This window comes from Pseudophryne corroboree, chromosome 4 (assembly GCF_028390025.1).
Source record: "Pseudophryne corroboree isolate aPseCor3 chromosome 4, aPseCor3.hap2, whole genome shotgun sequence".
NCBI lineage: Eukaryota > Metazoa > Chordata > Amphibia > Anura > Myobatrachidae > Pseudophryne > Pseudophryne corroboree.
The window spans coordinates 664114126-664258304 of NC_086447.1; the positions used below are offsets into that span (position 1 = coordinate 664114126).

General features: G+C 47.3%; 1 protein-coding gene across 1 annotated transcript; it reads right to left on the reverse strand.

Moving 5' to 3' along the window:
• Nucleotides 1-22748: 22748 nt before the first annotated feature.
• TTLL2 (tubulin tyrosine ligase like 2) lies at nt 22749-88776 on the reverse strand. Its single transcript, XM_063919769.1, has 2 exons — nt 88646-88776; nt 22749-24595 (listed from the first exon to the last, which is right to left on the reverse strand). Exon 2 carries the CDS (start codon nt 24556-24558, stop codon nt 22837-22839), a length of 1722 nt encoding a protein of 573 aa, XP_063775839.1. The 5' UTR covers nt 24559-24595; nt 88646-88776; the 3' UTR covers nt 22749-22836.
• Nucleotides 88777-144179: the final 55403 nt, after the last annotated feature.

The window sequence follows — 144179 nt, forward strand, 5'->3', positions numbered from 1 at the left end:
GGGAGATGGACATTTCGATGATAGAATTTATTGTTTAAACACGGTGAGCGTCATACCAGCTCACACCTCAAACATGCTGCAGAACGTGGCATTCAATAGAACACCAGCCGACGGCATGAAAAATATACAGCAATATGCTGACCGAAAATTTAACACAACCTGTGTGTAAACACAACCAATAATAGCATACCGCATGCCATGGCATGAATAACGTCAGCAACAGACTGACTGAAAGGAAACACAACATGTGTAACCATAACCAATAACTGCAGATACAGTACGCACTGGGACGGGCGCCCAGCATCCTCTACGGACTAAGAGAAAAGGATTTACCGGTAGGTATTAAAATCCTATTTTCTCATACGTCCTAGAGGATGCTGGGGACTCCAAAAGGACCATGGGGGCTATACCAAAGCTCTAGAACGGGCGGGAGAGTGCGGATGACTCTGCAGCACCGATTGCCCAAACAAGAGGGCCTCAACAGCCAGGGTATCAAACTTGTAGAATATTTGCAAAATAGTTTGAACCCGATGAAGCAGCTGCTCTGCAAGGCTATAAACCCGAGACCCCTCGGGTAACCGCCCAGGATGAGCCCACCTTCTTGGTAGAATGGGCCTTCACTGATTTCGGTAACTGCAATCCAGCCGTAAAACAAGCAAGCTAAATCGTATTTCAGATCCAGCGTGCAATAGTCTGCCTGGTAGCAGGAACCCCAATCTTGTTGGGAGCATATAGGATAACAGATCCTCCGTTTTCCTGATCTGAGCCAATCTGGCAACACAATTTTTAAAAATTCTGACCACATCGAGATACTCCGATGTCGCCCAGGCGTCAGTAGCCACCAGCAACACAATAATAAGAATTTACTCACCGGTAATTCTATTTCTCGTAGTCCGTAGTGGATGCTGGGAACTCCGTAAGGACCATGGGGAATAGACGGGCTCCGCAGGAGACTGGGCACTCTAAAGAAAAGATTAGGTACTATCTGGTGTGCACTGGCTCCTCCCTCTATGCCCCTCCTCCAGACCTCAGTTAAGGAAATTGTGCCCGGAAGAGCTGACACAACAAGGAAAGGATTTGGAATCCAGGGTAAGACTCATACCAGCCACACCGTACAACTCGTGATAACCATACCCAGTTAACAGTATGAACAACAACTGAGCCTCAGTAACAGATGGCTCATAACATTAACCCTTTAGTTAAGCAATAACTATATACATGTATTGCAGAGAGTCCGCACTTGGGACGGGCGCCCAGCATCCACTACGGACTACGAGAAATAGAATTACCGGTGAGTAAATTCTTATTTTCTCTGACGTCCTAGTGGATGCTGGGAACTCCGTAAGGACCATGGGGATTATACCAAAGCTCCCAAACAGGCGGGAGAGTGCGGATGACTCTGCAGCACCGAATGAGCAAAGGCAAGGTCCTCCTCAGCCAGGGTATCAAACTTGTAGAACTTAGCAAATGTGTTTGAACCCGACCAAGTAGCAGCTCGGCAAAGCTGTAAAGCCGAGACCCCTCGGGCAGCCGCCCAAGAAGAGCCCACCTTCTCTGTGGAATGGGCTTTTACTGATGTAGGATGCGGCAATCCTGCCGCAGAATGAGCTTGCTGAATTGTGTTACAGATCCAGCGCGCAATAGTTTGCTTTGAAGCAGGAGCACCCAGCTTGTTGGGTGCATGCAGGATAAACAGCGAGTCGGTTTTCCTGACTCCAGCCGTCCTGGCTACATAGATTTTCAAAGACCTGACTACATCTAGTAACTTGGAGTCCTCCAAGTCCCAAGTAGCCGCAGGCACCACAATAGGTTGGTTCAAATGAAACGCTGATACCACCTTAGGGAGAAATTGGGGACGAGTCCTCAATTCTGCCCTGTCCATATGGAAGATCAGATAAGGGCTTTTACACGACAAAGCCGCCAATGCTGACACACGCCTAGCCGAAGCTAAGGCCAATAGCATGACCACTTTCCACGTGAGATATTTTAGCTCCATGGTCTTAAGTGGCTCAAACCAGTGGGATTTCAGGAAATCCAACACAACGTTAAGATCCCAAGGTGCCACTGGAGGCACAAAAGGGGGCTGAATATGCAGCACTCCCTTAACAAACGTCTGAACTTCAGGCAGTGAAGCCAGTTCTTTTTTAAAGAAAATATGGCCGAAATCTGGACCTCTATGGATCCTAATTTTAAGCCCATAGTCACTCCTGACTGTAGGAAGTGCAGGAATCGACCCAGCTGGAATTCCTCTGTAGGGGCCTTTCTGGCCTCACACCAAGCAACATATTTTCGCCATATACGGTGATAATGTTGTGCTGTCACATCTTTCCTAGCCTTTATCAGCGTAGGAATCACTTCATCCGGAATGCCCTTTTCCGTTAGGATCCGGCGTTCAACCGCCATGCCGTCAAACGCAGCCGCGGTAAGTCTTGGAACAGACAGGGCCCCTGTTGCAACAGGTCCTGTCTGAGAGGCAGAGGCCATGGGTCCTCTGAGATCATTTCTTGTAGTTCTGGGTACCAAGTTCTTCTTGGCCAATCCGGAACGATGAGTACAGTTCTTACTCCTCTCTTTCTTACTATCCTCAGTACCTTGGGTATGAGAGGAAGAGGAGGGAACACATAAACCGACTGGTACACCCACGGTGTCACTAGTGCGTCCACAGCTATCTCCTGAGGGTCCCTTGACCTGGCGCAATATTTTTTTTAGCTTTTTGTTGAGGCGGGATGCCATCATGTCCACCTGTGGCCGTTCCAAACGGTTTACAATCTGCTTGAAGACTTCTGGATGAAGTCCCCACTCTCCCGGGTGGAGGTCGTGTCTGCTAAGGAAGTCTGCTTCCCAGTTGTCCACTCCCGGAATGAACACTGCTGACAGTGCTAGCACGTGATTTTCCGCCCATCTGAGAATCCTTGTGGCTTCTGCCATCGCCATCCTGCTTCTTGTGCTGCCCTGTCGGTTTACATGGGCGACCGCCGTGATGTTGTCTGATTGAATCAGCACTGGTTGGTTTTGAAGCAGGGGCTCTGCTTGACTCAGGCCATTGTAAATGGCCCTTAGTTCCAGTATATTTATGTGTAGTGAAGTCTCCTGACTTGACCACTGTCCTTGGAAGTTCCTTCCCTGAGTGACTGCCCCCCATCCTCGGAGGCTTGCGTCCGTGGTCACCAGGACCCAGTCCTGTATGCCGAATCTGCGGCCCTCGAGAAGATGAGCACTCTGCAGCCACCACAGCAGAGACACCCTGGCCCTTGGGGACAGGGTGATCAACCGATGCATCTGAAGATGCGATCCGGACCATTTGTCTAACAGATCCCACTGAAAGATCCTTGCATGGAACCTGCCGAAGGGAATTGCTTCGTAAGAAGCCACCATCTTTCCCAGGACTCGCGTGCAGTGATGCACCGACACCTGTTTTGGTTTCAGGAGGTCCCTGACGAGAGATGACAATTCCTGGGCCTTCTCCACCGAGAGAAACACCTTCTTCTGTTCTGTGTCCAGAATCATGCCCAGGAAGAGCAGACGCGTTGCAGGAATCAGCTGCGACTTTGGGATATTCAGAATCCAGCCGTGCTGTTGCAACACTTCCCGAGAAAGTGCTACGCTGACTAACAACTGCTCTCTGGACCTCGCCTTTATAAGGAGATCGTCCAAGTACGGGATAATTATAACTCCCTTCTTCCGAAGGAGTATCATCATTTCGGCCATTACCTTGGTAAATACTCTCGGTGCCGTGGACAGACCAAACGGCAACGTCTGGAATTGGTAATGACAATCCTGTACCACAAACCTGAGGTACTCCTGGTGAGGTGGGTAAACGGGGACATGCAAGTAAGCATCCTTGATGTCCAGCGACAAAATAAAATCCCCCTCTTCCAGGCTTGCAATAACCGCCCTGAGCTATTCCATTTTGAACTTGAACTTCCTTATATAAGTGTTCAAGGATTTTAAATTCAGAATGGGCCTCACCGAACCGTCTGGTTTCGGTACCACAAACATTGTGGAATAGTAACCCCGTCCCTGTTGAAGGAACCTTGATTATCACCTGCTGGAGGTACAGCTTGTGAATTGCCGCCAATACTACCTCCCTTTCCCTGGGAGCAGCTGGTAAGGCTGATTTGAGGCAACGGCGAGGGGGAGTCGCCTCGAACTCCAGCTTGTATCTCTGAGATACAATTTGTACAGCCCAGAGATCCACTTGTGAGCGAACCCACTGGTTGCTGAAGTTTCGGAGACGCGCCCCCACCGCACCTGGCTCCGCCTGTGGAGCCCCAGCGTCATGCGGTGAACTTAGAGGAAGCGGGGGAGGATTTTTGTTCCTGGGAACTGGCTGCCTGGTGCAGCTTCTTTCCTCTACCCCTGCCTCTGGGCAGAAAGGATGCGCCTCTGATCTGCTTGCCTTTCTGAGGCCGAAAGGACTGTACATGATAATACGGTGCTTTCTTAGGCTGTGAGGGAATCTGAGGTAAAAAAGTTGACTTCCCGGCTGTTGCCGTGGATACGAGGTCCGAGAGACCGTCCCCAAACAATTCCTCACCCTTATAAGGCAACACCTCCATGTGTCTTTTAGAATCAGCATCACCTGTCCACTGCCGAGTCCATAATACTCTCCTGGCAGAAATGGACATTGCATTAATTCTAGATGCCAGCAGGCAAATGTCCCTCTGTGCATCCCGCATATATAAGACGACGTCTTTTATATGTTCTATGGTTAGCAAAATAGTATCCCTGTCGAGGGAATCAATGTTGTCTGACAGGGAATCAGACCATGCGGCTGCAGCACTACACATCCATGCTGAAGCAATAGCAGATCTCAGTATAGTACCTGAGTGTGTATACACAGACTTCAGGATAGCTTCCTGCTTTCTATCCGCAGGCTCCTTTAAGGCGGCCGTATCCTGAGACGGCAGTGCCACCTTTTTTGATAAGCGTGTGAGCACCTTGTCCACCCTAGGGGATGTTTCCCAACGTAACCTGTCCGTTGGCGGGAAAGGGTACACCATCCGTAACCTCTTAGAAATCACTAGTTTCTTATCGGGGGAACTCCACGCTTCCTCACACAATTCATTTAATTCATCAGATGGGGGAAAAGTCACTGGCTGCTTTTTCTCCCCAAACATAATACCCTTCTTGGTAGTAACCGGGTTAATATCAGAAATGTGCAATACATTTTTCATTGCAGTAATCATGCATCGGATAGCTTTTGTAGACTGTGCATTTGTCTCATCCTCATCTACACTGGAGTCAGACTCCGTGTCGACATCTGTGTCTACCATCTGAGCTAGCGGGCGTTTATGAGCCCCTGATGGCCTCTGAGACGCCTGGGCAGGCGCGGGCTGAGATCCCGGCTGTCCCAAGTCTGCTGCGTCATCGAACCTTTTATGTAAGGAGTTGACACTGTCTGTTAAAACCTTCCACATATCCATCCAATCTGGTGTCGGCCCCGTCGGGGGCGACACCACACTTATCTGCCCTTGCTCCGCTTCCACGTAACCCTCCTCATCAAACATGTCGACACAGCCGTACCGACACACCGCACACACACAGGGAATGCTCTGACTGAGGACAGGACCCCACAAAGTCCTTTGGGGAGACAGAGAGAGAGTATGCCAGCACACACCACAGCGCTATATAACACAGGGATTTACACTAAAAAGAGTGATTTTTCCCAATAGCTGCTTATTATCACAATTGCGCCTAAATTTATGTGCCCCCCCCTCTCTTTTTACCCTTGTTGTAATGGATACTGCAGGGGAGAGCCTGTGGAGCGTACTTCCAGCGGAGCTGTGAAGAGAAAATGGCGCTGGTGTGCTGAGGAAGAAGGCCTCGCCCCCTCAGCGGCGGGCTTCTCCCGCATTTTGTATAATATTAATGGCGGGGTTTTTTGCACATGTACAGTATTATAAACTGTATTATGTGCATTTTGTGCCAAAAGGTAATCTAATTGCTGCCCAGGGCGCCCCCCCCAGCGCCCTGCACCCAACAGTGACCGGAGTGTGTGGTGTGCTGTGGGCGCAATGGCGCACAGCTGCAGTGCTGTGCGCTACCTTAATGAAGACAGGAGTCTTCAGCCGCCGATTTCGTCGCTTCTTCTGTCTTCTGGCTCTGCAAGGGGGACGGCGGCGCGGCTCCGGGAACGGACGATCGAGGTCGAGCCCTGTGTTCGATCCCTCTGGAGCTAATGGTGTCCAGTAGCCTTAGAAGCACAAGCTAGCTGCAAGCAGGTAGGTTTGCTTCTCTCCCCTCAGTCCCTCGTAGCAGTGAGTCTGTTGCCAGCAGATCTCACGGAAAATAAAAAACCTAACAAATACTTTCTTTCTAGCAAGCTCAGGAGAGCCCACTAGGAGCACCCAGCTCTGGCCGGGCACAGATTCTAACCGAGGTCTGGAGGAGGGGCATAGAGGGAGGAGCCAGTGCACACCAGATAGTACCTAATCTTTTCTTTAGAGTGCACAGTCTCCTGCGGAGCCCGTCTATTCCCCATGGTCCTTACGGAGTTCCCAGCATCCACTAGGGCGTCAGAGAAAAGTTGGTTCAAGTGAAACCGATGAAACCACTTTTGGCAGAAACTGCTGCCGAGTTCTCAACTCCGCTCTATCTTCATGGAAGATTAAACAGGGCTCTTGTGAGACCAAACCGCCAACTCAGACACCCGCCTTGCGGATGCCAAGGTCAACCGCATGACCACTTTCCAAGTGAGGAATTTCAACTTAACCATACTGAAAAGTTCAACCAAAGAAATTGCAGGAACTGCAACACCACGTAAAGATCTCATGGTGTCACAGAGGCACAAAGGGAGGGTGGATGTGTTAGACTCCTTTTACGAAAGTATTAAACTCTGGAAAGGAGGCCAATTGTTTTTTGGAAGAAAACCGATAAGGCTGAACCTTAATCGAGCTCAACCAAAGATCGCCTCCACACGATCTTGTAAGAATAGAATAGAAGGGAGACAACGATCCAATTGGAATTCTTCCGTAGGATCCTTCTTGGATTCACACCAAGACACAAAATTTTCCCCAAATATGGTGGTAATGTTTTTACGTTACTACTTTTCTGACTGAAGAAGAGTAGGGAAGACCTCACTGGAAATACCCTTCCGGGCTGGGATCCGACGTTCAATCTCCAAGTCGTCAATGGAAACCGCGGTAAGTCTTGGAACACACACGGCCCCTGCCATAACATATCTCGCAGAGGAAGAGGTCAGGGATCTCCTATGAGTAAATTGCTGAAGATCCAGATACCAGCCCTCCTTGACCAGTCTGGAACAAGGAGGATCATCTGAACTCTTGTTCCTCTTATAATCTTTAACATTTTTGGAAAAGGTGGAAGTGGAGGGAACACATAGACCGACCGAAACACCCACGGTGTCACTAGGGTGTCCACCGCTATCGCTTGAGGGGACCCCCGACCCGTAACAAAATTTCTGAAGTTTCTTGTCGAGGCGAGACGCCATATTGTCTATTTGCGGAATTCTCCAAAGACTTATCACTTCTGTGAAAAACCGCTTGATGAAGACTCAACCCTCCTGAACGGAGAACGTGTCCGCTGAGGAAGTCTGCTTCCCAGTTGTCCACTCTTGGAACGAACATTGCTGATAGAGCGCGTAAATGTTTTCGTCGCCCGGCGGAAAATCTTTCTGGCTTCTGCCATTTCTACTCCGGTTTTTGTCTGTAGAAAACCATTATAAACGGCCCTTAACTCTAGACCGTTAATGGGGCGACAAGTATCCTAACATGACACTTGTCCTCAGTGAGAATTGCGCCGTTACCACCGGAGCAACATACTGGTCTTGAAACCATGATTATCCCAGGTGGGAACCGGATCACTTGTCCAACAGGTACCGCTAAACACTCAGGTCTGGAACCTGCCCACTGAATGGCCTCGTAGGCCCCAACCATCTCTTTCAGCCACTGACTGTATCAACGGATTGACACCGTTGCAGGTCTGCCAGACTCTGAATTCTCAGTGCTTCCCCTTTTTTTTTTTAGAAGCAAATAAACTCTTCTCAGTACTGCCTCTAATAATATTGCCCAAGCCGATCACCGCGTCGTTGGGACCAACAGGGATTCTGGCAAGTCCTGTTGTGGAAGAACTGTCAAGGAGAAAACAACGTTTCACACCATTTGGCTTCTTGATCTCTCCATAATTCGGAGAGCGATCCAGTACAGAATAAATATGACTCCTTACTATCGAAGGAAACCCATCATACCGCCATCACCCTGGTGAAATTGTAACAACAAACCTGAATCGCAAACCTCAGGTAAGCCTAAAGCGGAAGAAACCGTAATTAGACCTCCTTACTCCACTTTCAGAGTGGAGAAACCTGCCATGAGAGATTCCCTCATGAAGTTTAAGTAGGAAAATTGGGATTTGTCTGACCGAGTCGTCCGGCCTCGGGAGCACGAAAAAGCTTGAACAACAGCTTCTTCTTTTTTTTCTTTTTTTTTATGACCGGAACAGCAGGACAATGACCTGATCCAGACACAACTCTTGTATTGCGTCAATACTACCTCCCTGTCATGAGGAGGATCGGTAAGGATGATTTGAAAAAATCAGTGAGGGGAACGTCTGGAACTCCCGTATGTCACCCTAGGGACTCTGGCCCTCATTCCGAGTTGATCGGTCGCAAGGCGAATTTAGCAGAGTTACACACGCTAAGCCGCCGCCTACTGGGAGTGAATCTTAGCTTCTTAAAATTGTGACCGATGTATTCGCAATATTGCGATTACTAACTACTTAGCAGTTTCAGAGTAGCTCCAGACTTACTCTGCCTGTGCGATCATTTCAGTGCTTGTCGTTCCTGGTTGACGTCACAAACACACCCAGCGTTCGCCCAGGCACTCCCACCGTTTCTCCGGCCACTCCTGCGTTTTTTCCGGAAACGGTAGCGTTTTCAGCCACACGCCCCTGAAACGCCGTGTTTCCGCCCAGTAACACCCATTTCCTGTCAATCACATTACGATCGCCGGAGCGAAGAAAAAGCCGTGAGTAAAAATACTTTCTTCATAGTAAAGTTACTTGGCGCAGTCGCAGTGCGAACATTGCGCATGCGTACTAGGCGGATTTTCACTGCGATGCGATGAAAAATACCGAGCGAACAACTCGGAATGAGGGCCTCTATCCTTAACTCACTGGTCCATGTCCTATCCAGGACTGACTGAAGAGCTTTAGACGAGGTCCCACCTGTGTGGGACCCCGCAAGATAGACCCAACGTCCCACGGTGGACGTGGCAGAAAGAATGGATGATTTCTGCTCCTGTGAACCTGAAAAGGCAGCTGACCTCTTACCTTTTTTACCTTCCTTTACCTGCAAAGAAAGGGGAATCCTTATCGATTCGGTCGAAATGACTGCATCCTACAACAATGCGTCACCAACCGTTGTGAGGGAACAGAGGGCAAGAAGGTAAACTTACCCGTGGCACCTGCCGAGAGCATATTAACAAGGCCATCACCAACCAGACTTCCCTTCATGGGGAAGGGACTCCACTTCTTTTCAGATTCAGCATGTGCATCTCTTTGGTGAATCCACAACGTCCTCCTAGCCGAGACCGCCATGGAAGTGGGCCGCGCACCCAAGAGTCCCATCCCTTGTAGTCGCACGGTAATATGTTGCAATGTTCTAGACATGACCCAACTCAAGGAGTAACACATCTCTCCTCAGGGTAATTATATCAGATGACCAAGTAACCGACCATTTCTGAATACCATCACTCCCCCCTGCGCATGCAATGCAAGTATAATCAAAGCATATAATTAAAATATCACTTAGCTTCCTGTAAACGATCCTTTGTGACAGGGCCCCCGTGCAGAACAGGGGTTGACTCTCACTTTATTCTATCCATGGCGGGAAAAGAATAAACACTCGGACTCCTCGTGATGATTTGAAACCATCTTGTCACAGCTGACCTAGAGTTATTCAACAGAGCGACCAGCACATGAGAAGGAAAAGTTAACTTCAGCATTCATTATACATTTTTTGTATAAATATACACATTTAAATACACATATACACACACGTATATCTACTGTATATATACATATCTCATATATATATATATATATATTTTTTTTTTTGTCAGGAACAGCAGGGTCCCTAGTGACATTAATGCGTTCTTAATGTGTATGAACATGTACTGAATGCCGATGTTGTGGATCTAATCAGGAAACATTATGGTCGACATAAGACATAGTATTCGTGTCGACAACAGGGAGTAGTAACTGGGCAAAATAACAGACACGAGGGGTCTGAGGGAAATATATACATAATTTTAATATTACACCCCCACAAATATTACCACGTCTGTGCTCGAGCTACAGATCAATGCAACCGTACCATACATATACATATATATATATAACTCCACTAGTAACCGGCACTCTGTTATCAGCTGCAACTGCCCCCGGTGCCTATCCTTGCTGCTGTGCAAACATATATATATACCATATGGTCAGATGGCACTCCGGCGGGACTTCACTTAAGAAATAAAGCAGAGACCAGGCTCTTTTTGCTGCGGTAACGTTTCAGTTGTATTCCAACTTTCGTCAGACCCAAATACATACATTTAAAATACAAACTTTTATAGCTTACCCTCCACCACATGTCGTGTCTTCTCCGGCCCGGATGCGCTGGCAGGGAAAGATGACGTCATCCCGCACACACCGTGCGGCGCGCTCCCGCCCATGTCAGCGTCCCAGTAACCTAGGAGACGCATCAATACAAAAGCATACAGTATAACACATTGTGCTATATAAAATGCATGTGCAAATACCGGACATTGTTGGCAAGTGTGGCTCGTTATAGCTGATCATCTTACTATAGACCTATATTACAAAAACATGACTGCATACTTAAACAATTATATGGATTAATTTTTACCAGGCTAAATAAAGCAATTTAATAATAATTGCTCATTTAAGCCTCCTGGGGCCAATGTGTTGAGGCGGTGAATCCACCTAGCCTCCCGTTGTAGTAACAACTTATCCCGATTCCCCCCTCGAATATTCTCCGGCTGTTGGTCTATTATTTTGTATTTTAAACAAGAAAGATTATGTTTCATCTTAGCAAAGTGTCTTGCCACAGGTTGTGTTTGACTTTCACCCGCTAGGGCTGCTCTAATGGCTGACCTATGTAAAGCCATACGCTCACGGAGTTGTCTCACAGTTTTCCCCACGTAATACAATCCGCAAGGGCAGCGGATAAAATATATAACGTGGGTATGTGTACAAGTTAAGATCTTATCAATTTTGATGTATTTACCTGTGTGTGGGTGTGAAAAGCCTTGGCCCACTTCCATATAGCTGCAGGTCGTGCAGCCTATGCACCTATAGCACCCTGGTTTCTTAGTTAAAAACGTTACTATTGGGGCTAACTTAAAGCTTGAATTGTCATTGTGTACCAGTGAATCTTTAAGATTTCTATTCCTGGTATAACTGGACAGTAGGGATTTTCCTTTAAGTGCAGGTAAATCTTTATCCGTTGTCACTACCGGCCAAGCATTTCTCACATGTTTTTTAACCTGGTTGCTGACAGTGGACCATCTCTGTACAAATGGGATTTGATCCACTAATGATTTTTTAGTATTATTGCCTTGCCGCAATAATTCTTTTCTGTTCATGTTCAAAACTAATGTTTTAGTATACATCAGTTCATCCCAATCATAACCTCTAGATTGAAATCTCAGGGCCATATCGTGGATCTCAGACTCAGTCTTAACTATATCGTCTGATATTCTGTGGACCCTGAGAAATTGTGAGTACGGTAAACTGTATTTATTTGAGGGAGGATGGAAACTCGCAGCGTGCAGAAGTGTATTCCTATCTGTCATTTTTTTATATAGACTGGTATGGATATATCCTTCTCTTACAGAGATGGTCACATCCAAATAATTAACCTGGTTAGTACTGGTTGTAGCTGTAAATTTAATATTTGCATCTCCAGAGTTAATGTCTGCCAATGTTGTGTCAAACTCTTCCTGTGTGCCCTGCCAGATAAGAAACAGATCATCTATATATCTGACAAAAAATAAAATCTTATTGGCCACATTAGGGTTGGAAAAAAATAAATCCTTTTCTACTTCAAACATAAAGCAGTTCGCAAAGGCAGGGGAGACACAACTGCCCATTGCGCACCCCTGCCTCTGCTCAAACCACCCACCATCAAATAAGAAGTAGTTTCTTTCCAAAGTAAGATATAATAAATCAAGGAAAAACAACAGATCCGGTCCGTTATATAACATACTTGTGGACAGTAGACGTCTGGCCGCCTCTACACCCCTATCGTGAGGGATATTGGTGTAGAGGCTGACCACGTCCAAGGTACACAATAAACAATTCGCAGGCAATTTTGCCAACTGTGCCAACTTCGTAATGAGAGCTGTAGTATCTCTCAAATATGTTGGCTGAGACTGTATTATTGGCTGAAAGAAGTGATCAAGGTACTGAGACACCTTATAAAACACTGAATCCCTAGCTGATATAATGGGACGACCCGGTGGCACCTGCATATCCTTGTGTATTTTAGGAATAGTATAAAATACTGGTGCCACCGGGTGGTCCTGTACAAGAGCCTCGGATACCGCAGGGGTGATGATACTGTTTTCCACAGCCTGCTTGAGCACACCCCTTAATTCCTCATTATATTTTTGTGTGGGGTCTCTCTGCAGTTGCCTGTAGACTACAGGATCATTCAATTGCCTGTATGCCTCTTCCCTGTATTGCTGAATATCCTGCACAACAATGCCCCCTCCCTTGTCCGCTGGACGGATCACTATACGCTGATCTGTACTAAGTGTGTTTAGGGCTTCTCTTTCACCCTTCGTTAAGTTATCTCTGTACTCCTTGTGTGATTTTACAGACTCTAAAGTCTTAGAGTCCAGTACCCTAGCGAAACATCTCAAAGAGGCATTGTTGCTTGATGGATCAAAGTTAGACTTCGGTTTTATTTTAATAGGTACGTTAGTCTCTCTGGTGATATTCTGGGTACTTGAGAAATGTTCCTGTAATCTCAAGCGTCTGTTAACCTGACAGGTATCGACCTTCCATTGGAATTCATTGAAGGCAGTCACAGGAATAAATGAAAGTCCCTTGTTCAGCAGTGAAAGTTCGTCAGGTGTCAAAGAACGTTTTGATAAATTAAATACTAAGTTGTTGTCTTCTTTGGTTTGGTGACTTTTTTTACTGATCCTTTGGTGCTGCTTGCCCCGTCTGGTGTACTGTCTTTTTTTGGGCCCAGCATGGCACGGGTATTCATCCCTAAAGGGGGTTTCCTCCCGCGGGCTCCTTTTGCAGTTTCATTGTCACTCTGTGACGTACCCTCACCGCTAGATGTTTCTGAAAATTGTCCCCTGCGGGTCCTGTACCTATTATATCTTCTAGGTTGTCCCCCTCCTGAGGGATTATTCACCCAATTATAAACTCTTCCTTCCTGGTAATCCTTTTGCACTGTGGTAAGTTTTTGTCGTTTAAACTTTACCAGATCCTGTTTATAAGTTTCCACCTGGGTGGCCAATTTCTCCATCCACTTGTTTTCTGCATCCGCAGTAAGGATGGGTACAAATTTGGTTTCAAATGCTGATGTCATATCTTTCAAGAGGTTCAACTCTCGGGTTGCCTCCTCTATAACCAACAAAATTAAGTCCAGACTACACTTGTTAAGAATGCCGACCCACTTACGGCAGAACTCTGCATTATGTCTGCCTATGGTCGGAGTGTTCCGGACTCTAAAGCCTCGTGGGATTTGTCGGTTTCTGTGATAGTCCGATAAGGTGACCCCATGCATGTAAAAATCCACTTGTTTCTTGTGCAGTCGCAGTAATTTTGTAAAAAGGAGATCATTGCTATCTGTGCCACCAGCCGTGGCTAGATCCTCCTTGAATCTGATAGTGTCAGCATCCGAAAACGACCATGTTTCACACGCTGCCACATCTATCTGCCGGAATCCACTTGTATCCGCAACTTCACCACCACGTGACATATTCACCTCCAAACTCTCACCAATACCAACGTGAAGAAAGAAAGGGTGTCAGGCTGAAGCGGTATGATAATAAAGAACGGTGCCTTGTTGATTCTGTGCTCTATGCTCTCACTCACGGTGTCAGCATAGAATTCACAGACAATATAACTCCACTAGTAACCGGCACTCTGTTATCAGCTGCAACTGCCCCCGGTGCCTATCCTTGCTGCTGTGCAAACATATATATATACCATATGGTCAGATGGCACTCCGGCGGGACTTCACTTAAGAAATAAAGCAGAGACCAGGCTCTTTTTGCTGCGGTAACGTTTCAGTTGTATTCCAACTTTCGTCAGACCCAAATACATACATTTAAAATACAAACTTTTATAGCTTACCCTCCACCACATGTCGTGTCTTCTCCGGCCCGGATGCGCTGGCAGGGAAAGATGACGTCATCCCGCACACACCGTGCGGCGCGCTCCCGCCCATGTCAGCGTCCCAGTAACCTAGGAGACGCATCAATACAAAAGCATACAGTATAACACATTGTGCTATATAAAGTGCATGTGCAAATACCGGACATTGTTGGCAAGTGTGGCTCGTTATAGCTGATCATCTTACTATAGACCTATATTACAAAAACATGACTGCATACTTAAACAATTATATGGATTAATTTTTACCAGGCTAAATAAAGCAATTTAATAATAATTGCTCATTTAAGCCTCCTGGGGCCAATGTGTTGAGGCGGTGAATCCACCTAGCCTCCCGTTGTAGTAACAACTTATCCCGATTCCCCCCTCGAATATTCTCCGGCTGTTGGTCTATTATTTTGTATTTTAAACAAGAATGCTTGGCCGGTAGTGACAACGGATAAAGATTTACCTGCACTTAAAGGAAAATCCCTACTGTCCAGTTATACCAGGAATAGAAATCTTAAAGATTCACTGGTACACAATGACATTTCAAGCTTTAAGTTAGCCCCAATAGTAACGTTTTTAACTAAGAAACCAGGGTGCTATAGGTGCATAGGCTGCACGACCTGCAGCTATATGGAAGTGGGCCAAGGCTTTTCACACCCACACACAGGTAAATACATCAAAATTGATAAGATCTTAACTTGTACACATACCCACGTTATATATTTTATCCGCTGCCCTTGCGGATTGTATTACGTGGGGAAAACTGTGAGACAACTCCGTGAGCGTATGGCTTTACATAGGTCAGCCATTAGAGCAGCCCTAGCGGGTGAAAGTCAAACACAACCTGTGGCAAGACACTTTGCTAAGATGAAACATAATCTTTCTTGTTTAAAATACAAAATAATAGACCAACAGCCGGAGAATATTCGAGGGGGGAATCGGGATAAGTTGTTACTACAACGGGAGGCTAGGTGGATTCACCGCCTCAACACATTGGCCCCAGGAGGCTTAAATGAGCAATTATTATTAAATTGCTTTATTTAGCCTGGTAAAAATTAATCCATATAATTGTTTAAGTATGCAGTCATGTTTTTGTAATATAGGTCTATAGTAAGATGATCAGCTATAACGAGCCACACTTGCCAACAATGTCCGGTATTTGCACATGCACTTTATATAGCACAATGTGTTATACTGTATGCTTTTGTATTGATGCGTCTCCTAGGTTACTGGGACGCTGACATGGGCGGGAGCGCGCCGCACGGTGTGTGCGGGATGACGTCATCTTTCCCTGCCAGCGCATCCGGGCCGGAGAAGACACGACATGTGGTGGAGGGTAAGCTATAAAAGTTTGTATTTTAAATGTATGTATTTGGGTCTGACGAAAGTTGGAATACAACTGAAACGTTACCGCAGCAAAAAGAGCCTGGTCTCTGCTTTATTTCTTAAGTGAAGTCCCGCCGGAGTGCCATCTGACCATATGGCATATATATATGTTTGCACAGCAGCAAGGATAGGCACCGGGGGCAGTTGCAGCTGATAACAGAGTGCCGGTTACTAGTGGAGTTATATTGTCTGTGAATTCTATGCTGACACCGTGAGTGAGAGCATAGAGCACAGAATCAACAAGGCACCGTTCTTTATTATCATACCGCTTCAGCCTGACACCCTTTCTTTCTTCACGTTGGTATTGGTGAGAGTTTGGAGGTGAATATGTCACGTGGTGGTGAAGTTGCGGATACAAGTGGATTCCGGCAGATAGATGTGGCAGCGTGTGAAACATGGTCGTTTTCGGATGCGGATGCTGACACTATCAGATTCAAGGAGGATCTAGCCACGGCTGGTGGCACAGATAGCAATGATCTCCTTTTTACAAAATTACTGCGACTGCACAAGAAACAAGTGGATTTTTACATGCATGGGGTCACCTTATCGGACTATCACAGAAACCGACAAATCCCACGAGGCTTTAGAGTCCGGAACACTCCGACCATAGGCAGACATAATGCAGAGTTCTGCCGTAAGTGGGTCGGCATTCTTAACAAGTGTAGTCTGGACTTAATTTTGTTGGTTATAGAGGAGGCAACCCGAGAGTTGAACCTCTTGAAAGATATGACATCAGCATTTGAAACCAAATTTGTACCCATCCTTACTGCGGATGCAGAAAACAAGTGGATGGAGAAATTGGCCACCCAGGTGGAAACTTATAAACAGGATCTGGTAAAGTTTAAACGACAAAAACTTACCACAGTGCAAAAGGATTACCAGGAAGGAAGAGTTTATAATTGGGTGAATAATCCCTCAGGAGGGGGACAACCTAGAAGATATAATAGGTACAGGACCCGCAGGGGACAATTTTCAGAAACATCTAGCGGTGAGGGTACGTCACAGAGTGACAATGAAACTGCAAAAGGAGCCCGCGGGAGGAAACCCCCTTTAGGGATGAATACCCGTGCCATGCTGGGCCCAAAAAAAGACAGTACACCAGACGGGGCAAGCAGCACCAAAGGATCAGTAAAAAAAGTCACCAAACCAAAGAAGACAACAACTTAGTATTTAATTTATCAAAACGTTCTTTGACACCTGACGAACTTTCACTGCTGAACAAGGGACTTTCATTTATTCCTGTGACTGCCTTCAATGAATTCCAATGGAAGGTCGATACCTATCAGGTTAACAGACGCTTGAGATTACAGGAACATTTCTCAAGTACCCAGAATATCACCAGAGAGACTAACGTACCTATTAAAATAAAACCGAAGTCTAACTTTGATCCATCAAGCAACAATGCCTCTTTGAGATGTTTCGCTAGGGTACTGGACTCTAAGACTTTAGAGTCTGTAAAATCACACAAGGAGTACAGAGATAACTTAACGAAGGGTGAAAGAGAAGCCCTAAACACACTTAGTACAGATCAGCGTATAGTGATCCGTCCAGCGGACAAGGGAGGGGGCATTGTTGTGCAGGATATTCAGCAATACAGGGAAGAGGCATACAGGCAATTGAATGATCCTGTAGTCTACAGGCAACTGCAGAGAGACCCCACACAAAAATATAATGAGGAATTAAGGGGTGTGCTCAAGCAGGCTGTGGAAAACAGTATCATCACCCCTGCGGTATCCGAGGCTCTTGTACAGGACCACCCGGTGGCACCAGTATTTTATACTATTCCTAAAATACACAAGGATATGCAGGTGCCACCGGGTCGTCCCATTATATCAGCTAGGGATTCAGTGTTTTATAAGGTGTCTCAGTACCTTGATCACTTCTTTCAGCCAATAATACAGTCTCAGCCAACATATTTGAGAGATACTACAGCTCTCATTACGAAGTTGGCACAGTTGGCAAAATTGCCTGCGAATTGTTTATTGTGTACCTTGGACGTGGTCAGCCTCTACACCAATATCCCTCACGATAGGGGTGTAGAGGCGGCCAGACGTCTACTGTCCACAAGTATGTTATATAACGGACCGGATCTGTTGTTTTTCCTTGATTTATTATATCTTACTTTGGAAAGAAACTACTTCTTATTTGATGGTGGGTGGTTTGAGCAGAGGCAGGGGTGCGCAATGGGCAGTTGTGTCTCCCCTGCCTTTGCGAACTGCTTTATGTTTGAAGTAGAAAAGGATTTATTTTTTTCCAACCCTAATGTGGCCAATAAGATTTTATTTTTTGTCAGATATATAGATGATCTGTTTCTTATCTGGCAGGGCACACAGGAAGAGTTTGACACAACATTGGCAGACATTAACTCTGGAGATGCAAATATTAAATTTACAGCTACAACCAGTACTAACCAGGTTAATTATTTGGATGTGACCATCTCTGTAAGAGAAGGATATATCCATACCAGTCTATATAAAAAAATGACAGATAGGAATACACTTCTGCACGCTGCGAGTTTCCATCCTCCCTCAAATAAATACAGTTTACCGTACTCACAATTTCTCAGGGTCCACAGAATATCAGACGATATAGTTAAGACTGAGTCTGAGATCCACGATATGGCCCTGAGATTTCAATCTAGAGGTTATGATTGGGATGAACTGATGTATACTAAAACATTAGTTTTGAACATGAACAGAAAAGAATTATTGCGGCAAGGCAATAATACTAAAAAATCATTAGTGGATCAAATCCCATTTGTACAGAGATGGTCCACTGTCAGCAACCAGGTTAAAAAACATGTGAGAAATGCTTGGCCGGTAGTGACAACGGATAAAGATTTACCTGCACTTAAAGGAAAATCCCTACTGTCCAGTTATACCAGGAATAGAAATCTTAAAGATTCACTGGTACACAATGACATTTCAAGCTTTAAGTTAGCCCCAATAGTAACGTTTTTAACTAAGAAACCAGGGTGCTATAGGTGCATAGGCTGCACGACCTGCAGCTATATGGAAGTGGGCCAAGGCTTTTCACACCCACACACAGGTAAATACATCAAAATTGATAAGATCTTAACTTGTACACATACCCACGTTATATATTTTATCCGCTGCCCTTGCGGATTGTATTACGTGGGGAAAACTGTGAGACAACTCCGTGAGCGTATGGCTTTACATAGGTCAGCCATTAGAGCAGCCCTAGCGGGTGAAAGTCAAACACAACCTGTGGCAAGACACTTTGCTAAGATGAAACATAATCTTTCTTGTTTAAAATACAAAATAATAGACCAACAGCCGGAGAATATTCGAGGGGGGAATCGGGATAAGTTGTTACTACAACGGGAGGCTAGGTGGATTCACCGCCTCAACACATTGGCCCCAGGAGGCTTAAATGAGCAATTATTATTAAATTGCTTTATTTAGCCTGGTAAAAATTAATCCATATAATTGTTTAAGTATGCAGTCATGTTTTTGTAATATAGGTCTATAGTAAGATGATCAGCTATAACGAGCCACACTTGCCAACAATGTCCGGTATTTGCACATGCACTTTATATAGCACAATGTGTTATACTGTATGCTTTTGTATTGATGCGTCTCCTAGGTTACTGGGACGCTGACATGGGCGGGAGCGCGCCGCACGGTGTGTGCGGGATGACGTCATCTTTCCCTGCCAGCGCATCCGGGCCGGAGAAGACACGACATGTGGTGGAGGGTAAGCTATAAAAGTTTGTATTTTAAATGTATGTATTTGGGTCTGACGAAAGTTGGAATACAACTGAAACGTTACCGCAGCAAAAAGAGCCTGGTCTCTGCTTTATTTCTTAAGTGAAGTCCCGCCGGAGTGCCATCTGACCATATGGTATATATACATATATATATATATATATACACATATACACAGGTATATATATATATATATATACACACACAGGTATAGCTTTTTTGAATTGCATCACATTATCATGTTAATTTATACCCAGTCATATTAGTTGGTGCTGACAGGGTCACCCACATACGTCTGTGTCTCCCATATAGTTTTTTCTTTGGAAAAGCTTATAACTACTGACATGCTGACACTTAATCTCATGAATCAAGTACCACCAGGAGTCGGCGGTGCCGACAGAGGGATTCCCATAGCCATTTGTGGCAGAGCACTCACACATGCTGACACACGTGTACTAAACACCCACCGACATTACAGTGACTATAATGGGTAGATCCCAGTATCAGATAGGGAAAACACAGAAAACGTTTACCAACTCATTTACTACACGCTCATTATATATAGTGCTTTATTCTTGTACCTATATTGCACTAAACAACTGTGCCCGTTTTACACTGGGAGCTGTACAACAGTGTTTTGGCAGGGCCAGCATCTCTATGAGGAGAAAATGGTGCTGGATAGAGTTGTGAGGGCTAAGCCTCGCCCCCTTATCGGCGCGCTTCAGTCCCGCTAGTTTTTCACATTTTTATACTGGTGGGGGTTAGTATACAGTGCCTATGCACTGTAAAACTCTTTGCCAGGCTATATATATGAGGTATATTGCTGCCCAGGACGCCCCCCCCTGCGCCCTGCACCCTTGTAGTGCCGCTTGTGTGTGGGAGCAATGGCGCGCAGTGCTACCGCTGCGCGGTACCTCAGAGACTCTGAAGTCTTCTGCCGTCACTGAAGTCTTCTGTTCTTCTTTTACTCACCCGGCTTCTTTCTTCTGACTCTGTGAGGGGGGTGACGGCGCGGCTCCGGGAACGAGCAGCTAGGCGTACCAAGTGATCAGACCCGCTGGAGCTAATGGTGTCCAGTAGCCTAAGAAGCAGAGCCTTGAAACTCACAGAAGTAGGTCTGCTTCTCTCCCCTCAGTCCCACGATGCAGGGAGCCTGTTGCCAGCAGTGCTCCCTGAAAATAATAAACCTAACATAAAGTCTTTTCCGAGAAACTCAGTAGAGCTCCTCAGTGTGTGCCCAGTCTCTCTGGGCACAGAATCTAACTGGCGTCTGGAGGAGGGGCATAGAGGGAGGAGCCAGTTCACACCCATTCAAAGTCTTAAAGTGCCCATGTCTCCTGCGGATCCCGTCTATACCCCATGGTCCTTTTGGAGTCCCCAGCATCCTCTAGGATGTATGAGAAAGTAGGCAACTACGAAATGATATATTCCATGATCCAAACTAGTGATGAGCGGGTTCGGTTTCTCGGAATCCGAACCCCCCCGAACTTCACCCATTTTACACGGTTCCGAGGCAGACTCGGATCCTCCCGCCTTGCTCGGTTAACCCGAGCGCGCCCGAACGTCATCATCCCGTTGTCGGATTCTCGCGAGATTCGTATTCTATATAAGGAGCCGCGCGTCGCCATTTTCACTCGTGCATTGGAGATGATAGGGAGAGGACGTGCAGCGTTCTCTCAGTTTCTGTGTTCAGTGTGCTGCAAATATCTGTGCTCAGTGTGCTGCAAATATCTGTGCTCAGTGTGCTTGCAAATATCTGTGCTCAGTGTGCTGAAAATATCTGTGTCATCAAGTATACTATCCATCCATACCTGTGGTGCATTTTAGATGTGCGCAGTATATATAGTAGGAGGACAGTGCAGAACTTTGCTGACCACCAGTATATAATATATAGCAGTATGGTACAGTAGGCCACTGCTCTACCTACCTCTGTGTCGTCAAGTATACTATCCATCCTTACCTGTGGTGCATTTTAGTTGTGCGCAGTATTATATAGTAGGAGGACAGTGCAGAATTTTGCTGAGCACCAGTATATAATATATAGCAGTACGGTACAGTAGGCTACTGCTCTACCTACCTCTGTGTCGTCAAGTATACTATCCATCCATACCTGTGGTGCATTTTAGTTGTGCGCAGTATTATATAGTAGGAGGACAGTGCAGAATTTTGCTGACCACCAGTATATATATATATATATATGTATATATATAGCAGTACGGCACAGTAGTCCATTGCTCTACCTCTGTGTCGTCAAGTATACTACAAAAGTTCAGTAAAATGACCCAAAAATCAAAAGCATCTGATGAGAAGCGTAAACTTGTCAATATGCCATTTACGACACGGAGTGGCAAGGAACGGCTGAGGCCCTGGCCTATGTTCATGGCTAGTGGTTCAGATTCACATGAGGATGGAAGCACTCATCCTCTCGCAAGAAAACTGCAGTGCCACTCCTAGATGGGCCAGGTGTTTGTGTCGGCCACTTGGGTCGCTTAGCTTAGCCATCCAGCGACCTTGGTGAACCTCTTTTTTTCTTTGCATCATGTGCTGTTTGGGGACTATTTTTTAAATCGGCCATCCTGTCTGACACTGCAGTGCCACTCCTAGATGGGCCAGGTGTTTGTGTCGGCCACTTGGGTCGCTTAGCTTAGTCATCCAGCGACCTCTGTGCAAATTTTAGGACTAAAAATAATATTGTGAGGTGTTCAGAAATGAGTGGAAATTATGGTTATTGAGGTTAATAATACTATGGGATCAAAATGACCCCCAAATTCTATGATTTAAGCTGTTTTTGAGGGTTTTTTGTAAAAAAACAAAAAACGAATCCAAGACACATCCGAATCCGACAAAAAAATTTCAGGGAGGTTTGGCCAAAACGCGTCCGAATCCAAAACACGGTCGCAGAACCGAATCCAAAACCAAAACACAAAACCCGAAAAATTTCCGGTGCACATCACTAATACAAACATGTAACTGTACTCAACAAAATGTAATTGCCAGAAGGAAAGTGTGTGTGTGTGTGTGTGTGTGTGTATGTTTTGTTTCTAAAACATTGTAGTCCCCATGCCCCCATCACTCACACAATATTGGAAGCTTCTGTGATCACTGACACAGGATAATAATTGACTTCAGTAATGGTGATGACGTGTATCTGCAGGGGGTTACACTCCGATCATTCTTTCACGGAGTCATATATGTCAGCAAATTCCTATGGTTAATGAAAGTAAAACTCAATTGACTGTGGAATTACATATATAGGCACAAGCTTTTATTGAAGCATTACTTTAACTCTTTGTAGAGAGTATATCTGATAACAACACTACTTTGAATGAATTGTTACAAGCCAAAATCAGGCCGCTTTTATTGGCATTGAGATTTTTTGCATTATTTTACTAATTTCTTGGATTATGATTTTCACATCTGTTCCGTTTTTGGAAGCAAGAAGGGACGCTTGGTTAAAGGGAAAAACAAGAAGAAAATCACCTACACGAGCAGGAGGCATTTGATCTATGTCTGAAATGTAATATAAAGGAAATAGCGTATAGTCAGATGATCTCCACCGGGCAGTATTCACTATACAATTAACCCTTGTCTTTGCTTTTGTAGTGCTCAGAACTGATGGAAGTTTTGAGACCACTAATCTCTGGGGCATATTCAGTCTCTCTCGTAATCTGGAAGTCACAGTCTTTCGAGGAGACATTGATGTTTTCCCATATGATATCATTCCTTTATTCGCTATATCATCATGGTGATCCAATAACGATTTTTTCACTGAGTTACAATTGCAAAACATCCCACTTTCTTCCTTCGGAGCTACTTGTGTTTCATTGTCATTATCCAGTCTAGAAGTTTTATAAGGTGCACTTCGGGATGTGGCAAGCTGTTCATAGTTTTCTTTCAGCTGACTGGTTTTCAATGAGTTGTAGTGTTTGAGTTCTCTAGAAGATTGCGATATGTTATCACATTTGCAATAAGTCTGCTGCCCAGAACCATGTAGGGGACCTGGTGCCGTATTGATGCTATCGCTTTGAAAATCAGATGATTTGTAGTTGAGAAGATCAATGATGTCATTGATAAGACTTTTCTTCACTGTAAAATCATTGGGGCAGTCTAAAGACATTGCGGGGCTGTAGTTCACCTCTAGAAGCCATGGCTTCAGAGTATCATCAATGAGGATATCAAAACCAAAGAGTTCAAAGCAGTTTGGATATTGGGGTATTGATGGGGCAATGGATAGGAGAGTCATGGTAACTATATTATATATTCTCTGCCACAGTAACACATCATCCACCTCTAAACTGCGGAGATAAGACCGAAACTGACCAAACGTCCATTTGCATCCGCTCCCAACCCTCTCCTTGTCTGCTGTGTATGATGTGCTGTATTTGTTAATGCTGGTGTTGGTTAGGTGAGCAAATATATTGTCAAGTGAACTGAGATTGAATTTTTCTGTTGCAAACCTGACCAGTCCTTCCTGGTAGACATATATAGTCAATGGACAGAAACAGGTAACACATACATAAATGCGTAGGTCAAATTTATAACCAGAGATTAGTAAAGGATTTGTGATATATTTCTGCACAATCACAGTAGAGTCATAGGCCAAGTCTTTGATGTCTTGGAAAATAAATATCCCTCTACCTCTGGACATGTCAGTTGGTTTACAGATCCAATAACTGGATTTTTTATTACATTTTTCTTTGGTATATTCAGCTAAAAAATGTGAGTAGTTGTTTGGTAAAATAAAGACCACTGGGCTAAACTCATAGTAAGATGGTCCATATATTCCTTTCATGCGTTTTAAATGTCTTGCTAAACAGTCCTTCTTCGTCATCTGTGCCGTCCTCGGATGATGATTGAGGCGTTGCCATGGTTTTACATTATCATGGTCAGAAGTTCGGAATGATGAATTTCTCCACTGCAAGTTCCACTTTGTTTCATTTTGTTGCTGTTCATCAAATTCCTCCCAACCACGTTCCAATAACACCTCCCGTACGACTCTGGGGGTGCTGTCATGAAGACGAAATACTAAAGTGCGCAGTGTATTGTCTTCATCGTCCCCTTCTGCCATGGTGGCATTGACACTTCTGCATAACTTTTGTCGTTAACTGCAATGAGTTCAGATTTATAGAAATTACATATATGTATTATATTTTCTATAATAAAACACAATATTCATTATTATGCAATTCATGACATTACAAGTAACAAGAATCAGTGTTTCCTAAACTCTGTCATTAGAACCACTAACAGTTTGTGTTTTCCAGACCGCCTGCGGATCTTTAGAATGTGTTATTGAGGAATGAATGCACAGCATCTTTTAAAATGTGACAATTAGTAATGAATATACCAGTGTCGGACTGGGGTATGAAGGGCCCACCGGGGGATACTGTTGTAGGGGCCCATGCTTAAGGGTGTGGCCAGCCAACACAGAGGTTTGGATAACCATTACAGAGTACATGTTCTGTGCCCCTTGGTAAATACATAATAAACCATGTTCTTATGAAGTATAATGTAACATATGTATAATGCATAATTCATGTGCACTAGGATACAGGCTGGAACCTGATCCCTAGAGGAGGAGGAGGGCCCACAGGTAGTGGGGCCTACCGGTGGTTTCCCCTGTTCCCCTGTGGGCCAGCCCGACTCTGGAATATATCCAGGGCTGGACTGGCCATCTGGCACATGCCAGATGGGCCGATGGTATGATGGGCAAGTGCGGCCACACAGAGAGACTAGGGCTGGATGAGCAGCTCAGCCTCCCGACTGTCGGCTTGGCTGCCAAGCTCACTGAAATAGTGTCTGGCAGAGCAGTTCCTCCTCCCGGCGTTCTGCTCGACCGCCCATCATAATGATTTACAGGGGAGTGCCCGCATGGTTTTTGAAAGCCCCAGTCTTTCTCTTAATACACTTGTGCACCAGCTAGGTGGTCTGGAAAGCATTAACGGTCATGGGTCCTTTGGACCCAGTTTGTGAAACGCTGAACTAGATAAGACAGAAACTAACTGTAGGTTTATTTCATCTTTTGAGAATGTTTGTAGTGAAGCAAAGTATCAAAGAACTGGACAAAACCATGTTGCGCTGCAAGTAGGGCAGATGTAAAATGTGCAGAGAGATTTAGATTTCAGTGGGTTAGATTGTTTCTGTGTAGGGTAAATACTGGCTGCTTTTGCATGTAACCCACAGATGTTATACAGCTTTATTTTTACACTGCAATTTAGATTTCAGTTTGAACACACCCTACCCAAATTTAAAGCTGTGTACATGCTAGATGATATCATTGACGATGTACCCGATACCGTTTAGTGTGTAACATGAACAGCGAGGGCCCTGCTCCCCCCGCCATCACTTGTTGCTGCCAACATTGGCAAGTGTGTATGGGTGCATGAGAGAGAGATATGATCACAAATGGGCCAATTAAAAATGAACCCTATTATACACACATGAGGATCCACTGCACTCACAATTCCCAGGAGAGGGATGCACTCACGTACTCCCCACCCCTAGGTTGGGGTGTGGTGGGCTGTGACCACCAAACTCAAATATACATATACAGAGAACCCTGCACTCTCCTTGGCAGCTTCATTTACCTTAATGCTTTAGTATACATCTGAATAAACAATGGGGTTTTGGTTTATGATCTGTACCATGCATGTAAGCTTGCGGCCCACTCCACGGGACCCCGTTTCACCACAAGTCCTACTCTATCACATAAACTTTCACATAGATTTTTTAGGGACCTGGCTACTGCTGTCTCATAGGGAAAAATGTGCTTACCTGGTTTAAAGCTTACCTGCCATACTTACGGCTTTTAAAAGGTGAGACAGTCACCAACACAACTACACAAGTATGCTTACCTGGTTTAAAGCTCACCTGCCAACTGGCTTTCAAAGTGAGACAGTCACCAACACACCTAAACAGCAGCTGAAAAAGTAAATGAGCTTAGGGTTGCATGAGAGAGAGATATGATCACAAATGACCCAAATAAAAATTAACCCTATTATACACACGAGGATCCACTGCACTCGCCATTCCCAGGAGAGGGGTGCACTCACGTACTCCCCACACCTAGGTTGGGGAGCGGTGAGCTGTATACTAAAGCATTAAGGTGAATGAAGCTGCCAAGGAGAGTGCAGGGTTCTCTGTATATATGTATATTTGAGTTTGGACTGGAGCCTGCAGTGAATAGGAAGGGCTCCAGCTACACTGTGATTCAGCCATCTGCATCATGCAGAATTAGCATTCACTGATGGGTTCTATTACATAAACCAGCAGCAGCGGTGGGTGCACTGTTGATTACTGCAGCGCAGGTGTTAGCAGGGCTCCTGGGCCAAAGCTGAATAACACTTCAGCAGCTGCAGCAGCGGGTGCACTGCAGAGATCCATAGGAAGAGCAGTGGTCACACTTGAATCCTGCTGTGAACCACACAGATGCTGCTGTACATGCAAGTGCCCCTTCAGGGCGTTAAGCCTGGAGACAGGCGTCTCCATTGCTTCTGGGAGTTATTCCCCTGCTTGGAGGTTGCTAATTTGAATCAAGTAATGTGTGAGATACATTCAGGGCCGGTGCAAGGTTTCTCAGCACCCTAGGCAAATCTTCAGCGTACTCCCTGTCGCCCCCCCCCCCCCCCCCCCCTTTAGGTGAAAATGTGCTATAATAAGAAGAGTTATTACCGGGTTGAATACTGGGTCAGTGGCAGTGTAAATGGGTTCCCGGGTCGACCTGTTTACTACATAGGGAGAGGCGGAAAGGAGATGAGTGCCGCCTCCACCCCCACCCCTGCTGCCGGCTCTGCCCCACGCCGCTATGGCATATTGCCGGGTCGAGAAGCCAGCGCTGAGGCTCCAATGCTGGCTCCCACCCGGGAAGGACCCATTTCAAATTCCCCGGTGGGATCCGACATTGGAGATGTGAAAGGGGTATTATTTAGATCATGAGGAAATTGCAGTTTTTGCATGATTTTAAATACTGAAATATGTAGCAAAGCTCCAAAAATTTTAGCTTTCAGGAGTCTATTCCGGAAGGCTGCCATCATCCTTAGATGATAGTAGCTGCCTTGTGCCTATGGAGTTTTTTTGGAGGAGAGGGATGGTTTTCAAATTTAGCATACATGATAACATGATTGAACCCGTTCAACTTTCTCCAATTTTTTTTAAAAGCGGTTCTAATGTTCCGTTATCATTCAGAGCTCCTGTGGTTTGGCCCCTCCACTGATTGCTCTGCTTATTTGTATGTAAGGTATATGATGAAATGACCTAAGTTTCTTGTAAGATTTAACTAAATGTATATGGCATAATGTAAAATATTCTACATCACCAGGAAAAAGAAAAACATAATCAAGCCGGCCAATGTACCACCCCACAGTTACTCCCATCACCTATTATGTTCCATGCTGCTCGTAGTATGATGTTGCAACATCATTACACATGATGCTGCGTCTAGCGCTGTCTCTTATCTGTACTGTCCCTTCCTCACCGACGCCCTGGATGCAGTCACCTAAAAGGAGCAGGAACAGTCTCCCTGGAGGGAAGTAACTGAACTGCCGGGCACAGCTACAAGCAGCAGCAGCTGTGTCTGCTCCTTGCAGAGACACTTGCAGCGCCCACCAATGAGGCAGCCGCCACTGCAATTAAGCAAGTTGAACTTAAAGAAATGACACTAGTCCAGATGTACTAAGCCTTAAAAAGTGATAAATTGCACAGTGATAAAGTACCAACCAACCAGCTCCTAACTGTCATTTCTCATATGTCCTAGAGGACGCTGGGGTCCACTTCAGTACCATGGGGTACAGACGGTACCACAGGAGCCATGGGCACTTTAAGACTTTTCAAGGGTGTGAACTGGTTCCTCCCTCTATGTCCGTCCTCCAGACCTCAGTTTTAGAATTGTGCCCAAGCAGACTGGATGCACTCCAGGGGAGCTCTACTGAGTTTCTCTGAAAAGACTTATGTTAGGTTTTTTATTTTCAGGGAGGACTGCTGGCAACAGGCTCCCTGCTTCGTGGGACTGAGGGGGCAGAAGTAGGAACCAACTTCCTAAAGAGTTTCATGGCTCTGCTTCTGGCTGACAGGACACCATTAGCTCCTGAAGGGTACTGAACGCTAGCTGTGCCTAGATGCAGGGCTGTCTTAACAGCAGTGTAGGCCCCTGGGCACAGCAATGCACTGGGGCCCCTACCCATCCTCCAGCGGTGGGGGTGAGGGTGCTATCAGTGGCAGCTTTGATGTCCTTCGGGCGGTAGGGTGTGTTCTATCTTCCACTCAGCATGTAGGACCTGGAGGAATAACCTCTGCTAATTACTCCTTTACTGCACAGATGGGGTGGGAGGCAGAACACTAAACTGTAGAAGGAGTCATTGGGTTGAATGAAGGGGCCCTGGTACATGACTTCCAGGGTGGTAGGGGGTGTTTAATACATAGGGGAGGGGTCGATAGGAGAGTGGGCTTAATATTCATCATTTTCTGGTGATATGTCAGCTTGCTTGACTGCAGATATCTCAAGTCCCTGGAAATAAATTTCTTAGCTTTGAATGGGATAACAATTTAGATAGTCCCACCTTTCAGGAGATAATGGGGACTTGGGGATCAGAGTTCAGAAGCCAGAGCAATCCACCAATGAAAATATAAAACAGAACATTAGGCGTGTGGAGCTGGAGCAGGGACCAGCTACTTGAAGGCTAATATCTCTGGTTCTGGGAACAGTAGAGACAAGCTGCCAGTGTCCACCAAAAGGGGAGAGTCACAGATTTTGAAGTATGTCCTGAGAAAAATTCTAAGTCAGACAGAACCCAAGATATCTGACAGGGAAAAGTAATTAACAGGCTCGGATGGGTACCCCTGGAAAGAGGGGACCCTCAGCTATCAGCCTAGGGCCTTTATACTCCTGGGGCCCTTGGGCAAGTGCCCATTGAGCCCATACGAAAAGACGGCCCTGCCTAGATGCTCACTCCCACAGCACGCCGTCACCCCCCTTGCAGAGCCAGAAGTCAGAAGAGAGATCATCAATCAAGGTGACGGCTAAAGGTACCGCGCGGCTGGCGGGAGCGCAGCCCGCCATGTTGCCCACACATACACTGCAGGGTGCAGGGCGCTGGGGGGGGCAGCATGAAACCTATTGAAACTGACATAAATAAGGGGCATAAGTTACTGAGGCACAGTCCTACTCCCGCCAGTATAAAAAATTACCTCATAAAAGCTGAGGAGAAACACGCCATTGAGGGAGTGGAGCTTCCTCCTCAGTCAGCCAGCACACTGCTCAGCGCCATTTTCTCTCCTTCCAGGCTGCAGAAAAGAACGCTGGTCTTCCTCCACTGCTGAACAAGTATCAGGGGGGAGCCACAGTGAATTTGGTGTTATATAATTGTGTGATTAACATTATAAAAGCGCTGCATGTCAGTGTGCATTTTGTGTTCACAGACATTGTGTTACTGGCGCTGGGTTGTGAACTGGCAAATCCTATCTGTGTCCCTCTGACAGATTTTACTGTGGGTCTGTCCCCTTTAAGCCCCGGAGTGTCTGTGGTGTGGTTGGGCACGTGTGTGACATGTCTGAGGCAGGGAGTTCTTCCTCTGTGGGAGACATGTTAGGGACACAGAGGTGTAATATGACACCAAGAGCCTGACTGGGTGACAGGTTACATGATAGTGTGAATCATATCAGTAAGAGGTTGGACTGAATCTCATGCAGAAAACTGAAAATAATCTGTTGAAGATGTGATTTTTAATAGTTCTGCCTTTCATCCACAGGGACCCCTCTGGGTCACATACAAATTTGCACAAGTAGTACAAACTGATACCGACACGGACTCTGATTCCTGTCTTGACACTAGTGATTCCAGGGGAATAGGTGCTAAGTTAGCAAAAAGCATTCAAAACATGTTTTAGCTATAAAGGAGGTGTTAGAAGTTACGAAGCCCCCTCTTTTACCACAAGGAGAGGGTTTACTTTAGTAAAGAAGTAATGTAATTTTCCCTCCACCTCAGGAGTTGAACAGTCTCTTGGAGGAAGTCTGATGTAACCTGAATAGAAATTTCAGATTCCCAAAAGGAATTCAGGCAGCTTACCTTTTTCCAAAAGGTGGGAGTCACCCCGCATTTTAGACATGGCCCTGTCATAAAAGAGAAAAGGTGTTTCTCCCTGCGCCTGGAATGGCTTCACTTAAGGAGCCGACAGACTGCAAGTTAGTGAGGTGATCTATTGATGTGGCCAATGGGACACTACTCAGGCCTACCATTGTCTGTGCATGGGTGAGTAGTGCTATTGAAAAGTGGTCAGAAAACTTGTCATTAGACATTGACACAATAGATTGAGACGAGATATTCCTAACGTTAGGTCATATCAAAGACGCTGCTGCGTACATGCTAGAAACCATGAAATATATTGATCTCTTGGGATCAAGAACAGTTACCATGGCAGTATCGGCTCGGAGGGCGTTGTGGATTCGCCAGTGGAATGCTGATGCAGATTACAAAATAAATATGGAGGCTCTCCCGTATAAAGGTGAGGCCTTGTTTGGTGATGGGCTGGATGCGTTAGTCTCAGCGGCTACCGCAGGTAAGTCGACATTCTTGCCTTATGCTCCTACACCGGCGAAAAAGACACATCACTCTAACATGCAGTCCTTTCGGCCCAACAAATACAAAAAGGCCAAATGTTCCCACTTTTTTGCAGGTAGGGGAAAGAAGGGGAAAGAAATCCGCAGCGTCTCCCGGATCGCAGGAGCAGATGTCCACCCCTGCTTCTGCCAAATCTGCAGCATGACGCTGGGGCTCCCTTGCGAAAGTCCGCTCGGGTGGGAGCACGTCTGAAACTTTTCAGTCAAATCTGGATTCAATCTGGCCTGGACCCATGGGTCTTACAAATAGTGTCCCATGGGTACAAACTAGAGTTTCAAGACGTCCCCCCATGCCGATTTTTCAAATCAACCTTGCCAGCTTCTCTTCCAGAAAGAGAGGCAGTAACAACGGCAAATCAAAAATTTTGTCAGGATCAGGTCATTGTCCTGGTACTCTTGTCACAGCAAGTAGAAGGTTTTTATTCAAGCCTCTTCATAGTTCCGATGCCGGACGGCTCGGTCAGACCGATTTTAAACCTGAAAAATCTGAATTTCTACCTGAAAAGGTTCAAGTTCAAGATGGAATCCCTGAGGGCAGTAATTTCCAGTCTGGAGGAGGGGGACTTCATGGTGTCAGTAGACATAAAGGATGCTTACTTGTGTCGAAGTCGAAAAATATTGCAGTACACACATCACGTACAAACTACACACAGATAGCCTTCGTGCGCATACTTATTCTGCCGTGCGTGCACATATTCGCAAATTTGCGTATGGTCGCTCCCGCGGTCCTGCGTATTAGCGCGTGGTATGGGTAATTAGGGTAGAGTTTGTGTTCGCATGGAAAAGCCATAAAAACACATTACATATTTAATCCAAATAGTGCACAATGTACACATAGTCTCCCTGCATCACACCAGCAAGTTACAACAGTTTAAATGGTATCAGAACAAAGGGATTCACCTTTACAGGATAGGAGGGGACAGAACTAGGTTATAAGGTGGTGTTTGGTATCCAGCTGTAGGGTATATTAAGGGAAATATTCCGGTGTTGGTTTGCAGAAGATCGCACGCTCCTGCGAATAGTTATGCGCAGGAGCAGAATATAAATATTAACTGTATTTACTGTACACTTGGTATACGGCGGGAACCCAGAGGAGAACATCTGCAAGTGCACCTGGAACAAACATCGCCCATCTATTCAAACCAACCTATGACCTCTCCTGTACTGTAAATTACCATCCCTGTGTCCAATGGACAAAGAGATTAGAGTATCCATTGTGTGAGGTTTTGGACTATTGTATAAAAGAGCCAGCTGCATGCTCGGTCACACACAGACTCTGAAAGTCATCTCCCTTGATGATTGAGGACCGGCCGGGAAGCGCAGGCGAAACCAAAACGTATGTACCATTGACTGTAGCCATTATTCTATTGTATTGTATTGTATTGTTATTGTAACCCCCTTTCAGTAATTATATGTTGGTGTGTCGGAACCCGGCATTTTAAATACAATCTGGTGTCGTGTCTCCTTTCCCTGCTTAGGTTATAAGTGTATTACAGTCACACGTGCAGCTGCTAAGTGCTCGCGGTGTATCTTTGGGTGTGTACGCACTGCGTGTACTTTGTACGGCCTGCGTGGCGTTTGTACGCAAAGTACGTACACGGTACGGGGCTCTGTACGCTAATGGTGTAAAAAGTACGTAGGCTAAGGATTAATTACAGCGGCCACAGCTGCTCCATTTAAAGTTTATTAAATGTCTTTTTAAAGTGTTGCTTTTAGTCCTGTATGTAAACCGACGTTTACAATTGGGGGCTCGATCCGGTTTTCACATGCTCACAGCCTAACAGGTCATAGCAGACTTAATCTATCAGCAAAGGGTGGAAAGTTATCTTACGTAACCTTTTCCTGGTCGATAGATGTTCTGAAAACCCTATTTGTGTGCTGTTAGATTTCGCCTGCTCTGTCTGGTCTGCAGAGGTGCCAATAGAACCCGTAAAACAGGAAAAAAGCTATTTAAAAATCTGTGAAATTTTTTTGGGCGCCAAAAGCGTACACAAAGCGCACCGATACTTTGCATACCCTCTCATATTGGGGGTCATTCCGAGTTGTTTGCTCGTTGCCGATTTTCGCTATACTGCGATTAGTCGCTTACTGCGCATGGTACGCAAACTTAGCTGTTTTGCTGTAGCGTCTACGGCGCTTTTTAGTCGCACTGGTGTTCGGTAAATGATTGACAGGAAAGGGGCGTTTCTGGGTGGTAACTCAGCGTTTTCCCAGCGTTGGCTAAAAAATGCAGGCGTGTCAGGGAAAAACGCGGGAGTGTCTGGAGAAACGGGGGAGTGGCTGGGCGAATGCAGGGCATGTTTGTGATGTCAAACCAGGAACGAAATGGCCTGAGCTGATCGCAGTGTAGGAGTAAGTCTCGAGCTACTCAGAAACTGCTAAGAATTTTCTATTCGCAATTCTGCAAATCTTTCGTTCGCAATTCTGCTATGCTAAGATACACTCCCAGAGGGCGGCGGCCTATCGTGTGCAATGCTGCTAAAATCAGCTAGCGAGCGAACAACTCGGAATTACCCCCATTGTTCTGCCACAAGGTTTAGATTGCTAAGATTCGTTTAGATCTGTGTGAAATCAGATACATTTGTTGCTATATAGTTAAATTTGAAATAAAAGTATTTAAGGAAGTAAGTGTAAAGACACAAACGTAGGTCTGGCCCAATCATAAAGGGTTACACAGAACAAGTTGTGTCTATTGGGCAATAGTAGTTAGTATTGCTCACATTTATAGAGACTGTGTGATTTGTTTTATTGCGGATGCACGGTTTTGTACACGTGGCTCGGACAAAGTACAGGACCACGCACGCAGTGTAAAAGACAAGCACGGTCACGTGTTTACGCAAAGTGCGTAAGAGTGCGGATGCCAAGTACAAATTACACGATAGTGTTGTTCAATTAAAAGGTGGGATAGTAGCCATGCTACAATAGCACATATACTAATCCGTTTTTGAAACCGGATAGTTAAGACTTTTGTTTAAACTGTATTACCTCTGGGGGAAAAGCTGCCGATCAGAACGAGTGGAAATTTTCTGTACAGAAAAACAAGGTGTATTTGAGGGAGTGAAAGCAGAGTGAGTGGAGCTAAACCCGGGAACTAGGTGGTCTAGGTGCTGGAGTGGTAACACTGGGATAGTAGAGGCCCGGTGGCGTAGGGTTCGCTACCTTGCGTGATTAGAACTAGGTGGTCTAGGTGATCTGAAGTGGTCTAGGTGTCCCATACAACTAGGTGATCTCTAGGTGTTTCAGGTGGTCTACAGCAATCCTAGGGCATATAGATAACTAGTATCTATAGGCTGTGCGATTGCATCGCATGTCCGTGTGTTCTACACAGCACAACGTGATACCATTGTGTCATATGCGCTGTGGAAAAGCATACGCAGACATGATTGTATAGACAAAGGGTTTTTTCTTTGATAACGTCGGGAAATCTCCCTGGTGGGCTTCCACTGTAAAGGGTGAAGGATAGTTATCTAATTTCTCTGTTTTTCACCCTACAAAAATTCCAGTAGAAAGATACCAAAAAGGAATTTTTCGCTGCCTCTCTCAGGAAAATATTCCAACAGAACCTCCACCGAAAGAAATGATGGTGCTGCAAGGTCTGATAGGAGCCCTAAGTTGGGTACATTGCGATCCGCTATCAACAGTGTATCGTAGTACTGGCCAGTGTGGGCGAGAGCGAGTGGAAGGTGCTCGGAGATACTTCCACCGTCTACTTGCATTGAGTATTTTGGTGTTTGTGGGAATTTTTTTTATTTATTAAAAAGACACACAAATATGGGAGCCAGTTGCTTAAGTGAGAGACGTTTGTGCAGGGTTCAGGCTGAAGAAGAAAGACCAAAAGGGTCAGCAAGGTTTATCATGTGTGAAAAATATGGTTCACACACGGAAGTTTTATGCAATGAGTGGGTACGTATGACTGACAAAGATAGGGTATCATTCCCTAGGGTGGGCAGCTTTGAACCAAAGGTACTGCAGAACTTAAGGATAAGGATATGTCTGATAAAATCCAGAAAATAAAGGATTAGACATACAGATTGTTTAAATCTATGGCAGCAAGAGGGGGATGTGCAAAGGGAATTAGCTCGCACAGCAGGTTCCAAACCTAGCGGGAAAACAATGGCGACCGCACCACCACCACCATATATTGATGGGGAGAAAGTGGCTATAAGCAATGGTGCATTGGTACAGGATAGGAAAGTGATTGATAAATGTACTAACGCTAACCCTTGCCAGCTATATCCCATTTTAAATTTCCCCCAGGACTGTGAGGAGGAAGATGAGCCCAGCACGATATCGGCACTCTCTCTAGCAGCCACCATACAGGATACTCAGGTGGGCACGGCCCAACCACCAAGGGTTGTAGCAAGTGAGGTCGTGTCCACAGGTAAGTACGGTACCATACACTATGCAGAAACAATAGCTCCTCACATTATAGAATCAAATCAGAATGATGTAATTGAATTAAATCCTGTCAGGGTGATTGCAGTCCCCAATGAGAAGACTGACGCTCAGGGAGTAACTCCCATCAGGAACATTGCCATGCATTGTCCTTGGTCCCGGGCAGAGTTAAGGTCAATTATGTCAGAATTTCCCGATCCCAGAAAAGATTTGGTCGGATGCCAGAAGTTCATTAAAGAGTTAGGTAACGCCCATGAGCCCACAAATAAAGATTGTCGAAAAGTGCTACGGGTGTGTTTACCCTCAAATTTTGACACCACGAAATTCATAACAGATTGTAAATTAGACGCAGAGGTACCTCTCACTGATTAATACAATCAGGAGAATGTGCGGCAAATCAATCTGCAATTAGGAGTATATTTCCCTACTGTTGTCAAATGGAATAAAATCTTCTCCATAAGACAAAAGGAAGGTGAAACGGCATCCGAATATTTCCATCGAGCACTGCAGGAAATAGCTAGATACACTGGGATCGAGGATATTAAAGATAATGCACACCATAGGGAGGTAGCTGTTTCAGTATTAATGGACGGGTTAAAGGAGGCACTGAGAACAAGAGTACAGACCTAACTGGAGAGGTATCTCGGTGGCTGCATTGAGAGAGTCCGCTGTCGAGCACGATAGGAACATCAGTATGCACAGGGAGTTACAGGGGGATAAGCTGATGACGGTAAGTATACAGGCTCTTACAGCAAAACCCCATCAGCCAAAATCCCAGACCCCTGCTGTTTGGAAAAGACCGAGAATATGTTACAAGTACAAGATATACTAGACACCCCTCAAAGGCTAATGTCACATTCTACTGTTATCGACACGTGTCCATCATAGGTAGAGGAAATGATCTCGCAAATACCGGGTTCCCTTTGGACCAAAGATGGACAGGACACTGAATTGATGGCAAATGTAGCTCCAGTAGCAGTACAAGTAAAAGATGGTAGGATAGCTCCAAAAATCCCTCAGTATCCTCTGAAGCCAGAGGTAGAGTTAGGAGTGTACCCTATCATAGAGCGGCTGCTACAGCAGGGCATCCTAGTCAGGACGTCCAGCACCACCAATAGTCCCATCTTCCCTGTGAAAAAGAGTGGGGGGAGGGGTTACAGGCTAGTGCAGGATCTAAGGGGGATAAACAAGATAGTTGAGAGCCAATTCCCCGTAGTGCCCAATCCAGCTGTCATCCTCATGCAAATTCCCTCTACTGAAAAATTCTTCACTGTCATTGACCTCTGTTCAGCTTTCTTTTCTGTCCCTCTTCACCCTGACAGCCAATACCTTTTTGCTTTTACATACAGGGGAGTACAGTACACCTGGACTCGTCTTCCCCAAGGTTTCATTGACAGCCCGAGTATTTTCTCCCAGGCCTTGCATAACTGTTTACAATCCTTTCAACCTGAGAGTGGATCAGTGCTAATACAGTATGTCGATGACTTATTGTTGTGTTCTGACTCACTCGAATCGTCCTTGAAAGATACAAAACAGCTTCTGTTTCATCTTTCCCATACAGGACACAAGGTTTCAAAGGATAAGTTACAGTTGTGCCGGACCAGGGTCAAATATTTGGGACATTGCTTGACTCAAGGACTTAGATACCTCACTGCTGATAAAATACAGGCGATTCGCAACATGACTCTGCCACAAACTCAGCAACAGATCCGCACATTCCTTGGAATGTGTGGGTACTGTCAAAACTGGATTCCAGGGTTCTCTATACTGGCTTTACCTTTGCAAGAAATGGTCTCTTCGAACAAACCGGAACGGATCTCTCATACAGATGAGTCCGAACTGGCGTTTGAGAGACTCAAACAGTGTCTATAACAGGCACCTGCATTAGGTATGCCAGATTATGAGAAGCCCTTTGAATTGTACGGTACTGAAAGTGCTGGGTGCGCGGCAGGTGTTTTAACTCAGAGACATGGTGATGCCAGCAGACCGGTAGCTTACTACAGTGCACAGTTGGACACTGTAGTGCGGTCTCTACCCACTTGCTTGCGAAGTGTTGCAGGGATAGCTTTGCTGGTAAGTAAAAGCAAGGACGTAGTGTTAGGACACGACCGGACCATTCATACACCTCATGCAGTATCAGCCTTAATGAACTCCGCCCAAACCAGACATGTCTCATCTGCTCGGTTTACAAAGTGGGAATTATCACTGATGGCTCCGGTAAACATCACCATTAAGAGATGCAGCTCACTAAATCCTGCAACCTACTTGCCAAGTGTGCCTGGACAGGCACAAAGGGTGGAGGATGAGAATGATGGTGAAGGAGGATTTAGTGCAGATACTGATACGCATGATTGTATGGAATACCTGAATCAAACTTTCACTGCGAGACCTGACATCAGTGACAACCCACTGGAAGGAGTAGACTTTACCTTCTACACTGACGGTAGTTGCCACAGACAGACAGAATCGGGAGACTTGTGCACTGGATATGCAGTTGTAGATGACAAAGGTATCATAGAAGCTGAGCCCCTTGGCCCACCACACTCAGCACAAGTTGCTGAGCTGGTCGCCCTAACCAGAGCGTGTGAATTGGCAAAGGGTAGGTCAGCTAATATATACACAGATTCTAGGTACGCCTTTGGAGTGGTGCATGATTTTGGGGCCCTATGGCGCCTCAGAAATTTCATGACAGCAGTTGGCACACCTGTAGTGCATGCGTCCCACATCAAAAGGCTTTTGACAGCAATACAGGAACCAGACAGAGTGGCTGTTATCAAGTGCAAAGCACACACTTACAACCAAGACCCAATTTCACTTGGTAACAGCCGGGCAGATGAAGCTGCAAAATCAGCAGCAAGCACCCCCATACAGACGAACATCATATCGCTGATGACATTTAACATGGTCAACACACAACAATTAATTGAAATGCAAAATTTGTGTTCCCTACAGGAAAAGGCAGTCTGGAAGTCAAAGGGATATGGCCAGGAGTCCTCAGGACTTTGGACAGGTGGACACGGTAAGCCGGTAGCCCCCAGAGCATATCTTCCAAGTCTAGCTGAAGCGGCACACGGTCTGACTCATCTGGGCAAAGAGGGTATGTGCAAGTTGGTAAGAGCCTACTGGTGTGCGCCAGGATTCTCTTCTCATGCAGGTAAGAGAGCAATGACATGTTTTACTTGCTTGAGGAAGAATATTGGAAAGACAATACCAACAGAGCCATCCCATATCCCTCCGACAGACGGACCTTTTCAGGTAATACAAATCGACTTCATACAGTTTGTAGGAATTTGAAATATGTTAGTATGTATTGATGTATTTTCGAACTGGGTAGAAGCGTTCCCCGCTGCCACAAATACTGCTACGTTCACTGCAAAGAAAAATTGTGCAGGAATTTGTGTGTAGATATGGTATCCCTAGAATGATTGAAAGTGATAGGGGTACCCATTTTACAGGTGAAGTCTTTCAGGTCATGTGCAAACTGATGCGAATTAATAGCAAGCTGCATACTCCGTACCGGCCACAGGCGAGTGCAAAGGTAGAGAGAGTGAACAGCACTATTAAGAACAAGCTGAGCAAAGTAATGGCTGAAACTGGATTGTTGTGGCCAGAAGCTTTGCCACTAGTGTTGTACAGCATCAGAATCACTCCCAGGTCTCCACTTAACTTATCACCCTTTGAAATTCTTTTTGGTCGACAACCTCATGTAATGATAGACCCCAGGATGATTTGAAATGCAATAATGAAGTGACTGTGAAATATTTGGTTGGGATGAGCCAGCAGCTGAGAAATCAACAAAGAAATCTAAAGCTGGTGATTTCTGACCTTCCGAACAGTAATTGTCATGACATTGAGCCTGGGGAATATGTGATGATTCGAAATTTCTTACGCTCAGGTTGCCTCATAGACAGGTGGGAAGGACCATACCAAGTCTTGTTAACCAGAACGACAGCACTAAAGGTCGCCGAAAGAGAGACTTGGGTCCACTCGTCCCACTGCAAGAAGGTCGCTGACCCGGAGAGGACTTGTGACAAAGAGCAAGGTGGAGAGAACCTCGTATCACTGGAGTGTTTGTTCCGGGAAAGTTAAGAGGCAGGACTGTTGAAAGGCACCTGAGCACGGAGAGCAACAAGATCTAGGATGGTTGTTGCACCATTTTCTTTTTTCACCTCCCCCTGCATTTTCCTTTCTTTTCTCCTTCTCATTTTCCTTCTTTCCCCTAACGAAATGGATCTATCACAAGAGACTGCGTTTCGGGTTCTGCTAGTAATTCTGTTTTTGATCAGGACAATTTGTTTTGGTGAGGGTCCAGGAGAGGTCGAGCAGGGATCTGGAATGGGTTCTGATGGCGAGTACGAATTTGTAGGATCTCAGAAGCAGCACATCACTCGAGTAAAGGCTGGTATCAGTAAGCGATCTGGTAGTCATGGAGCTCGGAGGCAATGTGAAGGGTTATTGTCTGATGAATATTGTATTTGTAGGAATTGTGAGAATATAGTCGAGGATGGGTACATCCAGAGATGTCAGTCCAACCTTAATATCGACATGGACCGACATCCGTTGAGTGATTACCACTCACTAGTGGGTAAGGTCTTAAACCAGACAGAATGTTGGGTGTGCTCACAAGTACCTCAAGGTCAGAGTAAGTCAGGATTAGTACCATACCCTTTAGCAATAGATGAGGTACTCGAATTACGGGGTGGGAGACCGGTGGACAAGAAATTCAATATCTCTAGGCCCCCTAGTTTGAAGCTCCACCAGTATCATGTGGACAGGTCCTTATTGTGTTTTAATATTTCCAATTACCGAAAACCAGGAAATTGGGAAGTGATGGGGAATAACCAGACAATGACTTTATCACACAGAGCTGATAAGATACCCATAGACTCTGAACTTGTACGCCAAATAGCCAACAGTGGGAGGTATTTTCGGTATAGGTATACCCGTGGAAGCAAGACCATGTGGGATGGAAAAGTATCGTCAGGGTATTGTGCCCATATCATCCAGCCAGATACTTGTACTGAGCAAATGGGAGAACTAGGGATTGGTTTCTTTACTTGGAAAGTTTGCAATATGGTGATGTTACATTTTGTTCCCTATGTTCTCCCAGATGATGCCTATTTCATATGTGGGAGGAAAGCGTACAAGTGGCTTGCCCCGAGCTCTGAGGGATTGTGTTATATTGGGAGAGTACTACCGGAGGTCATGACCATAACCCACGATAAAATGAAAGACGTTCACCGCAGTGCTCAGGCTCCTTATACTCATACTCACTATGAACACATCATCAAGAGACACTTCATAGATAGGGCAGAGCACGCAGCCTCTGATTTGACCCACAAATCCACCGGGATTCAGTTCCTTCTCGCATTAGACATTACCCGTACTGCCAGAGGAACTATAAATTATAGGTATATCCATGCGCTAGTGAACTTGATAGATAATATCACTGAGATGTATGATGACACCTTCAGGTATACGGGAAGGGAGTTACAAGCCTACAAGAAGGAACTGATCCAGCACAGGATGGTCCTTAATTACATCACAGCCGTGACAGGTGGGTACTGTGTTACTCTGGCAACTCAATATGGTGTGAAGTGCTGTACGTATATTACGAACAGCACTGATGACCCCACGGATCATCAATCAGAAGATGGACGAGATCTTGCAGTTGAAGTGGGAGTTCAGGAGGAAGCACAACCTTACTTTAGCGACTGTTGGTAATGAACTGACTGGCGTGGTCTCATGGTTGAACCCACGCAAATGGTTCTCAGGTTTAGGAGAGTGGGCTCAAAATGTCATTATGAGTGTGGGGAAGTTTCTCCTTTGTATCCTGGGAGTCATCATAATTATTGGTTTGATATTTAGGTGTGTTCAAATTCTAACGCGGCACAAGCACGGCACAAATCTAATGAGTCTAAGGAGCGAGGGCGCTGTTACAGCAGCAGATTTAATTTATGATCCATCCATAGAGACAGCGTTATGATCAGGATTGCAAATTAATTTCATGGCCTGTTTCTTTCACCCGTTTTTCTTTGTCTCCCCCTCTGCCCAGATACATCCAACCGGAAAAGACGTCAGCCCTACCCAAAATGTTTATGTGAATGTATTTTTATATATATGTGTCTTTTCTTCATCTCTGCAACCTCCAGTTAATGGCACACATAGTAGACAGGTGATATCCACATATACTAGCACTCACATATGTTTCCCCTCCATGTATCATAAACTAAATGTGCTCCCCATTTGTTAGAACAAGAAGCCGAAAAGAGCTCGGTAGTGTTTATTGGCCCATTTACAGACCCTTAATACAGGATGAGAAGGATTTAATGTATACTTCGTAATACCTCGAAGCTTATTTAGAACATATACGGCACGATGATACGTGCCCCTCAGACATGGATTCATACAAACATGCTTTTTACTATCCCACTAGGTCATACATTTCCCGCCTACAACTCTACTCTGATCATCTATTAGGGTCTCCTGCTCTGTGCTGCCACGTCGTCATGGCAACCGGGAGACAAGTGCTAGCGGAGTAACCTGAGCGTAGCTGATACTCCGGTTCGGGTCTTTTGCTGTGCAGTGGTTACAGGCTCTGTGCACGGCAGGGGATCCGGTGCTGGTTTTTGTGCTCACAGTCTGTGAGGTCTGAGTGGGGCGTGGACAGCACCTGCTATATAAACCCTCTTCTCAGGTTAGGCAGATGCTGCTGAATCTTTGTTGGTTAGTCAGTTACTGAAAGCTAGCTAGTACTATGTAAACTTTGTATTTGTTTGTTGCTTACTGCAAATAGGCCTTGGGATTTGGTATTACACTCTGCCAATCCAGACCTAGCAGTAAGACTGGAGTCAGTCGTTTAACCTGCTGGGGTTCTTTTGCTACTCTGTGAACCTAGCAAGTTTGCGGCTGTATTCTCAGACTTGCCTGCCAAAATCCTTTCTCACTGTGCAAGGTGTTCAGGTGTCAGTTTAGTGGCAGTAAGCTGAACCAGTGCACTGCAAGTGAGGACTAGGATTGTGGAGACTCTCCTTGTGTCTATTATTCCATCTCTGACCAAGGAGTTTACTGCCACACCCTTTGGTAACCCTTTAGGGTTTTGCTGTTGCCCTTAGCAACAGCATTTCGGGTTCTCTACGTATTAAATCACAACATCTCGCTTCTTTCCATCTGAGCATTCCTAATACTAGGGAGACACCCAGTTTCTTAGCCTTTGGGCTTCTCTGTTCACTTTGTGTTTATTTTGTTACCCTATCACCTTCTGTGTATGTAATGTCATATTCCCCAGTCTGTCTGTGAGTTCATTTGTTTTGCATCCCTCTCCGTTCAGACACCAGTACATTCCTGCTGGCACTGGTGTGCATAACATATTCAGCAGCCTAATACTCCTGTTGAAATTTTGTGGGAATATGGAGCATACCCCTCAAAATACTTTGCAACAGGTGGTCGATCAGGTGCAGGTCCTGACTCGACAATTTAATGATTTGTCCATTAAAATGCACACCTCGCAGGCCGCTGGCGGAGCTCCCGCAGCAGCAGTACCTTCAGGGGTTAAGGAGCCGAAAGAAAATCTCCCGGATCGTTTTTCTGGAGATCGCTCGCAGTTCTTTTGTTTCAAGGAGAGCTGCAAGCTATATTTCCAGCTTAGGCCTCAGTCTTCTGGGTCGGAGATTCAGCGGGTGGGCATAGTGATTTCCTTGCTACAAGGAGACCCACAGGTCTGGGCATATGGGTTGCAGCCTGACTGTCCGTCGCTTAAAAGTGTTGATGCTTTTTTTACGGCACTGGGCATGTTGTATGATGACCCTGACAAGACGGCCTCAGCCGAGGCTCAGAATTCGATCCTTAAGCAAGGGCGAAGGCCAGTTGAGGTTTATTGTACGGAGTTTCGGAGGTTGGCCCATGATACCCAGTGGAATGACCCAGCCCTGAGACACCAGTACCGAAGAGGTCTTTCTAACCAGTTAAAAGACCAACTGGTACAATATCCCTTGCCTGATAGCTTGGATCAGCTCATGCAGTTATCCATTCGGGTGGATAGACAGCTGAGAGAGCGCAGGCTTGAAAGGGAGACCGGGGTTCCTTCTTTCCCAAGGGAACCTCAGACTCTGAGGAATTTTCCGAGGAGCCTATGCAGATTGGGGCTACCCGCCTCTCCTCGCGTGAGAAGACGCGGAGGAGACAGCAGGGGTTATGTTTGTACTGTGGGAATAAAGGTCATGTGGTAGTATCATGCCCAGAAAAGCCGGAAAACTTCAGGGCCTGAGGGTAATGGGAAATATCCTGTCAGGCCAGAAGTCAGAATTTCCCAAGAAGACTTTTATCATTCCGGTGACCTTGAAGATCCTCGGTCAAACTGTCAAGACTGAGGCCTTTGTGGACAGTGGGGCCGACGGGGTTTTTATGGACCGCCAATTCGCCCTGAAACACTCTGTTCCCTTAGTACCCGCATCGGAAGCATGTACGCTTAGTCCTCCAGAAACTCAGAGACCACCGGCTTGGGGCGAAGCTGGAGAAGTGCGAATTTGAAGTTCAGCAAATCGCATTTCTAGGATATATTATCTCCCCAGAAGGTTTCCAAATGGAGGGTTCCAAGGTACAGGCAGTCCTGGATTGGGTGCAGCCCACTAGTTTGAAGGCGCTTCAGCGTTTTCTGGGCTTTGCGAATTTTTATAGACGATTTATCGCTGGATTTTCGTCTATAGTGGCGCCCTTGGTGGCACTCACTAAGAAAGGGGCGGATGTTGCTCACTGGTCTTGTGAGGCCAAAGCGACTTTTGCCCGTCTCAAAAGGGCATTTGTCTCGGCCAAGGTGCTGCGACACCCAGATCCAGAGCGTCCTTTTGTGGTGGAGGTGGATGCCTCTGAGATGGGTATTGGGGCAGTGCTCTCTCAGATGGGGGTGTCTGATAATCGCCTTCATCCCTGTGCTTACTTTTCCCGTAAATTTTCGCCTGCCGAGATGAATTATGACGTGGGTAACCGGGAATTGTTGGCTATTAAGGATGCACTCGAGGAGTGGAGACACTGGCTTGAGGGGGCTAAGTTTGTGGTCTCAATTCTCACCGACCATAAGAATTTGGCATATTTAGAGTCAGCGAAGCGCCTCAATGCCAGGCAGGCACGATGGGCTTTGTTTTTTGCTCGCTTTAATTTTTTGATAACATATCGCCCTGGGTCAAAACACATCAAGGCTGATGCGCTCTCGCAGAGTTTTGCTCCAATCCAGGAGACCACCGAGGAGCCATTGCCCATTGTGTCCCCATCATGTATTAAAGTGGGCATTACCCAGGACCTCTTGTCATTAGTCCTTAGAGCACAGGAGCAGGCTCCTCCAGACCTTCCGGTAGGTCTCTTGTTTGTGCCTCCTAGGTTAAGACAGCGAGTGTTCCTGGAATTCCATGCCAAGAAGTCGGCAGGTCACCCAGGTATTGCCAGAACTCGGGAGTTGCTATCTAGGGCGGTGTGGTGGCCCTCGGTGGCTAGGGATGTGGATCAGTGGGTTCGGGCATGTGACATCTGTGCCCGAACTAAGACTCCTAGAGGGGTTCCTGTTGGCCCATTACATCCACTCTCTATTCCATCTAAGCCATGGACCCACATTTCAACGGATTTTGTGGTGGACTTGCCCAAATCCTCGGGGATGACAGCCATCTGGGTTGTCGTTGACAGGTTTTCGGAGATGGCGCACTTTGTTCCATTGGTTGGGCTGCCATCGGCCAGACGCCTGTCTGAATTATTTATGCTACATGTTGTGCGCCTCCACGGGTTGCCACTTGATGTGGTCTCTGACCGCGGATCCCAGTTTGTGGCCAAATTCTGGAGGGCATTTTGTTCCGATCTCCAGATTTCTGTCAGCTTGTCGTCAGGCTACCATCCGCAGTCTAATGGGCAGACTGAAAGGGTGAACCAGTCCTTGGAGCAGTTCCTCAGGTGTTATGTCTCCAAGTGTCAGACTGACTGGGTTGCTCATCTGTCCATGGCGGAGTTTGCCTATAACAACACGGCTCACTCTGCTACAGGGATCTCTCCCTTCCTTTGTGTGTATGGGCATCATCCTAAGGCCAATTCTTTTGACCCCCTGGACTCCACGCCTGGTGGTTCCTCTGTGGTTTCGGTCCTTAGAGGTATTTGGAGGAAAGTGAAGAAAGCCCTTGTGTCTGTGTCATTAGTGACCAAAAGGGTTTTTGATAAGCGGAAAAGACCCTGCAGCTTCAAATTAGGAGACTTCGTCTGGTTGTCTACCAAGAATTTGAAGTTGAGACAGCCATCTCATAAGTTAGGCCCCTGGTTCATCGGTCCTTATAAGATCACTAGGGTTATCAATCCGGTGGCATTTCAGTTAGATCTACCCCGTTCTTTGGGTATCAATAAAACATTTCATTGTTCCCTTTTAAAACGGGCGATTAGTAATCCTTCTTCCAGTGGAAGACCTTCCCCTCTTCTGATACGTGGCCAGAGGGAGTTTGTTGTTGAAAGGATTCTTGACTCCAAGATGGTTCGGGGTCGGCTGTCATTTTTGGTGCACTGGAAGGGGTATGGCCCGGAGGAGCGGTCGTGGGTGCGCAGTTGTGATCTTCATGCCCCTAGACTGTTACGCTCTTTCTTCTCGCAGTTCCCCGATAAACCGGGTGGTAGGGGTTCTTTGACCCCTCGTCAGAGGGGGGGTACTGTTAGGGTCTCCTGCTCTGTGCTGCCACCTCGTCATGGCAACCGGGAGACAAGTGGTAGCGGAGTAACCTGAGCGTAGCTGATACTCCAGTTCGGGTCTTTTGCTGTGCAGTGGTTACAGGCTCTGTGCACGGCAGGGGATCCGGTGCTGGTTTTTGTGCTCACAGTCTGTGAGGTCTGAGTGGGGCGTGGACAGCACCTGCTATATAAACCCTCTTCTCAGGTTAGGCAGATGCTGCTGAATCTTTGTTGGTTAGTCAGTTCCTGAAAGCTAGCTAGTACGGTGTAAACTTTGTATTTGTTTGTTGCTTACTGCAAATAGGCCTTGGGATTTGGTATTACACTCTGCCAATCCAGACCTAGCAGTAAGACTGGAGTCAGTCGTTTAACCTGCTGGGGTTCTTTTGCTACTCTGTGAACCTAGCAAGTTTGCGGCTGTATTCTCAGACTTGCCTGCCAAAATCCTTTCTCACTGTACAAGGTGTTCAGGTGTCAGTTTAGTGGCAGTAAGCTGAACCAGTGCACTGCAAGTGAGGACTAGGATTGTGGAGACTCTCCTTGTGTCTATTACTCCATCTCTGACCAAGGAGTTTACTGCCACACCCATTGGTAACCCTTTAGGGTTTTGCTGTTGCCCTTAGCAACAGCATTTCGGGTTCTCTACGTATTAAATCACAACATCTCGCTTCTTTCCATCTGAGCATTCCTAATACTAGGGAGACACCCAGTTTCTTAGCCTTTGGGCTTCTCTGTTCACTTTGTGTTTATTTTGTTACCCTATCACCATCTGTGTATGTAATGTCATATTCCCCAGTCTGTCTGTGAGTTCATTTGTTTTGCATCCCTCTCCGTTCAGACACCAGTACATTCCTGCTGGCACTGGTGTGCATAACATCATCCAAGCTTCTGTATATATTGTATGCATATTTTTCTGTTTATTGATTAGTTAGTGGCAGTTATTGGTGACTGCCAAAGGGTGGACTGTCGAAGTCTAAAAATATTGCAGTACACACATCACGTACAAACTACACACAGATGGCTCCCATGCACGTACTTATTCTGCCGTGTGTGCACATATTCGCTATTTGCATATGGTTGCTCCCGCGGTCCTGCGTATTATCGCGTGGTATGGGTAATTACGGTAGAGTTTGTGTTCGCATGGAAAAGCCATAAAAACACATTACATATTTAATCCAAATAGTGCACAATGTACACATAGTCTCCCTGCATCACACCAGCAAGTTACAACAGTTTAAATGGTATCAGAAGAAAGGGATTCACCTTTACAGGATAGGAGGGGACAGAACTAGGTTATAAGGTGGTGTTTGGTATCCAGCTGTAGGGTATATTAAGGGAAATATTCCGGTGTTGGTTTACAGAAGATCGCATGCTCCTGCGAATAGTTATGCGAAGGAGCAGAAAATAAATATTAACTGTATTTACTGTACACTTGGTATGCGGCGGGAACCTAGAGGAGAACATCTGCAAGTGCACCTGGAACAGACATCGCCCACCTGTTCAAACCAACCTATGACCTCTCCTGTACTGTAAATGACCATCCCTGTGTCCAATGGACAAAGAGATTACAGTATCCATTGTGTTAGGTTTTGGACTATTGTATAAAAGAGCCAGCTGCATGCCCGGTCACACACAGATTCTGAAAGTCATCTCCCTTGATGACTGAGGACCGGCCGGGAAGCGCAGGCGAAACCAAAACGTATGTACCATTGACTGTAGCCTTATTCTATTGTATTGTATTGTTATTGTAACCCCCTTTCAGTAATTATATGTTGGTGTGTCGGAACGTGGCATTTTAAATACAATCTGGTGTCGTGTCTCCTTTCCCTGCTTAGGTTATAAGTGTATTACAGTCACACGTGCAGCTGCTAAGTGCTCACGGTGTATCTTTGGGTGTGTACGCACTGCATGCAAAGTACGTACATGGTACTGGGCTCTGTACGCTCATGGTGTAAAAAGTACTTAGGCTAAGGATTAATTACAGCGGCCGCAGCGGCTCCATTTAAAGTGTATTAAATGTCTTTTTAAAGTGTTGCTTTTAGTCCTGTATGTAAACCGACGTTTACACTTACCTCCTCACCAAGCTTATCTGAGATTCGCAGTACAGCAGGATTGCCATTACCAGTTCCAGACATTGCCATTCGGACTCTCCAGGGCACCGAGGGTATTCACCAAGGTGATGGCGGAGATGGTGGTCCTCCTTCGTCAAAAAGGAGTCAATATAATTCCTTATCTGGACGATCTCCTGATAAAAGCGAGATCCAGGGAACAGTTGGTGCAGAACATCGCACTCTCCCTGTCAATACTCCAACAACACGGTTGGATCATGAATTTTCCAAAGTCGCAGTTGGAACAGACGACAAGATTGTCCTTTTTAGGGATGATTCTGGACACAGAAGTACGGAGAGTATTTCTTCCAGTGGAAAAGGCTCTGGAAATCCAGAAAATGGTCAAACAAATATTGAAACCAACAAGCGCGTCGATCCATCAATGCATTCGGTTGTTGGGGAAAATGGTAGCGGCCTACGAGGCCATACAGTTTGGACGATTTCATGCCAGAGTATTCAAGTGGGACCTGTTGGACAAGTGGTCCGGATCCCACCTACACATGCACCGGAAAATAATCCTGTCCCCCAAAGCCAGGATTTCGCTCCTGTGGTGGCTACACAGTTCTCACCTACTAGAGGGACGCAGGTTTGGGATTCACGACTGGGTCCTAATAACCACGGATGCAAGTCTCCGAGGCTGGGGAGCTGTCACACAGGGTGAAAGCTTCCAAGGAAAATGGTCAAGTCAGGAAGCCTGCCATCACATAAACGTTCTGGAATTGAGAGCCATTTACAACGGCCATCTACAAGCGGTACATCTTCTTCAAGATCATCACGTGCAGATCCAGTCAGACAATGTAACAGCAGTCGCGTACATAAACAGGCAAGGCGGAACGAAAAGCAGAGCGGCAATGGCAGAGGTGACAAGAATTCTCCTCTGGGCAGAAAGACATGTAAGAGCTCTGTCAGCAATTTTCATTCCGGGAGTGGACAACTGGGAAGCAGACTTCCTCAGCAGACACGATCTCCATCCAGGAGAGTGGGGCCTCCACCAAGAAGTCTTCGCTGAGGTGACAAGTCTTTGGGGAGTTCCTCAAGTAGACATGATGGCATCTCGTCTAAACAAGAAGCTTCAGGGGCGTGGTCTGGCTGGTGAGGAGAGCAGATGTGCTTCTGCCTGGCTCCTCTACCCACCTTTATTAATAGCATTAATATAGGGTCATTACCCTCGGTGGACCCTCTCTGGGTGCTCCCCTTCCCCCCTGTAACCCACCTGTGCCCAGTATAGTTCGCCACAGAGCCGGGGAGCAGTCCTCTCTGTTCCCGCAGGTTGCGGCTTACGCACCTCCGGAAGCCGGGGCCTCGTGTACTCCCTCCACCCGTGTTTGGAGCTCTATAGTGGGGACGCGGCGGCAGGAAGCAGCGCAGACCTTCCCCGGGACGCAAGAGCCATCGGCTGACTCCCCCAGAACCCCAGGGTGGAAACCCCCTGGGGCAGCAGGTCAAGGAGGCATCTGACAGTGGGAAACAGCAGAGAGTCAGCAAAGAGACAGGCGCCCAGGAGACGCGTGGCCATTTTGGATCCCTCTGGAGGGGCTGGATCTGAGGAGGTAGTGTGCCTGTGTGTTGTGGGGGACTCTGGACTGGGGCTGCACCGGGTCTGGTGGCCCTCTGGCACTATTTTGGCTTTGTTCCCACTCTGGGGCCTCTGTTGAGGGATCTGTGCATTACCTTTTTTTATGGAGCATTAAACTTTTACTCAGAAGTACCTTCTTCTACAACTGCACCATCTTGTGGCCCCTGGGTGTAACTGCATGCACTTCTCCCACACTTTGCTCGATACATAATACATATTGTACTGCATACTCCATAGGAACGCAGATATCCCAGCACCTGCCGAGACAATCAGATGCATTGTCCCCATGGTAGAATGACCACGCTATTATGATGTGACTGCTCTGAGATAATTCTGCCTCCACCCGACTGCTCCTATGGCATGATATGACGATTCAACTTTCTTGTGGCTCCTTCTTTGATTGATATTACTGACGTCTCCTGTCTCCAGTTCCTCTATTTTTGTCAGTCAGCTTTATTATGCCTCCCAAGAAATATAAGGCCGCTAAAACTGTTTCCCAGGTGGCGTTCTTTAAACCTTCTCCTCAAGCCGCTAAAACAAAAGATGTACGGAGTGGCACCTCTAAGTCTGTTGTCCCTGTGTCCTCGCCACTTAGAGATACGTCCGCCCCTACCACTGTTACCGCACACACCAGCTCTATCGAGGACAGTGACTCGCTCACGGTGGGCGCTATGAAGCATCTCCTAACGCAATTTAAGGATGAAGTTGCGGCAGAATTTAGAGCGACTATGAAGGAATGCCAGAGATCTATTGATGAGATTGGGGGTCGCACCGATCACTTAGAAACAAAAATGGGTGAAGTGGTGTCGTCGCATAATGACCTGATCTCTTCCCATGAACTGCTTCAAAATGAGGTCACAGCACTCAGGGACAAACTTTCTGATTTAGAGGACAGATCGAGACGTAACAACATAAAGCTGCGTGGTGTACCAGAGGCTGTAGCCAATAGCGCTTTAAACGATTTTGCAGTTGACCTCTTTAGCAAACTCCTTCCCTCGTACCGCTCGGTGGACTTTCTGATCGATCATATCCATAGGCTCCCTAAAGCCAGGAACGCTCCTGATGGGATCCCCCGAGACGTCCTTATGAGGTTACATTACTTCCACATGAAGGAGGCAATTTTGAAAGCTGCTAGACCCTCAGATACTGCTTCGGAGGCTTTGGGCTCACTTCAGATATTCGGAGACCTGTCCCCTGCTACTCTAGTGAAAAGGCGTTCTCTTTACCCCATCACGTCAGTGTTACGCAAAGAAAACATTCTATACAGATGGGGATTTCCTACAAAGTTGCTTGTTTCTCGAGAAGGTTCTACTGTCGTTATAACGAACGTCGAGGAGGGTAAAAAGATCCTCGCGTCATGGAACTCTGCAAGCTCCTCTACACACACCTCTCCCGAACGGGGCCTTCAGCGGGACTGGGCCTCGTCGGCTGTCCTTTCTACTATGCTTGCATTGTTTTTATGTCTTTCTAATCGTTTTGTTACGTCATGTTTCCTATTTTACACCAGTTCCTTGGCGGTGTTTATTACGGGTGTTTATATAAGACCTATTTGAGTGTTGTTAGACTGTTTTAAAGTGATACCTCAACACCACTGGTTTACTGTTTGTTGTCTGCCTCTGCTGTCCCGTCTGCCACCTACATCTCTTTGTTAGTTGGGAATTTTACCCGAGTTTTTTTTATTTTTTATTTAGTCCCGGAGGCTGGCGGTGCGGGGGACCAGAGACAGAGGACAGAGGAACTGCATTATGTTCGATTTTAGGTCAGGTGCGGGCAGATTGACCACTACCCCCCATAGATTAACTCTGAGTCGCCATGGTTAGGCGTCCAACTGTGCCCCCGAGAGGGGTTATTGTTATGTTTCCTTTTACTGTTATTCTCCTTTTTCTTATCCTTTCTTTCCCTTTTCCTCTCCTTCTGTCCGGAAATAGTTGAACATGCTTTCTATATGCCAGTTGGTTGATGATAGCTATGCAATCTTCGATACCTTTACAGTATGGTTAACATTGTTTCTATAAAGGCAAAGGGTCTCAATTCCCCACATAAGAGGAGGTTAGCACTTAATTATTTTCATAAACTTAAAGCTCAAATCATAGCAGTCCAAGAGACACATTTTATTAAATCTGCCCCTCCACGGTTTACTAATGTGAGATTTTCCCACTGCTATTTGGCCAATGGGTCAGTGAAGAAGGTGGGGGTAGCAATCTTGGTGCCTCAAAATTGCGTGTTTTCCCTCACATCGCAATACTGCGACCCTGAGGGGAGAATTCTAATTCTGGTGGGTACTCTTGAAAATAAAGAGGTGATGATAGTTTCCTGTTATGTCCCTAACACCAAGCAATTAGCATTCTGCAGGAAACTCTGTGCTAAGGTGCAACAATTGGCCAAGGGTGCTTTACTTTTCTTGGGGGACTTTAACTTGACCCTTGACCCTTTGGTTGATAACTCTGGCAAGCGGCCCTCACTCTCCAGTCAGCTCCATAGGAGTGCAAAGGGCTTCAGCTAGTTATTGGCGGAATATGATCTTTTAGATCTCTGGCGCGTTAAACACCCAATGGACAGAGACTACACATTTTATTCCCCGGAACATGCCTCCTATTCCAGAATAGACCTAGCTTTAGCGGATAAGTGGACTTTACAGTCCATCCATAAAATCTCCATTCTCCCCATGTCATGGTCGGATCACTCCCCACTATTCATCGAGTGGGATATTAGTAGTAGAAAGATTACCCCGGCCCCCTGGCGCTTAAGTAAACAAAGTCTTCTTCAGCCAGAGACCAAGCAGGCTATCCAAACCACCATGGATTATTACCTCTCTGAGAACTCTCCTAGGGAGACATCCATCTTCCCATTCTGGTGCGCCCTGAAAGCAGTAACACGAGGGACAGCGATTCAAACAGCGGCTAAACTTAAAAGGGAATATCGTAAAAAATTTGAACAAGCTGAGCTTGCAGTCGCTTCCCTGGAGAGTTCTCACAAGGCACATCCACATGATAAAACCCTGCTTAATTCATTGCAAGAAGCAAGAGAGGTGGTAAACGTTTTCTATTTAGCGGAAGTCCAACGCAACCTACATAGACTGAACCAAAAATTCTATGAACACTGCTCAAAAAAATAAAGGGAACACTTAAACAACACAGTGTAACTCCAAGTCAATCACACTTCTGTGAAATCAAACTGTCCACTTAGGAAGCAACACTGATTGACAATCAATTTCACATGCTGTTGTGCAAACGGAATAGACAACAGGTGGAAATTATAGGCAATTAGCAAGACACTCCCAATAAAGGAGTTGTTCTGCAGGTGGTGACCACAGACCACTTCTCAGCTCCTATGCCTTCTGGCTGATGTTTTGGTCACTTTTGAAAGCTGGCGGTGCTTTCACTCTAGTGGTAGCATGAGACGGAGTCTACAACCCACACAAGTAGCTCAGGTAGTGCAGCTCATCCAGGATGGCACATCAATGCGAGCTGTGGCAAGAAGGTTTGCTGTGTCTGTCAGCGTAGTGTCCAGGGCATGGAGGCGCTACCAGGAGACAGGCCAGTACATCAGGAGATGTGGAGGAGGCCGTAGGAGGGCAACAACCCAGCAGCAGGACCGCTACCTCTGCCTTTGTGCAAGGAGGAACAGGAGAAGCACTGCCAGAGCCCTGCAAAATGACCTCCAGCAAGCCACAAATGTGCATGTGTCTACTCTAACGATCAGAAACAGACTCCATGAGGGTGGTATGAGGGCCCGACGTTCACAGGTGGGGGTTGTGCTTACAGCCCAACACTGTGCAGGACGTTTGGCATTTGCCAGAGAACACCAAGTTTGGCAAATTCACCACTGGCGCCCTGTGCTCTTCACAGATGAAAGCAGGTTCTCACTGAGCACATGTGACAGACGTGACAGAGTCTGGAGACGCCAAGGAGAACATTCTGCTGCCTGCAACATCCTCCAACATGACTGGTTTGGCAGTGGGTCAGTAATGGTGTGGGGTGGCATTTCTTTGGGGGGCCGTACAGCTCTCCATGTGCTCACCAGAGGTAGCCTGACTGCCATTAGGTACCGAGATGAGATCCTCAGACCCCTTGTGAGACCATATGCTGGTGCGGTTGGCCCTGGGTTCCTCCTAATTCAAGACAATGCTAGACCTCATGTGGCTGGAGTGTGTCAGCAGTTCCTGCAAGACGAAGGCATTGATGCTATGGACTGGCCCGCCCGTTTCCCAGACCTGAATCCAATTGAGCACATCTGGGCCATCATGTCTCGCTCCATCCACTAACACCACGTTGCACCACAGACTGTCCAGGAGTTGGCGGATGCTTTAGTCCAGGACTGGGAGGAGATCCCTCAGGAGACCATCCGCCACCTCATCAGGAGCATACCCAGGCGTTGTAGGGAGGTCATACAGGCACGTGGAGGCCACACACACTACTGAGCCTCATTTTGACTTGTTTTAAGGACATTACATCAAAGTTGGATCAGCCTGTAGTGTGTTTTTCCACTTTAATTTTGAGTGTGACTCCAAATCCAGACCTCCATGGGTTAATAAATTTGATTTCCATTGATAATTTTTGTGTGATTTTGTTGTCAGCACATTCAACTATGTCAAGAACAAAGTATTTAATAAGAATATTTCATTCATTCAGATCTAGGATGTGTTATTTTAGTGTTCCCTTTATTTTTTTGAGCAGTGTATATGGTAACTGGGCTGGTAGACTACTGGTGAGGAAGTTGAGGGGCAGGAAAGCTAAAGAAAAAAAATCAACATTGTTCACTCGGATAGGGGCAGGAGAGTCTATGATCCTGACAAAATTGCAAATGTCTTTGCATCTTATTACTCTAAACTATACAACTTGAAGGGGGATTCCTCCACGTTTCAACCTACAGGCATAGATGTTCAGAATTTTCTGGGCAATTTTCCACTCCCTTTGCTGTCCCTGGAGTCTTGTAGTTCTCTTAGTGTGTCTTGGACTCTAGCGGAAGTCGAAAAGGCTATTGACTCCCTTCCAGCAGATAAGGCCCCGGGGCCCGACGGTTATCCTTCTGGTTTCTATAAATCCTTTAAGAAGAGTTTGGCCCCAGTGCTCCTATCAGTGTTTAATGAGACCTCAGAAGTTGGGCGCTTCCCCAGTGAGATGCTGGAAGCTCAAATCATCACCATCCCCAAATCGGGAAAAACTCCCACCTCAGTCCAAAATTTTAGACCAATTGCTCTATTAAATATGGATTTAAAACTTTATGCCAAACTAATTGCCAACCAAATTAGTACCCTTCTCCCTTCTCTTATCAGCCCTGATCAAGTGGGCTTCATGTTAAACAGACAGGCCCCAGATAATACGCGTAGGGTGATTAATGTTATTGAACATTCTGCCTGTAGAAAAGAACCCCTCCTAGTTTTGTCTCTGGACGCCGAAAAGGCGTTCAATAGGTTGAACTGGGACTTTATGAGATTAACTCTGGACAAATTTGGCTTCTCTGGAAGGATCTTAAGACTCTATCCTGGCTCTCTATTCCACGCCCTGTGCGTGGGTCTTTGTTAACAGATGTCTTTTTTCACCCTTTAATATCTCCAATGGCACTCGTCGGGGCTGCCCGTTATCTATTATTATTTTTGCGTTGGTGATAGAACCCATGGCTGCTTGCATTAGATCCCGGGACTCGATTAGTGGCCCTGTTATTGGGGGCATTTCTCACAAAATCAGCTTGTTTGCGGACGATATTTTATTATGTCTTTCTGATCCTGAGACTTCCTTGCCAGCTCTTCATGCCGTTCTTCAAGACTATTTGAATGTTTCTTTTTATAAATGAAATACTAATAAAACTGAGGCCCTCCCACTCAATATATCTCCGACTGTGGTCTCTAGGTTGAAGGAATCGTACAAATACGCCTGGAAGTCCTGCTCCTTAAGATATCTAGGGATTAATTTATCCAGTGAAGATAATTTAATTGAGTGTAATTATGCCCCGTTGTTAAAAGCCTTTACGGAGCTGACTGGGAAGTGGATGCTGCAGGAGGTGTCTTGGCTGGGTAGGATTGCTGCTGCCAAGATGGTCTTATTGCCGAAATTAATGTATCTGTTTCGCGCCATACCAAGACCCCTTCCCAAACTCTTTTATAATAAATGTAATCAGGTCCTCCTGATTAGGTATGTTTGGGGAGGCTCTAGGCCGAAAATTGCTAAAAAGATTCTTATTCTGCCCAAACAAACCGGTGGGGTAGCTTTCCCAGATATAGAAAAGTATCATGCTGCTTGTCTGTTAAGTCAAGCTAGAGACTGGTTTGACACCTCGAGCCTGAAACCATGGGTTATTCTGGAAGCTTCTTATTTGAATACTGTTAGTCTCTCTGATTTGTTTTGGTTACAACCTTCTGCTGCCCGAAGTAGGTCCGGTTCCTGCAAATCTATTAAAACGACCCTAGATTCATGGCATAAACTAGTGTCCTCTTCGGAAGAGATTAAATTACCATCCCCTGTTTGTCGTTAACCGCTCTGATGTCATTGATTCCTAATATTACCCTAGAATATTGGATTCGGAAGGGGCTCTCCACTGTGGGAGATTTTTTTTTAGGTGACGTATTGATGTCCTTTTCTCAATTACAAGAGAGATTTGGGATTCGGACTCAAGACTTTTTCAAATATTTGCAGACGAGAAGTTGGTTACACTCATTTACTCCGCATCTTCACAAACCTTCTCTTCCAGTTTACATTAATAGCCGAATGGAGACGTCCTCGCATAAATGTGGGATTACGTGGTGGTATCAGTTTCAATTAACTAACAGCACACAGACTAAAATTAAAAGCTCAGATTTTATGGGAAAGAGATTTGAATAGATCCTTTATTGATGCAGAATGGGACAGTATATTCAGGTCTTGTTTTAAAGTCTCCAAATGTGTTAACCACTCCGAAATGTTCTATAAGCTTATACAGAGGGCCTACTTCACCCCTGAAAGACAAAATAGAATCTGGCCTTCACAAATCTAAATTATGTTGGAGGAAATGTGGCTCAACGGGGGATATCTTTGATTTTTTCTTGGCTTGCCCACTTATACAACCACTTTGGAGAGAAGTTTTCAATATGGTTAGCATGATTTTAGGGTTCACCATCCCCCTGGACCCAGCTTTAGCGTTATTTCATTTGTACGTAGACCACCTCTCTGCAGGTGACCGCTACGTCTTGGGGGCATATCTTGATAGCTACTAAAGCTGCTATAGCCAAATTGTGGAAATCTGAGAATCTTCCTTCCTTAGCGACTATTCAAAATAAGATTCACAAACATTTCATTTCTGAAACAGCGGAAGCTAAATATTCTTCCTCAGCTAATTCTATTCACCTGAAATGGTTAGGTTGGTCCGACTATAGGGGGAGAGAAGGTAGGCTAACCGTCTATAGCTCTCCAATTGATTTATCTGTGCTTCACCCCACCTAGACTGACCTCTTTAAGAATGTTGTGATATCAGACAATTTTTTTTTTATTTGTGCTATGTCTCTTTTCTGTATTTTTCTTCTTCTTCTTGTTTCTGAACGCCCAATGTAACCAATTGTATATTCATCCAACTGTGCGTTAATTGTGCTTCGAATTTGGTAACCATTCCGGACTGCCCCTATGTTTCCCTTATCTCTTTTTTCTGTTCCCCATTTCTGTGTGAAAAATCTTCAATAAAAAATGTATGTTTTAACAAGAAGCTTCAGAGATATTGTTCCAGGTCGAGAGATCCGCAAGCAATAGCAGTGGATGCACTGGTGACACAATGGGTGTTTCGGTCGGTATATGTTTTCCCTCCACTTCCACTGATTCCAAAAGTTCTCAAAACAATAAGAAGAACAAGAGTTCGAGCAATCTTCATTACCCCGGCCTGGCCAAGGAGGGCTTGGTATCCAGATCTTCAGGAGTTGCTCATAGAAGATCATCGGCCTCTTCCTCCTCGAGAGGACCTACTACAGCAGGGGCCGTGTGTGTATCAAGACTTACCACGGCTACGTTTGACGGCATAGCTGTTGAGTGCCGGATCCTAGCCCGAAAGGGTATTCCCAAGGAAGTCATCCCCACTCTTAATCAGGCCAGGAAAGGAGTAACGTCTAAACATTACCACCGTATTTGGAGAAAATATGTGTTTTGGTGTGAATCCAAGAAGGCTCCTATGGAAGAGTTTGAGTTGGGATGTTCTCCATTTTCTGCAGGCTGGTGTGGATGCGGGCCTTAGATTGGGGTCAATCAAGGTCCAGATTTCGGCCTTAAAAGTTTTCTTTTAAAAAACAATTGGCCTCCTTTCCAGAAGTTCAGACGTTCGTGAAAGGGGTTCTGCACATCCAGCCTCCATTTGTGCCTCCAGTGGCACCATGGGACCTTAATGTGGTGTTGCAGTTCCTTCAATCAGATTGGTTTGAACCTCTGCAGGAGATAGAATTGAAGTTTCTCACTTGGAAAGTGGTGATGCTTTTGGCCTTGGCATCCGCAAGGAGGGTGTCTGAGTTGGGGGCCTTGTTTCACAAGAGCCCTTACCTGATCTTCCATGAAGATAGGGCAGAGTTAAGACCTCGTCAACAATTTCTTCCAAAGGTGGTTTCGTCCTTCCACATAAACCAACCTATTGTGGTGCCAGTAGCTACTGACACTTTCACTGAGTCAAAGTCTCTAGATGTGGTTAGAGCTTTGAAGATTTATGTCGCAAGAACAGCTCGGTTATGGAAAACAGAGGCTCTGTTGGTCCTGTATGCTCCCAACAAGATTGGGTGTCCTGCTTCTAAGCAGACTATTGCGCGCTGGATCAGAGGGACAATTCAGCACGCTCATTCTACGGCAGGCTTGCCGGTACCGAAGTCGGTGAAGGCCCATTCTACTAGGAAAGTGGGCTCATCCTTGACGGCTGCCCGGGGCGTCTCGGCTTTACAACTTTGCCGAGCGGCTACTTGGTCAGGGTCAAACGCATTTGCTAAATTTTATAAGTTTGACACTTTGGCCGATGAGGACCTCAAGTTTGGTCAATCGGTGCTGCAGGGTCATCCGCACTCTCCCGCCCGTACTGGAGCTTTGGTATAACCCCATGGTACTGAAGTGGACCCCAGCATCCTCTAGGACGTATGAGAAAATAGGATTTTAATACCTACCGGTAAATCCTTTTCTCCTAGTCCATAGAGGATGCTGGGCACCCGACCCAGTGCGTACTTTACCTGCAGTTTGTTCATTATAGTTACACAAGTTGTGTTTCATTTGTTTTCAGCATGTTGCTGTAAATGGTTCATGCCCGTTGGCGTGTGTCATGTTGAATGCCATATTGTGCGGCATGGTTGAGGTGTGAGCTGGTATGAATCTCACCATTAGTAAAAAAGAAAATCCTTTCCTCGAAATGTCCGTCTCCCTGGGCATGGCAGTTAGGAGCTAATTGGCTGGTACACGTACAGACACATGCAAGGGAGGGATGTGTGGGTGGGGGTCAAAGGGGGCCCCCAGAGATATCAGTGTACAGGGCCCCAGGATTTTTGTTGCAGCCCTGTACATTACAAAGACATTCTAGACAAGAGGTGGCCAAAAGGTAGATCTCTATTATTAGCAGTTTATTATATAGCGCAGCATATTCCGTTGTGCTTTACAATTAGAACAGTTATAGAACAAAACTGGGCAAAGACAGACAGACATAGAGGTAGGAAGGCCCTGCTCGCAAGCTTACAATCTATATCGCTATCTTTCGGTAGCTCGGGTAACATCCACTGGTAGATCACGACAGATTTAATAAAAAATATTTTTAAGGAGCCTGCCGCCGCTGCTTCTCTTCACAGCTCCCAGGGATGCAGTGTGAGGGTGAAGTAATGACGTCACCCATGATGTGAGGAGCCTGAGCGATAGTTGGATCCAGTTTGATCCAGCGGCGGTGGCGACGACAGGAGAAGCAGCCAACGGGAGGCCATGCAGCGTGAAAGCCGGAGACGTGACTGCGGGAGAGGGAGGACTGAAGCTAGGCAGTGTGACAACTTGTCAGGTAAGTTATGCAAAGGGGGGTTTCTTCACAAGGGGAAGGACGATCTGCAAAGGGGGGGGGATCTGCACAGAGCGTGGTATCTTCAAGTGGTAAAGGGGTTTTATTTTACACAAGGGGGGATCTGCAAGGGGTGGAGGATCTGCACAGAAGGGATTATTGCACAAGGGGCTATTATGCTGGGGACTGGAAGGGGGTATCTGCAAAAGGGGGGTTTGCACAGAGGGGGGCTTATATGATGTTGTCATTCTTAATGCTATTTTTAAATGTGAGCATTATTATTGGTGTTATTTGATGCCGGTAGATTGCCGGTAAGTGAACATAAAGTAGATCCCAGGTCCCAAAAGTCCGGCCACCCCTGTTCTAGACCATATGAAACATGTGGTGTCAGTTCTAGTTGTTTCATGCTAGTCATGCTACAAATGTAAATAAACACACACCCTGGGGGACAGCACCACAGGGGGGCAGTACTACTGGTACACACACAGAAATATTAATGAGGCACACACACACACACACACACACACACACACACACACACTGCTACATAAACACACTGCACCAGATATACATATTTTAAGTGTGTGTGTGTTGTGCAATAAATTAATTTACTCTAGAAGGAAGGGGGATAGGCACAATGAAAAACATTGGTACATTTTCAGTTAACAATCTGTATGACACTCTTCACACAGGAGCCATGGACTAAAGTGTATCTGACCGTAGGTTGCTGTTCCCTCCATGCAGCCGCAATTTTTTTGTACAGTGATTCTGGCCCCAGTGTCTTAATTGCGATGGACATTCTGAGCAATGATAGGGTTGCTCAGCCAGCTTTTGGTAAGACCGATGTTAGTTTGATGCAGGGTTTTTGTACACAAGCGACTGGATCTGAGTAGTCTCTGCACAAAAGACGGCATCTGCAACATTTGCCTATCTTCTCAGATGTGCTGCGCACAAAGATGCAACAGCGACACAATTAGCGTCCACCTCTGAATCGGTCCGAGTGTCCTGATCAGGGGGAAGGAGGCGTATTAGTTCCACTTGCAGATGCTTCATCTACAATGTGAATGTGGTGCTTGCTTACCTTAAATTGGGCATACACTTTGCAGTTATCTGGCAGATCATATGCCAGATCTGGCTGGTTGGAATGAAAATCTGGTAATGGATGAGAGCAAATGACAATTGACCAGTCACTCCAAAACACTGAAAAACTGTCATTCATACAAATTGGTTAAAACCGTAATTTAACCAATTTGTCTGAATTACAGGTTTTGTCTGTTTTCCAGTGTTTGGGAGAAAATGGTCGATTGTCATTTGCTCTCATCCATTACCAGATTTTCATTCCAACCAACCAGATCTGTCAGATGATTTGCCTGGACAATGAATTCTGAATTATACCAGAATATTCTAAAAGGAAAATGTCAGGATGTCTGTCCATGAGCTGCATCTCAAGAAAATGTGGGTCATTAGGCAAGACAGTGACCCAAAGCACAAAAGTCATTCAACCAAAGAATGGTTAAAGAAGAAGAAATGTAAAGTTTTGGAATGGCCAAGTCAAAGTCCTGACCTTAATCCCATCAAAATGTTGTGGAAGGACCTGAAACGAGCAGTTCATGGGAGGAAACCATCAGCATAAAGAGTTGAAGCTGTTTTGTACGGAGGAATGGGGTAAAATTCCTCCAAGCCGATGTTCAGGACTAACCAACAATTACCGGATATGTTTACATGCAGTTATTGCTGCACAGGGGGGATCACACCAGATACTGAATGCAAAGGTTCACATACTTTTGACACTCACAGATATGTGATATTGGATAATTTTCCTCAATAAAAAAATGAGCACGTCGAAATAATTTTGTCTCATTTGTTTGATTTGGTTCTCTTTATCTACTTTTAGGACTTGTGTGAAAATAAGAGATAGTTTTAGGCCAAGTTTCAGCAGAAATGTAGAAAATATTCACAAACTCTCAAGCACCACTGTATATAACACAAAGCCGGAAGCCACAGAATTACAGAGCTAGTAGACAGAGCGCTAATCGTGGCTCCATCTGTGCCTGGGTGCGTCTCTGTGCACTCACGGCGTGACTAGGTGGACGGATCGCATAGTCACGCCGGGAACACTGCTATGTGATGGAGCTGCATCAGATGAGCGCAGCTCCATCTGTACTGGTTAACCTAAGGAGTTGCCATGAGAGGGGTAGATGCTAGTCAGTCAGTCATAAACAATATTGTTTATCACATGCTGCTAAGACCACCATAATTACCCTTGCCTTGTGTGTGCAGTACCGAAACCACATATTTGCCTGTAAGGAGAGCGGTATGCAGCTCTGACATCAGTAGTGCGCACTTGCACCAGACCCTTCCCTAAACTTTACCTACATGCTATGCCGCATTAAAAGCAAGTTACGCCAATTTAGCCGCAAGTGGAGATGTGTCTGAATTGTGTATGACTTTGCATCACCCATACTTGCATAAACTCATCTACAGAGCATGAGCAGTGAGAAGACATGTAAGTTTAGCAATGGTAATGGACTCTGGGGTCATTCAGACCTAATCACTGTGCTGCAAATTTTGTTGTCCTGCGATCAGATAGTCGCTGCCCAAGGGGGAGTGTAAATTTGCCCTTGCGAGTGCGCGATCACATGTGTATGCCAGTCAGTGAACAGCTGCAAATCCGTTCGCAACTCACTCACCATCGAATGATTTTTCCAGTGTGTGCAGTCTGTGCGTAGCCCAGGACTTACTCCTACAGTGCGAAAAGAACAAGCTGATTGGGTCCAGAGCTGACGTCACATGCCGTCCCAGAAAACGCTTGGGCTTGCCTGCATTTTTCCTGTCACTCCCAGAAAACGGCCAGTTACCACCCAGAAACGCCTGCTTCCTGTCAATCAGCTTGCGAATGGCTGTGCGATTGCAATTTTCACACCAGCTTGTCACTGTTTGGCGACGCACGTGCGCATTGCGGTGCATACGCATGTTCAGTCAATCGATAATTGCCCGCTGTGCGAAAATGCACAGCAGCGATCATGTCTGAATCATGCCCTCTACTTCAGCTCTACAGCAGCCGCATAATGGGGATCATTTTATAAAAGTATATTGTTTTGCTTCAAGTTTATACCTGTATTTTGTGAGGTGTACTGTACCACTACTATAAACTTAAAAGGATATTAAAATTCACCTCAGTTCTGTAACCTATATAAATAATTTTATATGGTTATAGATTACTTCTATAATTCTCACTGAAGTCTAATAGTTTTAGACAAGGACGTAGCTACCATAGGTGCAGGCAGTGCAGCTGCTATGGGGCCCAGAGCTGAGAGGGGCCCACCTTCCCTGTCAAAGTTGCATGTGTTATATACATTTTTCACCATTAGGTGGTATGTAGGGGTCCTTTCAAACTTTTGCCTTGGAGTCTGCAATCTATCTAGGTATGCCCCCGGACAGAGCAGGCCCTAGGCATAGGCAAACTAGGCAAATGCCTAGGGGCACAAGCAGCTTCTGCTGATTAAAATGATATGCAACATGCCTATACTCTGTGTGCGACTGTCGCTGTATCTGCATATGAAATGCTACGTTACAGTGTATTCCTGGAAATCACTGTAAAGTAGCATTTCGTATGCAGATACAGCCACAGTCACACACAGAATATAGGCATGCCGCATATCATTTTAATCAGCAGAAGCTGTTTGTGTATCTTAGTCACATAGCAACACTAATAAAAATGCATTTAAAGCAAAAAAAGGCCCCTGACATTAGCAGAGCTAGCCGGGAGCTGCAAGCCGACTCACACCAGCGGCTGTGTGAGTGCTGTGTGCGGGTGGGTTGATTGTGCAATAGTGTTCGGCATATGTGTAAGGGGCATTATGTGTCATGTGTATAAATGCATTAATAATGCGTGGAATATGTGTAAAGGGTACTATGTGTGTGTTATTATGTGAATAAGGGCATTAATAATGTGCGGCATATGTGTAAGGGGATTTATGTGTGTCATTATGTGTATAAGGGCATTAATAAAGGTTGGCATATGTGTAAGGTGCATTGTGTTTATAAGGACAGTAATAATGTGTGTCATCTGTGTAAGGTGCATTACTGTGTGGTATTGGGTGTATAAAGGCATTACTAATGTGTGTCAGTATGTGTATAAAGTGCTCTACTGTGCGGTGTAACGTATAGAAAGGGCAGACGGTGTGGTCTAATGTGAATAAAGAGCAATATGGTGGGGTGTAATGTGAATAAAGGGTAATTCAGTGTGATGTGATGTGCATAAGGGGCACTACTGTGAGGAGTAACGTTCATAAGGTAAGGTAATACTACAGTGGGATGTAACGTAAATAAGGGACACTATCGCATGATATAATGTGCACTACTGTGTGGTGTAATTTGAATTGGGGGTACTGTTGTGTGGCCATGCCCCTTCCCAGCAAGAACACGTCCCTTTTGTGCGCACCTTTCCTATTTAAAATATAGGGGGTTAGGAACACCAAAATGAGGACAGCTATGGCTGAAGGGAGAAGGGTGATGGTGCTGGGTCAGAGGTGAAATAGCGGTGGTGCTAGGGGGCACCAGCTAAAATCTTTCCTAGGGCATCACAGTGGTTAGGGCTGCTCTGCCCATGGACCTGTTGATTGTAGTGTGGTATAAAATTAACTGGAGGGCATTTTAATGTTATATAATATGAACCCGGGGCACTGCAGTGAGGCACAATATGAACGAGGAGCACTATATATCATAATGTGGATTAGGGGTACTGTGCGATATCCCTTTCCTTCAAAATGTTGCTCACAAAGTTCTGGCTACGCCCCTGGTTTTAGATTTTACGGTAGATGCTATATAATGTCCATTATGTATCATAAATATGAACTTACAACTAACGCTAAGGGGCCCTACACATTTGACGATGCGCCGCCGAGGTGCCCGACGGCCGAAACGGCCGACGAGCGACCCGGCGGCGTTGGGGCAGTGACGGGGGGAGTGAAGTTTCTTCACTCCCCCCGTCACGCGGCTGCATTGAAGTGCAGGCAAATATGGACGAGATCGTCCATATTGGCCTGCATGCACAGCCGACGGGAGACCAGCGATGAACGAGCGCGGGGCCGCGCATCGTTCATCGCTGGAGTCTCCACACTGAAAGATATGAACGAGTTCTCGTTCATTTATGAACGAGATCGTTCATATCTTTCAGAAAATCGGCCAGTGTGTAGGGCCTATTAGTGTTTGCATCTGGTATTGCTTTTTGTTAAACCTTGCAATGACAGTGGCTGTTTGCTTGTAATAGTTTTGTTTGTATTCCAATAAACAAATAATATTCTCATAGAGATGAATGTGCATTTCTCTAGAATAACAGCCATGTGTTTACTTTCCAACATAAATTGTGGTATGTAAACAGTTCGCAGCCATAACTAGAATAAGCATAAAGCTTAATAAGGAACTCCCTGTGATAAACTCTAGTACCATGACACCTGCTTTAGAAATGAACTCATAATAGGAGGTCAAAAGGCAGTTATTCGCCCAGTCATGTCTACCTACGTCAGAGCACAGTGACCTTCACTGTTTCTTAAACAAGAAAGGTGACTGCATTCCTGAAAACCTGGTACTTAAGGTAAAGATTCAAACGGAGAAAGCAGAGAGACACCAACATCACTCCTTTAATGAAATATAAAAAATTTTAAGGGGGGATTTTTAATGTAAAGCACAGAACTTTAGCAGAGATGTAATTATAGATTTACTGAATTTCCTTGTATTACTCCAACTTTGTGCCTTATAGGGAGATGGACTTATGTTGTCTGCTTAGTGTAAAATATGCGATTGAGCTTTGCGCATATTCAGAAATGGACGCACGCATATGTGCAGACATACATTGGCCTGATTCTGACATGACCGCTTTCTACTGGAGACACAGAACAGGGGAAGGAAGAAAGATGTATTATAATGGCATGTAACTATTATATTAACGTTCAGAATGTCAACATGATCTGAACTTCAGCATGGTCAAAATGTCGACAGTGAGCATGTCGACATTCATTGATATGGACAAATGCCGGCATGTCATGTGTCCATATGTCAACACTATGAATGTCGACAGTTACAATGTCAACATTACAGGTCTAGGGTTAGGCTACAGTTAGGGTTTAGGTAGGGTCAGGGCTTAATCAGTGTCAGCAGTGGTGCCGAGAGGGGTGGGTACTAATAACCCAGGCCCGGCCTGATTGATAGGCCCAGGGGGAGCTGAGTCCACCGCCTGCCTGCTCCCCCCCCCCCCTCCTTACCTGTCAGCTCCCTTTTACATGTCACCAGCCTGGGCTGCACTGAGTGTAGGGAGACTGCTGCCACCGAGTAGCAGCAGCGGCCTCTTCTGTTTGTGTGGCGGCTGGGGGGGTAGTAGTGATCGCACTGTCCAACCGTGGCTCTAACACTAGAAAAACTTTATGTCGACATTATGACAATGACAATGTTGACATAACATTCATGTCACATTCTGGTGGCCACAATCTGAATGGCGGCATAAATACCACACCCTATTCTAAATTATCCCAATCCCAGTAAGGACATGTTTATGTTATACTTGCCTACCCTACCGGAAGCTGCGGGAGGCTCCCATTTTTTTGGTTAGTCCCAGGCAGCCCAGGAAGAATAGGCCACTCTTCCGCATCCTGCCCGCTGCCTAGTAAAGCAGACAGAATGGTGTAAAAATCACTGGCAGTCGCGGGGCTGTGGGAAGGGGGTGGGGTTAAATGTGTGGAATTAGCCATTTAGCTCTGCCCCTTGCCACGGAGGCATGAATTGTGGCATACTTGCCTACCCTCCCAGAATGGCCGGGAGGCTCCCGAAAATCGGGTGACCCTCCCGGCCCCCCGGAAAGGTGGGCAAGCCTCCCGCTTTCCCCCTCGGCCGCACGCAGCAGAGAACAAGAGGGCGGCCCGAGGGGGTCCGATGATGCGATTCGCGCTGAATCGAGTCATCGTAGCTCCGCCCCCGCTATGCAGCGCCTCGTTTCTCGGCACAGCACAGCGGGGGGTGGAGTCACAATGACGCGACCCTGATGCAACGCCCCCGGACCGCCCATCCTGCTGCCGGCCACACCCCTGAACCGCCCATCCTGCTGCCGGCCACGCCCCCATGCACCTACAACGCTGCCTCCTCCCAGAGGAGGCGGCAGCAAAGTAGGTAAGTATAAATTGTGGGGGTGCCCATGAGTTGGGGACGGGGCCTAATGATGAGACAGTTTGGCTCCACCCCCGCAGTGAGATTTAGTGTCTCCTCTCCGAGCTTCTCCAGGCCGGCACATACACTTTTTTCATTGTGCTCGCATATATAAGGGTTTTTGTATGCATATTAGCAATTCTTTTCTTTTATACACAAGTTAGACAAGATTATCTACTGTATTAGGGAAGGTGTTTTTTTGAGTGTTATTGAAACCTAGGGGTAAATTTACTAACAATTGTGTTTGGTCCAAGTTTAATCATGATGTGCATCGCAGGGATACGTGAGTTTTTCAAGATCACTCAAATTTACTAAAAATTGTGTTTGACAGAATCCATGGTATATGCAATTGTGTTTCATAGTGTGCGTGTTCAGTCATGTTTGTGTCCGAATTGTTTAGTCCTGTCTGTGAGCAGCGTGTTTTGAAAAGCCTGCACAGATCAGTGTGATATGTGCTGTGCTTCTCTGTTTAAAAGTACAGAATTTGTTTGGAGAACCACAAGTACCAGCATTAAAGGCCCACTGGTACCTATAGTCACACTGTAAAATAAATATTAAATTAAACACAGTATACGCAGACCGAAGCTTTAATCCTTTACACATAATAACACTCACACACAGTGAACTTACTTACCTTGTCCCTAGCGCCAGTTGGTCCCATTCTCCAGTAGAAGTCCAGAGCACCGGTTAGTCCTCTTCTCCAAGCAGCATTCGCCATTGTTCAAAAATAACTAAAGCCATACCTCCCAACTATCCTCAGTGTCCCGCGGTGGTGGTGGGGGAGGTCAGTTGGAAGGCTCTGTCACTCGCTGCCCTGCTTAGCAAAGCAGCAGTGAATAGATGCTGTGCGCATGCGCACAGCGTCTATTCACAAGAGAAGGAGGAAGAGGGGCATGCCAGCAGCTCACAGAGCGCTGGGCATGCCCCCTCAGTGACTAAACCCGAGGTCATGCACCTTTTCCGGACGGGGCACGGCTGCGCCGCGCCAAAGTCCCTCTTTCCGCATCCAGGAAGTTGGGAGGTATGCTAAAGCTGCTAAAATCTCTAACAGGCAAAGAGAAAATAAAAGAGCACCTATTAAGTACATGACAGGCCCTAATCAGGAAACTAAAATGAGGGTCTCAGGGCCGGCCTAAGCCTAATTTTTTTTGTAAACGAAAATACATTTTGGCGCCCCTTAGTGGAATATATAGGGGCGGGGCTTCATGGGGAAGGGACGTGGCCACAGAATAGTACCAATTCACATTACAACACAGAGTGGTGTCCTCTATTCACATTACACCACACAGTAGTGTCTGCTATTCACATTAGACAGCAAAGTGGTGTCCACTATTTATACACTGCTCAAAAAAATAAAGGGAACACTTAAACAACACAATGTAACTCCAAGTCAATCACACTTCTGTGAAATCAAACTGTCCACTTAGGAAGCAACACTGATTGACAATCAATTTCACATGCTGTTGTGCATATGGAATAGACAACAGGTAGAAATTATAGGCAATTAGCAAGGAGTTGTTCTGCAGGTGGTGACCACAGACCACTTCTCAGCTTCTATGCTTTCTGGCTGATGTTTTGGTCACTTTTGAAAGCTGGCGGTGCTTTCACTCTAGTGGTAGCATGAGACGGAGTCTACAACCCACACAAGTGGCTCAGGTAGTGCAGCTCATCCAGGATGGCACATCAATGCGAGCTGTGGCAAGAAGGTTTGCTGTGTCTGTCAGCGTAGTGTCCAGAGCATGGAGGCGCTACCAGGAGACAGGACAGTACATCAGAGACGTGGAGGAGGTCGTAGGAGGGCAACAACCCAGCAGAAGGACCGCTACCTCCGCCTTTGTGCAAGGAGGAACAGGAGCAGCACTGCCAGAGCCCTGCAAAATGACCTCCAGCAAGCCACAAATGTGCATGTGTCTACTCAAACAATCAGAAACAGACTCAATGGTATGAGGGCCCGACGTCCACAGGTGGGGGTTGTGCTTACAGCCCAACACCGTGCAGGATGTTTGGCATTTGCCAGAGAACACCAAGATTGGCAAATTCGCCACTCTTCACAGATGAAAGCAGGTTCTCACTGAGCACATGTGACAGACGTGACAGAGTCTGGAGACGCCAAGGAGAACGTTCTGCTGCCTGCAACATCCTCCAGCATGACCGGTTTGGCAGTGGGTCAGTAATGGTGTGGGGTGGCATTTCTTTGGGAGGCCGCACAGCCCTCCATGTGCTCGCCAGAGGTAGCCTGACTGCCATTAGGTACAGAGATGAGATCCTCAGACCCCTTGTGAGACCATATGCTGGTGCGGTTGGCCCTGGGTTCCTCCTAATGCAAGACAATGCTAGACCTCATGTGGCTGGAGTGTGTCAGCAGTTCCTGCAAGACGAAGGCATTGATGCTATGGACTGACCCGCCCATTCCCCAGACCTGAATCCAATTGAGCACATCTGGGACATCATGTCTCGCTCCATCCACCAACGCCACGTTGCACCACAGACTGTCCAGGAGTTGGCGGATGCTTTAGTCCAGGTCTGGGAGGAGATCCCTCAGGAGACCATCCGCTACCTCATCAGGAGCATGCCCAGGCGTTGTAGGGAGAATTACTTCCTCGCACACCGCACTGCACCGCATCTACCGAGGACCGGGGGCACCAGTAGCGGATCTTGCTACAGCGGTGGCGCCCTCCGGACGGTGGCGGCGCCCTCCGGAATGCGGCGCCCTGGGCAAAAATCCTGCGTGCAAGATCCGCTACTGATGGCAACCCTGGGATTTCCTACAAATCTGAAATAGGTCCTATGTTACTAAATTGCCTTTCTTTTCAATAATTGAATAGTCTTTTCAGTTATTCATGTGTTCAAGTATGTCAGAAGCCAATCCTTTTGATACAATGCGATTCCATTCTACCATATTAATTATAAAGCTATAGCTCTGCTCTGGGTGAATGCTGTTCTTGTATTGTGTTTTTTCCATTTGGATAACTGCAGGGGAAGAAGAATCCTATTACATTTTAAAAGGGGAAGACCAGTGTTAAAAAGGCAAGATTAGTTCTCTTCCTTTTGGTTAAGGTCAATTTGTCACTGTTTTTTGTGCCATTATAAATTCAATCCAATAAGCCAGCATTTGCACTACCAGTACCAATGGTGTTGAGTTAGATGCATTGTAACACTGGCAATGATGTCTTGGCTTTGCTGTGGCCGGCATGATGGCACCTTGTAGCTGAACAAAAAAAAAAAAAGTAAATACCCAGGTGTAAGGACACTATTTATTCACTAGCACTTTGTTGTCTCCTTTTTTGTGTGTATGCTCACTTGTGGGTTATGAAAAGCTTGTTTGAGACTACCTCATTCTGGGAGAAATTGGGAGAACCAGTTGCTTGGTGGAAGCTTTAGAAAAACTTGTCGAGATGGGGCTCACCTGAGCTTTGCAGCAGAGGTATGCCTGAAAACCCTTGCCCCCTAATGGTCTATGGGGGATAGAGAGAAATTGGTCTCTTTCCCTTTTTGGAATTGTCCAAAGACCCATGCCCCATGCCCCATGCACTGTCAGTGATTTGGGTTATGCACCTTGGGCTTCAAAGGAAAAAAAAATCTGTTGCCAAATAATACAAAGATATGGTAAATAAATAATGTATTTAATTATTTATTTATTAACTAACAGTTATTTATATCGAGCACACATTACGCAGGGCTTTATAGGGAATATTTCAGGCATACAATTAATCCCTGCTACTGTGGATCTTACAATGTATATTCCCTTGTACATGAACACATTTAAACATTAGGATACATTTTTGTCAGAAGCCAATTATCCTAGCAAATGTTTTTGGGGTGTGTGAGAAACCCCGAGCACCTAGTGGAAATCCACTCAAACATGTTGGGGTAAATTTTATTTACTAAGGTGGGAGTTTTTTTTAGAACTGGTGATGTTGTTCATAGCAACCAATCAGATTCTACTTAACATTTATCTAGCTGCCTCTAGAACAGGCATTCCAGACCACGGTCCTCAAGGCACACCAACAGTGCAGGTTTTAGTGATATCCAGGCTGCAGCACAGATGGTTAAATCAAAATAACTGAGGTACTAATTAAGTCACCTGTGTTCAAGCCTGGATATCACTAGAACCTGCACTGTTATGCTGCTTTGGTAGAACAAGCAGTGGTGCAGCTGGTGCAGTGCACTGGGGCCCACTGCAATGAAGGGGCCTGCAGCCAGCAGCATATTTCAGGCTAACCAGGTACTAATTCTAGTACGCCAGTGTTCATGCTGCTGGCCATCACAAAGAGGAAGGAGGCACCCCGGCCGGAGGAGGGGCCCCTCCAATCCACTATTATGATTGGGCGGCGTCTGGAGACTGATCCCTTCACTGGGACTGACCACCCTTATGTGCAGCACAGATCATCCTGGGCTGACCCAGCCCTCCCTTCTCTGCTGCTTGCTTTTCTCTTTGAGGCGGGAGGCATTAGTTATTTGGAAAAAAAAATAATTAATGGTTGGGTCTCACAGTCAATAGCAGGACACACTGGAACATCGGGACATGAAAGGCATTACGGACTCAGGTACTATTCACCAGGAACTACAGCAGTGGACTTGGGCTACATCTCCCGGCAATGGGTTGGGAAGAAATTAAGAGCAGCCAGCTGGAAGATATCACTACCATGTCGGCCTTGCCCAGTCACTTGGTGCAGGGTACCACTAGACTGTAGAGTGCGGGTTGTATGAACACCGACCCAGAAAAATCAGAACTACAGATAGCCACCTATGCGTACAGACCTGCAAGACAGCTGGCGGCAATAATAAGAATTTACTCACCGGTAATTCTATTTCTCGTAGTCCGTAGTGGATGCTGGGACTCCGTAAGGACCATGGGGAATAGCGGCACCGCAGGAGACTGGGCACAACTATAAAGAAAGCTTTAGACTACTGGTGTGCACTGGCTCCTCCCACTATGACCCTCTTTCAGACTTCAGTTAGGATACTGTGCCCGGAAGAGCTGACACAATAAGGAAGGATTTTGAATCCCAAGTAAGACTCATACCAGCCACACCAATCACACCGTATAACTCGTGATACAATACCCAGTTAACAGTATGATAACAACTGAGCCTCTCAACAGATGGCTCAACAATAACCCTTTAGTTAAACAATAACTATATACAAGTATTGCAGACAATCCGCACTTGGGATGGGCGCCCAGCATCCACTACGGACTACGAGAAATAGAATTACCGGTGAGTAAATTCTTATTTTCTCTGACGTCCTAAGTGGATGCTGGGACTCCGTAAGGACCATGGGGATTATACCAAAGCTCCCAAACGGGCGGGAGAGTGCGGATGACTCTGCAGCACCGAATGGGCAAACTCTAGGTCCTCCTCAGCCAGGGTGTCAAACTTGTAGAATTTAGCAAACGTGTTTGACCCCGACCAAGTAGCTGCTCGGCAAAGTCGTAGAGCCGAGACCCCTCGGGCAGCCGCCCAAGAAGAGCCCACCTTCCTCGTGGAATGGACTTTCACTGATTTAGAAAGCGGCAGTCCAGCCGCAGAATGTGCAAGCTGAATTGTACTACAGATCCAGCGAGCAATAGTCTGCTTTGAAGCAGGTGCACCCAACTTGTTGGGTGCATACAGGATAAATAGCGAGTCAGTCTTTCTGACTCCAGCTGTCCTGGAAACATAAATTTTCAGGGCCCTGACTACGTCCAACAACTTGGAAGCCTCCAAGTCTTTAGTAGCCGCAGGCACCACGATAGGTTGGTTCAGATGAAAGGCTGATACCACCTTAGGGAGAAATTGGGGACGAGTCCTCAATTCTGCCCTATCCATATGGAAAATCAGATAAGGGCTTTTACATGACAAAGCCGCCAATTCTGACACACGCCTGGCCAAAGCCAAGGCCAACAACATGACCGCTTTCCACGTGAGATACTTCAAGTCCACGGTTCTAAGTGGCTCAAACCAATGTGACTTTAGGAAATCCAACACCACGTTGAGATCCCAAGGTGCCACTGGAGGCACAAAAGGGGGCCGAATATGCAGCACTCCCTTAACAAAAGTTTGAACTTCAGGTAGTGAAGCCAGTTCTCTCTGGAAGAAAATCGATAGAGCCAAAATCTGGACCTTAATGGAACCCAATTTTAGGCCCATAGTCACCCCTGACTGTAGAAAGTGCAGGAAACGGCCCAGCTGAAATTCTTCCGTTGGGGCCTTCCTGGCCTCGCACCACGCAACATATTTACGCCATATGCGGTGATAATGGTTTGCCGTTACTTCTTTCCTAGCTTTAATCAGCGTAGGAATTACTTCCTCCGGAATGCCCTTTTCCTTCAGGATCCGGTGTTCAACCGCCATGCCGTCAAACGCAGCCGCGGTAAGTCTTGGAACAGACAGGGCCCCTGCTGCAGCAGGTCCTGTCTGAGCGGCAGAGGCCAAGGGTCCTCTGAGATCATTTCTTGAAGTTCCGGGTACCAAGCTCTTCTTGGCCAATCCGGAACAATGAGCATAGTTCTTACTCCTCTTCTCCTTATTATCCTCAGTACCTTTGGTATGAGAGGAAGAGGAGTTAACACATAAACCGACCGGTACACCCACGGTGTCACTAGAGCATCCACAGCTATCGCCTGCGGGTCTCTTGACCTGGCGCAATACTTTTCTAGCTTTTTGTTTAGGCGGGACGCCATCATGTCCACCTGTGGACTTTCCCAACGGTTTACAATCATTTGGAAGACTTCTGGATGAAGTCCCCACTCTCCCGGGTGGAGGTCGTGCCTGCTGAGGAAGTCTGCTTCCCAGTTGTCCACTCCCGGAATGAACACTGCTGACAGTGCTAACACGTGATTTTCCGCCCATCGGAGAATTCTTGTGGCTTCTGCCATCGCCGTCCTGCTTCTCGTGCCGCCCTGTCGGTTTACATGGGCGACCGCCGTGATGTTGTCTGACTGGATCAGTACCGGCTGGTTTTGAAGCAGGGGTTTTGCCTGACTTAGGGCATTGTAAATGGCCCTTAGTTCCAGAATATTTATGTGCAGGGAAGTCTCCTGACTTGACCATAGTCCTTGGAAGTTTCTTCCCTGTGTGACTGCCCCCCAGCCTCGAAGGCTGGCATCCGTGGTCACCAGGACCCAGTCCTGTATGCCGAATCTGTGGCCCTCTTGAAGATGAGCACTCTGCAGCCACCACAGCAGAGACACCCTTGTCCTTGGAGACAGGGTTATCAGCCGATGCATCTGAAGATGCGATCCGGACCACTTGTCCAACAGGTCCCACTGAAAGGTTCTTGCATGGAACCTGCCGAATGGAATTGCTTCGTAGGAAGCTACCATCTTTCCCAGGATCGGCGTGCAGTGATGCACCGACACCTGTTTTGGTTTTAGGAGGCCTCTGACTAGAGATGATAGCTCCTTGGCCTTCTCCTCCGGGAGAAACACTTTTTTCTGTTCTGTGTCCAGAACCATCCCCAGGAACAGTAGACATGTCGTAGGGACCAGCTGTGACTTTGGAATATTTAGAATCCAGCCGTGCTGTTGTAGCACCTCCCGAGATAGTGCTACCCCGACCAACAACTGCTCCCCGGACCTCGCCTTTATCAGGAGATCGTCCAAGTACGGGATAATTAAAACTCCCTTCTTTCGAAGGAGTATCATCATTTCTGCCATTACCTTGGTAAAGACCCTCGGAGCCGTGGATAGACTGAATGGCAACGTCTGGAATTGGTAATGACAATCCTGTACCACAAATCTGAGGTACTCCTGGTGAGGATGGTAAATGGGGACATGCAGGTAAGCATCCTTGATGTCCAGTGATACCATGTAATCCCCCTCGTCCAGGCTTGCAATAACCGCCCTGAGCGATTCCATCTTGAACTTGAATTTTTTTATATATGTGTTCAAGGATTTCAAATTTAAAATGGGTCTCACCGAACCGCCCGGTTTCGGTACCACAAACATTGTGGAATAGTAACCCCGTCCTTGTTGAAGTAGGGGCACCTTTACTATCACCTGTTGTGAATACAGCTTGTGAATTGCCTGTAACACTGCCTCCCTGCCTGAGGGAGTGGTTGGTAAGGCAGATTTGAGGAAACGGCGGGGGGGGAGACGTCTCGAATTCCAGCTTGTACCCCTGAGATACTACTTGAAAGATCCAGGGATCCACCCGTGAGCGAGCCCACTGATTGCTGAAATATTTGAGACGGGCCCCCACCGTACCTGGCTCCGCCTGTGGAGCCCCAGCGTCATGCTGTGGACTTAGAGGAAGCGGGGGAGGACTTTTGCTCCTGGGGACTGGCTGTATGCTGCAGCTTTTTCCCCCTACCTCTGCCTCTGGGCAGAAAGGACGCGCCCTTAACCCGCTTGCCCCTATTGGGCCGAAAGGACTGTACCTGATAATACGGTGCTTTCTTTGGCTGTGAGGGAACATGGGGTAAAAATGTAGACTTCCCAGCTGTTGCTGTGGAAACGAGGTCCGAGAGACCATCCCCGAACAACTCCTCACCCTTATAAGGCAGAACTTCCATGTGCCTTTTGGAATCTGCATCTCCTGTCCACTGCCGAGTCCATAACCCTCTCCTGGCAGAAATGGACATTGCACTAATTTTAGATGCCAGCCGGCAAATATCCCTCTGTGCATCCCTCATGTATAAAAGTGCGTCTTTAATATGCTCTACGGTTAGCAATATAGTGTCCCTGTCCAGGGTATCAATATTTTCCGACAGGGAATCTGACCATGCAGCTGCAGCACTGCACATCCATGCTGAAGCAATAGCTGGTCTCAGTATAACACCTGTGTGTGTATGTATAGACTTCAGGATTGCCTCCTGCTTTCTATCAGCAGATTCCTTCAGGGCGGCCGTATCCGGAGACGGTAGTGCCACCTTCTTTGACAAGCGTGTGAGCGCTTTATCCACCCTAGGAGATGTTTCCCAACGTGCCCTATCCTCTGGCAGGAAAGGGTACGCCATTAGTAACCTCTTAGAAATTACTAGTTTCTTATCAGGGGAAGCCCACGCTTCTTCACACACTTCATTTAACTCCTCAGATGGAGGAAAAGCTACTGGTAGTTTTTTCTCTCCAAACATAATACCCTTTTTTGTGGTACCGGGGGTAACATCAGAAATGTGCAACACATTTTTCATTGCCTCAATCATGTAACGTGTGGCCCTACTGGAAGTTACATTAGTCTCATCGTCGTCGACACTGGAGTCAGTATCCGTGTCGACATCTGTGTCTGCCATCTGAGGTAGCGGGCGTTTTAGAGCCCCTGATGGCTTTTGAGACGCCTGGGCAGGCACAGGCTGAGAAGCCGGCTGTCCCACATTTGGTATGTCGTCAAACCTTTTATGCAAGGAGTCGGCACTGTCGCGTAATTCCTTCCACAGCACCATCCACTCAGGTGTCGACTCCGCAGGGGGTGACATCACATTTATAGGCATCTGCTCCGCCTCCACATAAGCCTCCTCATCAAACATGTCGACACAGCCGTACCGACACACCGCATACACACAGGGAATGCTCTGACAGAGGACAGGACCCCACAAAGCCCTTTGGGGAGACAGAGAGAGAGTATGCCAGCACACACCAGAGCGCTATATAACACAGGGATCCCACTATAAATGAGTGTTTCCCTTATAGCTGCTTATTTGATATATATACTGCGCCTAAATTTAGTGCCCCCCCTCTCTTTTTTACCCTTGTGTAGCTTGCAGACTGCAGGGGAGAGCCAGGGAGCGTCCTTCCAGCGGAGCTGTGAGGGAAAAATGGCGCCAGTGTGCTGAGGGAGATGGCCCCGCTTCTTTTCCGGCGGACTTCTCCCGCTTTTTCTGGAATTCTGGCAGGGGTATTTTTACACCTATATAGCCTTCCTGACTATATATGTGATACCCTGAAACTGCAGCCCATATCAACTGTGGCACTACAGGTGCCAGCATGACTTTAATAAAAGTAAAATGTTTGCTGGAGTTGCATAGCACTGTGCCAGCAGCCTACGGCTTGCAGCACAGAAGGAGTTAACAGCACAGCTCATAGCTATACAGATTAGTCTGCAAAATGCAAAGGGCATGACTCACTCATTTGCAGACTCAGAGCGGGAAACTGAGAGCGGGAAACACAGAGCGGGAAATCCCAGATAGAATGTGTACCTGGGAATGCAGGGTTATAAAAACGTTGTCTTGCAGCAGCCTAGGGGAGGACAGTCAGTGAGGAGAGTGAGCAGACAGTGAGGTGAATTTAGCCAGAAAGATGTAGCCCCAGTGAGGGCTCCCCACATGTTTAGGTGGGGAGTGATGCCAGCCACAGCAAAGCACTTGATGACAGAGGGAGACATCGCAGCGTAAGAGCAGCAGTATGCAGAATCCAGTGAAAGGGTGATGCCAGGAGAAAAGTGTGCTAATGGTGTGAGTCTCAAGAGGTATCTGGGTGAAGTGGTCGGAAGCCACGCGGCGTGAGTAAGCGCCCCCATGGAAAAGTATCTCGAGAGGTATCTGGGTGAAGTGGTCGGAAAGCCACGCGGCGTGAGTAAGCGCCCCCAAGGAAAAGAATCCTCGCTAAGTAAGAGAGAGAGAGACGGTCACCTGATGTGTAGCACTACTGGTCACAGAATGCCCTGGTACGTAATGCTGTTTGCCATGTATATGCCGCTGCGACTAAGCGATGCGCTGGAGGAGGTGCCCTGATGTGTGATCCACTGTAACTTATGCTTTGTGCTGGAGGAGTGTTCACAAGTTATTCCTGCAATCTCCCTGTTTGATGTTTGAATAAACTTTATGCTGTTTATCTGAGATGGGCTGGCGCCCAATTCTTTATGCGCTGCACCGACACCTGTAGTCCACACCCACAATGTACTTGTAGTTAAAGACCTGATTCTTCAGGGGACCCTCTGGTAACTGTGCCTGAACCCATGACAAGCCGGGGCAAGGTAAGGGTGATGTACTATACACAGTGACTGCAGATCTTGCATACCTAATACTAGTGGGTTATCACATATATGGTGTAGATTTGCCAGCCAAGGTGTCTTATATTGCCCTCAGGACGCCCCCCCCAGCGCCCTGCACCCATCAGTGACCGGAGTGTGAGGTGTACATGAGGAGCAATGGTGCACAGCTGCAGTGCTGTGCGCTACCTTGTTGAAGACTGAAGTCTTCTGCCGCCGATTTTCCGGAACACTTCTTGCTTCTGGCTCTGTAAGGGGGCCGGCGGCGCGGCTCCGGGAACGAACACCAAGGTCGGGTCCTGCGGTCGATCCCTCTGGAGCTAATGGTGTCCAGTAGCCTAAGAAGCCCAAACTACCACCAGTTAGGTAGGTTCGCTTCTTCTCCCCTTAGTCCCTCGCTGCAGTGAGTCTGTTGCCAGCAGATCTCACTGTAAAATAAAAAACCTAAATATACTTTCTTTCTAGGAGCTCAGGAGAGCCCCTAGTGTGAATCCAGCTCAGCCGGGCACAAGAATCTAACTGAGGTCTGGAGGAGGGTCATATTGGGAGGAGCCAGTGCACACCAGGTAGTCCTAAAGCTTTCTTTAGTTGTGCCCAGTCTCCTACGGAGCCGCTATTCCCCATGGTCCTTACGGAGTCCCAGCATCCACTTAGGACGTCAGAGAAACAGGTACAGGGAGGGCCTGTCAGCTAGTGTCAGTGCATGTGCTCAAAGGCATGTACTGTCCCATCACCTGTACTACCTGTCCCTTTCATTGCTCACTCGGGGAGGAGGAGGGGGGGGGACTTTACAGAATGTTGAGCAGAGAATGTATTCAAGGAAACCAACAAGGGAAATTACATTTCTTATAGTGAGGTTTGTTGTACATTTTTTTTTTTTTACCTTCTTGTTACGATGTGTATTACATTTGACATAATACACATTAATGTAATTGTTTGCAAGTCTAAAAGGTTTACATGTTATATAGATGTCCACCATCCATATGCGTTATACAAGTGCATACATCCCAATAGGAAGTGCTTCAGTTGAGATTGTGCGCCAAAATGGGAGTGTGCATGAAAGTAAAAGTAAGATATCACTTCAATGCAGGAACAGAATTAGCATTAATGCATCGCATCAGGGACCCTGGGATATAAGTGGCCTGCCGGGTCCCCTGCCACTGATTGGATCATCATCACTGATAAGCTGGCAGACTGAAAGCTGCTAGATGGGCTGGGCTGCTGTGCATACACTGCCAGCTGGAGACTAGTGGAGTGATCTTCAAGTCTTGTGATTAGTAGCCCGGACATCAGGCAACACTCTGCCTCCACCTGTCACCCTCAACCAGTGTTGGACTGGGGCAAGAAGGGCCCACCGGGGAAATGCAGTGGTAGGGGCCCATGCTTAACGGTGTGGCCAGGCAATAGTGGAGGTGTGGCCAACCACCACAGAGTCCCGGCTAACCAGTAGAGAGTGCATGGGCTGGGTCCCTTGATAAATATATATATATAGACAATTGTGGCCAATTATAGCTTCGGATAGGGAACTGGGTGAAGTCTACCAGTCGAGACTACTGCCCAGTTTTTCCAGGGGGCGTAGTATAAGAGATTTCGTTGTTAAGACAGACATCTCTACGTTTAATAAGAACAATTCAAAAAACTTTCTTAGACGTAGAAATGGATGCTTTAAATGCAGTGGATGCACCACCTGCAGTTATATGTTACAGGGTGATAGTTTTCAGCATCCACATACTGGGAGGAAATACAACATCAGATATCCCCTGTCCTGTGATTCAAAATTCGTTGTTTATCTCCTCACCTGTCCTTGTGGGTTGGCCTACGTGGGCAAGACCGATTGTGCCTTCAAGACAAGGATGGCACAACACAGGTATGCCATACGTGAGGCCATCAAAAAAGGTGACAGTGACCAACCCGTGGCACGCCATTTTGCGGTGGCTAAACACGGTATGGCCACTCTTCGGTACAAGATCATCGATCAAGTTCCACCATCTCTACGAGGTGGTGACCGTTCGAGGAAGTTGTTACAGGCCGAAGCAAAATGGATCCACACACTTAATACCCAGTCCCCTCGGGGCCTAAATGAGGCTCTTAGCCTTAAATGTTTTTTATAAGAATATTTGAGTAATGGGTACTAGTGGAGGTTGATACAGTTTATTGTATCGATATCTTTCCTTGATATCCCCTCTATTAAATTTGAATTTGTAGTGTTCATCGATCCGTAACTTTTAGCCTTAGTGTATTTTACATAGTGTGTACAAGGACATTGGTTTAGTATTATGTATCTGGATATGCATTAAATAGAATTCTCTCCCCCATTATGCTGCTACATTACTTGATTGAGCAATATAAGACTGATTTAATTAATTAATACCCACATGGGTTCATACACTTAAAAATGCTCCCTTAGTAGTTTGCGTTTAGTAGGAATGTTATCAGGCTGTGACTATAATATTTGTTTTTTAACGTTAATCATATATTGTATTGTCTCACAATTTTTATTTTTGTCTGTGGTTATGCCGCAAGACAATTAGCATATACCATGCGTTCACCATCTGTTTTTATGTACTAGATTAGCACGATGCACTTTTTTAATCTTTGTTTGTAATGTCTCACAAATTGCATTGTTTTTCATGTTTATTCTGTCAATGGTAGAGCCGCAAGTTAGGTATTTGATATGATATGTTCATCATCAGATTCTATATAGATGTCTAGCACGATGCACTTCATCAACATTTGTTGTTGTTTTTAACTTGTTCCTATGGTTACTTGTTCTCCAGCCCCAGTGCGCTAGCCGCACGGACCGGAGCCGCGTCACTTCCGGTGGACGTAGTGACGTCGGGACCGGGACCCGGGCAGCGCGGCTGGTGGCGGCGGTGAGTACCTCTTTATGTTATTACTATTTAAACACTGTTTTTTGCACTGAATGGTTATCCTGACGAAGGGGCTGCGTCCCCGAAATGTAGATCTTATTAATACACGGCTTTGCTTCACTTTAATTACAAGACTCTCAGTGCCGCACTTATTTCCACTGCTATATATATATATATATATATATATATATATATATATATAGTAAACACTGCTTGTGCATGCATGGTAATGTAGAAGATTAATAACAGGAGGAGGTGGGCCCACAGGCAGTGGGGCCCACCGGTGGTTTCCCCTGTTTCCCTGTGGGCCAGTCCAACCCTGCCCTCAACTCATCACCCTCTGCCTCTCTCTGTCACCATTTGCCTCTCCCTGTTATCCTCTGCATGCTGTCTCTTCTTGTCACCTTCTGCCTCTCTCCATCACCCTCTCCCTGACACCCTCTGCCTCTGTTCATCATACTCTGCATGTCCCCCACTGCCTCTCCCTATTACCCACTGCCCTACCCTCTCCCTGTCACCCTCTGCCTCTTCCTATCACCCTCTCCCAACACCCTTTGCCTCTGCTCATCATACTCTACCCCAGTGATGGCTAACCTTGACACTCCAGCTGTTGAACTACATATCACAGCATGCCCTGCTACAGTTTTGTTATTTGGCCATGCTAAAACTGATGCAGGGCATGCTGGGATGTGTAGTTCAACAACAGCTGGAGTGTCAAGGTTAGCCACCACTGCTCTACCCATTACACTGTCTGCCTCTGCCTGTCACCCTTTGCCTCTGCTCGTCAACCTCTGCCCCTGGTCATTAACCTGTCACCTTCTGCCTTTCCTCACCACCCTCTGTCAGAAAACAAATTTGTTTAACATACAAGCTGATGGCATAAATCGCTAGTGAGTTAAAAGGGGGAAAAGATTATTATTATTTGATTAAAGGGGGATCATATTATTATTATTATTATTATTAGATACGATATGGGATACGGTCTGTATTGTTTGGCGGTCACATGGTGCACTACCGTGTGCCATATTATGAACTCAGCATGGGGCCTAGAAGGGAGGTGGCCCAAAGCATATGTGTACACCTGGGCCACCACTAGCAAGTTCCACCACTGCTTGGAAATGTCATGTATGCTACTTACTGCAACCTGCCCTATAACGGTCAATTTAAAGGCTAATGTTTTGTCATACATTGCTTAACCACTTAACTGACAAATTATTTCGCCAAAAACCGCTCCGAAATTGTCGGGTTTTTATACAGGTGAATTAGATGAAAAACATGAATTTAGCCCTATCCCAAATGATTTTAGTTCTAAAAACAGTTTTTTTTGAAACATCGACGAGAACATCACGACCATCGGAACATCGCGACCATCACGGCTTTCATTTTGAAAGCAGGGACAGCCTCCAGCTATACAGGGGCGTCTGGGGGTGGCTTGGGAGGGTTAATTTACACTCTCCAGTGGCTGCCATTGTCTGAGCAGCAATTATCGCTCTGTTGGACAAGAGAAATCTTCCAGCATGCCCAACAGATGCAATCATTTGTGATATACTCACCATCAGCCAGACAGACCAATTATCTGACAGTGGGCCTAATTCATATTTGTACACAATGGCTGATGTACACGCAATGTAGCAATTATCAGCAGACTGCGCACGTACTGCGATCCCAATGCACATGCGTCAAAGTGCCACTGTGATCACGCTAGCAATGAGGATTTCATGGAGAAGTAATTGACAGAAAATGAACATCTGGAGGTGTTAGTAGGGAGTGGATGGAAAAATGCAGGCGTGTCATGGCCGGTTTTGGGCATGTATCTAACGTCGGCTGCGAGCTCGTATGCGCAAGACTTGGCGCCTACTTCGCTACTGATGTGTCCAGTCTGCTCAACTATAAGCCTACTCATAAACTTTATGTTTCATATAGGCTGCGAATGTGTATGCAATTGAGAATGAGTCTACGAAGGCTCTGGTAGAGGTCTCCTTTTCACTTGCTATTAGCAGTTCCGTAGCCTAGAAAATCACAAATGCACTTGTGTGCAAGCATGAATTAGGACCAGTGTATAGTCAGTGAATATCGGGATGTAGTTATGTGACCGTCGGAATACCGACGCCGGGATCCCACACCCTCACAATCCTGACAGTTGCCATTCCTTCGGTATGGTGAACGGCGGTCTCCATAACCACACATAGCCAACCCATGAATATCAGATAATTGGTTTGTCTGTCTACTGGTGAGTTTGATCTTACAGCGTATGGCCAACATTAGTAATTCTGGTTGATCTGTTTCTCAGGTAAACTGTTGTGTCTTTACCCTTGACTGTTATGGTAATAAGAAGTGGTTGAAGAGTCACTACACCCTTGGTTCTCTGCTGTAGTGTCAGTTATTGTAATTTTCATCCAAATCCATCTAGCTGATTGACTACTACAAAGGGTATACATAGACCCGCAGGAAATGTTTTATTATTCATTTAGACACCACCACCATATTTCTTGCATTATGTAAAATATTTGATCATTCACATCATCCCTGTGAATGGTAAAATTAAGTTGTCCCATTACAACTGTCTGTCTATGGTGTCTATTTATAAATCTTAAAAAAAAATCTATTACTGTGAAGATCTTTTATAAATAGTAAAGAAAAAACACAGATTAAACATTGATAGAAATTTTTTTTTTTTTAAATATATTGTAAATAATAAGCATTTAGTGATAGGACAGTCAGTCAGACTGTGGGAGGCAACGGTGTCGGCTGCCACTGGGCTCCTGCTCTGCAGGCAGGGCCGGATTAAGCCCTAGGGGGCCCCAGGGCACCCAAGACAGGAGCCCCCCCCCCCCCCCCCGAGCCGCGCTGCAGCAGTGAGAGAAAAGAAGACACCAGGCTGCTGGGACCCACGCTGCCGGGGAAGGAGTGCAGCTGTGCATGCGGCTTCCTCCCCCCTCCTCTCGGGCAGCACGGGCGGGGACTGAGTCAAGCAATCTCTAGCCTCCGCTGACAGCAGCATCTCTCCTGGCAGCAGCGAAGGCTGGAGATCGCTTGACTCAGTCCCCGCCCGTGCTGCCCGAGAGGAGGGGGGAGGAAGCCGCATGCACAGCCGCGCTCCTTCCCCGGCAGCGTGGATCCCTCCTGCCCTGGCAACCTGAAGAGCGGTACAGAGCTCCGGCTGGGTGGCCCCTTAAAACAGGGGGATCCGGGGTACTGACCCCCTTGGCACCCCCCCCCCCCCCCTTAATCCGGCTCTGTCTGCAGGGGGCACTTCTCCTCTGTGTGTTCAACAACACCATTCAATTAAGTTAAGTTAATTGACAGAAGCCACTATCTCTTCTTCCCTGCACCTTACAAGTTACACCCTCTTTTTATAGATACATATTTTACATGTATCATGCCCAGGATTAGAACCCATGACCTATTACACTGGTAGCAGACACCTTACTGATTAAGCTATTTGCTCCTGTAAAAGAAGCATGAGAATTCTAACTATATGAAGTTACTTCTCTGACAATTACAAGTAACTTCATATAGTTAGAATTCTCATGCTTCCTATACAGGAGCAAATCGCTCCATCAGTAAGCTGCTTGCCTCCAATAGGTCGTGGTTTCTAATCTTGGGTATGACACGTGTAAAATATATTTGTCAGAGAAATAATCAGCATTGTGAGTGACTGAGCAGATCTATGTAGTGCGTGGCTGCACACTGCATAGCTCTGCCTAGTTGCAATAGTTTTAAACTGATTATATATATATATATATATATATATATATATAGCAAGAATTGGTGAAAACAAGCACCCAAGAGTGTAAGAAATATATCAAGGGGAGAGAAGGTGTAAAAAAAAAAAAAGGATGATAAGAATTGGCTTAAAACACTTATCTGGTAAAAAGAAGCTCAGTTCAAGCAGCACTCTTTTGTGGCTTAAAACATGCGAATAAAACAGAAGAAAACGAACATAGTGTATACCGTGCTGGAAGGCATGCGTACAGAATTTAAAATTGTATGAAGCTTATCTGTCCATAAAAGGAGATGTCTGCAGGTATTACCAACGCGTTTCGTCCGTCAGCAACAGGACTTCATCAAGGGGAATAGTTATCACAAAATTGCACCCGAGCGCCGTAGTCTTCAATTCTATCTATCTATCTATCTATCTATCTATCTATCTATCTATCTATATAATCTATATATATATATACTGCTCAAAAAAATAAAGGGAACACTAAAATAACACATCCTAGATCTGAATGAATGAAATATTCTTATTAAATACTTTGCTCTTTACATAGTTGAATGTGCTGACAACAAAATCACACAAAAATTATCAATGGAAATAAAATTTATTAACCCATGGAGGTCTGGATTTGGAGTCACCCTCAATATTAAAGTGGAAAAACACACTACAGGCTGATCCAACTTTGACGTAATGTCCTTAAAACAAGTCAAAACGAGGCTCAGTAGTGTGTGTGGCCTCCACGTGCCTGTATGACCTCCCTACAACCCACACAAGTGGTATGAGGGCCCGACGTCCACAGGTGGGGGTTGTGCTTACAGCCCAACACCGTGCAGGACGTTTGGCATTTGCCAGTGAACACCAAGATTGGCAAATTCGCCACTGGCGCCCTGTGCTCTTCACAGATGAAAGCAGGTTCTCACTGAGCACATGTGACAGACATGACAGAGTCTGGAGACCCCAAGGAGAACATTCTGCTGCCTGCAACATCCTCCAGCATGACTGGTTTGGCAGTGGGTCAGTAATGGTGTGGGGTGGCATTCTTTGGGGGCCGCATAGCCCTCTATGTGTTCACCAGAGGTAGCCTAACTGCCATTAGGTACCGAGATGAGATCCTCAGACCCCTTGTGAGACCATATGCTGGTGCGGTTGGCCCTGGGTTCCTCCTAATGCAAGACAATGCTAGACCTCATGTGGCTGGAGTGTGTCAGCAGTTCCTGCAAGACGAAGGCATTGATGCTATGGACTGGCCCGCCCGTTCCCCAGACCTGAATCCAATTGAGCACATCTGGGACATCATGTCTCGCTCCATCCACCAACGCTACGTTGCACCACAGACTGTCCAGGAGTTGGCGGATGCTTTAGTCCAGGTCTGGGAGGAGATCCCTCGGGAGACCATCCGCCACCTCATCAGGAGCATGCCCAGGCATTGTAGGGAGGTCATACAGGCACGTGAAGGCCACACACACTACTGAGCCTCATTTTGACTTGTTTTAAGGACATTACATCAAAGTTGGATCAGCCTGTAGTGTGTTTTTCCACTTTAATATTGAGGGTGACTCCAAATCCAGACCTCCATGGGTTAATAAATTTGATTTCCATTGATAATTTTTGTGTGATTTTGTAGTCAGTACATTCAACTATGTAAATAACAAAGTATTTAATAAGAATATTTCATTCATTCAGATCTATGATGTGTTATTTAAGTGTTCCCTTTATTTTTTTGAGCAGTGTTTATATATATATATATATATATATATATATATATATATATATAGAGCAAGTGTAATAGTGTGCGCAAAGGTATTGGTTTACAGTCTGTTAATGTGTAAGCGGAAAATAACTATTCAACACATATAGATGAACAATTGACACACAAGCACTCCTCTAAATCATGAGTGGCAGCTAGTAATAAATAGGCAGATTGGTGTATAGTAAATAGAAATAACCAGCGCTTAATAGTGCATAATATTTAGATTTTTGACACATGTACTGGGTAGACTCTGAAACACAACTTTAAATGTGAATTCTTCAGTCATTTGACCAGTAGTACCTCATGGTAACATGTAAAAAGAAAAAGGCAGAAAATAGTGTGTACTGTTTTAGCCTGCATAAAAATCTCAAACTGTGCTAGTAAGAGTGTTGCTGGGCTATATGCTACTCCCAGTATATCACACTCCACAAAATTTCAACATAAGCATTACAGTTTTATTCAAAAGATAAAAAGATCCACGATAATTCAGCAGGTATTAAACATATAGGCATAAAAAGCTTATCTGACCATCATAAGAGGGACCAGGGTAGTTTTCCAATGCGTTTCGTCTCAAGGCATATGACATCCCCCTAAGAATTGCTCATGTTGATATTTTGTGGAGTGTGATATACTGGGAGTAGCATATAGCCCAGCAACGCTCTTACTAGCACAGTTTGAAGTTTTTATGCAGGTTAAAAACAGTACACACTATTTTCTGCCTTTTCTTGTTACATATTACCATGAGGTACTGCAGGTCGACTGACCGAAGACTTCACGTTTGAAGTTAAGTGTTTCAGAGTCTACCCAGTACATGTGTCAGAAATCAAAATATTATGCACTATTAGGTGCTGGTTATTTATATTTACTACTACCGGTGTCCTCCAGGTGTGAAGCGTCACAAATGTATACTATGCAGTCGGCGGCACTCACATTCTCGGAAATAAAGACAGCAGTCTTGTCTTCAGCAACATCGTTTCAATGTTTCTGTCACAACATTTTCATGATGACCGTGAGTGCCACCGACTGCATGGTGTGTGTGTGTGTGTGTGTATATATATATATATATATATATACACACACACACACACACTTTTTTTCAGAACACTAAATATACACCAATGTTTATCTTGCCTCCGGGCAACTGGGACGAACTTACACCACTGCAGTCAGTGGTACTGTTGTTGCCACCGTCTTTGTTAAATAAACTTCCCCATGCTTTAGCTCTCACCGATCAGGGGCTTGTAAAATAGGGAACCTAAATATCTCTCTATATATATACCTGTATCTTGTTTAGGGCTTATCTTCTTTTCAAAAATATGCCTCTAGATTCATTACCTCACAAAAACACTAGGGCCAGTTTTGTTATCAGCCTACCAGTAATGTTTATGGAATGTAGGAGACCCACATAACCATGGGGAAAACATACAAAGTACATAGGTTGGAATCAAACTCATGGTACAAGCACGTGGTTCGGGAATGCTAACTACTGTGCCACCAATTAAATATAATGAAATTCTCAGACACTAGTCATGATAATGAGTGTGGAAGTTGTGGCTGACAGATGTGTAACAAAGATCATGGTAACAGGATAGCTGAGTATTTCACAGATAGAACAATTATCTCAGGTCACCAGTCAGATAGATGTTTGTGTGATAGAAAATTTGTCTAAGTAATAATGTATCTACAGTAAGGATGAAAATGATGGGTCTGATTGCAAAACCCACTGTATATTGTATCAAAGTAATAGCTAAATTTACAGTAAGTCACCTTCATGTGTTCACCACTGAATGCAGTGAAAATACACATTGCCAGTGAGCAGAACAGGAAACATTTATTTTATAATGAAATAATGGTGTTTTTTTATGGAGTGGGCTGAAAGCTGAAGTCCATCAGATTTCTTCTTCTTTAGTTAGAAAAAAAAAAACAATAAGGGGCATATTTAATAACTAGTGATATTCGTGTTATCAGTTGTTACTAGTCTTAAATGTTGCTCCAACCAATCAGTTCCTAACTATCATTTTTCAAACACATCTATGATTAGCACAAGTGATAACAAGAATATCACTTGTATAGCTAGCTATGCAGCTAAGAAAGTAGAAAATGTGGCCCATGAATTGTAAATAATTAAAAACACACAAATTGCATATAAAAATAAATGTAGATCCAGCAATTATAACCCATTACCCAAACATGTGGAATATCTCCTTGTACAGAAAATAAAACAAAAAGTAAAACCTAACTTATAATAATACTCTACTATACCATTAGAAATAACTTTTATCACACCAAGCATTGGGGGTTCCTAATAGAACGATAACATTACAACAATTGTGCATGTAGAAATATTTTAGAAAACATAAATAGGCTGTCACCTTAATTATTTTCCTTCCACTGACAAGAAACGTTTGACTTTGCTCAGCGTCCGTTCCTCCTCATTCCATCAAATGATCAGCTGTGTGCGAGCAGCGACTGTTTAAATTCTCCCTGGCACCTTGTACAGGATCCGCCCCCTTGCACGACTCCACAGCGTTGCTAGGAGACAGTGTCTCAGTCATCACAAGTGACAAAGGGCTTTTCTAGTGAAAGAAACTGCTCAGGGAGAAAGAGATTAGAAATATGACAAATGATTAAATGCTGAATACAGTTAATGGTTAGTTTATTGCTTTAAACCTTTGCAGTGTTTATCACCTGAACCGTTTATCATTTTGATGTAAAATATTTGAAATGTATTATTATTATTATTATTATTATTATTATTATCATGGGTATGTTATTTGAATTAGCTTTTTCTACCACTCCAGGGGAGCTGGCTTCCCATTGCATCTCACTCTACTAGACACAAATGCATTATTTATAAAATGTATTTGATATATGTTAGCTAGAAGCTGATTGGTGCTATGGGCAACTTCTGCGCTTGTCCAGTCCTGCATTGTTTACAAGCTTGGATACATGTTTGAGTACAAGCGTTGTTATATGTATGCACACCCTCTCTACATTTAGCATACCTGTCAGTGACCCTCATTCCTAGTTGATCGCTCGCTGCCGATTTTCGTTGAAAAACTGCAATTCTGCGCATGCGCATGGTACGCAGCGCGCATGCGCATGGTACGCAGCACGCATGCACTAAGTATTTTCACACAAAACTTTGTAGTTTTACACAAGCCCGAGCGACGCTTTGCAGTCGCTGGAGTGTTCGTTGTTTGATTGACAGGAAGTGGGTGTTTCTGGGCGGCAACTCAGCGTTTTCCGGGAGTGTGCTAAAAAACGCAGGCGTGCCAGGTAAAAACGCAGGAGTGGCTGGAGAAACGGGAGAGTGGCTGGCCGAACGCAGGGCATGTTTATGACGTCAAACCAGGAACTAAACTTTCTGCAGTGATCGCAAGGTAGGAGTAGGTCTGGAGCTACTCAGAACCGGCATGACATTTTTTCAAAGCAGTTCTGCTAATCTTTCGTTCGCACTTCTGCTAAGCTAAGATACACTCCCAGAGGGAGGCGGCTTAGCGTTTGCATTGCCGCTAAAAGCAGCTAGCGAGCAATCAACTCGGAATGTGGGCCAATGCCCCATTGCCTCCCAGTTCTGTCTACTCAGCCACAAGTATTAAATGAGATTGAAATACGTACAGTTCATCATCACCCATACTTGTGCACATCTGGCTCTTAAGCATGCGCAGGGCGAAATCACACAACAAATATTGGCAAAACTGTTTTGTGTTCCACTTTGCATCATCGGCTCTGTCATCAGGTTCTTCATTGCCACATTCTGCCTTGCCATTTTATGTATACATTGCATAGTGTTTTGTACACTATTCATGTGGTATGTAGTTATGTTGCCGGCAGCCATGATACCGACGGCGGGATACCGACCACTGACAATGCCGACAGCTGGAATCCCGGCTAACAGGGGCTATTCCCAGTTGTGGGTGTCCACGACACCCATAGAGTGGGATATCGCAAGCCACCGAGCCCGCACTGTGGCGAGCCCGCCAGGAGACTTTTTGCGGTTGTCCCGCTGTCGGCATATGACGATCGGGATGCCGTTGACGGTATACTGACGGTCGGCATCTCGATCGTCGGTAACTCATACTGATCCCATTATCAGGGCCTTCAGTGGTCCAGTTACTTGTGGGATAGCAGGCCTGGCACACTAAAGGCGGGTAGACACTAGCCAATGTTTTTATGCAGGCGGTGAACAACTATATCGTTGAATGATATAGTATTCAACAATATAGTGCATACACACTGAACGTTATTGTTCAATGATAACATTCAGTGACGTTACTGCTGGCACTCCCGAACATGCAGCTCAGCCCGACATTGACGCGTTGAGCTGCATGTCATCTCAACATTGGTGAACGCTGAACGGTGCGGCGCAGGAGCTTACATTGTCCATCGTTCACCAATATTACCGTTGTTTATTTTTTAGGCAGAAATCATCTAGTGTGTACCCGCCGTAATAGAGTATTTTGACTTGCCTTTAATGTTGGGCTATATGCAGGGACGTCTCTAGAGAGGAGGGGACCGGTGTGCAGACTCCGTGTGTGGGCCCCCTCCTCTCCCGTAGCTGTCACGCCGCTGCTAGCGCTCTCAGCGCTCTAGACTCTGGCACAATGCCAGAGTCTACAGCGCATGCGCAGGACTACGAAAAATGGCTGCCGGCGCTGCACCATTTTTCCGGAGTCCTGCGCATACGCTGTAGACTCTGGCACTGTGCCAGTCTCTAGTGGTCAGTGCGCTAGCAGCGATGCGACGGCTACGGGAGAGGAGGGGGCCCACACACGGTCAGCGATGGACTCAGGAAAGGTAAGTATAGGAGAAATGGGTGCAGTGTGTGCGGTGTGGGCCCCCCCGGGACTCAGCGGCCCGTGTGCACCACACACACTGCACCCATTATAGAAACGCCAATGGCTATATGCTGTGCCATACTCTCACGTGGGTCACCTTCATCCATTCAGCTCCCCTGTCTCGCCAATACTGGAGGCATAAGGGAGATTTGGCTTATGAAAAAGTACAGCTAACAGAGGAGAGTCCCAATCAGAGAGCCTTGTCTTGCTTAACACGTTTCAGACCTCCTAGGATTTTCTGATGAAGGACCTAAGGAGGTCTGAAACACGTTAAGCAAAACAAGGTTCTTTGATTGGGACTCTCCTCTGTTTATAGCTGGTAATGATGGGCTTCTTCTGGAGGCAGATGTGGTGTCCGGTTCTGAGGTTTTGTCCTGTTCCACTTCCTACCATCAATTTGGTACTCCCGGAGACTACACTTATGTTCCTGCATTGCCACTTTGGAGAGGTTGTATGTTTTTTTATCTTCTATATATTGTAAGTGCGCTGGATTATTAAATGTTTCTATTTTAAAAAGGATTTCTGCACTACTGTGTCTATTTTATATGTACTTCCTACATATGGTGTTAACTCACAGGGGAAAGGAGACAAATGTGTTTCAGATACTTGAAAGGAGAAAAGAGGAAATTGTGTATTGTATTTCTCTTATGTAGTAGAGGATACTGGGGTTCACATTAGTACCATGGGGTAAAGAGCCTAGGAGCTTTGGCACTTTAAGAAATTAACAGTGTGGGCTTGCTCCTCCCTCTATGCCCCTCCTACCAGACTCAATTTAGAAAATGTACCCGGAGGAGCCGGTCATGCTTAGGGAAGCTCTGGAAGAGTTTTCTGCATTTATTTTTCTGTTTGTTTTTTTCAGGCAGGACTGTTTGGCACCAGCCTGGCTGCTTCGTGGGACTTGGGGGTGTGTGTGTGTGTGGGGGGGGACGGACGTCCTAACCTCCTAACCTCCTCCAGGGTTAATGGTCCCGTTCCCCGCTGACAGGACATAGCTCCTGAGGGACCTATTCGCAAGCCCCACCACGGCGAGTGTGTACAGTCCCGCAGAGTGGTGAGTAGATGGCCGGCGTCCTGGTTAGCGGGTTACTGGCTGTAATGACGGCATCAGGGTATGGAGCGCAGCACTGACATGCAGGCTCTATCTCCAAGGCTCAGTACAGCATGCTTTTTGGATGTGTGTTCTGCTGTGAAGGGCGAGCTGAGCTGTTTAATTTACCCTACACTGGCACAGCTTACCGGAGTTCTCTAACCCGCGGCAAGCATGAAAAACACCTCAGCCAGTATAAAAAATCCGGGAAGCCGTGTGCCATTACGGGGGCGGGGCTTCACTATGACCGGTCCAGCAGCTCACCAGCGCCATTTTCCCTCTGCAGCTTACACTGACAGGAATCACAGAGAAGCGCAGCTCCTCCACAAAGACTCCCCATCTTCTCAGCGGTACCAGGGGGGTCAGTGGCGGAACTAGCGAGCGGTGGGCCCAGGAGCAACAAAATGCTTTGCCCCCCCCCCCCCCCCCCTTCATCCCTTCCAAGTCCACCCCCTCACCCCTGGAGAGGATCTGGTGAGGGGGACCTGCTCAGGGCCAGAGAAATGGATACCTAGTAAATGTGCCATAACTAGACATTTTAGCACTGTGTGCAAGAAACGGCATCGGAGCCCCACCCCTGCATGTAAAACAGGGGCAGCGCGCGCAGTAGGCGCGCGCAAAAATACATAGTGGCGTGGCTTCGTGGGGAAGGGGTGTGGCCACAAAATAATACCAATTCATAAAACGGTGCACAGTAGTCTCCATTATTCAAATTACGCTGCACAGTAGCACCACTACACCAGGTAGAGACCCTTTTACACCTTCCGGCGGACAGATTTCTCTTTTTACACATTACGGCAGACAGCGTTCCATTTTTACACATTACGGCAGACAGCGTCCCCCTTTTTACACATAACTGCAGACAGCGTGCCCTTTTTACACATAGCGGCAGACAGCGTGCACTTTTTACACATAACGGCAGACAGCGTCCCCTTTTTACACATAACAGCAGACAGCGTCCCCATTTTACACATAACGGCAGACAGCGTGCCGTTGTTACACATAGCGGCAGACAGCGTGCCCTTTTTACACACAACGGCAGACAACGTCCCCTTTTTACACATTACGGCAGACAGCGTCCCCCTTTTTACACATTACGGCAGGCAGATTCCCCCTTTTTACACATTGCGGCAGACAGCGTCCCATTTTTACACATTACGGCAGGCAGATTCCCCCTTTTTACACATCACGTCAGGCAGAGTCCCCCTTTTTACACATTGCTGCAGGCAGATTCCCCCTTTTTACACATTGCGGCAGGCAGATTCCCCCTTTTTACACATTACATCAGGCAGATTCCCCCTTTTTACACATTACGTCAGGCAGATTCCCCCTTTTTACACATTGCGGCAGGCAGATTCCCCCTGTTTACACATTGCGGCAGGCAGATTCCCCCTGTTTACACATTGCGGCAGGCAGATTCCCCCTTTTTACACATTACGGCAGGCATATCCCCCCCTTTTTACACATTACGGCAGACAGCGTGCCCTTGTTACACATTACGGCAGACAGCGTCCCCCTTTTTACACATTACGGCAGGCAGATTCCCCCTTTTTACACATTGCGGCAGACAGCATCCCCTTTTTACACATTACGGCAGACAGCGTCCCCCTTTTTACACATAACGGCAGACAGCGTGCCCTTTTTACACATAGCGGCAGACAGCGTGCACTATTTACACATTACGGCAGGCAGATTCCCCCTTTTTACACATTGCAGCAGGAAGATTCCCCCTTTTTACACATTGCGGCAGGCACATTCCCCCTTTTTACACATCACGGCAGACAGTCCCCCTTTTTGCACATGAAGAGAAAGAAAGAAAGAAAGAATTATACTTACCCTCTCCGCTGGCTCAGGCTCCTCGGTGCAGCTTCTGGCAGAGATGGATCACGATTCCCGGGCAGGAGAGAAGGAGGAGGGAGGTGGAGGAGGGAGCCGCAGAAGCGCTGTGTTATTGGTGGAGGCGTTGCTGATGCTGTTCCTCTGCTTCCCTATAGGCTGTTCTCCGCCGCTGTGAATGTCTGGGATGCGCTTCACAGCAGCGGATGACAGCCTATAGTGAAGCAGAGGGACAGCAGCAGCAGCGCCTCAACCAGTAACAAAGCGCTGCTGCGGCTCCCTCCTCCACCTCCCTCCTTCTCCTTACCCCCGTGACCGCTGCGCTCCTCTCCTGTGTCCTGCGGGTGGCTGTGTGCTGCGGACAGCGGTTGCCCGCAGCACACAGCGGCATGTAATGAGTCAGTTTGACTCATTACATGCTTTGGGCCCCTGGACAGTGGCGGGCCCCAGTGCAACGCACTGGTTGCACTGGCGGTAGTTCCGCCTCTGCAGGGGGTCTTAGTAAGGGGGGTAGCATTGTAGAATACTAAGCCCTATTAAGGAGCTTAGTTTGGCGACCCAGCTGAGTTTACTTTAGCTGTAAGGGCGCGGTGTGACTGGCTCCACCTTCTGTGTCTCCCTGCGGGCTCTGTGCGGGTTAAACTGTGTTTTCACCTTTCTGTGTGTGGGTGTGTGTGTCCTTCACATTACCATGTCCAGGGACTGTGTTTCCTGCACAGCAGAGTGTCTGTCCTCCCCGGGAGAATCGCTACCATTTACCCAGAATAGTACACATGGGCCCTCATTCCGAGTTGTTCGCTCGTTCTTTTTCATCGCATCGCAGTGAAAATCCGCTTAGTACGCATACGCAAAGTTCGCACTGCGACTGCGCCAAGTAACTTTACTATGAAGAAAGTATTTTTACTCACGGCTTTTTCTTCGCTCCGGCGATCGTAATGTGATTGACAGGAAATGGGTGTTACTGGGCGGAAACACGGCGTTTCAGGGGCGTGTGGCTGAAAACGCTACCGTTTCCGGAAAAAACGCAGGAGTGGCCGGAGAAACGGTGGGAGTGCCTGGGCGAACGCTGGGTGTGTTTGTGACGTCAACCAGGAAGGACAAGCACTGAACTGATCGCACAGGCAGAGTAAGTCTGGAGCTACTCTGAAACTGCTAAGTAGTTAGTAATCGCAATATTGCGAATACATCGGTCGCAATTTTAAGAAGCTAAGATTCACTCCCAGTAGGCGGCGGCTTAGCGTGTGTAACTCTGCTAAATTCGCCTTGCGACCGATCAACTCGGAATGAGGGCCATTCTCAGGTTAGAACCCGCATGGTTAGATTCCATTAAAGGGATGATCTCGAATATTTCTAATAAATTATCACATACTGAGAAAGAGCCGCAATACTTAAGAAAGTCTTTGGATGACCTGATGAATAGAGATTCAGTTCCTATACCAGCGTCTCGGACCCCTGCCATTTGTCCACCAAAGCATACTCTGGCCCAGATCATGCAGGCTGATACTGATGACGATACATCAGTCACAGAGGAGGGTGAAGTGGACGCAAGTGGGGGGATTGCGGTCCTGTCACAGGGAATACTGGACCTAATAGAAGCTATTAGAGAAGTCCTGCACATTCCTGACAAGAAGGTGGATGAGGAATCTTATTTTAATGTAAAAACAGGATTTTGATACCTACCGGTAAATCCTTTTCTCCTAGTCCGTAGAGGATGCTGGGGTCCACTTCATGACCATGGGGTATAGATGGTTCCGCGGGAGCCATGGGCACTCTTAAGACTTTTCAATGTGTGTGAACTGGCTCCTCCCTCTATGCCCCTCCTCCAGACCTCAGTTATAGGAACTGTGCCCAGGGAGACGGACATTTCGAGGAAAGGATTTACTTTAATACTAATGGTGAGATACATACCAGCTCACACCTCAAACATGCCGCACAACATGGCATTCAACATAACACACGCCAACAGGCATGAACCAATTACAGCAAACATGCTGAAACTAATAAAACACAACATGTGTAACTCTAATAAACAAAACTGCAGGTAAAGTACGCACTGGGACGGGCGCCCAGCATCCACTACGGACTAGGAGAAAAGGATTTACCGGTAGGTATCAAAATCCTGTTTTCTCATATGTCCTAGAGGATGCTGGGGTCCACTTCATGACCATGGGGTTTATACCAAAGCTCCAGTACGGGCGGGAGAGTGCGGACGACCCTGCAACAGCGATTGACCGAACTTGAGGTCTTCATCAGCCAAGGTGTCAAACTTGTAGAATTTTGCAAATGTGTTTGACCCCGACCAAGTAGCTGCTCGTCAAAGTTGCAATGCCGAGACCCCCCGGGCAGCCGCCCAGGATGAGCCCACCTTCCTAGTGGAATGGGCCTTCACCGACGTTGGTAACGGCAATCCAGCCGTAGTATGAGCGTGCTGAATCGTACTTTTGATCCAACGCGCAATAGTCTGCTTGGAAGCAGGACACCCAATCTTGTTGGGAGCATACAGGACAAACAAAGACTCTGTTTTCCGTATTCGAGCTGCTCTAGCGACATAAATCTCCAAAGCTCTAACCACATCTAGAGACTTTGACTCAGTGAACGTGTCAGTAACTACTGGCACCACAATAGGTTGGTTTATGTGGAAAGATGAAACCACCTTTGGAAGAAAATGTTGGCAAGTTCTTAACTCTGCCCTATCTTCATGGAAGATCAGGTAAGGGCTCTTGTGAGACAAGGCCCCCAACTCAGACACCCACCCTGCGAATGCCAATGCCAAAAGCATCACCACTTTCCAAGTGAGAAACTTCAACTCTATCTCTTGTAGAGGCTCAAACCAATCCGATTGAAGGAACTGCAAAACCACATTAAGGTCCCATGGTGCCACTAGAGGCACAAATGGAGGCTGGTTGTGCAGAACCCCTTTCACGAAGGTCTGAACCTCTGGAAGAGAGGTCAATTGTTTTTGGAAGAACACTGACAAGGCCGAAATCTGGTCTGGACCTTGATTGACCCCAATCGGAGTCCCGCCTCCACACCAGCCTGCAGAAAATGGAGAAAACATCCCAACTGAAATTCTTCCGTAGGAGCCTTCTTGGATTCACACCAAGAACATATTTTCTCCAAATACGGTGGTAATGTTTCGACGTTACTCCTTTAATGGCCTGAATAAGGGCGGGGATGACTTCCTTGAGAATACCCTTACAGGCTAGGATCCGGCACTCAACAGCCATGCCGTCAAACGTAGCCGCGGTAAGCCTTGATACACACACGGCCCCTGCTGCAGCAGGTCCTCGCGAAGAGGAAGAGGCTGAGGATCTTCTATGAGCAACTCCTGAAGATCTGGGTATCAAGCCCTCCTTGGCCAGTCTGGGGCAATGAAGATTGCTCAAACTCCTTACGATCCTGAGCACCTTTGGGATCAGCGGAAGTGGAGGGAGGACATACACCGACCGGAACACCCACTTGGGCCAATAGCGCATCCACTGCTATTGCTTGAGGGTCTCTCGACCTGGAACAATATTTCTGAAGCTTCTTGTTGAGACGAGATGCCATCAAGTCTACTTGAGGAACTCCCCAAAGACTTGTCACCTCTGCGAAGACTTCTTGGTGAAGGCCCCACTCTCCTGGATGGAGATCATGTCTGCTGAGGAAGTCTGCTTCCCAGTTGTCTACTCCCGGAATGAAAATTGCCGACAGAGCCTTTACATGTCTTTCTGCCCAGAGGAGGATCTTCGTCACCTCTGCCATTGCCACTCTGCTTTTCGTTCCACCCTGCCTGTTTATGTACTGCTGTTACATTGTCCAACTGGATCTGCACGGATTGATCTTGAAGAAGATGTACCACTTGTTGAAGGCCTTTGTAAATGGCTCTCAATTCCATCACGTCAATGTTAAGGCAGGCTTCCTGACTTGACCATTTTCCTTGGAAGCTTTCCCCCTGAGTGACAGCTCCCCAGCCTCGGAGACTTGCATCCGTGGTTACCAGGACCCAGTCCTGATTCCCTAACCTGCGTCCCCCTAGTAGGTGAGAACTGTGTAGCCACCACAGGAGCGAAATCCTGTCTTTTGATGACAGGATTATCTTCCGGCGCATGTGTAAGTGGGATCCCGACCACTTGTTCAACAGGTCCCACTGGAATACCCTGGCATGGAACCTGCCAAACTGTATGGCCTCGTAGGCCGCCACCATCTTCCCCAACAACCGAATGCACTGATGGATCGACACACTCAATGGTTTCAATATCTGTTTTACCATTTTCAGGATTTCCAGAGCCTTTTCCACCGGAAGAAATACTCTCTGAACTTCTGTGTCCAGAATCATCCTGAGAAAAGACAATCTTGTCGTTTGTTCCAACTGTGACTTTGGATAATTTATGATCCAACTGTGTTGTTGAAGTATTGAAAGGGAGAGTGAGATGTTTTGTAACAACTGCTCCCTGGATCTCACCTTTATCAGGAGATCGTCTAGATAAGGAATTATATTGACTCCTTTTTGACGCAGGAGAACCATCATCTCCGCCATCACCTTGGTGAATACCCTCGGCGCCATGGAGAGACCGAAAGGTAACGTCTGGAATTGGTAATGGCAATCCTGAACCGCGAATCTCAGATAAGCCTGGTGAGGAGGATAAATGGGAACATGCAAGTAAGCATCCTTTATGTCTACAGACACCATATAGTCTCCCTCCTCCAGACTGGAAATCCCTGCCCTCAGTGATTCCATTTTGAACTTGAATCATTTCAAGTAGAGATTCAGATTTTTCAGGTTTAGGATCGGTCTGACTGAGCCGTCCGGCTTCGGAACTACAAAAAGGCTTGAATAAAACCCCTCCCCTTGTTGTGACAAAGGTACCAGGACTATGAGCTGATCCTGACATAATTTTTGGATTGCCGCTGTTACTGCTTCCCTTTCTGGAAGAGAAGCTGGCAAGGTCGATTTGAAAAATCAGCATGGAGGAACGTCTTGAAACTCCAACTTGTATCCCTGGGACACTATTTGCAACACCCAGGGATCCAGGCCAGACAGAATCCAACCTTGGCTGAACAGTTTGAGACGTGCCCCCACCCGAGCGGCCTCCCGCAAAGGAGCCCCAGCTTCATGCTGAAGATTTGGCAGAAGTAGGGGTAGACTTCTGCTCCTGGGAACCTGAAGCTGCTGTGGACTTCTTTCCCTTTCCCCTTCCCCTACCCGCAAAGAAGGGGGAACCTCTCGCTTTTTTGTATTTATTGTGCCGAATGGACTGCATGTGCGGGTGATATGTCTTTTTTGCCGGTGCAGGCTCAGAGGGCAAAAATGTCGACTTACCTGCGGTAGCCGCCGAGACTAACGCATCCAGTCCATCGCCAAATAAAACCTCCAACAAGAAAAAAAGGAGCCTCTAAGAGCCTAAGCTGATGTGCTGCTCGCTGCTCTCAAAGATATAGGGTATTAGCAACCCTACAAGGACAACAAATAAAAAAGTATAGAGAGCGCAAGCAGACTACAATTAACAATATTTAATGGTATTAAAACTGCACAGAACAAAAACAATGATACTAAATATCTAATATTGTATACATATGCAATTGATACTAAATAAATAAATGAATGGGATCCTCCAGCCTGCAGTCCAGTAATTCAACACAATTAAATGCAATAATGAATTCCAAGTTTATATAGTCAAGAGCTCCTTCTGTTTAGAGCAGGCATTCCCAACCGCGGTCCTCAAGGCACACCAACAGTGCAGGTTTTAATGATATCCAGTCTTCAGCACAGATGGTAAAATCAAAATAACTGAGGTACTAATAAAGTCACCTGTGTTCAAGCAGGGATATCACTAAAACCAGGACTGTTAGTGTGCCTTGAGGACCGAGGTTGAGAAACACTGGTTTAGAGCAATAGATTCATCAATTTGTATTTAAAATTATTTAACAGGTATTTCACTTCTCTCAGAGGATGTTTATTCCAGAGAGTCACTTATCCTTTGTTGAAAATCAAATCTGTTAGATTTTTAAATGACAAAAATACTGCTTGCTTCAGCACTTTATATTCCAAATAAGTAACAGCTTTAAGCGTTGGAAGCCTGTCTTCCAATGTACATACAGCGGCTCCGTCTACCACACACCAGGCGGCTGCACCGCAAACTCCCGAGTGGAGCAGATGACGGCCACGGTCCCCGTTTAGCAAGGCGGACCACTGCGGGTGGCTGTGATAAGGACGGATCCAATGGTGCAGTGCAGAAAAGTGCAATGGATGATGGATGTCAGCAGCATTAATGGAAAGTGCAGGGATCCTGAATCCAAAGAGACACTGACGCGTTTCTCGACCTGCATACACTGGTCGTTTCTTTAGAGGGAAGTTTGCGGTGCAGCCGCCTGGTGTGTGGTGATCTTCAGTGCCGCTAATTTGAACTCATCTGGATGCGATAAGCAGTCACCACATTGAACGCTTCTCTGAGTGTCCCCTAGAGAGAGCGGTAGACGGAGCCGCTGTATGTACATTGGAAGACAGTCTTCCAACGCTTAAAGCTGTTACTTATTTGGAATATAAAGTGCTGAAGCAAGCAGTATATTTGTCATTTAAAAATCTAACAGATTTGATTTTCAACAAAGGATAAGTGACTCTCTGGAATAAACATCCTCTGAGAGAAGTGAAATGCCTGTTAAATAATTTTAAATACAAATTGATGAATCTATTGCTCTAAACAGAAGGAGCTCTTGACTATATAAACTTGGAATTCATTATTGCATTTAATTGTGTTGAATTAATGGGCTGGAGGATCCCAGTCATTAATTTATTTAGTATCAACTGCATATGTATACAATATTAGATATTTAGTATCATTGTTTTTGTTCTGTGCAGTTTTAATACCATTAAATATTGTTAATTGTAGTCTGCTTGCGCTCTCTATACTTTTTTATTCATCACCAAATAAGGCCTCACCTTTATATGGGAGAGCCTCCATATTTCTTTTGGAATCTGCATCCACGTTCCACTGGCGAATCCACAACGCTCCCCGAGCCGATACTGCCATGGTAGCGGCTTGTGAACTCAAGAGTCCAATATCTTTCATCGCTTCTAGCATGTATGCGGCAGCATCTTTGATATTCCCTAACTTAAGGAGTATCTTATCTTTATCAGTCGTGTCAATTTCTGATGACACGCTTTCTGACCATTTTTCAATAGCGCGAATCACCCACGCACAAGCAATTGTGGGCCTGAGCAGCGTACCATTGGCCACATAAATGGATTTCAATGTAGTTTCCATCTTTCGGTCTGCCGGCTCTTTTAGTGAAGCCGTGCCAGGTGCAGGGAGAATTACCTTCTTTGTCAACCTGGACAGTGCACTGTCTAACACTAGGGGTGACTCCCATTTTTTCCTGTCCTCCACCGGGAAAGGATAAGCTATCTGAATTCTCTTGGGAATACAAAATTTATTTTCGGGATTCACCCACATCCCTTCAAAGAGTGTATTAAGCTCGTGGGAAGGAGGGAACGTGACCTTAGATTTATTTTCTTTATAGAAATAAGCCTTCTCCTGAGGTACAGGAGTGGCTTCCGTGACTTCCAGAACTTCCCTTATAGCCACAATCATATATTGTATATTTTTTGCCAATTTATGATCTATTTCTCTGGAGTCACTATCATCGACACAAGAATCAGTGTCCGTGTCGGTATCAGTATTCACAATATTCGCAAATGGTCTCTTATGTGACCCAGAGGGGTCGTCTGCGGATGGAAGAACAGAGCCCTGAAGAATCACATCCTCCACAGATTTTCTCCAGCACTCAGCATGAGATTCAGACTTATCTAATCTCCTATTGATATGATGCATACTATCACATATTTCTTTCACCCATGCAGTCTCTTGGTGTGCCGGCAGCGCCACCACATTACACTTCTTTGTCCCTAAAATGGTTTCCTCCAGGGAGGAACTCCCCGCCTCTGACATGTATAACACACACACAGACACACTGGGACTTATAGGGGACAGATCCACAGTAAAATCTGTCAGAGGGACACAGTTTAGGAGCAGCCAGTTCACAACCCCAGCACCAGTATCTAATGCCTGTGAACACAGAATGCCCACTGACATGCAGCGCTTTTTACACAGTAAAACACACTTGTAAAGCACCAAATTCGCTTGTTGCACCCCCCTGTTTTGCACCCTGATACTTGTAGTCAGAAGTGAAGGAGGACTAGCAATTTCTCTGCAGCCTGAGGAGAGAGAAAATGGCACTGTCTGACTGAGGAAGAAGCTCCGCCCTTTTTACCTCAGAAACTTTTCATAATATTTATACTGGCGGAGGTAGGGCTGTGCCTGTGCCCAGGGCGCCCCCCGCGCCCTGCACCCTGCAGTGCTCCCGCCAGCCGCGCTGTACCTCAGCTGTCACTTTTCTTGATAGAAGATCTGTCTTCTACTCACCTGTCTTCTGACTTCTGGCTCTGTGAGGGGGGTGACGACGTGCTGTGGGAGTGAGCATCTAGACACGGTTAGCGTTCAGTTCCCTTCAGGAGCTAATGGTGTCCTGTCAGCCAGAAGCAGAGCCATGAAACTCTTCAGGAAGTTGGTTCCTACTTCTGCCCCCTCAGTCCCACGAAGCAGGAAGACTGTTGCCAGCAGTTCTCCCTGAAATCAAAAAAACTAACATAAGTCTTTTCAGAGAAGCTCAGTAGAGCTCCCCTAGAGTGCATCCAGTCTGCCTGGGCACATTTCTAAAACTGAGGTCTGGAGGAGGGGCATAGAGGGAGGAGCCAGTTCACACCCATTGAAAAGTCTTAAGAGTGCCCATGGCTCCTGCGGAACCGTCTATACCCCATGGTCATGAAGTGGACCCCAGCATCCTCTAGGACGTATGAGAAAAAGAAATCCTCAGCTACTTTTCCAGCATCAAAGGAATTGAATGCCCTGTTTGAGGGAACTTGGGCTAATCCTGACAAAAAGTTTCAGATCCCTAAAAGGTTAATTACATCCTTGCCCTTTCCTCTGGAGGATAGAAAGAAATGGGAAAACCCGCCGATTGTGGACGCATCGGTATCTAGGTTGTCACGTAAGATAGTCTTACCTGTTCCCGGGGCAGCATCCTTAAAGGACATGGCTGACCGCAAGATTGAGACTACTCTCAAATCCCTATACACTGCTGCTGGGATGGCCCAGAGACCCACTATTGCTTGTGCATGGATCACTAGGGCCATTGCTAAATGGTCAGGTAATCTAATTGACGGGTTCGATTCCTTGGCCGGGGGGGGGGGGTAATTTTACTCCTACAGCCTATGCAGGACTCTGCTAACTTTATGGTGGAGGCCATAAAGGAAATTGGTTTGCTTAACGCACGCACCACTGCCATGGCAATGTCAGTACGCAGGAACTTGTGGCTCCGCCAGCTGACTGCGGATACGGTTTCCTGGAAAGGCATGGAAAGCGTACCATTCACAGGTGAGGCCCTTTTTGGAGAGGAACTGGATACGTGGCTATCCAAGGCTACGGCGGGTAAGTCTACGTACCTTCCTTCCGCAGCACCCCCAGTTAGGAAAACCTACTCTGCTCCAACTCTGCAGTCCTTTCGGACAGCAAAATTTAAATGTAAATCCAAAGGTTCTTCTACAGCCTTCAAAGGCAATAGAGGTAAACCCAGAAAAACAGCAGCTGCAGTTTCTCAGGAACAGACCTCCAGTTCTGCTTCCTCAAAGCCTTCAGCATGACGGTGGGCCGCACTGCCTGGAAGACAGGCAGGTGGGAGCCCGATTACGTTATTTTAGTCACATTTGGGCAACATCATGCCAGAATCCCTGGGTCAAAGACCTTATCGCCCAGGGTTACAGACTGGAGTTTCAGGAACTCCCACTTCAGAGATTCTCAAATCAAGCTTACCAGCTGCTCCAGAAGCAAGTATGACTTTACAGACAGCAATTCAGAAACTGGTACAGACTCAGGTCATTGTCCCAGTTCCACTTCAACTACAAAACAAAGGTTATAACTCCAACTTGTTTGTGGTACCGAAACCGGACTGTTCAGTAAGGCCCATTTTAAACCTCAAGTCACTGAACCCGTACTTACGGGTGTTCAAGTTCAAGATGGAGTCTCTGAGAGGGGTGATCTCAGGTCTGGATGAGGGCTAATTCCTGGTGTCTCTGGACATCAAGGATGCGTACCTTCATATTACGATTTTGCCGGCTCATCAGGCTTATCTAAGGTTTGCACTACAGGACTGTCACTACCAGTTCCAGGCCCTGCCATTTGGCCTCTCCATGGCACCGAGGGTGTTCACCAAGGTAATGGCAGAGATGGTGTTTCTCCTCCGCAAGCAAGGAGTGAACATAATACCATACCTGGACAACCTGCTGGTAAAAGCACCATCCAGGGAGAGGTTGTTGGACAACATTGTCCTCTCAAACCGACTAATCCAGGATCACGGGTAGATTCTGAACCTATCAAAATCTCACCTGGAACCAACACGGAGGCTTCCGTTCCTGGGGATGATACTGGATACGGAGGAACAGAAGGTATTCCTTCTGTTGGAAAAGGCATTGGTAATCCAGTCGATGGTGCGGGATGTTCTAAAGCCAACTCGGATATCGGTGCATTTATGCATTCGCCTTCTGGGGAAGATGGTAGCCTCTTACAAGGCACTGCAGTACGGAAGGTTTCACGCAAGGCCCTTCCAGCTGGATCTGTTGGACAAATGGTCCGGATCGCACCGAAAGCCAGGATTTCTCTTCTGTGGTGGCTTCAGACTTCTCACCTGACCGAGGGATGAAGGTTCAGGATTCAAAATTGGATTCTGCTAACACAGACGCAAGCCTCAGAGCTTGGGGAGCAGTCACCCAAGGGGAACAGTTCCAAGGAAAATGGTCAAGTCAGGAAGCCATTCTTCCGATCAACGCTCTGGAGCTAAGGGCCATATACAATGCCCTTCTACAGGCATCACATCTTCAAGATCACGCCATTCAAGTTCAGTCGGACAATGTGATGGCGGTAACGTACATAAATTAACAGGGTGGAACGAAGAGCAGAGCAGCAATGTCAGAGGTAACAAGGATTCTCCTCTGGGCAGAAAGACATGTGGTGGCGTTGTCGGCAATCTTCATTCCGGGCGTAGACAACTGGTAAGCAGACTTCCTCAGCAGACACGACCTCCACCCAGGAGAGTGGGGCCTCCACCCGGAGGTGTTTGGGTGCTTGACACGTCGGTGGGGCATTCCACAAATCGACATGATGGTCTCCCGTCTCAACAAGAAGCTCCAGCGGTATTGTTCCAGGATGAGGGACCCTTAGGCAGTGGCGGTGGATGCTCTGGCGAACCCAGATGGTATATGTGTTTCCACCACTTCCATTGATCCCAAAGATTCGCAAAAGAATAAAATGGGAAAAGGTCCAAGCAATTATCATTGCTCCGGACTGGCCAAGAAGGGCTTGGTACGCGGATCTACTGGACGGGTGTGGTATTGAAAGTCGACAGTAACTAGGTCGACAGGGTGTCTAGGTCGACAGGGTCTTTAGGTCGACATGTTCTAGGTCGACAGGTCAAAAGGTCGACATGAGTTTTTAATGTTATTTTGGTGTCGTTTACTTCGTAGAGTGACCGGGAACCTCAATTAGTGCACCGCGTCCCCTCGCATGGCTCGCTTCGCTCGCCATGCTTCTGGCATGGTGCCTTCGCTCCGCTACCGCTTCGCTCGGCACAGATTACCATTCCAATCGTAGTCCACGTGGATCGTTAAGTATGAAAAGGTTCAAAAAAAGAAAAAAATTGTGAAAAACTCATGTCGACCTTTTGACCTGTCGACCTAGAACATGTTGACCTAAAGACCCTGTCGACCTAGTTACTGTCGACCAATAGTGGTCGACCTAGACATTGTCGACCTAGTTACTGTCGACTTTCAATCCGGATCCCCTACTGGACATGCTCCTGGAGGATCCATGGCCTCTACCTCTTCGAGAGGATCTCCTGCAACAGGAGCCGTTCGTCTATCAAGACTTACCACGGCTAGATTTGATAGCATAGAAGTTGAGCGTCAAATTCTAGCCCGGAAAGGAATCCCGGATAAGGTTATTCCGACTTTGATCCAAGCCAGAAAAGTGGTAACGTCTAAGCATTACCACTGTATTTGGAAAAAATACGTCTCTTGGTGTAAGAACAGAAAATTTCCTGCGGTGGAATTTCAACTCGGACATTTTCTGCTTTTTCTGCAGTCAGGTGTGTGTGTGAGCCTGCGCCTGAGCTCCATAAAAGTCCAGATTTCGGCCTTATCCATTTTCTTCCAGAAACATTTGGCTTCCCTCCCTGAGGTTCAGACATTCTTGAAGGGTGTTCTGCACATCCAACCGCCCTTTGTGCCTCCCACGGCACCTTGCGATCTCAACGTGGTGTTTCAGTTCCTCCAATCGGAATGGTGTGAGCCCTTACAGGAGGTGGACGTAAAGTTTCTTATGTGGAAGACTGTTACACGGTTGGCCCTGGCTTCAGCCTGGCGGGTGTCGGAACTGGAGGCAATGTCTCACAAGAGCCCCTACTTGATGTTTTATGAGAATAGAGCTGAACTCAGAACTTTTCAGCAATTTCTTCCAAAGGTGGAGTCTGCGTTTTATATCAAACAACCTATTGTGGTTCCGGTGGTTACTGACACCTCCTCTACCTCAAAGTCCCTAGATGTTGTGAGGGCCTTACAGGTGTACGTAAACCGAATAGCTCATCACAGAATATCGCTGTTTGTTCTTTATGGTCCCAATAAAATTGGGTGTCCTGCTTCAAAGCAGACAATTGCAAGCAGGATCAGGCTTACTATCCAGCATGCTTATTCCACGGCAGGTTTGCCATGTCCAAAATCGGTACAGGCCCACTCTACTAGGTCAGTGGGTTCTTCCTGGGTGGCTGCCTGGGGCTTCTCGGCTTTGCAGCTCTGCCGAGCAGCTACTTGGTCGGGTTCGAACACATTTGCTAAGTTCTACAAGTTCGACACTGTGGCCACTGAGGACCTTCAATTTGGTCAATCAGTTCTGCAGGAACCTCCGCACCCTCCCACCCAGTTTTGCCATGTCCAAAATCGGTACAGGCCCACTCTACTAGGTCAGTGGGTTCTTCTTGGGCGGCTGCCCGGGGCTTCTCGGCTTTGCAGCTCTGCCGAGCAGCTACTTGGTCAGTTCGAACACGTTTGCTAAGTTCTACAAGTTCGACACTGTGGCCACTGAGGACCTTCAATTTGGTCAATCAGTTCTGCAGGAACCTCCGCACTCTCCCACCCAGTTTGGGAGCTTTGGTACATCCCCATGGTACTAATGTGGACCCAGGCCCACCATCAGGGAGGTGCTGCGGGCACAGTAGTCCCATGCCCGGCCTCTCTAACAGAGAGGAGAGGGCCCGGGCCGCTCATGCCGCCGTCCGCCCGCCGCTTTGCTCCGCCCCCTTTTTGTGCTCGAGATCTCACAGTCACAGGAGAGGACGCCGCAAGCATCAATTGTAAGCGCCCCTCCCAAAATGGCCTCCGCCTCATAGGAGACATTTATTTAAGATACTAGAAGAGGCTCATCTAGTATCTTTAATAACTGTCTCCTCTGAGGCAGCGGCCATTATAGAAGGGACGTTTTCAATTGAAGTTTGCAGCATCCTCTTCCCCCCTCCTGTGACAGTGTCAGAACTCTGGTATGAAAAGGGGTGTGGCTACCAGAATGGAGGGGGTGGGGCTACACGGGACCAGGCTGGCTGCTACCACAGATCACAGGGGAATGCTCTGCAGCAGCTCCTGTAATAGGTAAGTTAGGGAGAGTGAGTAAGAGAGAGAAAGTGTGTGTGTGTGTGTGTGTATGGGTATGTGTGTATCTGAGTGTGTGTGGTCATTATGTATAAGCGGTGCGGCGCTACTATTGGAGGCATGTATAAGCGCCACCGCTACTGTTCACAGGATTTATTTATTTTTAAAATATATATATATTTTTTACTTTATATATGTGTGTATATATATATATATATATATATATATATATATTTAATTTAGTGGGGGGCTGCCTATTTTGTCAGTCCCGAGCCCCACAATTTCTGATGGCAGCCTTGTGTGGAGTGGACCCCAGTATCCTCTAGGATGTAAGAGAAAATAGGATTTTAATTACCTACCGGTAAATCCTTTTCTCGTAGTCCATAGAGGATACTGGGCGCCCAGCCAGTGCTTCGTGTTTCCTGCACAGTTACTTGGTTAAATATTGATGTTGGTTTGGGAGAGTGCGGAGGTTCCTGCAGAACTGATTGACCAAATTGAAGTTCCTCAGTGGCCACAGTGTCGAACTTGTAGAACTTAGCAAACGTGTTCGAACCCGACCAAGTAGCTGCTCGGCAGAGCTGCAAAGCCGAGAAGCCCCGGGCAGCCACCCAGGAAGAACCCACTGACCTAGTAGAGTGGGCCTGTACCGATTTTGAACATGGCAAACCTGCCGTGGAATAAGCATGCTGGATAGTAAGCCTGATCCTGCTTGCAATTGTCTGCTTTGAAGCAAGACACCCAATTTTATTGGGACCATAAAGAACAAACAGCGATTTTCTGTGATGAGCTATTCGGTTTACGTAGACACCTGTAAAGCCCTCACAACATCTAGGGACTTTGAGGTAGAGGAGGTGTCAGTAACCACCGGAACCACAATAGGTTGTTTGATATAAAACGCAGACACCACCTTTGGAAGAAATTTCTGAAAAGTTCTGAGTTCAGCTCTATTCTCATGAAAAATCAAGTAGGGGCTCTTGTGAGACATTGCCTCCAGTTCCGACACCCGCCAGGCTGAACCAGGGCTAACAGTGTAACAGTCTTCCACGTAAGAAACTTTACGTCCACCTCCTGTTCCTGTTCAAGTTTGGTTAGCATGGATTTCCTCTTGGCAGAGCCGGCCCTAACCAATATGATGCCCTAGGCAAGATTTTGGCTGGTGCCCCCTAGCACCGCCGCTAGTTCTGCAGGATATGCCTGGCATGAGTCAGCTGGCAGCTCTGCTAACGTCTGGCGTCTTTTTTGTTTATGAAAATGCATCTTATTTGCATTACTATGTGGCTAGGACATATAAGCAGCTTCTGCTGATTAAAATGATATGCAGCATGCCTATATTGTGTGCGCGACTGTGGCTGTATCTGCATATGAAATGCTACATCACAGTGATTTCCAGGAATACACTGCAACGTAGCATTTCGTATGCAGATACAGCCGCAGTCACACACAGAATATAGGCATGCTGCATATCATTGTAATCAGCAGAAGCTGCTGGTGCCCCTAAGCATACCAAATGCCATAGGCATTTGCCTAGTTTGCCTATGCCTAAGGCCGGCTCTGCCTCTTGGTTTGTGTGTGCTGGTTCGAATCTCACCACTGGCCTTTCAGTCCTTCTCTCAAGGTACAGTATGTCCGTCTCCTCGGGCACAGTTTCTAGACTGAGTCTGGTAGGAGGAGCATAGAGGGAGGAGCCAGCCCACACTATTAATTTCTTAAAGTGCCAAGGCTCCTAGTGGACCCGTCTATACCCCATGGTACTAATGTGGACCCCAGTATCCTCTACGGACTACGAGAAAAGGATTTACCGGTAGGTAATTAAAATCCTATTTTCTGTGTATATTGGATTGGGACTGATCGCAAAGCTCTATTTGCTGGTTTCAGTTTAAACTCCTGCCGATACCATTGGACTGCTTCAGGGTGATTAACTCATAGTTTTAGATTCTATGGGTAAGGATTATTCCATACACATTAATTTGTGTCACTTGGGTCAGGTGGAACTTGTTATGTAAGAAGCAATTTTAATTGCATATAATTTTCTATTATGAATATTACAAATAAAGAACTCAAAAAGTTCTGAAGTCAGATTTTAATGTATTTAAAATTACAGTAAAAACAAATGTTCTCTGAGAATGTTATCAGTTACTCTTTTAGGTAAGTAGCATTTATTATCACAGCTAATCCAGTCTCAACAAGATCTTATGTGTATTATCAAATGAGGTTATTTTTTGCACTTGTTTTCCTAAAGGTATGTACACACGGTGCAATTTTTCTTACGATTTTGACTATATAGTCAAAACTGTAAGAAAATATAGTGCATTTTGTACCGTGTGTGTAGCCTTGCGATGCCTAAGCGCTGTCCCACGGGATCGGCTTCGCAAGGAAAAATAGACTATCCAGGCAGCCCAACATTGACTATATTGGTGGGGCCGGACTCCGGCCACATCGAATAGTCAATGTTGGGCTGTACAGCACATCGCACCGTGTGTACACGCCATTAGCCTTATCCCTTTAATTTAGCAAACAATTTAAACAGTTTGTGCTAACACTTATTACAGTGATGTATATTGGAGTGATGGTCAGGAGAACGAATTGACAGAATAGGAGAGGAGTGGGTTAAATATCAGCTAGTCTGGGGGCAGGACGGTAAGGCATTATGGGAGTATTATTGTTAGCCAATAGGAATGAATGTTGGGGGTAGGTGGAATGGGTTCTTAAGCCTGAGAAAGGGGTTGGGTCAGCCTCTTCTGCTTTTGTCGTGGTAAGGGTTAGTGCTCTTCCCCCCTTTTTTGTCTCTTGCTGTGCTGCTGGTAGTAGTAGTTCTCCACCTTTGTATTGGAGTGCTGCTGCTGTGCCTTTGTGCTGCGTACTGCCCCCTCTGTCCCCATTGCCTGGGTTTATATTGTGGCCTGCCAAGCCCCGTCCCCACCGCTCCTCTGCCCCCCCCTGCCCGCTACCTTGATTCGGCCGGGATGGGGCCTGCTGGCGCTGCTGCGGGCGCCCGTCCGCTTCTTCGCCGACAAGGTTGCGGCCGCCGGGGGATCCCTCCGATGCGGCGGCGGCTGGCGAGGGGCAGGGCGGCGGCCGGCGGCGGTCTGAAGCGGGCAACCGGCTGGAGGTGCCCGCTGGAGGGCCCGCTTGTGTGGATTCCCCGCCGGCTGCTGCGGCGTGGGGACGCGCGTCCGCGCGTTCCCGGCGCCCTCCACCGCTGAGAGTCATCGGAGGCTCCCCGGAATATGAGGGGATGGCCTCCGTTGCTGGGAGGCCCTCGGACGGTGGCTCGAACACGGGCCGTCCCGAAGGGCAGGCGCTTCCCTTATTGCGGGTGCGCGCGCGCGCCCGTGGGGCTGCTGGACTCCCCAGGCGTTCTTCCCGCTCTGGCGGGGGAGGCTCCCGGGGGCCTGTGGTAGTGTCGACACGGGGCCAGAGGGGGGGGGGGGTGATGTTCGGAGGCGGAGGTCAGCGGGTTCAGTGGGGGCCGGGGCGGCGCTTTGGCTCGCGGTGCACCGCAAGAGGGAACGGGGGTTCTTAGGGCGGCTAGTGCCGGCCCCCGACGGGGCCGGCCTGGGCGGCGCGCCGGCGCGGTTGGGCCCATTCCTGCTTCGGACCCGGGGGCCGGGGGGACCTCTGGAGCTACGGCTCCGGGTCCCTCTGCCGTTTCGACGGCACTGTCGGCCATGACGGCGGCATTCACGCCGCTTTTGTCGACTTTGTCCCCGGGTGGCGTTTCTTTGGTTCCCGCTTCGGTCGACGCGGCCGTTCTCCCGGGTGTTTCTGACCCCGCCATGGCGCAGTTCCTGCAGGCGTGTCGCAGTCTGGGCTCCGCCGCTGCGTTGCTGGGTAGCGCTACCCCTTCGCCCGCAGGCGCGTCTGCTTTCATTCCCGCCAGGAAGCGGGCCCGCCGGTGAGTGGGACGCCGATACTGTTGCTATGTCGCTGGGGTCCTCTTCTTCCTCGTGCGGCAGTACGTCGAGTAGATCTTCTTCCTCTTCTTCGTCGTGCCAGTCTGCGGTTAGTCGCACCGCTAAGGCTAGGAAGAGGGCTATCAAGTACGCGCGGCGTGATGCGCGGCACCGGGATAAGCGGTCTCGGAAGAGTAGTAGCAGTTCTCGCCGGGAAAGGAGGAGGCGTAATTTGCCGGGCGTGGTTCGCTGCGAGTACACGGCAGTCTTGCGGGGATTGAGGGAGAGTTGCAGGAGGAAGATTAGACGTGGGGAATACGTCGACCTTTTTACGTTGACAGAGGACACCAAGAGGGAAGGTAAGGAAGCGCTCGCGAAGGGCGGTATTGGGGCGGAGGCCTTCCGCTCGTATGACAACTGGTTGGCGGGTTTCTGTGTCTTTGCGGCGTGCTACTTGGAGGATCGCCCTGATGAACACATGAACATCATCAGGTATATTCACCTCGTGCATGACATGTAGCGTCAGTCTAAGGACGATTCGTGGCTGCAGTACGACAAGCAGTTCCGTCAGAAGCACGATTGCCTACACGTCATTGACTTTGGATGCAAAGACGTGGAGGTATGGCTTAGGGTCACGCGAGCGCAGGATGTGAAGATGGTGGCAAAGGGGGCGGCGGTGGCGCAGGCCGCAACGGCGAGTCAGTTTCAACCAGCAGTTGAGGGTCCGCCGCGCCGCCCTTGGACAGCGGCCCGTTCTCCGCAGCAGACGCCGGCGAAGGAGAAGTGTTTCGCGTTCAACAATGCCACGTGCCCCCTTGGGCAACGGTGTCGTTTTCGACACCTTTGCTTGCGTTGTAACGGATCCCACCCTGCTTCCAATTGTTTCCGCGGGGGGAGACCTGGCGCCAGGGCGGCCGCTGGCCCAACCGGAAAAGCAACGGGTGGGCTTGCCACTAGTTAGGACTCCGACCCCGGTTCTTTTGGGGGCCATGCTAAAATGGTTAGGATGGTACCCTTACACAGACGACGCAAGATTTCTGCGGGAGGGTTTTGCGTCGGGTTTTCGTTTGCCTGTGGTGGGGGATGTTTTAGTTCGGGCCGTCAGGAACCTGCAGTCTGCCCGGGATTTCCCTGATGTGCTGCGAGGTAAAGTGGTACAGGAGGTTCGCCTAGGGAGAATGGCGGGCCCCTTTGCGCTGCCGCCTAGCGAGGATTTGATTATCTCCCCGGTGGGGGTGGTGCCCAAAAAGGCTCCGGGTAAGTTTCGGCTCATTCAGCATTTGTCTTATCCATCCGTGTCCTCGGTGAATGATGCGATTTCGCCGGAATATTGTTCGGTGGTGTATCAGTCTTTTGAGGATGCTCTGGACTTGGTCCGGGAGTGTGGCCCTGGGGCCCTCATGGCTAAGCTGGATGTTGAATCGACTTTTCGCTTGCTTCCTTTGCACCCAGGAATCGTTTCGATTCATGGGTCTCCGCGTCGGGGGGGAATACTTCATTGACAAGTGTCTGCCGATGGGGTGTTCCGTTTCGTGTGCCTTTTTCGAAAAGTTCAGCACCTTTTTGCATTGGTGTGTGGAGTTTTCTTGCGGAGGTACCGGGATTGCACATTACCTGGATGATTTTTTGTGCATGGGGCCCGCGCATTCTCCTCGCTGTGGTTTCCTGCTGTTCTCGCTGCGCGCGTTGCTTAGGCATTTTGGCGTCCCGGTGGCCGAGGATAAGACGGAGGGGCCCCTCTCCTGCTTGTCCTTTTTAGGTATCGAGATCGATGCGGTCGCGGGGGCGTGCCGGCTGCCTCAGGACAAGGTCGTGCAGCTTCGGGAGTCCATTGCGCAATGCTCGGGATGAAGTAAGGTTACTTTGCGGGAGGTGCAATCCCTCTTAGGTCACTTGAACTTTGCCTGTCGGGTGATTCCCATGGGCAGGGTTTTTTGCCGGAAGTTGGAGCGGTCCACGGCCGGGGTGTCCAGGCCGCACCATTTTGTCCGTTTCTCGGCAGAGATTAGGCGGGACCTCGCTATGTGGGTTTCGTTCCTGGCGGATTTCAATGGTGTACAGATCTGGATGGCCCCGCTCGTTGATAGTTTCGAATTGCAGTTGTTTACAGATGCGGCGGGCTCCTCGGGGTTCGGTTGTTACCTGGACGGGGCTTGGTGCGCGGCCTCTTGGCCTGAGTCTTGGGCGAGGGAGGGGCTGACCGGCGACCTGTTGTTGCTGGAGCTCTTTCCCATCATGGTGGCCTTAGAAGTTTGGGGGGAGCGGCTGCGCGATTGCAGTATTCTCTTCCGTTGCGATAACTTGGGGGTCGTGCACGCGGTTAACAACCAAAGGGCTAAGGCCCTGCGGATCCTCCGAGTGCTATCACGGCTCGTGCTAACCTGTTTGCGCTGCAATATTCTGTTTCGGGCGCAACACGTCCCCGGGGTAGATAATGGGATCGCCAACGCTTTGTCCAGGGGGCAGTGGGATAGGTTCCGTTTGTTGGCCCCGGAGGCTGATTCGGTAGGTTTGCTCTGCCCTTCTTATGTTTGGCAGGTCATCATGGCGGATTGGAAGGACTAGCAGAGCTGTCTTTGGCTCCGTCCACTCTCGCTGGATACCGTAGGGCCTGGGAGGAGTGGGAAGACTTTTCCCGTGACAAAGGGCCTAGAGGTAAGAGGGGTCAGAGCTTGTTGCTAGACTTCGTTTGGCAACTCTTCGTAACGGGGAGATCGAGGGCCGTGGTGTCTCGATACCTTGCCGGGATATCCTTTTATTCTAAATTGAAGGGTATGCCGGATTTTACGAAGGGTTTCCTGCTGGCAAGGGCGCTTAGAGGTTGGGCACGTTCGGCTCCGGTGCCTCCCGATGGCCGATGCCCTATTGATGCGTCCCTGCTTTCTTCCCTCTTAGGGGCGGTGGCGGGGGTGGCGGACTCCCGTTTTGAAACGCTCCTGTTTCAGCTGGCCTTTTCCATGGTGTTCCATGGTGCATTCAGGGTTTCTGAGCTGGTTGCGGCTTCTAAGAAAACCGAGGCCTTTATGCGGCACGCGGATGTTATTGTGGGTGGGGGGTCCATGCTGTGCAGGCTGCGCCGCTCAAAAACTGATCAGATGGGTAGAGGGCATTGGCTCACTTTGACACCATCGGGTGGTGGGGACTGTTGTCCGGTGGCATTGGCTGGTCGGTATACGGAGGTCAGGCCCTCGTCTGAGGGGTCTTGGCTCCTGCATTACGACGGGTCTCCATTGACGAAGTATCAGTTTGATGCGGCGCTGCCTGTCCAGTTTGGGCCTCTCGCCTAGGGACTTTGGTTCCCATTCCTTTAGAATAGGGGCCGCCACTTCCGCAGCATCTGCAGGGTGCGCCGTGGATGAAATTAAGGCTTTGGGCCGCTGGAAGTCGGCGGCTTATAAGCGTTACATTCGGCCCGTTGTTGCGTAGGCTAGTTTGTTCTACTAACATGTTGTTTGTGTTACTGCATTGTGTGTTTCAGTTCAGTGTGTTCGTACTGTTTTGTTTGTATCCCCTGTCCTCCCTACTCGGATGGCTAGCTACTCGCCACTGCTGGCAGTGGGGGTCTGGAGTGCTTCGCGATTTTTTGCCTGAACTGACGAACTGATTTGGCTTAATTTATTCAATTCGGCTAATTGGTATCTAATTACAAGTTCCTCAGCAGGTTTTTTACGTTTCACCTCCAGCCGAGTTATTCTGTGTTCCCCCCAAACCGCCCCCCCCCTTTTTTTTTTGTTATTTTGTTTTTTCCTTTTGTGTCTTTCTGTTGCTTCGATTGGCCTGAAGCTTGTTCAAGAGGAAAGTTATAGTCCTTTATTCAAATTTTTTCTTTTTGGCAGATCCTCGTTCTGATAGTTGGTTCCTGTTCTGGGTTGGGTTTGGTTTTACCTCACATATTCACATTTGTTTATCTGTTTTTTCCCCCTTTAGTTGGCGGGTGAATGTGTGTGATGTGTGGGTGATTGGCCATTCCTATGTTTATTAGGCAGCCAAATTTTTGGCTACGGAAGGGGCTCCTTGCTTTGTGGGCTCGGATGATGTGCGGTGGATAGGTGTGCGTGGTATGCTTTGGCATGACCTGAAAGCGAAGCTTATGGAGCAGGTTCGGCGGTTTGACATCCCCAAGCTGTTGGTGATTCACTTAGGAGGGAACGACCTAGGTAGGAGGAAGGCAGTGAATCTTCGATTGGCCATTATTCAGGATCTGCAAATGATTTCTGACGCTTGGCCAGGCTGTAGGCTTATCTGGTCTTGTATGGTGCCGCGGTTGTGTTGGCGTGGAGTGGTGGATGGTCGAGCGATCGATGTGGATCGCCGGAAGGTGAATGCTGCGGTGGCTAAGTTTGTGGTGGCCCATGGCGGTGCTGTGGTTTGGCATCAGCGGATCAAGTTTCGGCACTTCTACTTGTTTAGACCGGATGGTGTGCACTTGACAGGACAGGGACTGTCTATATTTTTGGAGGATCTGTTTTCGGTAGGTTAGGGGTATGGTGGCGGTGCGTAGTTCTGTAGAACAGAACTTCGCTGTTGGCGGGAAAGAACGGCAAGTTAACATTTGTTGGATTAAAGAGTGAATTGGAGGTCATTTGGTTGTTGATTTTAGGTGCGCTCTCCTTCGCTGACTGGTTTTACATCTGCTGGACCGCCTTCACGGGTGGCAGCCTCATCACCTTCACGGGTGGGTACTTAGTCAGGATGGAGGTTGAGCGGATACCTATTTGTGTGTTGGAAGGTTTACGTAAGTTCTGTTTTATAAGATAGTTATCTATGGGATAGGGTTGTTTAGCCGTTCTTTCTGGCCACCATACTTTAGTTTAATTATTCACAGTTAATAGTTCACTTAAATAAATAGCTAACAATTTCTGCCAAATTCAAGTCTCCGTGTCTTTATTTATTATAGTTAAGTGTTAAGATGTTATGGTTTATGTCACGGACAATCCTCAGACTATATGAGGTTTAATGTGGCCATCTAGTGGAAAATTACAAACTATAAAATCCTGCTTCTGAACAGGTTTACAAATTATGTTACTTTTTCAACTTTAATTGCTACACACTCACCAGTTATCTGACGTTTATTCCTTTAATCCAATTTATTACCTATTCCTTTGTACTTTTTATACCAAATCAATGTCATTAGTTCTCAAGTTGAGTACTTGATTGTACGCATTAGGGTGGTCATTACGAGTTGATCGCTAGCTGCATTTGTTCGCAGCGATCAGGATAAAAAACGGCAGTTCTGCGCATGCGTATGCGGCGCAATGCGCACGCGTGACGTACGGGCACAACGAACGATGCAGTTTTGCACAGGGTCTAGCGATGCATTTCAGTCGCACTGGTTGCCGCAGAGTGATTGACATGAAGTGACCGTTTTCAGGGAGTGTGCGAAAAAACGCAGGCATGCCAGGGAAAATGCAGGCGTGGCTGGGCAAACGCTGGGTGAGTTTGTGACGTCAAATCCGGAACTGAATAGTCTGAAGTGATCGCAAGCGCTGAGTAGGTTTTGTGCTACTCTGAAACTACACATAAAATTTTTGCAGGCGCTCTGCGATACAACCGTTCGCACTTCTGCTAAGCTAAAATACACTCCCAGTGGGCAGCGGCATAGCGTTTGCACGCCTGCTAAAAACTGCTAGCGAGCGATCAACTAAGAATGAGGGCCTAGGGAAGCAGAGGAACCTGCAGTGGTAGTCATATAACAACATGAGGGCAAAAGGACAAATGAGCAATTTGTTTTGATGAAGACTGATTAATAGTGATGAGCGGGTTCGGTTCCTCGGAAACCGAACCCCCCCGAACTTCACCCATTTTACACGGGTCCGAGGCATACTCGGATTCTCCCGTATGGCTCGGTTAACCCGAGCGCGCCCGAACGTCATCATCCTGCTGTCGGATTCTCGCGAGATTCAGATTCTATATAAGCAGCCGCGCGTCGCCGCCATTTTCACTCGTGCATTGGAAATGTTAGGGAGAGGACGTGGCAGGCGTCCTCTCCGTTTATTCATTGTTGATGCAAATATTTGTGCTTGCTTATATCTTAATTGTGGGGACTGGGGAGCAGCTGTATTATTAATATAGGAGGAGTACAGTGCAGAGTTTTGCTGATCAGTGACCACCAGTTTTATCCGTTCTCTGCCTGAAAAAAAACGCTCCTTATCTGTGCTCAGTGTGCTGCATATATCTGTGCTCACACTGCTTAATTGTGGGGACTGGGGAGCAGCTATATTATATAGGAGGAGTACAGTGCAGAGTTTTGCTGACAGTGACCACCAGTATACGTTGTCTGCCTGAAAAACACTCCATATCTGTGCTCAGTGTGCTGTATATCTGTGCTCACACCGCTTTATTGTGGGGACTGGGGACCACTAGCAGTGTCGTACTGGAGCATGAAGGGCCCACCGGGGGTGTGCAGTGGTAGGGGCCCATGATTAGAGGTTTGGCCAGTCCTCCAAAGGGGGTGTGGCCAGCCACCACAGAGGTTTGGCTAACCATTATAGAGTACCTGGTCTGGACTCCTTGATAATCTATATAGTAATTAATGCTAGTGCATGCATGATTATGTGCCAGATTAATGACAGCAGTGTACAGTAGAGAATACATCATAATCCTGTGCAGTATAAGGTAACATATGTATAATACATAATTCAAGTGCACAGTCTAGAACCTGATCCCTAGAAGAGGAGGGCCCCCCAGGCAGTGGGGCCTACCGGTAGTTTCCCCTGTACCCCTGTGGGCCAATCCGAGCCTGACCACCAGTATATTATATAGGAGGAGTACAGTGCAGAGTTTTGCTGACAGTGACCACCAGTATACGTTGTCTGCCTGAAAAACACTCCATATCTGTGCTCAGTGTGCTGCATATATCTGTGCTCACACTGCTTTATTGTGGGGACTGGGGACCAGCAGTATTATATGGGAGGAGTACAGTGCAGAGTTTTGCTGACCAGTGACCACCAGTATACGTTGTCTGCCAGAAAAACACTCCATATCTGTGCTGCATTGTAGTATATAGTAGGAGTACAGTGCATAATTTTGCTGACCACCAGTATATAATATATAGGAGTACGGTACAGAAGGCAACTGCTGTACCTACCTCTGTGTCGTCAAGTATACTATCCATCCATACCTGTGGTGCATTTCAGTTTTGCTCAGTTTGCTGACCACCAGTATATAATATATAGCATTACGGTACAGTAGGCCACTGCTGTACCTACCTCTGTGTCGTCAAGTATACTATCCATCCATACCTGTGGTGCATTTCAGTTTTGCACAGTTTGCTGACCACCAGTATATAATATATAGCATTACGGTACAGTAGGCCACTGCTGTACCTACCTCTGTGTCGTCAAGTATACTATCCATCCATACCTGTGGTGCATTTCAGTTTTGCACAGTTTGCTGACCACCAGTATATAATATATAGCATTACGGTACAGTAGGCCACTGCTGTACCTACCTCTGTGTCGTCAAGTATACTATCCATCCATACCTGTGGTGCATTTCAGTTTTGCACAGTTTGCTGACCACCAGTATATAATATATAGCATTACGGTACAGTAGGCCACTGCTGTACCTACCTCTGTGTCGTCAAGTATACTATCCATCCATACCTGTGGTGCATTTCAGTTTTGCACAGTTTGCTGACCACCAGTATATAATATATAGCATTACGGTACAGTAGGCCACTGCTGTACCTACCTCTGTGTCGTCAAGTATACTATCCATCCATACCTGTGGAGCATTTCAGTTTTGCACAGTTTGCTGACCACCAGTATATAATATATAGCATTACGGTACAGTAGGCCACTGCTGTACCTACCTCTGTGTCGTCAAGTATACTATCCATCCATACCTGTGGTGCATTTCAGTTGTGCGCAGTATATATAGTAGTAGGCCATTGCTATTGATACTGGCATATAATTCCACACAATAAAAAATGGAGAACAAAAATGTGGAGGTTAAAATAGGGAAAGATCAAGATCCACTTCCACCTCGTGCTGAAGCTGCTGCCACTAGTCATGGCCGAGACGATGAAATGCCATCAACGTCGACTGCCAAGGCCGATGCCCTATGTCATAGTAGAGAGCATGTAAAATCCAAAAAACAAAAGTTCAGTAAAATGACCCAAAAATCAAAATTGAAAGCATCTGATGAGAAGCGTAAACTTGCCAATATGCCATTTACGACACGGAGTGGCAAGGAACGGCTGAGGCCCTGGCCTATGTTCATGGCTAGTGGTTCAGATTCACATGAGGATGGAAGCACTCATCCTCTTGCTAGAAAAATGAAAAGACTTAAGCTGGCAAAAGCACAGCAAAGAACTGTGCGTTCTTCTAAATCACAAATCCCCAAGGAGAGTCCAACTGTGTCGGTTGCGATGCCTGACCTTCCCAACACTGGACGGGAAGAGCTTGCGCCTTCCATCATTTGCAAGCCCCCTGCAAGTGCTGGAAGGAGCACCCGCAGTCCAGTTCCTGATAGTCAAATTGAAGATGTCACTGTTGAAGTACACCAGGATGAGGATATGGGTGTTGCTGGCGCTGGGGAGGAAATTGACAAGGAGGATTCTGATGGTGAGGTGGTTTGTTTAAGTCAGGCACCCGGGGAGACACCTGTTGTCCGTGGGACGAATATGGCCATTGACATGCCTGGTCAAAATACAAAAAAAATCAGCTCTTCGGTGTGGAATTATTTAAACACAAATGCGGACAACAGGTGTCAAGCCGTGTGTTGCCTTTGTCAAGCTGTAATAAGTAGGGGTAAGAACGTTAACTACCTCGGAACATCCTCCCTTATACGTCACCTGCAGCGCATTCATCATAAGTCAGTGACAAGTTAAAAAACTTTGGATGACAGCGGAAGCAGTCCACTGACCACTAAATCCCTTCCTCTTGTTGTAACCAAGCTCCTGCAAACCACACCACCAATTCCCTCAGTGTCAATTTCCACCTTACACAGGAAAGCCAATAGTCCTGCAGGCCATGTCACTGGCAAGTCTGACGAGTCCTCTCCTGCCTGGGATTCCTCCGATGCATCCTCGAGTGTAACGCCTACTGCTGCTGGTGCTGCTGTTGTTGCTGCTGGGAGTCGATCGTCATCCCAGAGAGGAAGTCGGAAGACCACTTGTACTACTTCCAGTAAGCAATTGACTGTCCAACAGTCCTTTGCGAGGCAGATTAAATATCACAGCAGTCATCCTGCTGCAAAGCGGATAACTCAGGCCTTGGCAGCCTGGGCGGTGAGAAACGTGGTTCCGGTATCCACCGTTAATTCAGAGGCAACTAGAGACTTGATTGAGGTACTGTGTCCCCGGTACCAAATACCATCTAGGTTCCATTTCTCTAGGCAGGCGATACCGAAAATGTACACAGACCTCAGAAAAAGACTCACCAGTGTCCTAAAAAATGCAGTTGTACCCAATGTTCACTTAACCACGGACATGTGGACAAGTTGAGCAGGACAGACTCAGGACTATGTGACTGTGACAGCCCACTGGGTAGATGTATTGCCTCCCACAGCAAGAACAGCAGCGGCGGCACCAGTAGCAGCATCTCGCAAACGCCAACTCGTTCCTAGGCAGGCTACGCTTTGTATCACCGCTTTCCATAAGAGGCACACAGCTGACAACCTCTTACGGAAACTGAGGAACATCATCGCAGAATGGCTTACCCCAATTGGACTCTCCTGGGGATTTGTGACATCGGACAACGCCAGCAATATTGTGCGTGCATTACATCTGGGCAAATTCCAGCACGTCCCATGTTTTGCACATACACTGAATTTGATGGTGCAGAATTATTTAAAAAACGACAGGGGCGTGCAAGAGATGCTGTCGGTGGCCCGAAGAATTGCGGGCCACTTTCGGCATTCAGCCACCGCGTGCCGAAGACTGGAGCACCACCAAACATTCCTGAACCTGCCCTGCCATCATCTGAAGCAAGAGGTGGTAACGAGGTAGAATTCAACCCTCTATATGCTTCAGAGGATGGAGGAGCAGCAAAAGGCCATTCAAGCCTATACATCTGCCCACGATATAGGCAAAGGAGGGGGAATGCACCTGACTCAAGCGCAGTGGAGAATGATTTCAACGTTGTGCAAGGTTCTGCAACCCTTTGAACTTGCCACACGTGAAGTCAGTTCAGACACTGCCATCCTGAGTCAGGTCATTCCCCTCATCAGGCTTTTGCAGAAGAAGCTGGAGACATTGAAGGAGGAGCTAAAACAGAACGATTCCGCTAGGCATGTGGGACTTGTGGATGGAGCCCTTAATTCGCTTAACTAGGATTCACGGGTGGTTACTCTGTTGAAATCAGAGCACTACATTTTGGCCACCGTGCTCGATCCTAGATTTAAAACCTACGTTGTATCTCTATTTCCGGCAGACACAAGTCTGCAGAGGTTCAAAGACCTGCTGGTGAGAAAATTGTCAAGTCAAGCGGAACGTGACCCGTCAACATCTCCTCCTTCACATTCTCCCGCAACTGGGGGTGCGAGGAAAAGGCTAAGAATTCCGAGCCCACCCGCTGGCGGTGATGCAGGGCAGTCTGGAGCGAGTGCTGACATCTGGTCCGGACTGAAGGACCTGCCAACGATTACTGAAATGTCGTCTACTGTCACTGTGTTACGTTCCTGATGCTCAGAACTGGAGAGATGTTTGTGTAGAGAGTCCAGAGCACCAGGACGTGACGCTGAAATAAGGGATGGTACGGGAATAGCCCCTAGCACCCTACCTCCGTTGTTTTACCCGTGTGGTCAGTTCACGCCTGAGTGACTATGGTTTCTTGGGCCCACGGCAGCCGCGTTTGAAGGGCGGATTAGGTCTGCCCAACTCCGATGCCCCCAGGTCTTCGAGTGAGACAAGGCGTGAACCGAGACAGGATAATAGCAAGGGAACCTCTAACTAAAGCAAACAGAAGCTAGGGGCTACTAACTACCCTAAAACTAAATATATGTGCGGCACGCCGCCAAAGGAAAAGAACAACAAAAGATACCACTGTCCACTCCCCCACACGGCACCGCCGAGTTCCGGAGAGGACAGTGAAAAGCGGAAACCTCCGCAAAAACCACCAATACAAAAGTAAAACAAGGACTAAGCGGCCTAGGCCACAACATGCGGCAGAAGCCGCTACTCACGAAACCGGGAGAGAACCCCAACAAGCGAGAACCCCCAGATGACCGCAACAGGTTCACTTGGACAGGAAGGATTCCCAGGACCGGCTTCAGAACTCCAGAACTCAGGAGCACAGGGAGCAGGATCGACCAGATACAGCTGACCAGGAACAGACGTTGCAAGGCAGGAACAGCATACAGGAAGCTATCACCGGCGAGGCTGCAGTGTGCTGGCTCCCATAAAAAGACCTTGCTGGCCAATGACAGGAGGGCCAGCAAGACCAGCCCCCAGACCCTAATTACTAGTTGCCGTGCAGCTGCCCTGCTGCACGAGCAACTAATCAATCCTATCTGGCAACGGGAAACGCGGTCCGCCAATGGCGTCCCCGTTGCTATGGACCCAGCGGCTGAGGACGCCCGGCGTCCTAGCGTTGCCAGGGACCCGGCAGCTACAGTACGCACGGCGTCCTGGCGTTGCTAGGCGCCGGGCGGGCAGGGAGGGAGGTGCGGCGGCCGTGAGCGTCGCTCGGAAGCAGACCGAGCGGCGCCGCGGACCGCGGCACCTAACACACTGCATACGATTCTCTCACCATTGAAAGAATGGTGGAGGATTATATGAGTGACCGCATCCAAGTAGGCATGTCAGACAGTCCGTACGTATACTGGCAGGAAAAAGAGGCAATTTGGAGGTCCTTGCAAAAACTGGCTTTATTCTACCTAAATTGCCCTCCCTCCAGTGTGTACTCCGAAAGAGTGTTTAGTGCAGCCGCTCACCTTGTCAGCAATCGGCGTACGAGGTTACTTCCAGAAAATGTGAAGAAGATGATGTTCATCCAAATGAATTATAATCAATTCCTCCGTGGAGACATTCACCAGCAGCAATTGCCTCCAGAAAGTACACAGGGACCTGAGATGGTGGATTCCAGTGGGGACGAATTAATAATCTGTGAGGAGGGGGATGTACACAGTGAAAGGGGTGAGGAATCGGAGGATGATGATGAGGTGGACATCTTGCCTCTGTAGAGCCAGTTTGTGCAAGGAGAGATTGATTGCTTCTTTTTTGGTGGGGGCCCAAACCAACCAATCATTTCAGTCACAGTCGTGTGGCAGACCCTGTCGCTGAAATGATGGGTTCGTTAAAGTGTGCATGTCCTGTTTATACAACATAAGGGTGGGTGGGAGGGCCCAAGGACAATTCCATCTTGCACTTCTTTTTTCTTTCATTTTTCTTTGCATCATGTGCTGTTTGGGGACAATTTTTTTGAAGTGCCATCCTGCCTGACACTGCAGTGCCACTCCTAGATGGGCCAGGTGTTTGTGTCGGCCACTTGTGTCGCTTAGCTTAGTCACACAGCGACCTTGGTGCGCCTCTTTTTTTCTTTGCATCATGTGCTGTTTGGGGAAAATTTTTTTGAAGTGCCATCCTGCCTGACACTACAGTGCCACTCCTAGATGGGCCAGGTGTTTGTGTCGGCCACTTGTGTCGCTTAGCTTAGTCACACAGCGACCTTGGTGCGCCTCTTTTTTTCTTTGCATCATGTGCTGTTTGGGGACAATTTTTTTGAAGTGCCATCCTGCCTGACACTGCAGTGCCACTCCTAGATGGGCCAGGTGTTTGTGTTGGTCACTTGTGTCGCTTAGCTTAGTCACACAGCGACCTTGGTGCGGCTCTTTTTTTCTTTGCATCATGTGCTGTTTGGGGACAATTTTTTTGAAGTGCCATCCTGCCTGACACTGCAGTGCCACTCCTAGATGGGCCAGGTGTTTGTGTCGGCCACTTGTGTCGCTTAGCTTAGTCACACAGCGACCTTGGTGCGCCTCTTTTTTTCTTTGCATCATGTGCTGTTTGGGGACTATTTTTTTGAAGTGCCATCCTGCCTGACACTGCAGTGCCACTCCTAGATGGGCCAGGTGTTTGTGTCGGCCACTTGTGTCGCTTAGTTTAGTCACACAGCAACCTTGGTGCGCCTCTTTTTTTCTTTGCATCATGTGCTGTTTGGGGACAATTTTTTTGAAGTGCCATCCTGTCTGACACTGCAGTGCCACTCCTAGATGGGCCAGGTGTTTGTGTCGGCCACTTGGGTCGCTTAGCTTAGCCATCCAGCGACCTCGGTGCAAATTTTAGGACTAAAAATAATATTGTGAGGTGTGAGGTGTTCAGAATAGACTGAAAATGAGTGTAAATTATGGTTATTGAGGTTAATAATAAGAATTTACTTACCGATAATTCTATTTCTCGTAGTCCGTAGTGGATGCTGGGAACTCCGTAAGGACCATGGGGAACAGCGGCTCCGCAGGAGACTGGGCACAAAAGTAAAGCTTTAGGACTACCTGGTGTGCACTGGCTCCTCCCCCTATGACCCTCCTCCAAGCCTCAGTTAGGATACTGTGCCCGGACGAGCGTACACAATAAGGAAGGATTTTGAATCCCGGGTAAGACTCATACCAGCCACACCAATCACACCGTACAACCTGTGATCTGAACCCAGTTAACAGCATGATAACAGAGGAGCCTCTGAAAAGATGGCTCACAACAATAATAACCCGATTTTTGTAACAATAACTATGTACAAGTATTGCAGACAATCCGCACTTGGGATGGGCGCCCAGCATCCACTACGGACTACGAGAAATAGAATTATCGGTAAGTAAATTCTTATTTTCTCTGACGTCCTAGTGGATGCTGGGAACTCCGTAAGGACCATGGGGATTATACCAAAGCTCCCAAACGGGCGGGAGAGTGCGGATGACTCTGCAGCACCGAATGAGAGAACTCCAGGTCCTCCTCAGCCAGGGTATCAAATTTGTAGAATTTAGCAAACGTGTTTGCCCCTGACCAAGTAGCTGCTCGGCAAAGTTGTAAAGCCGAGACCCCTCGGGCAGCCGCCCAAGATGAGCCCACCTTCCTTGTGGAATGGGCTTTTACAGATTTTGGCTGTGGCAGGCCTGCCACAGAATGTGCAAGCTGAATTGTACTACAAATCCAACGAGCAATAGTCTGCTTAGAAGCAGGAGCACCCAGCTTGTTGGGTGCATACAGGATAAACAGCAAGTCAGATTTTCTGACTCCAGCCGTCCTGGAAACATATATTTTCAGGGCCCTGACTACGTCCAGCAACTTGGAGTCCTCCAAGTCCCTAGTAGCCGCAGGTACCACAATAGGCTGGTTCAAGTGAAACGCTGAAACCACCTTAGGGAGAAATTGAGGACGAGTCCTCAATTCTGCCCTGTCCGTATGAAAAATTAGGTAAGGGCTTTTATAGGATAAAGCCGCCAATTCTGAGACACGCCTGGCTGAAGCCAGGGCCAACAGCATTACCACTTTCCATGTGAGATATTTTAAGTCCACAGTGGTGAGTGGTTCAAACCAATGTGATTTTAGGAACCCCAAAACTACATTGAGATCCCAAGGTGCCACTGGAGGCACAAAAGGAGGCTGTATATGCAGTACCCCCTTGACAAACGTCTGAACTTCAGGAACTGAAGCCAGTTCTTTCTGGAAGAAAATCGACAGGGCCGAAATTTGAACCTTAATGGACCCTAATTTTAGGCCCATAGACAGTCCTGTTTGCAGGAAATGCAGGAAACGACCCAGTTGAAATTCCTCTGTAGGGGCCTTCCTGGCCTCACACCACGCAACATATTTACGCCAAATACGGTGATAATGCTGTACGGTTACATCCTTCCTGGCTTTGATCAGGGTAGGGATGACTTCATCCGGAATGCCTTTTTCCTTCAGGATCCGGCGTTCAACCGCCATGCCGTCAAACGCAGCCGCGGTAAGTCTTGGAACAGACAGGGTCCCTGCTGGAGCAGGTCCTTTCTTAGAGGTAGAGGCCACGGGTCCTCTGTGAGCATCTCTTGAAGTTCCGGATACCAAGTCCTTCTTGGCCAATTCGGAGCCACGAGTATAGTCCTTACTCCTCTCCTTCTTATGATTCTCAGTACCTTGGGTATGAGAGGCAGAGGAGGGAATACATACACTGACTGGTACACCCACGGTGTTACCAGAGCGTCCACAGCTATTGCCTGAGGGTCCCTTGACCTGGCGCAATACCTGTCTAGTTTTTTGTTGAGGCGGGACGCCATCATGTCCACCTTTGGTTTTTCCCAACGGTTCACAATCATGTGGAAGACTTCTGGGTGAAGTCCCCACTCTCCCGGGTGGAGGTCGTGTCTGCTGAGGAAGTCTGCTTCCCAGTTGTCTACTCCCGGAATGAACACTGCTGACAGTGCTATCACATGATTTTCCGCCCAGCGAAGAATCCTTGCAACTTCTGCCATTGCCCTCCTGCTTCTTGTGCCGCCCTGTCTGTTTACGTGGGCGACTGCCGTGATGTCGTCTGACTGGATCAGCACCGGCTGACCTTGAAGCAGAGGTCTTGCTAGGCTTAGAGCATTGTAGATGGCCCTTAGCTCCAGGATATTTATGTGAAGTGATGTCTCCAGGCTTGACCACAAGCCCTGGAAATTTCTTCCCTGTGTGACTGCTCCCCAGCCTCTCAGGCTGGCATCCGTGGTCACCAGGACCCAGTCCTGAATGCCGAATCTGCTGCCCTCTAGAAGATGAGCACTCTGCAACCACCACAGGAGAGACACCCTTGTCCTTGGTGACAAGATTATCCGCTGATGCATCTGAAGATGCGACCCGGACCATTTGTCTAGCAGATACCACTGGAAGGTTCTTGCGTGGAATCTGCCGAATGGGATTGCTTCGTAAGAAGCCACCATCTTTCCCAGGACCCTTGTGCATTGATGCACTGAGACTTGGCCTGGTTTTAGGAGATTTCTGACTAGTTCGGATAACTCCCTGGCTTTCTCCTCCGGGAGAAACACCTTTTTCTGGACTGTGTCCAGGATCATCCCTAGGAATAGAAGTCGTGTCGTCGGGATCAGCTGCGATTTTGGAATATTGAGAATCCAACCGTGCTGGCGCAGCACTATCTGAGGTAGTGCTACTCCGACTTCCAACTGTTCCCTGGATCTTGCCCTTATCAGGAGATCGTCCAAGTAAGGGATAACTAAAACTCCCTTCCTTCGAAGGAGTATCATCATTTCGGCCATTACCTTGGTAAAGACCCGGGGTGCCGTGGACAATCCAAACGGCAGCGTCTGAAACTGATAGTGACAGTTCTGTACCACAAACCTGAGGTACCCTTGGTGAGAAGGGTAAATTGGGACATGTAGGTAAGCATCTTTGATGTCCAGAGACACCATATAGTCCCCTTCTTCCAGGTTTGCAATCACTGCTCTGAGTGACTCCATCTTGAATTTGAACCTTTGTATGTAAGTGTTCAAGGATTTTAGGTTTAAAATTGGTCTCACCGAGCCGTCCGGCTTCGGTACCACAAATAGTGTGGAATAGTACCCCTTTCCCTGTTGTAGGAGGGGTACCTTGATTATCACCTGCTGGGAATATAGCTTGTGAATGGCTTCCAATACTGCCTCCCTGTCTGAGGGAGACGTCGGTAAAGCAGACTTTAGAAAACGGCGAGGGGGAGACGTCTCGAATTCCAATTTGTACCCCTGAGATACCACCTGAAGGATCCAGGGGTCCACTTGCGAGTGGGCCCACTGCGCACTGAACTTCTTGAGACGGGCCCCCACCGTGCCTGAGTCCGCTTGTAAAGCCCCAGCGTCATGCTGAGGATTTTGCGAAGGCGGGAGAGGGCTTTTGTTCCTGGGAACTGGCTGTTTGTTGCAGCCTTTTTCCTCTCCCTCTGCCACGGGGCAGAAATGAGGCGCCTTTTGCCCGCTTGCCCTTATGGGGCCGAAAGGACTGCGCCTGATAATACGGCGTCTTCTTAGGTTGAGAAGCTACCTGGGGTAAAAATGTGGATTTTCCAGCAGTTGCCGTGGCTACCAGGTCTGATAGACCTACCCCAAATAACTCCTCCCCCTTATAAGGCAATACTTCCATGTGCCTTTTAGAATCCGCATCACCTGACCACTGCCGCGTCCATAAACCTCTTCTTGCAGAAATGGACAGCGCGCTAACTCTTGATGCCAGTCGGCAAATATCCCTCTGTGCATCACGCATATATAGAAATGCATCCTTCAAATGCTCTATAGTCAGTAATATACTGTCCCTATCTAGGGTATCAATATTTTCAGTCAGGGAATCCGACCACGCCAGGCCCGCACTGCACATCCAGGCTGAGGCGATTGCTGGTCGCAGTATAACACCCGTGTGAGTGTATATACATTTTAGGATATTCTCCAGCTTTCTATCGGCAGGTTCCTTTAGGGCGGCCGTATCAGGAGTGTTATGATTCCAGCACTCTGGTCTGAGGTGGTCCTATTGCAAGGACCGGAGCACTGGAACGGAATGCTGGGGAAGGGAGCGGGAATAGAAAGTAGCCCCTTGCGCCCTAACTCCGTTGTCTCGCCCGTGTTGTCAGAAATCCCCTGCGAGACTATGGTTGCTTGAGCCCATGGCAGCCGCGTTTGAAGGGCGGATTATGTCTGCCCAACTCCGATGCCCCCTCAGGTCTTAATGGGAGACAAAGGGAAATCCGAGACAGGGTGATAACAAGGGGCCCTCTGACTAAACAACCAGGCCAGGGGCTACAAGCTAACTGACTAAACCTGAGGTATGTGCGGTAACCCGCCAGGGAAAAGGACAACCAAAATCCACTAGTCCGTACTCCTACCCAGCACCGCTGGATACCAGAGTGGATCTGTGGGAGCGGAATCCTCCGCAAAAGCTCCGAAACACAAATAATAAATGACAAATAATAAAGCGGCCCAAGCCGCAACACACGGCTACGCCGTGACTCACGAACACCACTGGATGTTCAAAAGGTGCTCAGTCAGGACTCCAGGAACAGATGACGACTTCCGAGTACAGGACAACTGAGAACAGGAACGACCGGATACAGCAGGACTGGAAACACTCACAGCAAACAGATTCAGCATGCAGGAAGCTATTACCGGCGTCTGTGAGAAGCCCAGGAAGTGTATTTAACAGGGAGTCCTCCAATCAGCTGTTTGGAGGCTGATTGGATTAGATGCCATACAGCTGCCAAGCTGCATGGCCAGGAAAACAGATATCTATTAATTAAATTGAACCCAGCAACGGGGAAACGCAGTCCGTAAGTGGCGTCCCCGTTGCTAGGGTCCGTGCGGCTCCGTGCGCCCGGCGTCTAGCGTTGCCAGGGAGCCGGCGGCTGTACGCGCATGGCGTCCCTGGTTGCTAGGCGCCGGGCCGCACCGACGAGCGGACCCCGGCGCCTAACAGTACCCCCCCTTGAGGAGGGGTCAAGGAACCCCTAAAGCCAGGTTTCCGAGGAAATTCCCGAAAAAATGCCCTCTTGAGCCTCGGGGCATGGAGATCCTTATCCAGGACCCAAGACCTTTCCTCTGGACCATAGCCTCTCCAGTGCACCAGAAAATAAAGCCGACCCCGGGACAATTTGGAATCGAGAACCTTCTCCACCAAGAACTCCTGATGACCCTGTACATCTACTGGTGATTTCCCCTGAGAGATCTTCCGAGGAAATCTACTGGAAGAAACGTATGGTTTCAACAAGGAGCAATGGAACGTATTTCCGATCCGGAGAGCTCTTGGTAAACGTAACCGGAAAGCAACTGGATTGATTTTTTTAATAATATGAAATGGTCCAATAAATTTGGGGCCCAATCTAGCTGAGGTTTGTCGAAGTTTAATGTTACGAGTCGACAACCATACCCTATCTCCCACCTTAAAAGTGCAAGGCCGCCGGAGCCTGTCAGAAAAATTTTTCTCTCGAAATGCCGCTTTTCTGAGAGCAAGGTGCACTTTTCTCCAAATGAGTCTGAGATGAGAGGTTAAGGTTAGCGAGGAGACAGAGGAATGTTGAAAAAAAGAATTAGCTCTGGGGTGAAAACCAAAAACTGAAAAGAATGGAGACACATTAGTGGAGGAATGACAAGAATTGTTGTAAGCAAACTCCGCCAAAGGAAGAAACTCGGACCAATCATTCTGGAGTTTGGCTGAGTACAAACGCAAATACTGTTTTAATGATTGATTAACTCGCTCGGTCTGCCCGTTGGATTGGGGATGGTAGCCGGACGTTAAAGACAATTTCATCTTTAATGAGGCACAAAAAGACTTCCAAAATTGTGCAATGAATTGTGGACCCTCGATCAGAAACAATATCAGTGGGTAACCCATGAAGTCTGAAAACATGGCGGAGAAACAAAACTGCCAATTCCTGGGCAGATGGCAGTCGGGGAAGAGCAATGAAATGGGCCATCTTGCTAAAACGGTCCACTACCACCCATATGACTCGGAATCCGGCTGACAGAGGGAGGTCTACCACAAAATCCATGGAAATATGAGACCATGGCCTGAGAGGAACATTTAAGGGCATAAGTTGCCCGATGGGTAAGGAACGGGGAACTTTATGCTGTGCACAGACCTGACAAGGAAAAACAAACTCCTTAATGTCTTTAGAAAGACCAGGCCACCATACTGAGCGGGAGACTAATTCCAAAGTCTTAGAGGTCCCCGGATGCCCGGCAACTTTGCTATCATGAAACTCAGTCAAAACAGTAGCTCTCAAAAACTCAGGGACATAAAGACGACCAGCAGGAGTATTTCCAGGAGCTTGATGTTGAAGCTGCTTTAACTGGGTAAATAAATCTTGTGTGAGGCCTGCCCAAATGACTGAAGACGGAAGTATGGGAGTAACAGGACTGTTATTATGAACTGGAAGAAAACTGCGTGACAGGGCATCCGCCTTGGTATTCTTGGAACCTGGCCTGAAGGTGATAATAAACTTGAAACGAGTAAAAAATAAAGCCCAACGAGCCTGCCGGGCATTCAGCCGTTTAGCTGATTCGATGTACTGAAGATTTTTGTGGTCAGTCAATACTGAAATGGTATGTGTTGCTCCCTCAAGCCAATGCCTCCACTCCTCGAAAGCCCATTTAATAGCCAGTAACTCCCGGTTACCAACATCGTAGTTGGATTCAGCGGAAGAGAATTTCCTGGACATAAAGGCACAAGGATGTAATTCTAGAGAGTCCGGATCCTTCTGAGATAGGATAGCCCCCACTCCAACCTCCGAGGCATCAACCTCAACAATGAAGGGCAATTCTGGGTTGGGATGTCTGAGGACTGGGGCTGAGACGAAAGCTTGTTTCAAGGCCTGAAATGATAACTCAGCTTCACGTGACCAGTTGGTAGGATCCGCTCCCTTCCTAGTCAGTGCCACAATGGGAGCAACCAGGTCGGAAAAAGAATGAATAAATCTTCTATAATAATTTGCAAACCCTAAAAAGCGCTGAATTGCTTTTAAGTTGGTGGGTTGCGCCCAACTAAGGATGGCTTGGAGCTTCTTTGGTTCCATACAGAATCCCCGAGGGGAAATATTGTACCCTAAAAAGGATATCTCCGTGACATGAAACTCACACTTCTCCAGCTTGGCATAAAGGTGATTTTCACGTAATTTTTGAAGAACCTGACGCACCTGGGTAACATGTTGTTCTATAGAGTCAGAATAGATCAGGATATCGTCTAAGTAAACGACCACGAATCTTCCAAGAAAATCACGGAGCACATCGTTAATGAGATCCTGGAAAACTGCCGGAGCGTTAGACAAGCCGAACGGCATCACCAGATACTCGTAGTGACCCGACTGAGTACTGAACGCCGTTTTCCACTCATCTCCCGACTTGATTCGGATGAGGTTATACGCTCCCCTCAGGTCAATCTTAGAAAAAATCACAGCCGAACGCAGCTGATCAAAGAGGACAGAAATCAGCGGCAGAGGGTAAGTATTTTTAATTGAGATCTTATTCAGAGCTCTAAAGTCAATGCAAGGTCTGAGTGATCCATCTTTCTTCTCCACAAAGAAGAAGCCTGCACTTAAAGGGGATTTAGATGGCCTGATAAATCCTTTCCCTAGGCTCTCCTTAACATACTCATTCATAGCCGCAGTTTCTGGTCAGGACAATGCATATAACCTTCCCTTTGGCAATGTGGCACCAGGAATTAGCTCAATAGCACAATCATAAGGCCGATGGGGAGGCAGAATGTCCGCATTGCCCTTGGAAAATACATCAACAAAGTCCTGGTATTCCACGGGAATGGGTTCAGGAATGGCAGCAGCTATTCTGACGGGAAACGTAATACATTCCTTATTACAGATGGTACCCCATTGTGAGATCTCCCCCGACTGCCAATCAATGATGGGATTATGAAAGGCCAGCCAAGGGTGACCCAGAACCACTGGAACTGCTGGGCAATGGGTAAGGAAAAACTCAATCTTTTCGGAATGAAGAGCTCCTACCGTAAGTAGTACAGGGGGTGTACAGAGGGAAATAACCCCATTGGACAAGGGACTCCCATCTAAACCATGCATGGTGATACACCTACCCAAGGTTAACTGAGGAATACCTAAGGCCTTGGCCCACGTTAAGTCCATAAAGTTCCCTGCAGCTCCACTGTCAACAAAAGCCGACACCGAAGAACTGAGGCTGCCAAAGGAAACTTTAGCTGGGACTAACAGGGAGTTACTCGAGGAGATAAGCTGCAGACCAAAGTGAACCCCATCACAATTCACTTGGTCGAGGCGTTTCCCGACTTGTTCGGACAATTACGGGCAAAATGTCCCTTACCCCCACAGTACAAACAAAGACCAGAGTTTTGCCTTCTGGCTCTTTCTTCTGGAGACAGCCTGGAGAGACCCATCTGCATGGGCTCCTCTATGTCTTCAGGAATGGAAAATACACAAGGAGTAGACCTGACAGGTGCTCCTTTTTCAGCCCTCCGCTCTCTGAGACGACGATCAATCTTAATAGAAAGCTCCATGAGTTTATCGAGCGTCTCAGGAGCGGGATACTGAAGGAGACTGTCTTTTATAGACTCAGATAAGCCGAGGCGAAACTGACTGCGCAGAGCTGGGTCATTCCAGCCACAGTCGTTCGACCAACGGCGAAACTCTGTACAATAAACCTCAGCAGGATCTCTACCTTGTCTGAGAGCGCGTAACTGACTCTCGGCGGATGCCTCCCTATCAGGGTCATCATACAAAAGCCCTAAAGACCCCAGAAAGGCGTCTACTGACAACAATGCCGGATCCTCTGCTTTTAAACCAAAAGCCCAGGTCTGGGGATCCCCCTGGAGCAAAGAAATAATAATTCCGACCCGCTGAGATTCAGTACCTGAGGAGATTGGTCTTAAACGAAAATAAAGTTTACAGGACTCTTTAAAATTAAAAAACTGCTTCCTATCACCAGAAAAACGGTCAGGCAAGTGCATTTTTGGTTCAGGGACTACCCTCGGGGAAGTTCGTAAAAGATCTTCCTGCGACTTCACCCGAAGGGAAAGATCCTGAACCATTTGAGTAAGTTCTTGAATCTGGCTAACTAGAAGCTGGCCAGGATTTGGCCCTAAACCAGTGGGATTCATGGGGCCGACAATTCTTACAAAACTGAATAAGGGAAAAAATCAAACCCTGTTTAATTTTAAGTTTTGGTTTGGCCGGTAATAATGTTATGATTCCAGCACTCTGGTCTGAGGTGGTCCTATTGCAAGGACCGGAGCACTGGAACGGAATGCTGGGGAAGGGAGCGGGAATAGAAAGTAGCCCCTTGCGCCCTAACTCCGTTGTCTCGCCCGTGTTGTCAGAAATCCCCTGCGAGACTATGGTTGCTTGAGCCCATGGCAGCCGCGTTTGAAGGGCGGATTATGTCTGCCCAACTCCGATGCCCCCTCAGGTCTTAATGGGAGACAAAGGGAAATCCGAGACAGGGTGATAACAAGGGGCCCTCTGACTAAACAACCAGGCCAGGGGCTACAAGCTAACTGACTAAACCTGAGGTATGTGCGGTAACCCGCCAGGGAAAAGGACAACCAAAATCCACTAGTCCGTACTCCTACCCAGCACCGCTGGATACCAGAGTGGATCTGTGGGAGCGGAATCCTCCGCAAAAGCTCCGAAACACAAATAATAAATGACAAATAATAAAGCGGCCCAAGCCGCAACACACGGCTACGCCGTGACTCATGAACACCACTGGATGTTCAAAAGGTGCTCAGTCAGGACTCCAGGAACAGATGACGACTTCCGAGTACAGGACAACTGAGAACAGGAACGACCGGATACAGCAGGACTGGAAACACTCACAGCAAACAGATTCAGCATGCAGGAAGCTATTACCGGCGTCTGTGAGAAGCCCAGGAAGTGTATTTAACAGGGAGTCCTCCAATCAGCTGTTTGGAGGCTGATTGGATTAGATGCCATACAGCTGCCAAGCTGCATGGCCAGGAAAACAGATATCTATTAATTAAATTGAACCCAGCAACGGGGAAACGCAGTCCGTAAGTGGCGTCCCCGTTGCTAGGGTCCGTGCGGCTCCGTGCGCCCGGCGTCTAGCGTTGCCAGGGAGCCGGCGGCTGTACGCGCACGGCGTCCCTGGTTGCTAGGCGCCGGGCCGCACCGACGAGCGGACCCCGGCGCCTAACAGGAGAGGGTAGTGCTACCTGTTTAGACAAGCGTGTGAGCGCTTTATCCACCCTAGGGGGTGTTTCCCAACGTGCCCTATCCTCTGGCGGGAAAGGGTACGATGCCAATAACCTTTTAGGAATTATCAGTTTTTTATCGGGGGAAACCCACGCCTCATCACACACTTCATTTAATGCCTCGGATACAGGAAAAACTACAGGCAGTTTTTTCTCACCAAACATAATACCCTTTTTAGTGGTACTTGTATTATCAGAGATATGCAATACATTTTTCATTGCTTCAATCATGTAATGTGTGGCCCTAGTGGAAGTCACGTTTGTCTCCTCATCATCGACACTGGAGTCAGTATCCGTGTCTGTGTCTGCCATTTGAGGTAACGGGCGTTTTAAAGCCCCTGATGGCGTTTGAGACCCCTGGACAGGCACAAGCTGAGTAGCCGGCTGTCTCATGTCGTCAACTGTCTGTCGTAAAGAGCTGACACTGTCACGCAATTCCTTCCATAAGCTCATCCACTCAGGTGTCGACTCCCTAGGGGGTGACAACTCTATAATAGGCAATTGCTCCGCCTCCATCTCATTTTCCTCCTCAAACATGTCGACACAATCGTACCGACACACCGCACACACACAGGGAATGCTCTGATAGAGGACAGGACCCCACTAGCCCTTTGGGGAGACAGAGGGAGAGTATGCCAGCACACACCAGAGCGCTATATATAGACAGGAATACCACTATAAAATGTGCTTTTCCCTTTATAGCTGCTGTTAGTATTAAAACTGCGCCAAATTAGTGCCCCCCTCTCTTTTTTACCCTTTTCTGTAGTGCAGGACTGCAGGGGAGAGTCAGGGAGACGTCCTTCCAGCTGAGCTGTGATGGAAAATGGCGCCCGTGTGCTGAGGAGATAGGCTCCGCCCCCTTCTCGGCGGCCTTTTCTCTCGCTTTTTGGTGAGTTCTGGCAGGGGTTAAAATACATCCATATAGCCCTGGGGGTTATATGTGGTGTATTTATGCCAGCCAAGGTGTTTACATTGCTGCTCAGGGCGCCCCCCCCTAGCGCCCTGCACCCTCAGTGACCGAAGTGTGAAGTGTGCCTGAGTAACAATGGCGCACAGCTGCAGTGCTGTGCGCTACCTTGTTGAAGACTGATGTCTTCTGCCGCCGATTTTTCCGGACCTCTTCTTGCTTCTGGCTCTGTAAGGGGGCCGGCGGCGCGGCTCTGGGACCGAGCTCCGAGGCTGGGCCTGTGTTCGGTCCCTCTGGAGCTAATGGTGTCCAGTAGCCTAAGAAGCCCAAGCTACCACCACTTAGGTAGGTTCGCTTCTTCTCCCCTTAGTCCCTCGATGCAGTGAGCCTGTTGCCAGCAGGTCTCACTGAAAATAAAAAACCTAAAACTAAACTTTCACTAAGAAGCTCAGGAGAGCCCCTAGTGTGCACCCTTCTCGGCCGGGCACAAAAATCTAACTGAGGCTTGGAGGAGGGTCATAGGGGGAGGAGCCAGTGCACACCAGGTAGTCCTAAAGCTTTACTTTTGTGCCCAGTCTCCTGCGGAGCCGCTGTTCCCCATGGTCCTTACGGAGTTCCCAGCATCCACTAGGACGTCAGAGAAAATACTATGGGATCAAAATGACCCCCAAATTCTATGATTTAAGCTGTTTTTGAGGGTTTTTTGTAAAAAAAACACCCGAATCCAAAACACACCCGAATCCGACAAAAAAATTTCAGGGAGGTTTTGGCAAAACGCGTCCGAATCCAAAACACGGCCGCGGAACCGAATCCAAAACCAAAACACAAAACCCGAAAAATGTCCGGTGCACATCACTACTGATTAACATGATCTGTTTTAAAATTGAACTTCAAAACGTTTTCTTTATTAAAAACAAACAAACAAACAAACAAACAAACAAACAGCACTAGGAAATGAAAGTGCATAAAAAGCAGCAAATATAACATATAACAATATGAGAAGCAAAAAAGTGACAAGGAAATGCCACACATTTTTTTAAAATATCACCTAGTTGATATCACACTGATACAGAATGTATTTATATTAGTAAATTAAAGAAAATATTAAACTGTATTTTATTCTCTATGTGTGTGGTGGAGACTTCAGCTGACAATTTGTGGTCATTCCGAGTTGATCGCTCGTTGCCGTTTTTAGCAGAATAGTGAACAGGCTAAAAATGGGCGATTCTGCGCATGCGTATGGGCTACAGGGCGCACGCGCTAAGTAATTTCACACAAAACTATGCAATTTTACACAGGTCAGTCGCTCTGCTGATCGGTGAGTGATTGACAGGAAGTGGGTGTTTCTGGGCGGAAACTGACCATTTTCTGGGAGTGTGCTAAAAAACGCAGGCGTGTCAGTCTAAAACGCAGGAGTGGCTGGAGAAACGGGGGAGTGGCTGGCCGAACGCAGGGCGTGTTTGTGACGTCAAACCAGGAACTAAACGGACTGAGGTGATCGAAATCTAGGAGTAGGTCTGGAGCTGCTCAGAAACTGCATGAAATTTTTTAGTAGCAATTCTGCTACTCTTTCGTTCGCAATTCTGCTAAGATACACTCCCAGAGGGCGGCGGCCTAGCGTGTGCAATGCTGCTAAAAGCAGATAGCGAGCGATCAACTCGGAATGAGGGCCATTATGAGCTCTCACATCCCCTTTGTCTTCCAGGGACTGGATGTAATGAAGTCTGAGTTGGCTGGAGGTGCGTGTTCCTGGCTGAACTTGGACGGTTTTCTAAAGCAGCAATCATGTACAAGGCAAAACCATGCATTGTAAATGATTGCCGCTTTACTAAAACATCCATAGATGGTGTTGCCTATAAAAGTCGACAGTATATATTAACTAGAGTGCGGGTTTTTGAAGTGGAGATGGTGCCCATAGCAACCAATCAGATTTTACTTATTTATCTAGCACCTTCTAGAAGTTAATAACTACAATCTGACTGCTATGGGCAACATCTCCACTTCTAAAATACTGCACTTTAGTAAATATACCCCTATGTGCTAATGTGTCTTCTGTTGACAAGGGATAACTCTTCTAGGAAGTGCTGTCCCTTTCATATATTAGTCATGCATACGATGTTAATAAACAAAGGTATGCTAGCGATTAGGTGCAGGATGTATTGCATTGAAAAAGCTATACATCATACATCCCGCCCTAGATCACACTTACCGACATTCTGGCTGCTCTCTGCGGGAGAGAACAGCCAGGTCGGCTCAGCAGGCGGGCAGGGGAGTGCTGTGATGTAAGGAGGGGGTGGGCCAGAGGTGGGACAGGGGCGGAGCAAGGGCAAAATGGGGGCGGGATTATTGTGACGCCTTCTTTATGCCACGCCCCCCGCTCTGTAATGCTGCGAACACTGGCATTACACTGCAGGGGGCGTGGCTATGATGACGCGATTCAGCAATAATCGCGTCATCGACTGCCCGGACCGCCCGCTTTACACACAAAGTGGGCGGACGGGCAGGGGGACACCTCAAATCGGGAGACTTGCCTGCTCTTCCAGGGGGCCGGGAGGGTCACCCGATTTTCGGGAGCCTCCCGGCCATTCCGGGAGAGTAGGCAAGTATGCCCTAGATGAGAACAAAATGGCGATATTTAACACAGTTTGACTTTTTCAAAATCTAGTGAAGCTTTTAAGAGAGCTTACCATCGTGACACAAATGAGGGCAACAGCAGTGATGGGCAACCAAGGGCCTGCATTAGTCTGTACTAGGCATATGAGCTAATATGACTTGTTAAATACAGGCTACCAGCTTTGCTACTGTCATCCCTAAATGTCATGAAGACAAAAAAGGGGAGAGTGCTATTGTCTCTGTAAATCATATTTAACTGATGTGATACCTGTGTCACGCCTGGGGGTTGGATTTGATTTGGGCAGGAGTTTGTGGGTGGAGCTGACACAGAGGGCGTGTGAATGACGCGAGGAAGCTTTAACGAGGTATTGTGCATGGTACTTGATACGTGTTCTAGAAGAATTGTTGATGTTCTAGCAGTGATAAGCCTGAAGGCGGATATAACAAGAGCAGTACTTTATTGAAAAAGAGTCTGTGGATCACTGCAGATTCTGTATGAGGAGTTCAATGATACTAGATTGGGGTAACTGAAATGATGACTGGAAAGGAACCGGAATGATGACTGGAAAGGAACCAGAATGGTGACTGGAATGGAACCAGGATAGTGACTGGAATGAAACCGGGATGGTGACCGGAATGATGTCTGGACTGGGACTGGAGTAGTGACCAGAACAGAACCGGAATGCAGGCCAGACTGGAACCGGAGTAGTGACTTGAATGGAACTGGAATGATGGCTGGACTGAAACCGGAATCTTGACACTGGCGAATGTTTGAGTGAAACAATAGTACATATAGCAATCGATACTGGAATGGCACCGGAACAGATTGGAGTGCTGACCAGGCTGGGTCCGGAATCTTGACACTGGCGAGTCCTTGGAGATATTGCAGAATACTTTCGAATTAACCAGACTGGATCTGGATCAGAGCAATGCAGAGTACTTAGAAATTACCAGACTGGATCATAACAAAGTCACTGTAATGGAGGAACTCAGCACAGAGCTGTTACTTCCTAAGAAGAGACTGTTGTACTGGCGATTCTGAGAGCTAGAGCTGGAAGATATACCCCTGGGTTAACTGGGATAGGCTGAATGGAATCAGGTGGTGCAGGGAAGCTCAGACAGACACATGATTGGCTGTGCTGCAGTCAGGTGATCAGGACTTGGCACATCAGTACTCCAGGCTCTGAAGTGGATTGATTGGATGCTGTGGTCAGCTGACGAAAGGAGCTCCAGAATTGGGCAATGGAGGGTCAGCTGATGGAATCCAAGATGGCAGCGTCCATGTCCAGACTTGGAGGGAAACTCTGACTAGGCCCAAACACCAGGAAAAGAGCATAATGGAGAATTAACACTCAAACATGAAAGACAGCACTGTGAAGCGCTATGAACAGAGACAGTGGCCGTCGCAGGAGGATTAGTGCCGACAGACCACTGGGAGCAATGTGTGGACACAGCGTGCACAGACCTCTGCACCAGCCAGGACACAGCATAGGTAAGAAAGTTGTATTAAAAGTGTGTGACACCCTGATTGCTGCAGTGTATGTATATCTCCTATATAATTGCCCGGATCTGTCACTCTGTGACTGTGTGGATAACGCTGGGAGTGGCTAGGAGCTCTCATTGGGTTAGCAGCAGATCTATCATACCCAGTCCATAGCTGAGTGGGCGAGAAATGCCCTCCCAAACAGGTTACATCCAATGGGAGGCTCTGCCCTTTGGCTGCTGTGTGTTCCCAGAACAGGATTAACAATGGGGATGATGGAGCTGCAGCTCCAGCTCCACACCCTAAAATAGGCCCACTGCATCTGCAGCAATATACCCTCCAACAATTTACACATTAAAATCGCGACAAATTCGAAAAGGGGGCATGGCCACGGGTACAGTGACGTGGCCACACCCCTTTTCCTATACTATCAATGGAAGGTTGGAGAGCCAAAAATCAGTACAGACCATAAAAAAAAGGCACTGTACCTGCCAAAAAGGTACAGTTGGAGGGTATGCCACTGCATCTGCAGCAAGTTCATCGCAGCGATCAGGTCAGAACTGCGCATGCCCCGGCACCGCAGTGCGCCAGCGCATGGCTGACAGCCGACGGCTGTCGTTTCCTAGTGATCGCCTGTGCCTCAGGCAGAGGCAGTCGCTGGGGGCGGGAGGGGGCGGTACGGCGGCATTTGGCCGCCATTTTGTGGGCACGGTCCGACCAACGCAGGTGTGGCTGGACTGTGAGGGGGCGGCCCACAGCGGCTGCATGATGTCACACGCAGCCGCTGCGACCAGGGCAGCGACGAGTAACTCCCGGCCAGCCGCAGGAGCTGCACTGGCTGAGAGTTACTCTTCAAGTACAAAAGCATCGCTGCTGTGCGATGCTTTTGTACTTGTGCGGGGGGAGGCCTGACACGCGGGGCGGACTAGCCCTGTGCTGGGCGTCCCTCCACATGTCAGTGTTAGTGATCGTAGTTGTGCTAAATTTAGCACAGCTACGATCAGGTCGGAATGACCCCCTATGTCCTACTGCCAGTCCACCTGCCCCCTCCGGCATCAACAATCCCCACTCTCTAGCCATGGTGCAGGTGTGTATGAAAGCGGCGCTGCGGAAGGCTTTCATAGCCCTCCCTGCGTCGCATACTCTCTGAGCCCCGGAACCTCCTCTGTACGTGATGTCACAGAAGTGCCTCCCCGCCACAGCCGCGCACAGATCCCCAGAGGCCCTGACTCCGCAACACAGCACTTGGGCTGCCGGCCTGGAAGCCCCGAGATGGCTAATGTAACGGATAGAGTGGGTCATATCGCAGGGGATAATGTCTGGATGCTGAATCAATGTAAAAGGTGAGAGTGCTGTGCAGTGCAGTGGGTGTGCAGTGTCACTGACACTGCACAGCACTCTCACCTTTTACATTGATTCAGTGAGTCAGTCAGTTCTGCCAGCCAGTCAGTATGGTTAGCGCCGGTGTTCCAACGTGCCGCATTACAGGGAAGTAGACACACTAAACCCCTTACCACCAAAGCATTCCGGCGTTAAGGCCTGCTGGGAGCTGTCGTTTATTGAGTGCATCTTCTTCCCTGTAATGCAGCGCGTTGGGACACCGGTGCTAACAATAGTGATTGGCTGCTGTGCGAGTCTCTGGGAGAGCCACTGCCAAAGGGAGGACAGCAGCCTAGCTGATTCCAGGCGGAGAAGCAGAAGAAGCATTACCCGCCCCTCCCCCACTCGCAGTACCTCCGGGACCCATCCGCGGCACCCGCACACCCCTCCTCCACCACCCATGGTGGCTCCGTACCCCTCCCCCACCCACAGCACCCTGCACCTGCCCCTCTTCCTCCCCCACCCGCTGCACCACCGCACCTGCTCCTCCCCCACCTTGCGGCACCCCCTCACCCGTGGTGGCTCCGGACCCCACCCGCGGCACCCGCCCCTGACCCACCCACGCCACCCCTGCAACCACAGCACCTACTAGGTGATTCATCAGTCCCTGCGTGCGCTGTTCATGCCGTTGCAAGGGACTACGACCCCTTAACCATGCTCACCCTTTGTCCATACAATATTTAACCACTCACACAATTATGATTGGAGCTAATACTCCATATAATACAAATATTGCACGCCACAAGGGTATGCAAGGGATAAAGGGGCATAGCCCCTTATGACGGTGTGAAGAGCGCCCACAGGGCATGATGAATCACCTAGTATATATAGATAGATAGATAGATAGATAGATAGATAGATAGATATGGCATTAGTTTAGAAGAGCTTGTTCCAAAAGAAAAAAATAGAAGAAATCATAATTTAAAGTGTATTTGATCTTAGTAAACATACCTGTGGCCCTCATTCCGAGTTGTTCGCTCGGTATTTTTCATCGCATCGCAGTGAAAATCCGCTTAGTACGCATGCGCAATGTTCGCACTGCGACTGCGCCAAGTAACTTTACTATGATGAAAGTATTTTTACTCACGGCTTTTTCTTCGCTCCGGCGATCGTAATGTGATTGACAGGAAATGGGTGTTACTGGGCGGAAACACGGCGTTTCAGGGGCGTGTGGCTGAAAACGCTACCGTTTCCGGAAAAAACACAGGAGTGGCCGGAGAAACGGTGGGAGTGCCTGGGCGAACGCTGGGTGTGTTTGTGACGTCAACCAGGAACGACAAGCACTGAAATGATCGCACAGGCAGAGTAAGTCTGGAGCTACTCTGAAACTGCTAACTCGTTTGTAATCGCAATATTGCGCGTACGTCGGTCGCAATTTTAAGAAGCTAAGATTCACTCCCAGTAGGCGGCGGCTTAGCGTGTGTAACTCTGCTACATTCGCCTTGCGAGCGAACAACTCGGAATGAGGGCCTGTGTTGGGAACTGCGACCATGATTCCATTCCAATGTGAATTACAGGGCATGGAGTAGATTTGCCAAAATTATATTGGCTGATAATCCAAAGGCGACAGTTGCTGATGGACTAGGCATCAGGCCTTGGCAGCATGTGCTATTACTATCAGCCATCCCTTTTCTAGAGGATTAAGAAAACACTAAATGGTTAGAAATGTCAGTTGAAAAATCAAACTAGTGTCATCATCAGATTTTCCAATATCTGATAAAGATGTGACCAAGTCTTCTAATACGGGAAGAGTAATTTTTTCACACAAGAGATGAGATAATCATACCAACAAATTTTCAGGAAGCGCGGATACGGCATATGCAGATAAACAAAAATGTTGTAGAACCAAAAACAACAAATAATATGAAAGGATAGAGAACTCTAGAATCAGGTACAGCTACAAAGAAGAGAGCATGTCATGCTACTGATACAAAGTTCAAACAATACACTGCAGTGACTTACGTCCTAATTTGCAGGAGTCAGCTCAAGTTTTCCATACACATGGGAAAATAAAGCCATCAACATTATCACTCCAAGCATGTTCCCAAAACACCGTAGCTCCCAAAGTCAACTTCTCCAAACCATATAGTTTTCAGTAGTGATGAGCCCCCCGAACTTCACCTTTTTTACACGGGTCCGAGGCAGGTTAGAACCTTCCCGCCTTGCTCGGCTAACCGCGCCCGAACGTCATCATCCCGCTGTCGGATTCTCGCGAGATGCGGATTCTATATAAGCAGCCGCGCGTCGCCGCCATTTTCACTCGTGCATTGGAGATGATGGGGAGAGGACGTGGCTGGCGTCCTCTCCGTTTATTGTAGAAGTTGATTGGTTTATTGCTTAATTGTGGGGAGGACTGGGGAGCAGCTGTTAGGAGGAGTACAGTGCAGAGTTTTGCTGATAAGTGACCACCAGTTTTTATCCGTTCTCTGCCTGAAAAAAACGCTCCATACCATATCTGTGCTCAGTGTGCTGCATAATATATCTGTGCTGAGTGCTCACACTGCTTAATTGTGGGGACTGGGG

Bases quoted from the DNA above. Each gene is read 5' to 3' on its own strand.
- TTLL2 (XM_063919769.1), bottom strand. From the start codon at position 24,558: ATGGCAGAAGGGGACGATGAAGACAATACACTGCGCACTTTAGTATTT.